The sequence below is a fragment of the Aythya fuligula genome, chromosome 8 (assembly GCF_009819795.1).
Source record: "Aythya fuligula isolate bAytFul2 chromosome 8, bAytFul2.pri, whole genome shotgun sequence".
Taxonomy (NCBI): domain Eukaryota; kingdom Metazoa; phylum Chordata; class Aves; order Anseriformes; family Anatidae; genus Aythya; species Aythya fuligula.
In genome coordinates, this window is record NC_045566.1 from 28,660,343 (window position 1) to 28,782,238 (window position 121,896).

Consider the following 121,896-nt stretch of genomic DNA (forward strand, 5'->3'; position numbering starts at 1 on the left):
CTTCCATCGGTTCCTCTTCATCTTGTGCACCCACCTCCATGGGCTCCGCGGGTTGGAGGACGAGCCAGTCCCTGGCAGGGACTGCCCACACAGGCTGCCTTCCATTGGGCATATTTTCCGGCCACGGTGCCGCACCAGGACGCCTCCCAGTTCCGTGCCTCGGGTCCATTCCCTTCTCCGCTTGATTTTCATTCACGGAATCCCTGACAGCATCTCTCCCTTGGCCACGGCTGGGTCCCGCATCATATTCCGTCCGCTGGGCACGGCTCCGCTTCCCGTGGCCCTCCAACCCACGCTCTCTATCTTTGCTGTCATCACTGGACCTCCGGCTAGGCCCAGGCCTGCTGCTGGTGTCCATCCGAGGGGCCGGCCTGCTCCCCACATCGCTTCGGCTCCAATGATGTTTATCGTAATAGCCTCTGGGCCGGGCACCAGACACCTCCTGGGCACTGCTGGTTCTTGTGCTGGAGGCGCTGGCCCTCGACCCATGGCGCATTCTCGCAGAGGCAGACATCCTCCTCAGTGGTCCTAGGAACAATCTCTTGTCCTCGCACTGAGAAGGGCTGCTGCTCGCCTCTCTCTCCCTTTGCTCCTGTCTCTGGCCTTCCTTCAGCCGCTGGCTTTCAGAAGACCAAATCGCTGAGCAAGTGGCGGGCCAGTGGCAGGGGGGCCCCTTTTATAGGGCCCGGGGCAAGGGCGGGCCTGCTGGTGGCCACTGTGACCTCGGCAAAGCTCTGTGATGGAGCGGCCCATGCGAGGCCGAAGGTGGCTGCCTTGGGAGAGGCCCGGAAGATGCCCTCATGTGGAGCAAGGACGAGGGCTGGGGGGGCTGAGGGCCCCCTTTTCTGGGGCTGGCTCCCCCCCAGGCCGTTTGGCTTGCCAGAGAGAAAGGCTGCCCCATGAAACTCTGCCTCGACCCGTTTTTTCTCCAGATCTCCAAGGGTCAGAGTCTCTCGTTAACAAAAAGAAAACCTCACCAACGAAACCAAAACAGACCAATTCACAAGGCTAAAGCAGTCAAAACTGAAGTACCGATCACAGAATCACAGAATTTCCAGGTTGGAAGAGACCTCTAGATCATCGAGTCCAACCTCTGACCTAACACTAACAAGTCCTCCACTAAACCATATCCCTAAGCTCTACATCTAAACGTCTTTTAAAGACCTCCAGGGATGGTGACTCCACCACTTCCCTGGGCAGCCCGTTCCAATGCCTAACAACCCTTTTGGTAAAGAAGTTCTTCCTAACATCCAACCTAAAACTCCCCTAGCTCAACTTAAGCCCGTTCCCCCTTGTCCTGTCACCAGGCACGTGGGAGAACAGACCAAGACCCACCTCGCTACAGCCTCCTTTGAGGTACCTGTAGAGAGCGATAAGGTCGCCCCTGAGCCTCCTCTTCTCCAGGCTGAACAAGCCCAGCTCCCTCAGCCGCTCCTCGTAGGACTTGTTCTCCAGGCCCCTCACCACCTTCGTCGCCCTTCTCTGGATCCGCTCGAGCACCTCCATGTCCTTCTTGTAGCGAGGGGCCCAAAACTGAACACAGTACTCGAGGTGCGGCCTCACCAGAGCCGAGTACAGGGGGACGATCACCTCCCTAGCCCTGCTGGCCACACTGCTTCTTATGCAAGCCAGGATGCTGTTGGCCTTCTTGGCCACCTGAGCACACTGCTGGCTCATATTCAGCCGACTATCCACCATCACTGCCAGGTCCTTCTCTGCCTGGCAGCTCTCCAACCGCTCATCTCCCAGCCTGTAGCTCTGCTTGGGGTTATTGCACCACAGGTGGAGGACCGGGCACTTGGCCTTGTTGAACTTCATGCAGTTGACCTCAGCCCATCGGTGCAGCCCGCCCAGATCCTCCTGCAGAGCTTTCCTACCCTCCAGCAGATCGACACACGCACCTAACTTGGTGTCATCTGCAAACTTACTGAGGGTGCACTCAATGCCCTCGTCCAGATCATCGATGAAGATATTAAAGAGGACCGGCCCCAGTACTGAGCCCTGGGGAACGCCACTAGTTACTGGCCTCCAACTGGACTTGGCTCCATTCACCACGACTCTTTGGGCCCGGCTATCCAGCCAGTTTCTAACCCAACGAAGCGTGCGCCAGTCCAAGCCAAGAGCAGCCAGTTTCTTGAGGAGAATGCTGTGGGAGACGGTGTCAAAAGCCTTGCTGAAGTCAAGGTAGACCACATCCACAGCCTTTCCCTCATCCACCCAGCGCATCACTTTGTCATAGAAGGAATCAGGTTCGTCAAGCAGGACCTGCCTTTCATAAACCCATGCTGACTGGGCCTGATCGCCTGCTTGCCCTGCAAGTGCTGCGTGATGACTCTGAAGAGAATCTGCTCCATGAGCTTCCCTGGCACTGAGGTCAAACTGACAGGCCTGTAGTTTCCTGGGTCAGTCCTCCGGCCCTTCTTGTAGATGGGCATCACGTTTGCTAGCCGCCAGTCAACTGGGACCTCCCCCGATAGCCAGGACTGTTGATAAATGATGGTAAGCGGCTTGGCCAGCTCCTCTGCCAGTTCTCTCAGTACCCTTGGGTGTATCCCATCCGGCCCCATCGACTTGTGCACATCCAAGTGCCGTAGCAGGGTGCAACCATTTCCTCATGGATAGTGAGGGCCACATTCTGCTCCCCATCCCTTTCCACCAGCTCAGGGTACTGGGTATCCAGAGAACAACCGGTATTGCCGCTAAAGACTGAGGCAAAGAAGGCATTGAGCACCTCCGCCTTTTCCTCATCTCTTGTAACTACGTTTCCCCCCGCATCCAGTAAAGGATGGAGATTCTCCTTAGTCCTCCTTTTTGTGTTGATGTATTTATAAAAACATTTCTTGTTATCTTTAACGGCAGTAGCCAGATTGAGCTCCAGATGAGCTTTGGCCTTCCTAATTTTGTCCCTGCACAGCCTCGCTACTTCTTTAAAGTCCTCCTTAGTGGCCTGCCCACTTTTCCAAAGATTATAAACCCTCTTTTTTCTCCTAAGCTCAAGCCACAATTCTCTGCTCAGCCAGGCTGGTCTTCTTCCCCGCCAGCTCGTCTTTGGGTATGTGGGGACAGACCGCTCCTGTGCCATTAAGATTTCCCTCTTGAAGAGCGCCCAGCCTTCCTGGACTCCTCTGCCCTTCAGAACCGCCTCCCAAGTGACTCTACCAACCAGTGTCCTGAACAGCTCAAAGTCAGCCCTCTGGAAGTCCAATACAGCGGTTTTACTGGTCCCCTTCCTGGCCTCGCCAAGAATACAGAACTCCACCATGTCGTGGTCACTCTGACCAAGACAGCTCCCGACAATCACATCCTCCACCAGTCCTTCTCTGTTTGCGAAGAGAAGGTCTAGCAGGGCGCCACCCCTGGTAGGCTCACTAACCAGCTGCGTCAGGAAGCTATCTTCCACGCTCTCCAGAAACCTCCTAGACTGCTTTCTCTGGGCTGTGTTGTGCTTCCAGGATATGTCAGGGAAGTTGAAGTCCCCCACGAGAACAAGCGCTGAAGATTTCGCAACTTCTGTCAGCTGCCTGTAGAACTCCTCATCCGTCTCCTCATCCTGGTTTGGCGGTCTATAACAGACCCCGACCAGGACGCTAGCCTTGCTGGCCTTCCCGCCGATCCTAACCCAAAGGGACTCAACCTTGTCATTCCCAGCCTCGAGTTCTACAACATCGAAAGACTCTCCAATATAGAGAGCCACACCACCACCCCTTCTGTGCTGCCTGTCCCTTCTATAGAGCTTATAGCCAGGCATTGCAGCACTCCAGTCATGAGAGTGGTCCCACCACATCTCCATGATGGCAACCAACTTGTAGCCTGCCTGCTGCACGATGGCTTCCAGCTCCTCCTGTTTGTTACCCATGCTGCGTGCATTGGTGTAGATGCACTTCAGCTGGGCCATTGCCTTATCCCCCGGCCTTCCTATTGTTCCCCCTGGCACAGCTCCAACAATCCTTGCTTCAGCCCCATCCCCCTTCTTACCTAGTTTAAAGCCCTCTCAATGAGCCCTGCCAGCTCCTGGCCCAGGATCCGTTTTCCCTTAAAAGATAGGGACCCGTCTGCGGCCATCAGCCCGGGTGCCGAGTAAAGTGCCCCATGGTCAAAAAAAACAAGACTTCTGTGTTGGCACCAGCCCCTGAGCCACGTGTTTAACAGGTGGGCTTTCCGTGTCCTCTCTGTACCCCTCCCTGCCACCATAGGGATGGACGAAAACACCACCTGCAGTCAGAGCAAGAAAGTCCTTTTCAATTGGGAATAAACAGGAAAAAAAAAAATAATTCCACTAACTTGGAAATGAAACTATAGAATCGTAGAATAAATAAGGTTGGAAAAGACCTTCAAGATCATCTGGTCCAACCATCACCCTACCACCAATGTCACCCACTAAACCATGGCCCTAAGCACCACATCCAACCTTGCCTTCAACACCCCCAGGGCGGTGACACCACCTCCTCCCTGGGTAACCTGTCCCAGTGCCTGACTGCTCTTCTGAGAAGTAATGTCTCCTCATTGCTTTACCTGTTGAAGAGCAGTGCTCTTTGTTCAATTCCTTAATTCTTGAAGAGTAGGGGCATGACGTTTCCATTTTTCCACTCCCCAGTGACAGCACCCCACTACCAGGACTTTTCTGCTGTGATGGAGGGAGGCTTGGCAACTCCATCAGCCAGTTCCCTCACGACCCTGGGATTCTGCTCATCAGGTCCCGTAGACCTGTACCTCTTTGGAGTCATCAGCTGGTCTCGAACCTGCTCTTCGCTTAAACTGGGTGGGACTCTGCTCCCCCAGCCTCCATCTATGGGGTCAGGGAAATGAAAGATGTGGGAAGCCCTTCTACCGGTGCACACAGAGGCAAAGAAGTTGCTGAGTACCTCAGCCTTCTCCACGTCTGTCATTACCAATTACTCAGATATAGAAACTCACTCCTAATATAAGAAATCAGCCAGCTATAATCACTCACACACTACTGTTTGCACCCCTCGGTTTATTTTCACAAATGTTAAAGGCGCATGGTGGCCCCTGGGGACTCCACCTGTCACCCCAGCGCAGCAGCCCGAAGGGAGCTGGGGCCTCTCTTGGGCTCTTCCTCGAGGCTCTGCGCAGAAGGGCTGCCACCTCTCGCACAAGGGCTGCCGGATGGGAAAGAAGCACTCACACAACCCCTGACAATTGGCAAAGGTCTTTATTGCCACGTGGCTCCAGGCTAATGCCTGGAGCGGAGCCTGGGCGATGCAGAATAGGGAGCTTGCCGAGCCCTTCTGCACAGCTGCCGGTGTTCCTTGAGGACGCTTTTCAGAGAGCTGTCGGGGGAGTCCCATGTTTGTTGTGGCCGAGGTGGGTCCACTTCCATCGGTTCCTCTTCATCTTGTGCACCCACCTCCATGGGCTCCGCGGGTTGGAGGACGAGCCAGTCCCTGGCAGGGACTGCCCACACAGGCTGCCTTCCATTGGGCATATTTTCCGGCCACGGTGCCGCACCAGGACGCCTCCCAGTTCCGTGCCTCGGGTCCATTCCCTTCTCCGCTTGATTTTCATTCACGGAATCCCTGACAGCATCTCTCCCTTGGCCACGGCTGGGTCCCGCATCATATTCCGTCCGCTGGGCACGGCTCCGCTTCCCGTGGCCCTCCAACCCACGCTCTCTATCTTTGCTGTCATCACTGGACCTCCGGCTAGGCCCAGGCCTGCTGCTGGTGTCCATCCGAGGGGCCGGCCTGCTCCCCACATCGCTTCGGCTCCAATGATGTTTATCGTAATAGCCTCTGGGCCGGGCACCAGACACCTCCTGGGCACTGCTGGTTCTTGTGCTGGAGGCGCTGGCCCTCGACCCATGGCGCATTCTCGCAGAGGCAGACATCCTCCTCAGTGGTCCTAGGAACAATCTCTTGTCCTCGCACTGAGAAGGGCTGCTGCTCGCCTCTCTCTCCCTTTGCTCCTGTCTCTGGCCTTCCTTCAGCCGCTGGCTTTCAGAAGACCAAATCGCTGAGCAAGTGGCGGGCCAGTGGCAGGGGGGCCCCTTTTATAGGGCCCGGGGCAAGGGCGGGCCTGCTGGTGGCCACTGTGACCTCGGCAAAGCTCTGTGATGGAGCGGCCCATGCGAGGCCGAAGGTGGCTGCCTTGGGAGAGGCCCGGAAGATGCCCTCATGTGGAGCAAGGACGAGGGCTGGGGGGGCTGAGGGCCCCCTTTTCTGGGGCTGGCTCCCCCCCAGGCCGTTTGGCTTGCCAGAGAGAAAGGCTGCCCCATGAAACTCTGCCTCGACCCGTTTTTTCTCCAGATCTCCAAGGGTCAGAGTCTCTCGTTAACAAAAAGAAAACCTCACCAACGAAACCAAAACAGACCAATTCACAAGGCTAAAGCAGTCAAAACTGAAGTACCGATCACAGAATCACAGAATTTCTAGGTTGGAAGAGACCTCCAAGATCGTCAAGTCCAACCTCTGACCTAACACTAACAAGTCCTCCACTAAACCATATCCCTAAGCTCTACATCTAAACGTCTTTTAAAGACCTCCAGGGATGGTGACTCCACCACTTCCCTGGGCAGCCCGTTCCAATGTCTAACAACCCCTTCGGTAAAGAAGTTCTTCCTAACACCCAACCTAAAACTCCCCTGGCGCAACTTAAGTCCATTCCCCCTCGTCCTGTCACCAGGCACGTGGGAGAACAGACCAAGACCCACCTCGCTACAGCCTCCTTTGAGGTACCTGTAGAGAGCGATAAGGTCACCCCTAAGCCTCCTTTTCTCCAGGCTGAACAAGCCCAGCTCCCTCAGCCATTCCTCGTAGGACTTGTTCTCCAGGCCCCTCACCAGCTTCGGCGCCTTTCTCTGCACCCGCTCAAGCACCTCCATGTCCTTCTTGTAGTGAGGGGCCCAAAACTGAACACAGTACTCGAGGTGCAGCCTCACCAGAGCCGAGTACAGGGGGACAATCACCTCCCTAGCCCTGCTGGCCACACTGCTTCTTATGCAAGCCAGGATGCTGTTGGCCTTCTTGGCCACCTGAGCACACTGCTGGCTCATATTCAGCCGACTATCCACCATCATTCCCAGGTCCTTCTCTGCCTGACAGCTCTCCAACCGCTCATGTCCCAGCCTGTAGCTCTGCTTGGGGTTATTGCACCACAGGTGGAGGACCGGGCACTTGGCCTTGTTGAACTTCATGCAGTTGACCTCAGCCCATTGGTTCAGCCTATCCAGATCCTCCTGCAGAGCCTTCCTACCCTCAAGCAGATCGACACACGCACCTAGCTTGGTGCAAACTTACTGAGGGTGCACTCAATGCCCTCGTCCAGATCATCGATGAAGATATTAAAGAGGACCGGCCCCAGCACCGAGCCCTGGGGAACGCCACTAGTGACTGGCCTCCAACTGGACTTGGCTCCATTCACCACGACTCTTTGGGCCCGGCTATCCAGCCAGTTTCTAACCCAACGAAGCGTGCGCCAGTCCAAGCCAAGAGCAGCCAGTTTCTTGAGGAGAATGCTGTGGGAGACGGTGTCAAAAGCCTTGCTGAAGTCAAGGTAGACCACATCCACAGCCTTTCCCTCATCCACCCAGCGCATCACTTTGTCATAGAAGGAGATCAGGTTCGTCAAGCAGGACCTGCCTTTCATAAACCCATGCTGACTGGGCCTGATCGCCTGCTTGCCCTGCAAGTGCTGCGTGATGACTCTCAAGATAATCTGCTCCATGAGCTTCCCTGGCACTGAGGTCAAACTGACAGGCCTGTAGTTTCCCGGGTCAGTCCTCCGGCCCTTCTTGTAGATGGGCATCACGTTTGCTAGCCGCCAGTCAACTGGGACCTCCCCCGATAGCCAGGACTGTTGATAAATGATGGTAAGCGGCTTGGCCAGCTCCCCTGCCAGTTCTCTCAGTACCCTTGGGTGGATCCCATCCAGCCCCATCGACTTGTGCATCCAAGTGCCGTACCAGGTCACCAACCAGTTCTTCGTGGATAGTGAGGGCCACATCCTGCTCCCCATCCCCTTCCACCAGCTCAGGGTACTGGGTATCCAGAGAACAACCGGTATTGCCGCTAAAGACTGAGGCGAAGAAGGCATTGAGCACCTCTGCCTTTTCCTCATCTCTTGTAACTAAGTTTCCCCCCGCATCCAGTAAAGGATGGAGATTCTCCTTAGTCCTCCTTTTTGTGTTGATGTATTTATAAAAACATTTGTTGTTATCTTTAACAGCAGTAGCCAGATTGAGCTCCAGATGAGCTTTGGCCTTTCTAATTCTGTCCCTGCACAGCCTCGCAACATCCTTTTAGTCCTCCCTAGTGACCTGCCCACTTTTCCAAAGATTATAAACCCTCTTTTTTCTCCTAAGCACAAGCCACAATTCTCTGTTTAGCCAGGCTGGTCTTCTTCCCCGCCAGCTCGTCTTTGGGTATGTGGGGACAGACCGTTCCTGCGCCATTAAGATTTCCCTCTTGAAGAGCGCCCAGCCTTCCTGGACTCCTCTGCCCTTCAGAACCGCCTCCCAAGTGACTCTACCAACCAGTGTCCTGAGCAGCTCAAAGTCAGCCCTCTGGAAGTCCAATACAGCGGTTTTACTGGTCCCCTTCCTGGCCTTGCCAAGAATAGAGAACTCCACCATGTCGTGGTCACTCTGACCAAGACAGCTCCCGACAATCACATCCTCCACCAGCCCTTCTCTGTTTGTGAAGAGAAGGTCTAGTGGGGCGCCACCCCTGGTAGGCTCACTAACCAGCTGTGTCAGGAAGCTATCTTCCACGCTCTCCAGAAACCTCCTAGACTGCTTTCTCTGGGCTGTGTTGTGCTTCCAGGATATGTCAGGGAAGTTGAAGTCCCCCACGAGAACAAGCGCTGAAGATTTTGCAACTTCTGTCAGCTGCCTGTAGAACTCCTCATCCGTCTCCTCATCCTGGTTTGGCGGTCTATAACAGACCCCGACCAGGACGCTAGCCTTGCTGGCCTTCCCGCCGATCCTAACCCAAAGGGACTCAACCTTGTCATTCCCAGCCTCGAGTTCTACAACATCGAAAGACTCTCCAATATAGAGAGCCACACCACCACCCCTTCTGTGCTGCCTGTCCCTTCTATAGAGCTTATAGCCAGGCATTGCAGCACTCCAGTCATGAGAGTGGTCCCACCACGTCTCCGTGATGGCAACCAACTTGTAGCCTGCCTGCTGCACGATGGCTTCCAGCTCCTCCTGTTTGTTACCCATGCTGCGTGCATTGGTGTAGATGCACTTCAGCTGGGCCATTGCCTTATCCCCCGGCCTTCCTATTGTTCCCCCTGGCACAGCTCCAACAATCCTTGCTTCAGCCCCATCCCCCTTCTTACCTAGTTTAAAGCCCTCTCAATGAGCCCTGCCAGCTCCTGGCCCAGGATCCGTTTTCCCTTAAAAGATAGGGACCCGTCTGTGGCCATCAGGCCGGGTGCCGAGTAAAGTGCCCCATGGTCAAAAAAAACAAGATTTCTGCGTTGGCACCAGCCCCTGAGCCACGTGTTTAACAGGTAGCATGCATGTAGCATCATTTTGGAGGGCCACAATCATCCCAGGCTTGTATAGTTACTTTTGCATAATATATTACTACTGCTCAGTGCAGCATGCTTTGGAATTCACAGCAGAGTCACTGCAAATGTAACTGATGATTATTATTTGGCTTCTCGGGACATAGGTGTAAGCAAAGGACTCTTAGCCCTTCAGAAAGCTGCCATGGTCTGTAATAATCACTTTTACAACCTACTTCAGATTTCACTGAAAATATCTACCCCGCTGTCAGCTCTAACCTACCTGTTCTGAGGCTTCGACTTGAGAGGTGGCAAGAACTGAACTACAATCAAACCTGAAGGACGCACGCAAGAATTTTAAGGAATATGTAGGTTAAATTCTTGAACGATAAATATATGGGTCCCCATATCCTGCAACTGTTAATGTTGAAATATCTGCCACATTACCAAGGAAACTCAGATAGTTAAAGTACCACAGTAGGAGAACAATTGTCTGGTGAAACAGGTTTAACTTCAGCTAGCATCTCTGTAATTAAGGAAGCAGACATCCATTTCAAAAAATTCTTAAATTATAATTTTCTTCACTTGGTGGATCTGTATGGTTCAATATGCAGTCATTTTCTCATTGAATTAAATATACAGTAGTATAACAAAGGATTGCTGTGTTTAAATTGTAATCGAGTATTTCTCTCCTGGTGTTCCTGCCTGCAATACACATAGCATGTAACGGTTTACTTCTGAAAGCCAACATACTGAAGGTATCAGCCACCCTCAAATTACTTCTCACATCCAGTTCTGTAGAAAACCTGCCCATTAGGGCAGAGGGGAAGGAATAAACCACTAGGCCAGTCAGCTTTTCTACAATTTCCTTAGCTTCAAGATAAGAAATTCCACTGCAGATATCTTACCTAAGCCTTTTAAAACCTTTACTTTCAAACTTCCAGACCTCTTGCCATCTCAGATTGTAGTTTATCAGCTGATATCACAGGAATGACAGACAGCTGCCCCACCAGTCCCAGCCTGCTCAAGTGCACACATCCTGAGCCAAGGACAGGCACTGCTTTGTAACCTTTCCCGCAGCAGCTAGAAGCAATTGCAGCTGCACAAATGCACACGCTCACAGTTGAAGGAAGTAAACAGACTGTCAAAGCCCGCTGACCAGATCACTGACAACCTGTTTTGGAACTGCCTGATACCAGGCTGGTAACAAGTGCCTTCATTTACTGCAAAGATTATTAATTCCACTTTAGGAAAGCAAAAAAATCTACCCTGCAGAAACAGTGAGGCACTGGAAAACTGGATCTACAAAGGCAATAGAAACCTTTACATGGGAGAATCTAGGCACATCTTAGATGTTCATAGATATAGTCTAGACCAGAATTTCTCAGTTTACAGCTCACAGGCTACATGTGATTTGCAAAGCAATTTGGCCTACTAGCATATCAAGCTACTAAACTACAAATTAAACAGGACTAAACAGCTCTAACCCAACCTTCCCCACCTCCACCCCCAGAAATTGCCCTTCTCAGAAGTCACACAATAGTGAAACTTTTTTCACCAAACAATAAACCTCTAAAATACTTCATCAAAATGGTGAATGTTGAGGGTGGGGAGGGAAGACACCGCCAACACAGCCACAGCACTGAAAAGCAGAAGTTTCCACTAGTAACCACATTTAGGAGTCCAATCCTGTACTTCTTAGATAACTACTAGTATTTAAAAAAAAAAAAAAAAAAAAAAAAAAGAGTTCTCCAGGTGGAGAACTCCTAGACAAACAGTCTAAAAAATAGCTGTTAAAAATCTATTCAGTAGTGACCAACATGTTACAAGAGGATTTGCAAGATCTGGGATGGTTGGCAAGTGGTGCATTAACTAAAAATAGATTCTTTATTAATATTCATAAAATAATTTGAACAGCTCTATTCCCTAAGTAACAACGCTCACAATGAAAAGCTTTTGTCTCCTATTCACAGCATAATGAAAATGAAATATTGTATCTCAGTGCTGTTCTGAATAGGCAGCCAGTGCTATTGTACTGAACAGATGACATACTTGCACATTTGGAGAAGGACTATTAGCAGACAAATCATTGAGAGACCTCTTGACACCAGTAACAGAGTACTGACACATTTTGCTTTCCATTTCCTCCCCATTTCTGTTTGACCTATTCAGTATTTGTGAAAACGTTCAGTAAAAGTTCTCGAATTGTTCCATGACTTGCATTCTCTTATATACCTTTCCATGTTCTTCAGCTACTTGTATCATTTAATTAAAAGTTACGGCTTTGCACCGCAAGAAAAGTCTCAGCTCTGGGGTCACGGAAATGGCCTGTCTAGCAAACATGTTTGCAGGCTATAGGAAACATTGGCAGTAATTCCTGAATGAGCACTGGGATTTGAAATGGGTGCTGGAAACAGGGAAGATTTTTTTCCCCCCTCCTCAAAGTTATTTTATTGACAACAACTGTTGTTGAAATGAACAGCTAAGTCAATAGTCACACTGTCAAAGCAGCGCAAGTCCTCTGGCATGTGGTATGCCTACAGCCTTGGAAACAGTCAACCCACTGTTTAGAGCAGCTACCCACTAACTCTGTAATAAACAAACAACCTATTATTGGTTCTTGTTTGTAACTGCTTGAGACACTACTAATTGTGACATTTTTAAAAAATGCACTATAAGTTGTTTCTTAACATCTTCACACAGAAGTCAGTCTCCTACATAAAGCTCCAGAAAAGAGATTTTTAAACATTTCACAAGTAATATTTTGCTAAAAAAAAAAAAAAAAAAAATGCTTTCTTCTTGTGCAAGTAACCCAAATGGGCATAATATTCTGAGAAGGAAAACAGAAGATAGCAGCATGCCCTTCTTCCTTCACAACATATGCAAGCACCAACAAGATCTCTCTTGAGACTATTTCAGTGACAACAGCATACGCCCAAACCACTTCAAGAAGACAATACACCTCTTCCAAGAATTGTCATACACACTTGGTATGTTTGCCTGTCTCTAGAAATAAATGAAAACAAGGGTCACTTTCTGGTATCACAGCCAACTCAGCTATGATTCAAAGAGCTTACTGAAGTCAAAGAAGGGAATATATTGTTTGCATACATCCCCATTTAATTTCACTGAACTACCTCTCCACACAACTCAGGCAGATTATCAGCCACAATATTCTCTTCAGACAGTATTTTAAGTTCTCTGCTTATAAAATTATAGCAGGCTGCTAGCTATAATGATCTCTACCACTACACAGTAGAATCTGAAGTCCTATAACTTCAGTGTGTACCTGTAGGCTGGCTGTTGCTCCACAGTCGCCTTGACACAGTCAAGAGAAATCCATTTCCAGTTGCTCATATCTGAAGTCATCATCACAACTCTGCAGCACTTCCTATTCAGCTGGATTAAGGCCAAAATGTGGCTTTCCTTACCCTGTGGGATTAAAAATAGAACTCTTTCCAAAAAAAGTCAGCACAGGAACATACCAAGCTACTGCTAATGGAGTGGATGAAAGGGGTCACAGAAAGGAGGCCCTGCAGATAAAAGAACTGAAGGACACTTGCAAGACAGCCAAAAACAAATCAAAACAAGATAGACTTCTAGCAGTAATGAAGCTACTTGTCAATATTAGAGAGACAGAGAGAAACCTCTCCCAGCTGAGATGCATGGTGCACTGAGGACAGACTCTCAAACTGACAGAAGGGAGAAGGTCAACTGCTACTCCAGTTCCCTGAGAAGCCAGTCTGAACTGCAGGAAACATTTTGGGTACATTTTCTGGAGACTGCAAATTTCCTCACACATTCTGTGGAGCATTTCATAGCACAGTAAAGAACACAGGCCACAGCGTTTCAGCCCAGCTTTTTAACAAGGGACTTGCAGGTGAAACAGTACATTAACAGGCAGGAGAAATTCTACCCGGAGAACATGAACATAGTACTGATTTGCATTCCCTTGGGAATTCACAACAGCTGAGAGTTTCAGTGTGGCAGGAGCTGGAGGGTGAGAAGTTAACCCCTTCTATTCAAAACATTTCTGGCAAAATTGTATTTTACCGTATTTACCACAGAAAAAAAAATGGAATTTTACGGAACAGTGTTTTATAATGATGGTAAGATTATGTGGCAGAACTGCCCTGTCATTTGCTCTAGACTACATAGCTATGTCTTTCTGAACCTCACAGGAAATATTCCGCCAATTGAATTTCTTTTCTATATCTTTGTTTGGTTTTGTTTGTGGACATCTAAAAAAAAAAAAAAAAAAAATCTTTTCAGCCTCCTGTCCACAAAAGAAACAATAAATCCTTCAGAAATAGGTACTTACTCTATTATCACCATTGTTAATATAACTGAGACCAAATCCTTTCTGCCCTTGTGGCCCAGTTAACAAGACCCTCCTAAAACCTTTCTACCCATCTCATAGCCAGACTGCCCTGAACAGCCACAAGCAAGAGACTGAAGATTGTAAATTGCAACAACTTCTGCCAACGAAACTACAGAAAACATACTAATAGCTTTAGCATATTTATGTGTGTGTACATATATACACACACAGGAATGGAGGGTGCAAAGGTGCAACTGTTTCTTGTTAAGAGGTGCAAGTGTTTGAGTCAAGTCCTACAAAAGTCTGACTTTCCGAAGATGGGGCTGAAGTTATCAAACCTGAAGTAAAAGGAAATTTTGAGATTTGAGAGCTACCACATTTGAGATTTGGGATTTTGAGAGTTACCAAATACTCCATACCATCCTAGACATTTCATTAACCATTTCTACAATTCTGGTGAAACATTGAATAAATAGAATTTTAATAATTTAGATTTTAATAATTTAAATAATGTGCACAGAAATAAGTTGCTTTTAATGAAATATTTCATGAAATGACATGGGAAAACACCCATTAACTCACCCAGTTGTATCTCCATCACCTTTGCAAATGTAATAGAATTGTGACAATAAGTGAATAAAGTATAAAATTTGAAGACAAAAGTCCATAAATTCATAAACACATAAGCTTTTCCTCACAGAAAATAGCTCATGTACCAAGTGTGATAACAATTTATATAATAGTTTCATAATGTTTTTATGAAAAATGAATATTATTGATGCTTTCATGAAACACCGCTGACATTTTCATTACATAACTTCATAAAGCATTAAATATATGCTTACACACACCATAGCCTCAGCTCCAGAAGTCACTCAAATCAGCTGTTTTGCTCAGTGAGTGTCCTTGGTTACTGTAACTTTGAAAACGCTCTCTCAGCATCTGCTTAGAGTCCTAATTCTTGTCATGGGCCACAAATGGATTTCCCCAAGCTCCCAAACCCACAATGTTACTCAGCAACTGCTTGGATACTCAGACGTTTTCTTTCTGCAATCCAAATGGACAGCGAGCGCTCAAGACAAGCAATGGATTACATGAGAAGAGTCCCCCAGAACAGCAGGACCCACAAACATTTGTGCCTCCAGCATTCAGGGCCAGCCCATAATAAGATTGCTTTCTAACCGTGCTCGATCCCAGCATTGTGAGCCTTCCTCAGCAAAGGACCAGGAGATACATTGAGGAGGAAGTTAAGCAATAAAATAAAAGTCAAAGCTGCAGCTTGGCTGACTGGCACAATGCAATTGGGAATAGTTAAATGGCGTCTCCAGTTAACAGGCCTGACAACCCACCTGAGGAGCAGAGGCTCCCAAACACTATCCACACAAGTCAGCCAGCCTGTTCAACAGGAGGGCTGGGACAGTCCCCAACACCAAACACCTCAGCACCGGGACAAGTTCTGTCAGACATCTCGTACCGGGTGCCCGCAGCGAGGTGCTGGCAGCGGGTGCCACAGGGGCAGCCTCTGTGAGGGCACGGTCGGTTCTGGATGGTTCCACAGAGGCCCCACCACAGAGCACAGCTGAGCCCAGCAACCCAGCTGGGGGTGCCTCTGTGGAAGTATTTAAAACAAAGGGGCAAAATGCTACACTGACAATGAAGAAAAAAGTGTGAGGAAACAGCACTGTGACCAGCAAGGTCAGAGATGGAAGAGAGGAGATGCTCCAGCCACTGGACCAGAGAACCCCACGCACAGCCCACAGAGAGGACCACAGCAGAGGAGACGTCCACAGCACAGCCCACGGCAGACCCCATGCAAGGGCAGGGTGATGCTCCCTGAAGGATGGTAGCCCATGGAAAGGGCCCTTGTTGGACGAGGGAAAAAAGTGTGAGGCACAAGGTGTGGCAGAGAGGAGCTATTACAGACTCACCACATTACCGCCCCTGCACCACACAGGAGTGTTGTTTTATTTCTCAAAATCCAGATCTGTTTTAACTGGCAATAAATGAATATTCCTTAAGTTAAGTCATCTTTTCCCCATAATGTTGCCTGGTAAGTGATCTCCTGGTCTTTATCTACAAGATTTTTCACGCTATTCATCCACCTTGTCCTGTTAAGGAGGGGTAGTGAGGGAGCATCTGTGGGGGCATCTGGCTGCAGTCCAAGGTCAAACCACCACACATCTCCAGCAACATATCTTGCTGATCTGAAACTCTATAAACCACTGCTGGTTTGCAGTAGTTTTGGAAAAAAAAAAAAAAAAAAAAAAAAAAAGCCTCTAATGCTATTTGATACTTGTTTCACAAATCCAGATGGGGGGTGAAGGGCACAGCTGGATAACTCCACCTGTCTCCATCTCCTGTTATTGTGGTGGTGGAGCAATGGCCAGGGCTGGTGTATAGCACTGGGTTTGCCTTGAAATTCCAGAGATAGTTACACATTTGCAAGTACACATCCAGAAACCTCTGTATCGCCTTGGATTTGCTTTGGCCAACCTTATATCCCACTGTTTCAGTCATGCTGAAAACAAAACCAGTGAGTCAACCATAAAGACAAAGCTAGTGCTTGAGGAATAACAAAGGAATCTGAATTTTATGATTATCTATTTTATTATTTTTTTCCATTTTATATGTGGAAATACAGCATGCAGGTGACTTCAATAGCACAAGGGGGAGAGGCACCATGCAATGCACAAAGATCAGTAGGAGGCTAGGACACCACAGAACGCCAGTTAAGAGCAACAAGTACTTTACTGAGAGAAAGCAGCAATGGAAGCCCACATTTCTTTCCATCATGCATGGACGAGGCATAGGACTGCATTCATAAATAACATTTCAGAAAGTTAAGACAAATTTATTGCACTGAGGGCAGTTCTGGCTGAATTGGTTTATCAAATTAGAATGTTCTTTAAGCCAACAAAACAAGGATTTAAAGAAAAATTAAAAGTTTAATTCAAAAAGGTATATATTGCTCTAACTACAACCATACCTAGAATCAGTATCAAAACAGCACCTCACGAAATAATTATACATACATTGCTCCTGACAAAAGCCTGTGTAATCCAGCATAAAAATATATATATCAGGAAAGCAACTCTACAGCCTTTTCACAGATTATGAGTTTCTCCTGAAAGAGAAATGGTCCTCTGTCACAGAAGTCAGAACTTATATAAGAAATGATAAGAGGAATGGTGAACACATGTAAACACTCACTGCAAATAAAGACAAACAATTATAACAAAGAGTGATCACTGAAAAGCCCTCACACATGGGGAATTATCCTGACACATGGAGATGCTTTGTGTTAGTCTACTCAGCTAAGCCTTTAACTCAAATTATGCTTGCATTTGTTCCAGTGTTTATTCATGTTGTATGTACTGACCCTTTCCTAAAATTTAAACTTTTATTGAAAACAGAAGTTTAATTCAACCCAGTTACTTCCACCTCAGCCACAGGCGAACACAGCTTGCTTGCTTCACTTGAAGTCATTCTCATTTATCTTTGCATTCCCATCAGCCCTCAAAGAGGCTCATGGGGCAGCCCCTGGCAAGTTATTCAATCTTTCGCTTTCCCTATGCCAACATTTTAAAGGTTCCCTCTGATCTTAGCTGCAATTCTAGGACTGCTAACAATCACCAGATTACAGAAGCTACAAAAATGAATCACAAGCTTTTTCACTGCTTCGTTGTCCTCCAGGACCTTCAGCATTTCCTGGAATGTACCTCCTCATAGCCTGTTTCAGACAGAGTTAGTTTTCTAGTTCTCATCCTGTTCAATATAACCCAGAAGTCCAGCAGAAAGTTGCTGAGTAAACTTCAGTGTGCTTATTAACAATATTTACACACATTCCACTCACTCTTTTACTCACAAACATGTCTTCACCAACTGAATTAACAGATCTTCCAGCATCTTGATAACAAATCATAGAATCATTAAGGTTGGAAAAGACCTTATTTCTAGTAAATATGTTTTTATGTGCACACAACCTGGAAACACTGGATCTACAGACATAAAGGTAGGAGTCCAAACTGAGGGGGGATAGAAGGACTCAGCGGGGCAGGGGAGTGGGTAACAGTAGGGCCAATCCCACAGTACCCGACAAGGAGAGCAGTGCAGCTCAAAAGACAGCATCTAGATTCAACCACAAGCCCCAGTCATCACGCATCTTAGTGGTGACAAGGTAGGTCCACAGTCAAGCTATGCAGTCAGTTCATATCTCAGCAGCAGACACAGTCCAGAGGTTGCCAGACAGGCCCACAGTGACAGAATGAGCTTGCAGCCAAGCTAGGAGGTACATGCATAGGCCGTGCTGCAAATCAGCAGGGTCTGCAGACAGAGATACAGCTAGGCTTGAAAGCAGCACTCCTACCATATCCCTCACAGAGGAAATAATAGACCAGAGCTGAGCTTAAATAGAATATCATAAATAGGCAGCTGATGGAAGGCATCAGGTGAGGCTGGTCAGGGCCATTAGGGCCTATCGGTGCCTCAGGACACCTGACAGGAGGCTCCTGGAAATCAGTGAGATGATGACAGTTCACTGTCTCAAGAAACAAATCATTCACCCTGAAGAACTACAGCCAATGAGGAATAAATCATAATCTGATATCAGCATTCCTGTTCATCATGGTATCCTTAAAGGAAATCACAAAGTTCATCTTTGGTGAAAATGGGGGCATTGTTTATATCTCTCAGTCTGCCTAAACCCTTTCTCTATGACAGTTTTTAGCTCTGTTAATAATTAAGATTTATTTTTTTTCATATTTGTGTAGGAAGAATTTTGCTCAAAGGACAGCACAGCTGTCAGTAAAGTAAAAAGAACTGGCTCTTTCTAACGGGACAGTTTGCAGTTGGACTTGTTCTACACGACTACTCAGTGTGTCATACAAATCAGGCAACGATAAGCTCTAAATTGCCCTTTGTTAGATTCCAGTTATATTAATAACAGCTGATAGCCTAAGGATCTCTTATGGCTTAATTCTACAACTTTTCCTCATGCACATATTCAACTGTAAGATGTGGAGAAAATGCATCTTTCTAGGCCAGCAGAAACATCCATTAAAATTCTTTTAAAATCTATTAAATTATTTTTTAAAATCTTTTTAAAATCTACACTATAAAAAAAAAAGCTTACAATGTAGGGGGCTACAAACTTGAGCCAACTAGATTGTGGTGGCAGAATTTCCAGACCTTTCATATCAAAGACAGATGGAGTAAGGGGAAAAATAGGGTGGACAAACACTATAGCAACCCAAAATGACCTGCATTGCAGCTGTTCCAAGAGAACAGGTCAGGGAGTTAGAACAACATAGAGTCCAGCTGCTATTTCCATGACAAGTGGGAAAGGTTGTTCCACTTCTAATGCAACCTGACAAAATAACAAAACTGAGCTTCTCTTGGAAGAAGGAAGGGAAGAACTTAGTAACCGGTGATTTTCTTTTCTAGAAGACATTCAGAATGCAGTTAAGATTCTGCTTGTGTATGATTATAACGGGGGGAAAAAAAAAAGAAAACAAATCTCAAATGAAGGAAAATCTCTCTGTTCCTCAAACAATTAGGTCTCTGCAAAGGGAATTGCTTTACAGCAATGTGAAAACCAGTGTTCTTACTGGAACACACCTTGCACATATGTTTAAGAGACTCAGGTTGTTCTTCCATCCTAGCAATTTCTCCATTACTGTGTTTTTCCTTGTACTTGTTGGGCTTAGCTGTCAGCAGTTTATTTTCTACTATTTTATGTTAAAAAAAAAAAAAAAATGTAACATAGCCACTATTCAATACACGGTGATCTCTGCCCTGTTTCTAGCAAAGCACACATTTATATCAGTGACCGAAGCAATCTCACTGGGGCCAGAGAATAAAGGTCACGTTCTTATTAAGAGTCTTGCATGTTTCCTCAACCCTGCTGTTGGATTCTTTCAGAGAAACTGCAAACAGTGAACTACCACAGCAAAGAAAGAAAGGAAGAATATTTTCAATACCTCATCCAAGTTTCTCTTAGCACAAAAAGCCTGTCTTTAAAGCCTTGCATAATTTGATTCAATTTGAGCATAATATAGTCTGGCCTTTCCAACACCTTTTAAAATTAATTTTCTTCCTGTTTTCTACTTTTTCATCTCCACAGCAGACAAACCTAGTAAACACTAGAAGGGAACAGTCTAATCTATACAAGCATTAGCACCGCTCAGCATTTTAAATTTGTAGAGTCTGGAGCAATTAGCTCAGAGTAACAGTTTACTTCACAGTGTTTTGGAAATGACAGAGTATGCAGAGTTTCAAAGCTCATCAGTTTTACAACATTTTATAAATGAGGGCTTGTAATTTAAGATGAGTTATGACCTAAATCATATATGATTTTCTAATGAAGTCAGTTGATGAAATAATCTTTAAAACATATTTTTAATTCCCAGTTAGGGAGCCAGTAGTAAATCTAAAATTTCTAAAGCATTTCCAACAGTTCTTTCTTTACTGCTTTTGGCTTATTACTGAAGGCATATTTTTATTTAGCCACAAAAGACTTTTGTCTGAAAGTGGTATCTATCACAAATAGAAGAAAAATTGTTTTGGATGGATGTTTAAGTCAGTTTTCTGCAAATTTATAGTATTTGGTGAACATTTTTAACATTTTTTTTTAATTTCCTATAGCCCTTTTAATAGGCAGTATTTATTACCAGCACAGTTCTGACTGAAAAGAGCGTTTATTTTTCTTTTAATTCCACACATATTATTGGCTAGTTGTATTTCACTTGACTGTTCCCATATCTTGACTTAGCACAAAGCAACCAAATTGTCTGCATGCAAAATTCACCATAATGTTGTTCCAGTTTTAACACAGTCAGAGGACAGATATAACAAATGTCTCAAGGATATTCTGAATAGTGGTAAACAGAAGATAACGGCTCATGAACAAAGCTATTACTTCCCTGTTCCCCTCTAATTTGATTTTAAAATTAAAATTGAATAATTACTATATAAATATTTTGTCAATCTCAGAACTGAAAGCGTTAACACAACAGCAGGTATTTCTCAAAAACCATGCTAGGAATATTTTGTTCATGTCAGTTTATGTTCAAAACCACCATGTAGTCAAATTCTCACTTCAGGATTTTATGAGTATCTCCTAGTGCCATTCAACAGCATTTGTTTGCACGCACAAAGGACCCACAAAGGCTCTATTTGTATCTTTTAGAGCATGCCCTGCAATATGGTGATCCCATTTAACACCAACAGAGCAAGGGATGTTAAGCCTCTGTGACAAATCAAAAAATGGGTTCCTCAACAATGCAGACCTGTGCTATGGCTTAAACAGCCACATCTGTTGCAGGGATTAAAATCACCCTCCAGCAGCAGTTACACAGCATTTGGCTGTGAAATGCTGAGTAACATCAAGAGAAAGTCTCTGCTGAAAAACGTGGTGTGGCAGTGCTTGGAAGGTGGTGGGTTGGGGGAGTGAGATGCTCAGTGTAAGTTGCCCAACCTTAAATTCCTGCTACAAGCTTCAGAAGGGAGGGCTGGCCGCATCCCGTTTCCATTCCCTGAGAAAAGTTCTGCTGGAACACTTAATTTGTACTTATGAGGAGATGCATTGAGACCACCAGAGCTCTTTGTGTGACCTTCTAGAATGTCAGATGGAAGAAAATAGGAAAAGGCTAAAAATCAACAAAGATAGATGACATTTATTGTAAGTTGGGGGTGAGGGCGGGTGGAACGTGGGTAAAATCTGCAGCTTTTGCCCCTTGGTCTCCAGATTAACTTAACAGAGTTACTGAATTAAAGTTGTAAGGAAAAGATGTGCTAGTAGGAAACAGCCAACAAGAATGATGAGAATTATGGACGATGAAATCCCACACCCCATTCACATGGTTTCAAGTTTCTCAACAAATCCAAGCTGGGGGGGGATTTCACTGGGATATCATCAAGAGTTCACATCCTTTTAAAGAGACCAGAGGATCCATTCTAATGGACTGTTCCTTCAGTCCTATGGAATGAATTATCTATGTACACTTTGTCCCCTTTTAAAGAGATGCCCCTACAAACTGGGCATTCCTCCTGCTATTTGCCTATGAAAAGCAAGGTTTGGCAACGTGGAAGAGAAGAGGTGCTTTGATTCATTTCTCTTCATCACTTTTTTCCTGTTTGTAGGAAGGTTTGCTATGCTATTGTATAAGCATAGCAGATTCGTTTTTTGACAAGATGCAATTTTACAGAGAGAGAAGCCTAAACTCAGTTAAAGTTTAGTTTACTTTGAGAGCCCCTTAGTTTTACATCGGTCTTAAACAATACTTCTAAAGGGACTTGATGAAGAAACTGTGCCATATGACTTTCTATTCTCATCAAAACTTAAAGCCAAGCCAGGAAGAAAGGAGACTTTCCTTGAATGCTCCACACAAAAAAAGAGGACCTAAAACTGTATACAAGTCTTTTGTTCTTTATGTAGTCAGTGCAAACATAAATTGATTACTCTTCCTAAGACTAGCCCAGATAGATGCTGTGATATGGTCAGGGAGAGACCAACCCATCAATCAGAAGAGAAAGCAGTGTTTTTCAAAACCACTGAAATTTTCACTTTGTTGAATATTCCTCTTCTATCTTTCAAAAGAATTAACATTCTGTATATCTGCATACTGCACACTGCATAGGCCTTTACCATTGGACACAAGACTCCCATCATCTATTCTTGCTGTTGATGCAACTCTATTGCAAAAAAATAAATAAATAAATAATAAAAAAATCATGTAAACAGGAAAACAAATACTTTGTTATGAAGAAGATCTCACTATTTATATGACAGTTGAAGAACTTTATACCTGAAGACGGGATGTGCTATGCCATGATGAGCTCTGACTACAGGAAGTTCTCAGGTTGCAAAACTCACTTGCCCCATATTGCAAAAGAATTAGGGGAAATTTATATGTTTCACTTGCAAAATAGTACTAATGCAATAATAAGGCAAGATGGAAGAAGTTTCAGAATTCATCCAGTAATTTTTTGCAGAGCCTGAGAGTACCATTATAAGAGTAAAATTCCTGGAGACAGGAATGAGACGTGAGAGCGCCTGAAACCCCCGTCATAATGAGTGCACCGCTCATTTCCTGGCTGAGTGCTTTGGGGAAGAGATGCTCATGGGGGTTCTAACCTGCTGGCAGGCAGATGGCTGCCTTCCACAGAGCACTAGTGTAGAGGAGGTGAGGGCCACTGCTCCTTATAAAAATGCGCTTTTGTTTTGGTTCATGGACAGTCAGATGCCACAAACTCCACAATGAGGAAAGTCACAGCTCCTACAGCACTGAGGACTCAGTAGAATCCCTTGAGGTGCAGCCTTACTTTTCAGGCAGAGATTTTGTTTCAAATTTATTTGCGAGCCTAAGACTAAACATACCACAGGGCATATACAGGGGATGTACAGCTCAGTGACTCTCCACCAGGCTTAGACTGCAGCTAGGGCTTGCTTTATCTGTGTCGTATCGCAGCAGGCTCCAAGGGACCACGTAGCACTCAAGCACAAACAGAAAGAATGAACAGGCTACAGGCTCCTCTGTGCCTCTTCCCAGTCTCTCAGATCATGAGCTGAGCTGTAAACTCCAAGGGCATTCCCAAAATATGGCAGTGACTTTATCAGACTGGCTCAAATCCTGAACTGTCAGTTCAGGTCCAACTGGGTCATTATTAATTTATTAAGTAACAAAGAATATGTCAAAAGTGCTAGTGGGTGCTGAAGCAGACGTCCATATCACGCTGTTAATTACTGACACTATTTGTGGCAGAGAGAAATTGCAACAAGGTCCCCTAGGCAAATCTCAGGAAGGTGCTGCTGAGTAGCAAAATTTGCCCTATCCCCATACACACTGGCTTGCCAAATGTTTCAGTGTCACGCACCAGTCACGAGCAGGAAATATTTTGTCAAGGAAAGTTGAATTACTCTCATATAAAAAACAAGCAGTTCACATTTTCTGTAGCTGCAAGTAATTTTGATTAGGAAAAAGCAGCCTCCCCTTGTAATGCTTGCATAATTAAATAATCTCACTGTTCTTCCTTTTTCTTGCTTATGATTTTCCATTGTAATCCATTAAGTATTATGGTATTAGAAAGGATTTGACACACTAGATTTAATCAACAGTACTCATACATCAGCAATTGTGCTCAGAGAACTACACATTAAATAGTGTTTTTTGTGAATTATCTGACCTTTACCTCTCAAGTCTACACCTCCTAATTACATCTTTCCTTGTTTTGACATAATACATAGGCAAGGTCAAATCCTGCCACAGCTCTTGCAAATGTCCTCAAGAGGCTTACAGAAATGGCCTATCTGCTTGTACAAACCTTGACTGCAAATGTATTTGGATTATCTACATATTTTGTATTCATGAGGTTTACAGTTCTAGGTTGCAGCCAGGAAAATTGCTTTGATTTTTTTTGTAAGTCCCTGAGCAGAAGGGAAATGAAAAAGTGTCATATGCTTACTACCAGACATAGTTCTTTAAACTCCAGCTACATTTCCCCTGACACTTCCTTTTCTATCAGTCCTCCCCTCTTGGAATATCCCCCTGAAGTTTCCTGACACAGTAGCAAAGGACATCTTCTAGTTGACATCTTTTAAAATGAATTCTACCAAGGAACATTTATTTCTTCTCTTGTACCTAAACACAGTTGGACGTCATTCTTGGGTCAGAGACAGACAAATGATGTGAATAAACGGTCTTCATTTTCAAGCACATAATTATTTTGAAACACAACAGGTACATTTATCTAACTGTAACCTTAAAGTCCAGCTACTGAACTCAGGTCTCATCTCACAGTCATCAGGATTGTAGTTGACCATATGTCTCGTACTGACAAACAATACGTTTTTCCACTTAAATCAATACAGACTCAAATCAATATGGTAGGGCTTCATGGAGTTTGTATCACAGATTTATCTCCACAAAAATGTACCTAAATATGCAGCCTTTAACTCCATTTTTAATAGCTCAGCAGTCAGGACACTCAGGCTCTGGAATATTTTCATTCCCAGTGGTCTACTGGAGCAATTAGAGTAATATGTAAAGCCTGTAACATTGCTGGTTTGCTCGTGGAATTTGAGCACTACTGAAGTAAGTGGAAATACTTCAACTGCTATGAATGGATCTGGACCAGCCTTTAGGAGTTTAGGAGTTTAGTTTTAGGAGTTTAGGAGACTAGCATCCCCAGCATGCATAACTGCTGCTTGTCCTCCTTCTCAGAAAATCTGGTTAGAGGCAGAGACAAAAAAGCAAACTCCAATCTCACTGGCTGGTTCTTTTCTCACCGCGCCTTACATCAGTCACACTCCTACCTCACCTGCCCTTCACACGCCCAAGCTGTTACCCGGTGCCCTGCTCCAGCTCTTTTGTCCGGAATACAGCAAAATGGCATTGGAAGTTAAGAATGTTTCTCTTCTTATATCGTGATTCAGCTCCTCCTTTCTCATTTCCAGGTAGCTGAACTTCAGCTGGGACAAGGATTTTCAAACACAGAGAAGACAGGTTTACCACAGGAGCCTGCAAGACTATTTTTCTTCTTAAAAAATAAAATAAAAAATAATAATTAAAAAAAGGCCAGGAGAGACTTCATCTAAGAGAGGCTTTGATTAAGAATACTGAAATCCCCATCCTTCTCTTTCATTTTGTGTCTTCATTTCATATTCCAGGTCTCAATACCTGATCTGAATTTTGGTAGGATGTTAGCATGACTTTGGGGCTCCCTGAGGAACAAGGGGGCATTTCAACACTGAACCAGCACTACTTCTGGAATACTAATGTCTTTTCCTTTGTGTATTCCAGTCCATTTGCTAATTATATCCACCATTATGAGGTGCAAAATCCAGAACATAATGTGGAGTACTCTTGGCACATTTTGCTTAAGAAAATATCACATATGCTGGAGTCAAACTCACACTCTGCTGGAATTTTAACTGCATTCCTCCCTGAAAAGTCTCCAGTAGCATTATCCTCTTGGTTCATTTTGGCCTTCTGTGACTTACATTGCTTAACTAATCATATTTTAATAAAAGAGAGTGCTTGTTTAAAAAATAGTAAAGGGAAGCTGTTTCCTTAGTTTAGTTTACAATTTGGAAGAGTGAATATACAGGACACCAAAGTGCTGAAGCAAAATAGGTGAAAAAGGATGCTTTTTTCCATAAAACACAGTTGTGTGTCCACAGCACACAGTACTAACAACTGGATAAGGACAACAGGCTGCTCAACATCATCTTGGATACAATTCATTCCCTTTGAAACTTAAAATCTCAATAGACAATGCAGAACAAAATATTCTCTCCTGCTGTCAACTACTAGTATTTTGATCCTGTTAGGCAATGAAGGACGATTTTTCTAAAGCTGTAATAACAGGCGGGTGAGAAATATGTTTATTCTGGATGGAGAGTGAGAAATGAAGGTAAATGTAGCCACGTCCACTGACTGCTGTTGCTGCCACCAGAGAAGGCAAGCTGCAAGCTGCCTGCCTGTTCGCTAGGCGTTTACAAGGAACTTGGCACCTACAAAGAGTCCACAAAAGGCTACCGTTCTGCAGCTCCAAGAACTAGATTTAGAGGAGGCACCTGAAGGACAGCGAGCCCACACTATCAGCACACAGCAGCACCGCCACCCACCCGGCCAGCCGGTATACAGGACTGCCAGGAATTCCCTGCAGGCTGCTGTCACTGCTTTGGTGTTCAGAGCTGGCAGAGACAGAGAAGACGTCAAGATACAGGCTCCAGGGACAACCAGAAATGCTGAGTTCTGAAAGATGAGGGAGAAAGAAATAGTGAGGATCGAGGGTACCAGGTAAGATGTTGGAAGAATAAGACTATCTGGAACTTGACCATTAAATAATAATTGTGTAAAGCAGCCTGGTGCAAAGTTGGTGAAGTGAGACTGCAAAAGAAATGCTCTGTGGAGATCTGGGAGGAACTGGGGAATGGGATATAGAAGGTGTTCTCAAAAATGTGGAAGCAAAAGCTTAGCAAGATGTGAGAAAAATGTGAAAATTTGTTCTTAGTCCAAAGCAATTTCTTTTACTGCAATTTGTGAGCATGTTGAATGCTGATAGGAAGGGAATAACAAACATTTTTTTTTTCTTTTTAGAAAAACTGTATTCTGCATTGTAGCTTCCTCGTAACTCGCTGGGAAGCATTTGAACAAGACAAACCAACACCACAGGCCACTTCTCAGCAGAGCAAGTGAACTCACAGCTCCTTATGCACTGGGTAGATTGCTGTCAGACCTTGAGCGACCTCACCTGAAGCTCGTTCAGGCATCTCTGTGCTGCACTGCAGTCAAAGTTTTTTACTACAGCATTACCAGAACCAAAGTCTGAGAAATATAAACCTTTACGGGCACCTGTATACCTTCAAATCCAGAAGACTTGCCATCATCCCACTAATCTGTTATCCGGGCTACTGTACTTCATAGAACTGATTTTGGGGAGATGAAAAAGCTATTTGTTGTCATAGAAACAGCATGCCTTTGTGCTGCTGTGCAGCCTGATATGTGAGGATATTATTGTCTGGCCTTTTTCCAGGCATCCAGATTGAGAAATGCTAAAATGCTTTTAAAAAAAGCCCCTGAAATTTTGCCAAACAACCAGATCTACAATTTCCACAAACACATTCAAATATTTACTAATTGTTGTGGATAAATTTGAAAAGCCCTGGAAACAGGAATACAGGGAATACTGCTGAAAAAAAAGAGAAGTATACTGTTTGCCCCAGAATACAAGCAAGCAATGTGGATATTGTTAGGCAACAGGAAATGTCCAATAGTCTCTAATCGGTTATGAAGCCACAATTAAAACATCAGCCAATTGTCTTCAGTTCCCACCACTTAGCTGAGGCTAATATTTTAAAATCCTATAGCTAGTGATGTAATTAGGGCTAACACCACAAAAGAAGATATCCCAAAGGCTTAACAGCTGGCAAAGAACATCACTAACCAAGAGGAAAGTAAGGTACTTATGACTTTTCCTTTATATTCTTTATAATTCAAGAATAACAGTATCAGTAAATCATTAAGCAGAATGTGTGGTAGTGACCAAACCTCCCAAAGATCCAGCCAAACCACTGTGTTGCCCTCATGGCTTCAGGGGAAAACAGGTTTACACCTGAGTTACAATTCACAGGCCACAGAAATGTGAAGCCATTGGAAGTGTTTAAGATGGTCTCATTTAGCTTTGACAAAAGATATTTTCTTTTACAATAACATCTTTTGTTTTTTTTCCCCTTATACTTTTTCCTCACGTATATTCATCCTCCACTCCCAGAACAATATTACTTGGTTATGACAGAGTGGAGAGGTAATTCTGAAGTTATTATTAATTCATAGAAAAGGTAGATTTTTAAACTGTTTGATTTGGTACAAGAACGAGCCTGACTAGGATAGACTATGACAAAGTTGAGATGCATGCTGGCCCTATGTGAGGAAAAAAAGCAGTTTAGATTATAAAGGTGACCTGTTAATCCATCTGCATTGGAACTCCCTGCTCTTATCACAACAGTCCAATTTTCTCTCCATCTGTTCCAAATAGTTCAAAGCACCATCCCATTTAGCATATAGAAATCACCAATCCCTTGCTGGAAGCCAGACAAAATTATCCAAGCGGCCTTATTTGTCCTGTGTGAAGAAAAAGAAATAGCCCCGTGGCTTGCAAACGGCCTGTCTCTGTCACGCAGGCAACTGGAATTCATCTATGAGTTAATGTCCAACTGTTTTATTGCCCCATAAAAATATTCTTTACTTACTGAAGGAATCTGCTGCTATTACAGAATATATCTTACTCTTCTACCTACCTCCACCGAACCAGTCAGAACGCCTCAAGAGTTGTAAACATGCCATTATTCAACCTTTAGCTCTCTCCAGCCATGAAGCTGGGTGGACAGGGCACTAAACTGAGCTGTGAGGAAAGGAAAGCAAATCTGCTGGAGGAGCAGCTCAGGTGGGACTGCTCTGCTTACATTTAGAGCCCAGTTTCTCCTTGGACAGCAGCCTAAGGATGCAGCCAGCCAAATGGCTGCCTCCTATGCCACGTCCAGCATCCCTCCGATATTACAGCTTCATTTTGAGGGTTTAGGCCTTTCATATTCAACTTAATTGCCAGCCCTAGGAGCAATTTAATGCAATGCAGGAGGGCATAAGCCACTGGGAAAAGAATAGCATGTGAAAAACAAAATTGTCAGTAAAGGGCTAGTAATTTATGCTGTAATTGTTCTTGTAATATGTGTATAATTACTTGAAATGGAACAGCAGGATAAAAGAAAAAAAGCTGCCATTTTCTAGATTCTTATGACTTCATTGACTATTCAGACTGATGCCACTTGTTGGGACTCAACAAAAGACAGAACTGAGAAGCCCGTGGCGATACCATTTCTCACCTAAGGACAGAGTGCAATCACACCGTGACTTTTACCCACATTTCCCTTCAGTAGCAATCCTGTGTGACCACCAGCTGTGGAAAATCCAGCCCAGGCCCTTTTCCTTTCCTTCCACATACTGAATAAATATTTTTTAAAGACAAAAGGAGTTTGATTAGATATGCCACTTTTATCCCAAGAGGAAAGTCATGACTTTCAAAGCCTATCAGTTTGGGCAATGTACTTTATCAATAAGATAATCCACTTGTTGTCAAAGTCCATAATTATCCAAGCAGAGTAGTGTTGGCTGCTCTGCTGTGTCCTAATTCATTGATTTAAGACTGCAGTTCCTCACTGTACTGCACCTAGACAGAGATGCCTGCCCCTGGAAGTTGCAGGCAACATGATGATACAAACAAACAGTGACATCTACATGTAGGCAAACATGGCAAAGTCCAGTTGGTTTTGGAAATTTATCAATATTATTACAACAGTTGTTAGCTATTATGACACTCTTTTACTTGGTAAAAAGTCACAGAATTATTTTGATGTGGTAAAACACAGTTTTATCTGGAGTCCCTGGACACTACTTGGGAGATGCGGAAGGCAGTGAAAAATACAGCTATATTGCAGCTAGATATTTAAAGGGCTGTAAGTCAGGTATCTTTCTTCTATTTGTGATATACTTAAATGTAGTAGCTAAAATATTATGGGAAATTCAGATCTATTTCAAATACAGAGAATGGGCATTTTTATGGGAATTCATGGGAAAATCTGGAGAGAAAACAGCTGATGTCATGGCTTAATATGTCAAGAGAATTGGGTTTTAAAAAGGACCTTGCTAAAGCAACAAGTGAAAAGCTGATGTTATGAGCTTGGGTTCTTGTTTGGCTTTGCTTTTATATGAAGAGCTTGTTTTGATTTTATTTCTTCTTTTTACAGATTCGTAATTTATTGCTGCAATATATAAATCTGCTGCTCATGTTTTTACAGTGGAACTTTCCTTTACAAATGTACCAGATGGTGGAAAAGGTGTATTTATCTGCCCTCTGCTGGAAACACACGGTAAAAATCCAGCACTGCCAGCACTCACCTGCAGAGCAGAAATGGTTCCTGCTCCACATACAGAAGAGAAGCTTCATCATGGATTCAGCAGACAGAACATGGAAGGTGGATTTTTTTTAATGTACCTAGTCAAAATAAAATTTGTCTTATTTGTCCAGTAGCAGTTTTACTCTAGGGTCCTATCTAATCCCACTTAAACCACAGTAAATATAAACTATATTTATGGAAATCAGGGGAAGTATACTATTATAAAACTGTCTAAAGGAAAGCTGAATTATATTGTTAGAAATGTACCTGGTAAAATATGGATTGCTATGTTCAGAGATAGACACATTTTACATATACTGTGTCCATGTCTGTGTAAATAAATACTGATCCAAGTGGATGAAATCCTAAATCAACTGAAATTAAAAAATAATAATAATAAAAAAATAAAATAAGAAAAAAAGAAAAAAAAAGAGAGAGAGAGAAAAAAAAACGATCAACAAAACTACATGCAGAAAGGAACTGATGCTGTTAATCAAAACCGGGGGTAGATGGGCCTATGTTAGAGCAGCTATCCCTACAACAATACAGTGAAAGACCTGCCAAAAATGCTATGCACTTCCAGCCCTATTACCACATTTACTACTCCTCTGAAATCATTCCTCCTCATAATCAACATTGTAAGATGATTTTTCCTTATGCATTTGCTTCTGTTTTCTTGATTTCCATCAGATACTTTAGCTAGTTGTTGTTTTGAGGGAGGCATTACCTAGGGTTGCAAGCACCTGAGTGAAAAATACACTTTCCAGCAGTTCAGCAATAACTTATTGTTGATGGTAATAACAAGACAAGATTTTCTTGCAATGCTATTTCTTTTTTTAACTCAGGTCCAGCTGCGATATCTGTTAGACTGTAATTCTAACCTTACAATTCTAGGCAACATGTAGGAACAAGCATAATTAGTTAAAACTAACAGCACCAACCCACTAATTAGCATACGGATTGTATTCTAAAAATCACACTGCTTCTTCTACCTGGCTCTGCATTTAGCTCTCCTCCTTGTCCATGTTCATTCAGACTGTCCAAATGTCAAAGAGCCCAGATGTTTTTCCAAAGATGACCTTCAGGATTACAAGGGACATATGCAGCATTACACTTTGTGTTTCACTATATATGCATTTTACATTAATCTGGTTAGCTCAGGCTTCACCTAATGAAGCACTTCACCCCTTTTGTTTCTTTCTTAGTGCTGGAAAATACTGTCATATTCAACACCAGCACAACTGATCCTTCCAGTCTTAATCTATAAATGACTTTTTTTTTTTTTAATTTCTTTCCTCAGAGAAACATTTCAATCCTCCTGGAGGTCCTGCCAGAGTTGCATCCTATGGCCTTCAATTTCATAACAAAACACACACTAGAGAAACATAGGAAGGTAACACCATTTTAAATAAAATATTAGCCTGTTCTCTACTACTTTTCATGCTGATATTGTAAATTAATTTTTAATCAGTTCTTACCCCAGATACATTCCTCTTTTAAGCATACACTTATCACGTACTGTTAAAAGCATTTGTAAAAGGGCAGTTTAAGCACATTGCCAAAGCTGCTCCTTAGAAGCCCTCTTACTCACATTTATCTCTAGAATCAGCTCCCAGCCATGATGTTTTTCCTTTTTACAAGCTTATAGATGAGTATTCAAGCTCTGCTTTGGATTACAATCCATTTCTGCCTTCTGGATTTGCTAAAAGGGATTCTGTATTAAACAGGATGCTTTCAAAGTGTGCAAAGAGCAGTAAGGAAGCCACCTACTACGTGTGTTTTACAAAGTTCCTTCTAACATTTTCTTAGTTTTAAAATACACAAGTATAAGAAAAAACATCTAGCCATACCACTACGAAGTTTCCTCCTGTTCTGTATGATTGAAGGTTTTTGTTATAATAAGGACAAGATAAGGTCTGCGAGCATAACACATGAATGAAAAATGACCAAACTTCATACAGACAACATCGCTTAGCAAATGACCTTTCATTACAAACTCTTCTGTTGATTCTCATCTGCCAAACTTCAAGCATTCTGCCTTCATTTACCATGGGGTTATCTCCCTCAGAGTAACTTTTCTGGGGGAAAAAATAACCAAAATCATGTATTTTTCAGAATTGCAGATTTATCACTTTCACTGGAAAGTGGGTCCAACTAAGAAGTGTATTTCCTTTATGCTTTGCCTCCGCCATATCTTACTAAATCCTCCCAGAATCTTAACCGATGTCAGTTCAGTAAAAATGTAATGAATTTAAAAAAAAAAAAAAAAAAAAACCTTTCAGGTTAATAACTGTTTTAGAGCAGCAAAGCCTTTCTGTGGAGTCTTTTTATGCTGCAGCCTGTATGATACATTAATTGGCTAATTGGCTCCTTAGCTCCTAAACCAGCACCATGTGTGGGTGTCTGTCTGCACACAGACACAAATTCCACACTGCACAGAAGGAACTGCATCCAAGCAGCATGCCCTGCAGAGGAGCTCTTTTTTTTTTTTTTTTTTTTAATGTTCCCCCCCACCCAGTTTAAATGCATTATCCTTCAGGATAACTGCAGACCCCTTCATTTTCTCTGCAGCCAGGCAGGACATGACAGCTAGGTGAGGCTCAGCAGAAAATCTGGAGTCTAGTGGGGATTTATCCTGTTAGGACAATGGTGTGGAATACTTGATAAGACTGTTTATTATAGCAGTTTTTAAGCTGTTGTTTAAAAATATAAAACCACTACATATGTTTTTAAGCTATTGCCAAGGATGTCTGGGCCAAATAAATTATATAAATAAACTCCAACAGGCATCCAGCCTATGACTTGAAAATCTGGGACCAAAGTGAGCATGTGAGGCTTACAAGCTGACTGCGTCTAGGAGGGGAAGGGAGGAAATTTTTCTTTTAAGTGATAGTGACTGAGGCAGAGGTCATCTCCTTTCAATTCATGGTCAGCTGACAAAAACTGATAGCACAGCATACAACCAAGCATCATTAATCCCAGCCAGTTACTTATCTGCAGTATATGCCCTGAACTTTAACCATTATTGCTGTTCTAAGAGGAAAATGAAATAAAACCCAGAGGCATATGGGTTTTTTAATGGCTTATATAGCTTCAGTTGACACAAGCCCTGTGCAGGATAATTCTAGAGACTTAACATCTTACAGACAAAACCATAGATGTTAGAAATGGATGATATCTGTTAAGCCATCTGTTCTATCTCATTGCCAAGGCAAAACTGTTTCTACCGCATATTTATTTGACTTTTACATTAGTTTTAAATACTCCGGCAGACGGAGCTTCCACTATTCCCCCAGGAGGCTGGGCTTACTGCAGAATACTTTCCATTGGCAAGATATTTTTCCTCATGTTCAGCTTAAACTTCCCCCTTTTTAATTTCATCCTATGACCTTCATTATCCTCTGTTCATGTGCAAGTTTCCGTGTTTTAGCACAAAGGAAACAGAGGCTGTACGCATCAAAGACTGTTATGTAAATAGGTTTTAAAAGAGTAAAGAATGCATGCACAGAGATGGTCAGCTTCAGGAGCAGAGAAAATGGAGATGGAGAACTGGACACAGTCTCCTCCACCATCAACCAACCCTGACAGTGCAGACCAACACCGGCCATGTCTCTCTGTCCACCTGATGTTCAGAAAGGAGCAGAATCATGCAGGTAGCCTAATGAGATTTCTAGTCTGTGTGAAATTCTCAGAGTAGCATTTTAGGGTACCATTTTGCTTTCCATTGATACATGAATATCTTATTAGTTAGGGACTGGAACAGGTTGCCCAGGGAGGTGGTAGAGGCACTGTACCTTAGGGTGTTTAAGGCAAGGTTGGACGCAGTGCTTAGGGACATGGTTTAGTGGGTGACATTGGTGGTAGGGGGATGGTTGGACCACATGATTTTTGAGGTCTTTTCCCATCTTAATGATTCTATGAACTTGGAGTGCTGGGAGAAGGGAAGGACACTATGTACTGCTATATCTCTTCACTGACTATTTTTTTCTCTCCCCAAAACTGCGTAAGATTTTATATATTTAATGCATGCCTTTAGTTTTTGTCTATAACATATTTTTCCACTTAATAACTCTTACTAATTTGTAGCTTAAGTTAATAAAATATAATCTATTACAAAATTCAATGACTATTTTTGCCCTGTTTAATATAAAAAGAGAAGAACCCTTCTGTGTCATCAGATCTGAACTTGTGTATCTAAATAACATTCAAAAGCAACTTCTTCATGCAGTCAATTTTCTACAAAGCCTAAGGTTTTTTGTTTTGTTTTGTTTTCATTTTGTTAGTTTTGTTTTTCCAGCAGATGAAGCTGACAAAATTAATTTCAGAAAATTTCGCTACATATTGCCTCTTTCAAAATAAGAACTATTTCTCACAGTTCCCAAAAGGAACATTGCTTGCTTTCAAGACAGACAGTGGCCCACAGCAATACTGAGAAATACAGAGGCATAAAGTTGATCTATATACTTACATACATACGTACATATATATATATATATAACAGTTTACTACTGTATCTGGATACCATATGCACCCTCCATAAAAAAATAAGTAAATAAAATAAAATAAAATAAAAATACAATATGGGACAATTATTGTCTCCAATGAGATGATGAGATTCCATAAGATTCAGTGTCACATTTTGGCTAATCTAGAAATAAGTTTTCAGTCTCAGCCTCGTGGTTCATTTATAAAAACTCGTCTCAACTTTTCTATTGCTTGTAGAAACAGAAATTTTGTAACAGCATCCTCTCCAGAGGATGTTAGAACATGAATGTAACACTACTGTCTAGCTACTCAAGTTTACTTCAGTCACAGCCCCTGAAAAAGATTCATAACTTATATAAAGTAATGTATCTTCACCAAGCACCTGGACAGTTACAACAGCCAGCTATAAAGACTGAAAACTTGACTGTACTAAGAACATTCCTCTAGCTGTCCTTCCAGAAGGCAGTTTAGGAACTGAAAAGTCCAGTAACATTTTTAAGTTCTTTATAGTATTTCTCCATACTCAAGTTCACTGTGGACTCCATGAACTCTATTTATACTCCACTTGTATTTTGGGCCATGTTTTTCATCAAAATCTGTCCCTAAAATTTAAACCATGCTTCAGCATACATATGGCTACTTCTGTTCTTGTCTCTCTTTTTCTGATGCTTTCAGCTTTTTTTAAAAGCTGGTGACCTTCTTTAGAACACAAGAAATGTGTATTGATGGCAGTGGGAATGTCACAGGAGAACAAGGGAACTCTACGGTCAGAGTCATTATATGAGCAGAAAGCTATTAGCTGGCCAAACAAATGGATTTATCTGGGGTCACTAAGTTCATTTAAGGTCTTTTAAATTAATCTATGCTGATCATAGTCAATGCTATAAGGAATATATGTGACACAATCAATAAATAAATAAATAAAACCTGTCTTTTTTTTACCAGTAATTAATTAACCCAAAAGAATGACAGCCACCTGGGAATCTCTAAGCTTATTCGAAATTTTACCAAACGGGACTACGAAAGATCAGTTCACTCCTCTCAGCTAGACCAAAAATTAGGCACGTTAATTAAAGTTGTTCTCATTATTTGGATGTGCCTTTTCTCACTGAAGTTTTGTTTTGTTTTTGTTGTTTTTGTTTACAAGGAAGGAGATTCCAACAGAACACTAACAGCAAACATTACACTTATCCATCGTTAGTTGCAGACCTCTTCTGTGGATATTCGGTATATAAAACAACACAAACTGTTTTATTGTGCCTATGTGACCTGCAAGTCACACTGTACACCTGTGCAGGTGTATATGCACACACTTCAGTATGAATTATGGCATGTAGCACATGATGCCCTTACACCTTACCATGATGTTCATGGAAACGAAGCTAACATTAGCTAAGGAAATTGCCATAGCCACTGCGCTTCCCAGGCAGTTCAGAACGCAGAAATGGGCACAGTTCTGTCTCTGCATGCACCCAGAGGCATGTCCTTGGCATCCCACGTCCTTTCCCTTTCCATTTATCTCCCTGCAGACTGTGCCCTTGAGGCTTTCTCCCCATGCAGTCACAAGAAACCTTTCCACCTCTGTAGTCTGGTGCTCACACTCAGATTGCCTTCAGATTGACTTCAAATCCTTTCTGTGTGTACATTTGATGTTGTACCATGCTGCTTTCTTTACCAAAATATCGCATGGGACCAAGAGTACACCGCAGCAGGTCCTTGCCCACCCTCAGCCCCACGCCCGAGCAGCAGCAGCGCAGCCCCCGCTGCCCCCCCCCAGTGCTTCAGGAAACGCCCCTGCGAGGGCTGCCTGCCTGCCTGCCTGCCTGCCTGCCGGGCAGCCGCTAGATGGCCGCCCAGCCCCGGCCAGAAGCCTTCACCCTGCCAACACGTCTCCTCCCTGCCTTTGCACGGGGCCTGGCGGCGTGTTTGAAGAGCAGGGGGCGGCCGCCGCCTCTCAGGCCTGGCTGTGAGCGCCTGGTGCCCGAGAGCCTGTCAGGGCCAGGGCGCGGGTTGTGTGAGGCGCCCTGCGAGGGGGCCGAGCTCGGGAGCGAGCTCCTTCATCGCTCGTTGCCTGTTACCTAATCACAGGCGCAGTAATTAGCTGGTCTTTGTGGCTGGGCGTGTTAATGGGCCTGTTGGTAACTCAGGAAGGTCAAGATGAGCCTTGCGTGCGGAGGAAGCACAGGGTATGTGGGAGGGTAAGGCAGGGACACAGCGGAAATGGGACAAGGACCACAGGCTCCCAGGAAAACACAGTTCTGGGGGTATGAGCATTCTCCTTGCCCCAGGATAGCAATGAACTTCCCTCCACTCCTTCCCCCTCCAGCCAAAAATAAATAAATAAATACGGTGTAAGCACCCCCTTTCTGGCAGTTCTGCCATACCAAGCAAGCACTTTTTCACAGAAAGCAAGAAGTGGAAAAGACTTGAAGCAGAGCAAGGGGGAGATCCTGAAGCAGCGGGCTTTTCCACTGCTGGATCCTGAAGGAGCCCCCCAGCCCGGTCACTGTGGGGACACCAGTGTCAGCGCGCCCTAACGCAATGCGGGCAGCTGACAGGACTGCAGCGGCAAGGCACAGAGCACACAGCTGCAGGAAAATACTTTCCATTGCTCGCAGCAGTCACAGCAGAATGTGATTTTGAAACAGAGTTTTGTGGCATAAAACAACTACAGAAAAGTTCCAGTTTGCTACGCTGCCATGAGCTGAGCCGTCTGAACAAATTATCTGAAATCTTTACTGGTGAGGGGCCACAAGCAAAATATAAAATAAGACACAGATCACTTACACTCACACAGAATTTCTTAAGTTTTCTCTGCAAGGCCTGAGAAGAACCTGATAACCCCTAAACACAAATCCAAATAGAGCTAGGAGCACTGGTTCTGCTTTTGTCAGAAAGCTGTCTCCACTGTTTTTAGTCACCTGAACTGACACTTACAACAGTGTTTGTCTGGTAAGCTGATACAACAACAGTCTGCAACATGAGGAACAACCCTGCACGCCCTCAGCACTACTGTTTGCAAACAGGGTCATATTCAGCAATAGTTGTCAAACCACTAACATGCTGTCTTCGCTAAGATGTCATTGGTTGGTGTGCGGAACACTACCTGTTCAAGGCTGCAAGACCTTTTAGATTATTCTTTAAAATGTTATATGCATGTTCCCATACAAATAATATCCAATTAAAGACATTCCAGAGGGGGGAAAAAAAGTCACTAGAGGTCTAGAAAAAAAAAAAAAAAAACATCTCTGAGGACTAGAAGAAAAAAAAAATCCTTGGGGAATGATTACATTACCTGGGATCAGTTACTTGAAGGCACAAGAGAACAAGGGGGCCATCCTGGCAGACTTTAAGTACAGAGGAATCTTCCACAAGAAAAAATAGGCAAAGTAGATGGACTTAAATTGCAAAAACAGAATTTCAGGCACTTTTAGCGGTAAGGAGAACAAAGTGCTTCCGATAGACGGCCTGGAGAACTTGCAAGTCCTTGCCCACAGAGGTCCTCACAAACAAGCTAAATGCTTTTTCAGGATGTCTTTGTATACTTGTGATTGAAGTCACAGCAATATATTGTATGACTTTTCTGTCATTCTTTCTGTTGCATGATTTTATGCAACACTCTGATTTTGTGATAGTAAAAGGATCATAAAATACAAGTTTGTAATTCATGTCGGCTGTTCTCTAATGGAACATATAGCAATGTTCCCCAATTTGCAGTCATGATACAGCCCCACGAGAACCCTCATTTTAATGCACTTTTGCCCTTTCTCTTTCCACACCCGGCAGAATTAAGAAAGGAAGAGCTAGGTGGTTTTCAAAATTAACTGAAAAAAAAGAAATAGTATTGAAGTTCCAGAAATCAGCTATGTTTAAGAATGAATAAAAATTCAACAGATACAAAAGTGGTTCATCTTCACTAAAATCTTAGTTTCAACCACATGCTTGCACATTCTTTGAGATTAAAAAAACTAAAATGCATTATTATGGAAAACATGCTTCTCTGAGAACTTCCACGATCCACACAGCCACCTATAGAGGCAAACAAATAATTTCAGATGTCTTAGTACAGCCATGTCCAAGCACATCTGCAGAAAAACATGGAAAAAACACGTGAAAAATAGGCTCAGTAGAGTCTACCCAGACAGGTATGAAAGATGATGTCCTCACCACACTGCTACTTGCTTATTAAAATATAATCCATATTGACTAATTTAAATCAGCTAGAACACTGACACTTCTACTGGTTTTAGGCTATTAAATATAAGTGCATATTCCCATCATGCACTTCATGTGTGAAGATTCAAGAGAGAGAAATTCCATCTACCAGAGAAAGAGGGTGCAGATGCCCTTGACCCAGAGGAAAACCTTCAATTTTTCCACCTCCTAAACTGTTGTTAGGTTAAGCATTTTATTTTCTGCAAAATGTGAGTTCCGAGCACCAGCACTCACCAACAAGCAACTCTATGTTTTAATGTTTTAATCTGCCATAATGTTCAGCTCCCCAGCAACACCCTTGCCCCCCCTCCCCCCCCCCCCCCCCCCCCCCCAATCCATGATTTCCCAATTATTCTGGTTATGATTTTGTGAAAGTTAACTGAGGTAGCAGAGACTAGGCTAGCTGAGGATTTAATTGCTAGGTACAAGTACTTTCAGAGAAAAGAAGCACATAATTTCTAGTGCATGTTATGTAACGTAATTGGGGCAAATGTTATTTCACAAAATACTTCTATGACTATGACATGATCTCCACTTCATGGAGAGAAATAAACACACAACTGCCATTCACTAATTTTGCATTATTCTGGATCCTCAAAAATGAGTGAAAAGAACACTTTATTTTCTGCTGATGCAGACTTTCTGGGTGTACTTAACATAAACACTCAACTGTGCCTGGTTGGGTGGGGCTGAGGTTTAGCTTTTTAAACGTCTTATACTGTCATTCTGAAACTTACTTACAGGTGTGATCAACTTTGCAGGATTTCCCTTTCATGCTGGGAGCAACGACTGAGCCAGCATGCAAGGAGCAGCACAGGAAAAAATTAAGTGAAACAATTATTCATTTTTAACTACAGTTCCAACACCACTCCCATGCAAACTGATGGTAAATCTTCCATCAAGAAGCAAGGGTTCGAGGTCTGACCCAGAGCTAGCACCCATACGTTAGTGACCACTGGGAGGGTCAGGTGCAGGTCTGGTACAGGAATTTTTAACTTTGGTAGAATCTCCAACAACTTGTTCCAGAAACAAATTTAATCTGAGCCCAGGATCTGCCTTAAATGAGAATTGTCCCATACAACTCTCACGGTGTCCTTTCTGCTTTAAGATGCTTTCCGTTCGCAGTCCCACTGCTAATTAACTGTTGTATAACAACAAAGCCAATGTGCCTTTCAAAGACTGACCATCAGGACTTTGTGACAGAGCACTGAACAAGCAGTAAAGGGGAATGATTCCTGCTTAAAAACAAAACAAAACAAAACAAAACAAAAACACATAGAATAAGAAAAAAAAAATAAAGACAGAAGACAAGTCGTCTTCTCCCTCTTTCAGAGGACAAGTCGTCTTATCCCTCTGTCAGAGAAGACAAGTAAACAGTGTAATTTCAGCTTCCCCAGCACTTTACGTATAAAAACTCTCTTTTGAAATACAGACAGCAACCACAAACGGATCTGTAGTAATGTCTCTGCAATCAAAACAGCTCCGGGTACATCTGCATGCCTGGGGGCAGATAAATGAGAGTATCTGGGGCTGACACCAGCTAGCCACATTAGCACTGTTAAAACTAGTAAGTCACGAAAAAGATGGTGCATTAGCTTAAGCTGCCTTGCAGTTACACAGCTATACAGTTTTCAGGCTCAGATGACCAGGTCAAAGCACAGACAGAAGAGTTGTGTCTGGGCTTGACATACCTTCCACGTGAAAGGTAAATTAAAATCGAACAAACCTCCAGAAACATGTGTAACTAAAACTGGAAACAAGAAAGGCAGCCTGTACTTCTGGTCCCCTTTAGCTTTTCATCTCATTTATTTTTACAAACTTCACCCTTGTGAACTCTAAAAAATGCACAGTACATTGTGGCAAAGTTTTAAAGATGGCCAGGATCAAGTAGATGCAAGTCCAAGCCTTTTTCCTAAATCACTCTCCAGGTCACCTTCATATAACTCAAACACAAATAAATGCACACACAGCCACTCAGAACAAGGAGTCAAAGGCAAATGACTGACAGTGTTTACATTCTCCTGTCGTGTATCATCAACAATAGAAACAGCTATACCTCAGCCACAACTAGTCAAACAGGCCAGATCCTTTTTTGTAATGCACACAGGAGCAACGTACAACCTGCATGAGTGTGCCTGAACAACGTGGGAAATCTGCTTATGGAAATCCCTCATGGATTATGTTTGTGCCTATCTGTTAGACCAAAACTCTATTCAAACTGCAGGGCTTGTTGTAGCCCACTCAGACCTCCACCTTCATCTCAAATCCCAAGTCTAACAGCACGGCTAACAGCAGAGTATTTCTGACAATTTAATTAAAGCATTTCCAGGCCAGCATGCCACGTGCCAGAGAGGCTCACAGTCATAGAACAAAAGGCAAGTTCAGCAGCCAGCTACCTTGGAGCAAAAATGAGCAGAAACATTAGCCAGGTTTGTTTCTGACTTCATATAAGGAGTTAGTATTTTGACATCCTTTCCAATCCTACCGCACAAAGTGTAGGGATTACAGTGTTACATGAATCTACATGTTCTGCAAGCTTTTTAAATACAATGCAGAGAATGTGTCAGACATAAAATGTCATCGACTTAATTCATTTGGTTATCAAAACTCTGAACAAGTTAAAGCCATCGTTATTCCATTTCCCAAACCCAAGCAGATATGGAGCTGCTTGATTTATACAGATGATGCTTACAGGAAACAAGCTTTTTCATTTTGCTGACTCTGAACAGGAAATTTCATGCATGCAATTGTATCAATAAAAATCCTACTTCTGATTTGTGGGAACCCCTCCACTTTCAGTTTCATTAAATTTTTGCCAGATTTTGATTACAATAAGGAAATGCAGTTAAGGGCATTGCAGTTGATTGATGGATGGGGGGAGAACTCATGCTGGTGGTTAGACTGCCATTATTTTGTGGTTAATATTGTTTCTTTTCTGACTCATTGTATTATAACAATGACATTCATTCAGAAGGGAAGGAGAAGTTTTATTAGGTTGATTTCCCATAACAGAAAAAGAGTAGAGGCCACACACAAGGCTAAGGCTGCAAGTGACATATATGAAAATGCTTTCAAATACAGTTAAAAATGCTTTGCTATTTGTCCCACTTTGCTCTGAAGTGTGGTTCAGAGCCACATCAATCTCATTCTGGGCATGGGCAGAGTCAAATGGGATGAAAAGCATAATGTTAGGAATACTTACACCTTCTTTAATGCACCTGGACAGATTTGTTTGTTTGCACCCCGCTATAGATGAATGGTTTGATGAAATGAGCAAAGCACAAGGAAGCTTCTTCGGGAGGACTAATAAAACCCTGGTTATTTTATCAATAAAGTGTTTACATAGACACACACAAAATCAGTAGAGAAGGGTGTGAAGGCTGCTTGATAACCTGTGTGAAAAAGATCGGTCCTCTGACTAAGCATCAATGTATATCATAATTGCCAAGGTGTCACGCTTGGGTGATACAGACCTGTTCAGTGCCTTGTCTCTACTAACCTGTTCTCAAAAGGCTGCCCTCAGGTGGATAACAAAGTAATTCAGATAGGCTCAGAGGACTAAAGTAAAGGCAAGACTGAAATAAGCATTTTCACAATTTGCAATTGCTTTCAACATTCTGCACTACATTTTTAGCACTTCTACCCAGTAGATATTGTAGTTTAACTACAGCTACCAAAACTTTGTTAGCTTGGGCTTTAATGTCCCATAGCATCATACTCTCACTGTACTTCAGGAAGGGAACCATCTTGCAGCAACACACACTGATGTGCATGCTGTCCTGGTTTCAGTTAGGACAGAGTTAATTTTCTTCCTAGTAGCTGGTAGGGTGCTATGTTTTGGCTTAGGATGAGAAGAGTGCTGATAACATGCTGATGTTTTAATTGCTGCAGAGCAGTGCTTACACCAAGCCAAGGACGTTTCAGTTTCTCACTGTGTCCGCCCAGCGGGCAGGTTGGGGGTGCAGCAAGGGAGGGGACAGACCCGGGACAGCTGACCCAAACTGGCCACAGGGGTATTCCATACCATATGGCGTCATGCTGAACAATATATAGGGGTGGCTAGCTGGGGGGGGGGGGGGGGGGGGAGGCTGCTCAGGGTTAGGCTGGGCATCAGTCAGTGGGTGGTGAGCAATTGCATTGTGCATCACTTGTTTCGTACACATCATTACTAGTAGTACTATTATCATCATTATTGTTATTATTGTTATACTGGGATGCACGTAGACGTGGCACAGCTACTGCAGGTCTATGCCATCCTTCCACAAACACTGCACCCCTGTATTCCCTGAGGAGAAAATCAAGCCGGACCTAGTTCACTTTCCTCTTGGGCACCACTGCCAAGGGGCACAGCCCTGCTTCACCCAGCTCCCAGGCTGGGCCTCGGCCCTACCTGCTCCGCTCCCACTACCTGAGGCAGGCAGGTGGCCGCGGCTGTCCCACAGACCACCACAGACCTTTCTGCTCCCTCCTCGCTCCGGCTGAGGTGTGTGGTGTGGGGCCTTCCTCTGGCTGGCCCTCAACCGCATGCAGCCAGCTGCAAGGTCAGTGGTGCCTCAGCTAAGCGATGAAAAAAACCATCGAGACTTCAGCCAAAAATCCTTTCATAAACAGTCCAAGACCTGGGACACACTTCTGCCTAAGATGCTTCTGGTTGCTTTTACACTGCCCCAAGTTTACACAGGGTGCCTGTTTTCACTGAGAACGTAAAGTGCCAGGCAGAGAGAGCAAAGAGCTGTAGGGGAGGCCCGTGCAGCCTCACTCCCTCAGGCTGGCAGGGAGCCATTTCGTGCTGCGGCCAAGAAGACCCACAGGCTGCACATGAGACCGCTACAGTGCTCCCACGAAAACACCACCGCTTTCAAGGCCTGGCCTACTTTGCAGCTGCTGTGCTCGAGTTCTCACCTTGAAGTCTCAGGCTCAGCACCCGTGAACCCCACAAGCACTGGAGCTGTGGCAGTTTCTCAGGGGCCCCTTTGACCTTTTGAGAGCTGCGAGCGCCGGCTGCTTGCTGCAGGGGGGCGGCCAGGCACTCGCTGGCGGGTGCCAAAACCACTCCTCACTTCGGGTTTAAACCTCACCTCCCCATTACAGCGCACACTTTTTACAGATACAAGCGTTGGTTTTTTTTGGGTTTGTCTTGTTCCTTTATTCTGCTACAGTGGTTTTTGAGTCTCTCTCCCCACCACCTGCCGCCCTGGTCCAGGGTCCCCAGGCCCACAGTGAGGCCGCGCCATGAGTAGTGCCACCGCCAATGGGCCCCACAGCCACTGCCGTCTGCACCACCCGGGGAACCCACAGCAGGCAGAGGTGAAGGGCAAGGCGCAGGAAGAGCTGGGGCAGGGGGGTGGGCAGGAAAACCAAGGGGAGCAGGAACAGCACTGAGGAAAAGGGGGGCTGGAGGGGCATCGGTCAGCAAAGGTCCTGTGTGGGAGGGCTGAGGCGGGTGCTGTGGGGAAGGAAGAGCTCCCGGCCCACCACGGTGCACCGAGGCATCAAGCATCAAAGTGTGGCTAAATCCTAATCTGAAATACGTGTTTTAACTGGTTCTGGCTTCTGCAGGCAGAATCCGCTCTTTGTCTTGAGCATTAAATGGTTTTCTTTCTCTCTGCATCATCCAGCACACTTCCATAGCGTAGCTGGTAGGCTGAGTATTGTGTTTCCCAGCTCTCCTCTCTGGTGGGAAAAGGCTTTGCTCACTGAGCCTTTTATAGTCGTTCATCCTATTAAACCGCCTTGCTTTGTTGTCCTCTGAGCCCTCTTTAATGCCTTTGCAGTTTTCAGCAAGTTTAGTGAAAAGCAGAACTTCACGCTGCCGTTAAAGAGTTCTGACCCCAGCCACTTGCACTGATGAACCATTTCGAGTTAAAAGATTTGGCGTTCCTTCACCATCTCCATTGTATGGACCAATTCCTCTCCCTCCCACCTATATTATTTATTAGAAAAGAAAAATATGACCACTTTTCCATGAGAAATGGTCAAACTGAGATGAAAGGTAAAGATTTTCTCAAGCAACACTTGCAATATGTAAAAAGACTAGGAAAAAAATAAATACAGTAATAGAGTAAGATGCAAAATGTATTGAATTTCTAAGACAAGGGGAAAAATAAAAGAGAGAGAGAGAGAACTCTTTTTGAAATGGAGTTGTAGGCAGCTTTGAAGTGATATCTCTATGCCAGCATAAAGGATTTGCTCAAAAGGTGTGATCGGATAACCCTGTACACGCCAGCTACAAGCAATTTCTTATCTCACGCTTAAACCAGCAGTAAAAGTGGGAGTTGCAATGGATATAAAAACAGCTACAAGGGACTGGTGTTTGGGAAATAGCTCAAGTTTATTCCTCATGCAACAGGCATCTGAGTGGCCACCAGATTAGAAGAAAACGTTAGACCGTAGTTGTGTCTTCACTGAAAGGAAGAAAGATAATAAGATAGACTTTTGGTGAGCTGTTTTTCCATAACAGCTCCTTTCAAGGATGCATTTTTCAGCCAAGATCTCAGTCATTCTTCCAACTATGAGGATAGAGTTTTCTGTACTGCTAAAAAACCTTTTTCTGTTTGATTTTTCCATCATATGCTAGCTGTGATACAGCAGCATCCAGGTATGAAAGCACAAGGAGATATTGCAAGTAGCTGGGCAATAAATGACCTGGCAGACCATCCCCCATATTCAGAATGCCATAGAAAGCAATCCTTCAGATAGTACCACAAAATACAAAATAATCAGCTGCAAACAACCTTGTATATATATATACACATATGTATATATAATATATATATATACATTATATACCTTTGCAGGAAGGTGAGAATTCACAAGACCTTGCCTAGAGCTGCTCAGGAAAGAGCTGCAGTTCTAAGGATACACTTCACAGCTGCAAACCCTTGACTTTGTGCCTTAATTATCACAGAGGATTCTTTCCCTTCATTTCAGGTGAAGAATATCAGATACTATAGTCTAATTCCTCACCAATCCCAAACTGTCTCTGAAACCTGTTCTTGTGCACTCTGAACCACAGTTGTGCCAAATCTAGTTTTCACATCATGTGAAAATTGTTATTGCACTTTCTCCATAACCATATAAATTCTGTTTTCATTGCTTATATAAATTCACATCCCCACCTTCACGTTATACAACTGTAGGTGCTCAGTATTGAGGCGTACTTGCATGAGGCCGTATTCCAGTGATTTATGCCAGTGTCCTGCCAAGTCAAGAAGTCTGGGCTTATGCAGAGCATATGTATGCTGAAGAGAGCAAAAAAGCTTTTAGCAGATAGCTCAGACCGCCACCTGAAAGTTTCAGCTGTCAGCACTGATTCAAACCAAAGACTTTTGCTAGGTAGTGATTGTTTTCATGGGTGATTCCACAGAGCCTAGAAGATAATTTTAGCTCAGTATTTACTCAGTGATTTCCCCCCAGCCTGTGGTTTCCATATGTTCATTAGTTATAAAAAAAAGTGCAGTCTGAATTTTGAGCCTGCTTGTAGCTGAGAAGAGTAATTATGAATAGGCATTGCAAAAGCTACGTACACATGTAAATATTTAATCTGGCTTTGGTCACGTTTCGCCAATGAGCCATGCTGTTGTATAGTTACTGTACAATGAATTTAAAGATGGATCTTCTCCAAGTGATCATTCATTTAAGCGCAGGGAAAAAAAAAAAAAAAGAAAGAAAAAAAAAAAAGCCTTTGTGTCGGGTTTCCATTATGCTACTGCTAAATCAGGCTTGGTTGCAGAGGTTCACAGAGGGTTGACAGAGCTTTGTCGGCTATGCTTTATTAGGACTTTTCCATGCCCAGAGAATTCCTGGGTGTGGCTGATGTGATTTCCTGCCTTTTTGTGCTGTGAAGGTAGTGGGGATGGCTCTGAGGGCAACAAAATAGTTCCAGTTTAACTCAGGGAGGAGATTTTTTGGTAGGGTAAGAGATCTGGCTTAGCAGAGCTTTGCTTGGTGGGTTTTATTTTGAGAATGTTGCTCTGGCACAACATCTCTCAGGATTTGTGGGTGATTACTGGACACACAAGGAATGTGCCCCTCTCTTCCTGTTTGGGAGCAGGTCCTTAATATAGTAATTTTCTTTAGTCGTTCACGTAAGCCTACATTGATTATGTTCCCAAATTCCCTCCCAAAACACATTATTTTTGTTAGTAGCTTGATTTATCTTTGATTGAGTTGATTGAGTTTCAGGTCTCTCTAGACACTTTTTATTTCAGCATAAAACTTGTACTGGAACAAGTTAGCTGCATCACAAGTTCTTACATCTACCTCCTGTGTACAAGGTGAATTTAATTACTGTTAATTGTTATAGAAATAGAACTTTAAAAAATCCTAGGCGAAGAGTAACAATTAAATATTACTCAGGTAGAGTAATAATTAGAGGGAAATGTCCTGACCCTATGCAATTCTTGCAGATTGCATAAAGAGAAATAATATTCTATGAGAATAAATTACACCACAGAAAATGAACAAACTCTCCCCATCTGTGAATGCAAAGATGGGATTAGAAATGATTATGAAAGCAGATGACAGGAACTGAATTTAGATGGACTTTGCTCGTTTCTTATATCTTGAAGGTTCAGTTGTAGTTGGATTCATTTCCTTTTCCAAGAAAAATAATAAGGAGAATTATTAAAAGGCAGTAAATATTTTCCTGGGGAATTTCAAAACCCCGTAAATGAAAAAAAAAAAAAAAAAAAACTGTCCTTGGGGAATTTCCAGCATGTCAGAGCTGAGAAGGTTTTGTAGTTCTGTTCTACATACCCAAATTTTTGATGCTTTGTCAATCTGACCTTTTGTACACAAAATGCAATCAGCATTAAGATCTTCCAGGCCAAATTAGGAATCAGGAAACATCGCAGTTGGGCAGTCCTTGTCGTTCTTAGTTGAACGAATAAGAGAAGGATGGATAGCAGTATTTTTATGTTTTTTTTATGTCCCCTGGTCTTGGTCCTGACTGCCTGCAGTGCCCAGCAAGCCCAAGGTGTGCTCCTCCTGCCGTGGCCGCAGGGCATTCTGGCTGCAGCCCCTCCATTGCCCAATAGACCCAGCGCTACACCTGGGTCCTACACGGGCGTAGGGAACTAGGGAGTTGCCCCGGGAGCAACAGACGGAGCTTATGATCATCTTCTATCCCTGCTTTTAATCTTTGTGGTGGAAGAAGAACTAGGAACAAGAATATAAATGAAAGGGCCAGGTTACTCCCGAGAATTCAGGCTATTTTATTTCACTGAGGGACTTGGTATAAGTTTAGTTTTCCTTTTTTTTTTTTTTTTTTTTTTTTCCTTTTCAGTTCTCAAAGCATGTTTTCAGCCAGGTTGTCACATGGCCAGCAAAAGGACAAAGCCACATGCCCTTTCAGTGTCTATGGAAGGTACTCTGGGATCTGAGGCGGGTGCTTTCTGCATTACAGGCTGCAGAACTGAGTGCAACACGCCTGGCCCAACTGCTGATTTATGTCATGGATGTGCGTGGCTGAGGAGCCGCAGCCTTCTCCCATAGGAAGTGAAGAGAGGTACAAATGGCCTTTTTTTTCCAGCAGGAACCCTAACTTTTATTATTGCTATTATTTTATTACAGTTATTAGTCCCAGTGTGATTTTTTTCTACATGCGTAGATGTAGCCAGTCTATGGAGGAAATAGCTTTCAGTTGTCTCGATCGGGAGCGTAGGAAATGCTTCCCATGGCTCAGAGCCACGCTCTGCTGCTTGCATGCCTCTCGTTGTGTGAATTGCGTAGTGCTTTGAGCTCCCTACCAAACTTGGGCTCCCACCACACAGTTGCTTTTACGGGGGAAAGCAGTCATTTCCCCCAAAGGCCAGCAGTGCAATTAGACAAGACAGATAAGAGAAGGATACAGGAACAAAGGCAGAGCGAAGGGAAGTGACTCACCTGTAGCCATCAGCTCCCAGAGGCTGCTGGCAGTCACTGGGGGCCTGTGGCACAGCCGTGCTGCGACATCGCCCGTCCCTCGTCACAGGATCTCAGGCCCAGCGGGGACGAATGCCACAAATGCCCTTAAGGCTTCCGGAGCGGGAGGACCCCTCTCCCCTGGGTGACAACGTGCCTACCAGTCCAGGCGAGGACTTGAACCTAACCCATAAGTCACGTCCCTTGAATATTGCCTGTATTTACTCACCAGCAGCACGTTGAGGCCTCAACTTGGACTTTCAAGGTTCATATGCTTCTGGTGCTCTGCACAGACGTGACTTTATCCCTGGGATAAAGCAGTGCTTTCCCTCATGGCTGCCAGCACCGCGCGTAAGCCATCATTGCCCAAATGAAGGCCTGAGCCAAGAGGGACTTTATCTTTTGCACAAACACAGATTTGACATTTTTTCCAGCTCTGCTCAGGTCACTAATTAAAAGCCTAGGAAGTGAGCACACATGAAATCATTCCTTCCGTACAGGCAGACAGATGGAGAGAAATTCCAGCCTGTTTCCACTCTTTTGTCTTCAGGGCATTTTTGGAATTTCCTTCAGGAAGTGAGGTTGCGACCCAAAGCCTTCCTCACCGAGCAGGCTCCAGTTTCCCACAGTAAACCTTGCACAGCGATGACATACGCTACGAGAAGGTGAGGTTTATCTTCACACTCCAACTGCATCCTGTACAAGCTCCGTGAAACTTAAAAGTAAGACCGAGAGGGAATGGCAGCAAGAGAGGAAATGGAAGTTGAAACTTTGGAAGAAATAATACCGTATCTGTACAGCTACCCAGCCAGTCCGTGCTGCCGCACCCAACGGGGCTACAGCTGCACAGCTGAGAGCACAGGTCTGCATTTCAAAAACCTCCTGATACTTGCAGTGAGCTAAAAATTAAACTTATGAATGCTGTTAGCGATATAAACTAATTATTTCATTTACTCTAGGCAGTCATGGCAGCACTGTCAGGCGCCTTTTTTTGTTCTGTTTGTGCTTCACTACTTGTTGGAGGAAAACTGCTTGCGGTAATGCTAGTGTAGAGATTATTTTAATGGCAGTTCAGCATCTGCTGAGGAAAAGTCAGAGTCTAGCATTCATTTTGGATTTTACATGATATTGTAAGTGGCATCCTATGTCTTCACGGATCAAAGACCCCACAAAACCGGCTTAATCCCAGTGCCAAAATCAAGGAATTCTTTCATTTCTGTCAACAACTTCTATCAACAAAACCACACCCAGCACAAAACTCCCACAACAGTACAAAAGTACCAGTACTGTGATAACAGAATCTTTAAAAAAAAAATCAGTTTATTAATGTTTAGAAGTCAATAAAGCTATGTGCAAATTGAACAATAAAAGTCAGGAACATTTTAAATACTATTTTTTAAACCAGAAAAAAAAAAATCAGTTTAATTGCACTGGAAATTTTACTACAAAGGCAATAAATTTTCTTTACAAAATACCACTTCTAGGAGTTGCCAATAACTGTAAATCAGTCAATTGCTCTCAGCTATCCCAGATATACCACTTCTGTTACAGTAATACTCTAGGTGCATGAAGACTCCTGCAACATATTAACTTATTTACATTGTACACATTCAACCCCATTAGCACAGGTTAGAAAAACAGAGGAGTAAAAATGACGCTGTAAAACAAATACATTCAATTTAATGATAGGTACTTCTTCCACGAACTGATAAAATACAGACATCTTTGCTGAAATTATAAACATGAATACAATGTGCCAAAATGTATTGCATTTTGTTATGGAAGTGCATTTATCTATAGCCATTTTGCTTCAACTCTCCTTGTATTCTTCTGAAACTCACTTTTCAGTTTTTCTGACCAATCTTGACCTTTGGAAATACTGTGCACCTGACACTGACCTTCCCCTTCAGTTTTCAGCTCTTTTTACTTCGGCAAAAATGCTGCTGTTGTCAATAGTATCTTAAACTGTTAGATTTACTCTCAGTCACCTTAAACAGAAATGACCTTTAGTTCTACCACGCATTTATCATGATAACACAGTTTTTTAATGCTAATAACAACATGGCAAACAACATAGGGAGCCAAATGCTGCTCTGAGCTACTCCACAAAAACTGACGCAGTCAACAGAATCCCATAGGTGGACACAACTGCCAAGTCTGCCTGGCTCTTGGTCTTCAAATGTAACACGGACCAACAACAGAAATTCACAGCTATGATCTCGCTAAATAAAACCCCAACAGCTTTGGACTCTGCACATAAAACCTTGCTACTTTTCTAAGAACTCTGGAAAGTGATGCCAAATTATGGTTGTACGTGCTCTAAATTATATTTGTGTGATCTCTTCCCTTGTTATATGTTAAACAAACACTTCTGACCAACTATACCAGAGCCACTGCTAAACTCAGTACAGAAAGACCTTTGTGTCAGTGGTTTGCTGCAAGTAAAGGAAAAATAACTTCACATTCTTCTCACAGGGGAAAAAAAAAAAAAAAAAAAAAAAAGGTTCATTCTCCCTCTCCTTTCTCCTCCCCCACTCTCTTTCTCTCACACACACCAGGCATCATTTCACCAAGGCATCAGTCTTTCAGAGTTACTAAGGAGATTTCAGGATATGAATGCGCCTGACAATCCTGAGCTGCCTCAGTGCAAAGACAAAACATGCTCCAGGGAAAAAGATTTTCAAGCCAGAACAGTCTGTCCCATTTCTTGAACTCCAGCCTCGCAAGTGCACCGTTTGCCTCATTAGAACTAATGCTACTCGCTCACTTGGCCCAGCGCTGACGCGGTGAGCAGGAGGCGCCTCAGCTCCCCCATTTCAGAGGAAGGCTCTGGAATACACCTCCACGGTTACTCCTAAGAAGATGAGGTAACATTGCCTGAAGACATGATGGTTTCAGGATGGTCGCCTTCCTCCTTCTGTGGGTGGGAGGAGTTGTCAGACTTACTCCTGCTGAACTCCATCCCTCCGATGATTGGCCTCTTGAATTTGGTCCCCGAATCTGCCGGGGGACATTTGCAGCAGCACAGGATCTTGATGAAAGCCCTCCGCATTTCTTTGTTTGTTAACGTATAGATGATAGGGTTCGTGGCTGAGTTGAGCACAGCCAGTACTAAGAAATACTCTGCTTTATATAGGATTGGGCAGGTCTTCACTTTACAGCCCACATCCAGTAAAAGCAGGATGAACAAGGGAGCCCAGCAGGCAATGAAGGCACTCAGAACTATGATCACTGTCTTGAGCAACGCCAGTGACTTTTCTGAGCTCCTAGTAGCTTTGGTAATGTTTTTGCGAAATGTCAGCCTACGGCTCCTAGTCCTCACCATGGAGTAGATCCTGCAATAGAGGACGACAATAGATAGCAAAAGGCCAGTGAAAACTGTGGTGCAAAAGAGAATATAGTGCTTGTGGTAGAGAGGCAGCACGGTGGAGCAGTTGGACAGGAGGTCGATGCAGTTCCATCCCATAATCGGGAGTCCCCCGAGTATCACAGAGATAACCCAGCAAGCACTGATCAGCAAGAAGGAGCGGAAGCTGTTGCTGCCATTGTGGAGCTTCATCTTCAACATGGTGATGTATCTCTCGATGGCAATGGCCAACAAACTGAACACAGAAGCAGACAAGGCAACAAACATGCTGCCTTCTCTTACAAACCACTGGGAGGGGGTGAGGCTGTAGGTTTTGTGTCCAGAGAGCAGGAGGTTGGCAGTGTAAGCCACACCAGCCAGCAAGTCTGAAAGAGCCAAGTTCCCAATGAAATAGTACATCGGTCTGTGAAATTTCTTGGTTTTCCAGATGGTGAGCAAGACAAAAATGTTCTCTAAGATTATAAAGCAGCAAATGATGATAAAAACCACCGACGTCACTTTTATTCCACTGTCCGCATTCTCATTTAGCTTTCCCGTGTAATTATAGTGCTCTTTGATGACATAGTTGACATCAGTGTTGGCGAGGCTGCTGACCACCTTCACGGGGGCGCTGGTGCCGGAGCTCATGGTGCCAGGCTGGGCGCCGCTTCCCCGCGGCCGCCGGACCGAGACGCCGAGCAGAAACCCGGGGCTGCCCGCAGCTCGCTGCTCCTGCACGCACCCAGAAACTGCAGCCCTGAGAACAGGAGGCACAGACAAAGCCCGGAGTTAAAAAAAGGTAAAGGAAACAATGCAACAAGCTTGAATTGGTTCGGGATAATCTGCTGATTGAATTGTGCACCAGTCGCAAATGCAGTCACACTGAAATAAGTTTTACTCGTCTATTAAAATGCACTTAAGAGGTGGTCAGGCATGTTAAACAGCTAAAGCCAGTGGGACAAAACGCAGTTCTGTCACACAGGGCTGCACAGGTAGAGCTGGGGTCGGCAGGGGCTGGCTCATTGCACTTCTTTAAGTGGGAACGCCGTCAGAGCTCCCAGCAGTAAGCACCTGGATCTCTTCCGTGGGAAACACGCCACAGACACAACGGCAGAGATTGAGCGAATGAATCAGGCTTCATTTGGTTTAACTGCAAATGCACAGAAGCCTGCACAGAAAGTGCGTGACAGACCTGCACTCTCCTCCTTCACTAGAGCCTGGATGCGTTTGGGAGGGGGCCGGTAGCAATACACCGATGCCATCCCAAGGAGCGGTGCAGGCAATTCACTGCTGTGGGAGAGAGCATCTCAAAGCTGTACAGAGGAAAGGCGCCCCCGATAAATAAAAGTTAGAGCACGCGGTATTAAGTTTAGAAGAAGAAGAAGGAGACCCGAGTGAGTCGCACAGCAAGCCCCTTCCCTGCGCCTGCAACAAAGCCGAGGCAGCCGGTACCTGGCGCTGGCAACCATCGGCGCTGCGAGCTGCAGGACCCGGCCGGGCTGCCCGCAGGAGCCGCCCCAGCAGCCGAGCGGAGCTGCGAGGCCGCCAGCCCCCGGCCGCAGCCCCCCGGCCGCCCCCCGACCCCCTCTCACCGTGCTCAGCCGCCCGCCTCCGCCCCCCGCATCTTGCGCTGCCGCCGAGCGACTCCGGCGGCCGTGCCCGGGGCCGGGCGGTTTTAACGCCGCCGCCGCGGCCGCTCCCCCCCCCCCCGGTTTCCGACCGTCCCCTCCCAGCTCCTCCCTGCCCGCCGCCGGGAGCCCGGCCCGGCCCCGCCGCCTCCTGCCCGCCCCCTCGGCCGGGCCCCGGGTTCCTCCTCGCCCCTGGGCAGCCTCGGGCCCGGCCGTCCTCAGACGGCAGCGGCGGGGCTCGGGCTGTCCTGGCGGATGGGGGACGTGGCTCCGGGCACTCGCCAACCCAAACGCCCCCATGGAGTGGTGCTTCCATGTTAAGGAAAAAAAAAAAGGAAAAAGAAGGAAAAAAAAAGGCAAAACAAACAAACAAAACACAGGAGTCAGAAGGTGTTTAATAATAGGAAGAAAAGTTCTATTTATTTATTTATTAACAGTGGTACCAGGGTCATTATATAGAAGCTACAAAAGAAGTTGTGGGTTTAGGTTTTATAATTCCTTCTTCAAAGAAACCCACCTCAGCGAACCCAAAAGGGTGATTCCTGATAACCCACAGCTGCTCTTACTGCAGAAATGTTCCTCTTCCTTCCTTGCTCTGTTAACTCCACCTCAAATTGAAATGCAAAAGAATATCACAATAGGCCGGAGCTTAATACATTAGGTCTTTCAGTTCATAGCATCACACAATTCAATTAGCAGCAGCAGTTGTTATGGGGAGGCTGCTTTCCTCTGAAACACGGTGAGCGTAACACTACCCTCAGGAGCAGAGTCCTTATTTATGCTAATCGTCATGCTTCAATTGCTCCACGCCTCTCCCCGAATGACTCAGATAAATTACACTGCCAAACAGACATTGACTCTTCCACCACAAAGCTAGAAACTTGAAAAGATGTTTAGCCTCCTGAGAGCCCGGAGGAAAATACAGCCGTTAAATTACAACTGTCAGAAAAGGCATGCAAGATAAATCATGCTTGAGGTTGACATATGTATCCCCTGCAACTGCCTGACATACCCTAGATATTTCAAGCTTTCCCCCTTATTTAGCTAATCTATAGAAAATACTAAATAAAAGTGCATTCATTAGGCATTTTCCTCTAGGAAATCATTCTCATATAATTTTAAGCAAGAGGAACATATTAAAAGAACGTGCTTTAATTAAAGGATAGAATGACTCAGGGTTTCAGTAGTCAGACGTACCAGCTTTCATGTTTAGGTTATTGGTAAACCAACTGAGAGGGCTCCAACTCAAAGACGTGACACCCAACAAATTATTTGTCAGAGGTTGTGTAAAATGTCTGGGCAATTTCAGTTCCACTCCAAACAGCTGGCTATTTGCATCACAAAAAGTATTGTATTAGATGACCACACGCATTTATACCCATGTTGACATCTTACCAGTGAGGATACTGAAATCGTGCTTCGTCCTTCTCAGGCAAGCGAAGCCAGCCTGGCTGATTTTGCACTGAAGGCTGCTTAAAACCTTGGAAAATGTAGGTTAATTTGTCTCAGCTGCACAGATTGCAACCTCTTCACAAGGGCTGAATCACACAAACAGGTAAATTCAGGCTGTTCCAGCCAACTCTACCGAGAGCACATGGATAAATGTTTAGTGAGAAGATTTACGCCAGGATTACGCTCCATCTCAATCAACAGAACAAGAATTCTTTTCTTACTTAGCACCCTCCTATCTGCCAGGTCCAGTGTTAAGGACACTTGCAGTTCCATGAAATACATGACAGAAATCCAGGGTACAACTTCTTTGAAAACTCTACTCTGAGATTGCCCAGTCAGAAAAAAAGAGAAAGGACAATGTGATGAATAACGCATATATGCTCTTATATACTTGAGTTTTTAGGATAAGCAGGAATGCGTGCTGTAGTGTCTCACTGTGAGTAAATAATGTGAGTAAATCTCACATTATTGGCTGCCTGTGATAAGCAAAATTCTTGTTGAAATTCCAACCAGAACTTAGTGTTGTGGGCATTGCAGAAACCTGGCTAGTCGCAGGGCAACAGTAATGCAAGATCTCCCAGATAAGAAGCCTAAATTTTAGCTTTAGCATCTTAACTAAAATCATATAACAATCTGACATGACTCGAACTGATTACTTTATGCCAAAGAAACCAAAGAAAGCTGTACATGTACAAATCAATCAGTCCCACGAAAAAGCACTCAAACAATCCTTCACGAATTACAGAATTTGTGATAGAAGAGTTAGCATGACAACACCGACGTTTGGAGCAACACTGAGAATTTCAGAGTACTTTAGAAAGAGATCTTAAAAAAAGAAAGTAAAGAATCTTAAAATAAAATTTTGTATCTGAAAAATCTCTCTCTGGCATAATTCCTGGTAACTCTTAGTTGAGCAAAAGGAAATTACGCTGTCTAGCAGGAAAATGCTTTGACCTTGTCAGAAAAAGAAGCTGGGAAATGGGGGACTCCCAAAGCCTGCATCAGTAGCCTCTGACACCAGCAGAAGATAGTGCTCTCTTAGTGCCAGCACTGCTGGATTACTGACAATTGCAGCAGAGGAGTGTGAACGTTAATCCATCACAAAAAGAGAAAAATCCCTGCAAGACAGATTTCCAGAGGATTTTTCTACAACACACTACCCTTATGCACCTTCAAAATTTTTAATCTATGCAAAACGTCCTTTTATTCACCCAGAGATAATTCAGGCCACAAAACAGAGGCATTCTTCCATAAAGTGCCTGACCAAGACAGGAGATCCTCAAAATCGTACCAACAGAATAGCTTGGCTCACCCAGAAAGTACAGAGCGGCCTGTAGAAACCCGCAAAATTCTCATGATTAACAGAAAGGTAAAAAAAAAAACAATGTGAAAAGTAAGGCATTACTCCAGATTCAGACTTCTGTGGTAGACCTGGAACAAACATTGTATTTCTGAGTAATTCTTTAAGATTTACACCACACAACTGAGAAAAGAAAGCAGTTCGTACTACGGAGCGTAGTGTTTGAATGCTCAGACTGTGGTTCCTACAAAATAACAGAACTACATTATTAACTTTACCTGAAGGAAGATGATGTGGCATAAATTTGTGCAAACGGAGTACTAAACCAAAGCATTTGTACCGTCTTTGATACCATGAAGCATGCTGGGTTAGAATTAGCTCCAGCATAACATTATACAATGTTTTGTTACGCAGTACAGAAACAATCCTCTCAGTTAGGACATTTACATCCTACCTTCAGCTCTACATACTTTATCTGAAAGCCAGTTAACTTCTCAAAACTATCATATAATAACACTGTTGACGCTATTTGCATAAAGCACAGATAGAAGCACTAATCATCTGTTTGTTTTCATTTGCTTGGTTTCTTTTTGTTTGATTGTTTTTAGAGAAGAATATTACAAATTTGTAAGCAAAATGAATCTTACTGTAATGGAAGACAGATGAATTCAACTCCAAGGGATGTCAGGCTTCTCTTCACAGAAATCTAGGTACCTGGACACACACATCACTTACCGGTAGGATTTTCAAAAGGACAAAAATACCTACTTACTACAATCATTGTTAGTAACAGAACTAGTTATAAATGCACATTTTAGCCTGCTCCTATCTGTGCCTTTAAGTTAAATAATACTTCACAAAATATGTCAGGGAAAAAAAAACAACAACAACAAAAAACAACAACAACAAAAAAAACCAACCAACCAACCAACCAAAAAACCAGTAACAACTGCTTTGTTCAAAAGGGTTAAAATGACACCTTAAATCAAATACATGCAGGTAACAGAAACTTTACAGTATTGTGAGATAGCTTAACCCATACTGGAAGAAAATGCCAGAAACATTCGAGAAAGCTGAGAAAACACTTAAATTAGGCACTTTTGTATCGGTAAGAACACAACAAAGAAAAGTAAATGAAATGATTTTATTAAATTGTTAACATGACATTACATACAAGCTATTGTTACTGCTTTTATTTATTTATTTATTTAACTGATACTGATTGGGTACCCTGAGTACCCAGAAGAACAATCTATTCTTCAGTTTTAAATGAATTAAAGTTTCAATTGCATCACTTTTGAACTTTAGAACAATTTGGTTTTAAATTATCCTCTCCACAATGGATACGTTAGATGAATTAGTTTTCTGTGGCATTCATTGTGTGACATTTATGGCGTTCAAATGTTCCGTATCTTCTTTCCTCACATTAAAATCAAAAGTCTGGTTTGGGGGAAAAAAAAAAAAAAAAAAAAGAATAAAAACAGGCAATGAGGACATTGCAAAACCAGAAGCACACACATGTTAAGTATTAGCATTCTATAATTTAGATGAACTGTTTTTATTCTGACTACTTGATACTGATCCATTCTATATTAATTGAATGGACTTTTTAAAACTGCCATTGTAAAAAGTTTGATACATCCATTTTTGTAAGAATTTGTATTTTACTTCTAGATCAGAAAGTTGAATGTAACATTAGGTAACACTTAATTCCAAATGAAAAGACCCAAAGACGTTGAGAAAGTGCCATGTAGTTTCTTCATGGTTCTCACTGCACTCAAAGACCCTTCAACACCATATTATTGATTACCATAAAACCATAAGGCTCTAATGTATCTAATCATGATATATTTTCATTCATCTGTGTTAAAATACAGCAAAACTGGCAGAGTGATGAAACTGTATAATGCAGTTAGGAAACATTCTGAAAGTTATTTGTTCCAGTAATACAGGTAAATCAAGAAAAATCCTACTATACATTTTTTTCTAGGATTAACTGAAGATATTAATGAACATGATAATGTAACTTAACATTCTATTCTGAAGAAACAGAAATCCTAGCTGAAATATATGCAATTATTTGGCAGATTACAGATATTATTTATCTGTAGTATCTGGGGAAAAAAAAGCAGTAAAATAACCGTTTCCAGAAAAGGAAAAAAGAAAAAAAAGCCACCTGTGATAATTTTCCAAATTGATCAGAGGTATTTGCATCTGACTTATAAGGCATTTGTGACAATCATGCAAAAATCTCCAAAATCACGTGACAAAAACAGATACTTGCCATTTCATTGGTATATTTTTACATATTACACATATTATATAAGGATTATTAAATATTATAATATAAAAAATGCATTAAACACCAGGGAAATAAAGTTATACCACAGTATACACACAACCTTCACAGCTATGCGTCGGTTTAATCTTTCAGCAACTTTACACTGCATCCAAAGCAAGTGATTTACTGTAAATTCATCTCAGCAACACTCTACTTTATGGATACTCCATGGGATGACTCCAGGAGTACCATTAGGGAAGAACGAGTTCCAAGAACAAACAAAAACAAAACAAAGCAATCTCCGCTGTTGTTACCGGGAAACAGTAATTATAACATCCCCCCTGCTCCCCCCTCTGCAACTTCACAGCCAAGACATGAACTTAAGAGTAATTCATTATACTGCAGCTCTGAAGCCTCATATAGGGAGAGGCTCCTATAGTCTTGGAAATTTATTTTGCTGCAGAAGAAATAGAGTAATCATTAATAGGATGATATCCCTGCTAATGGACTCTGGAATTTCCTATTGGTAGGTCAGCTACAGAATGGGTCTCAAAGGGCTCTGGTGTGCAAAGCCCTTTCTGAGATCATAAAAGATTCCTCTTGGGCACAAGTATTGAGATCTGGCACAAATGCATCTGTGCAAGGCGCCCTATCTCACAATATCGGCCAAGTCTACCATGAGTGCACAGAGTGATACTTATTATCCTTATTATACTTATTATGCCACTGGGAAGCAGTATCAGAATCACTGATTTAAATTCATTTCAGGGTTTAAGCTCCTCTTTTTTTTTTCTTTTTTTTTTTCCTTTTCTTCTTCAAGTGGGTAGTGACAAGTTTTGGAGATAGTTCTCATGCTCTGGGCCCTTAGAAAGTCATTGCTATTCTATAATGTCCTAGCAGCTGTAATTAGTCCTATGTGATGCTCCAGATGGGTTAGTGGACACCGAATAAAGATCAAGACTGCATCATTTTTATCATAAATATTAAACAGAACCATTCAGGTTGGAAAGACCTCTAAGATCATCTAGACCAACCTTTAACCTAGTACTGACAAGTCCATCACTAAACCATGCTACTATGTTCTACATCTACACGTTTCTTGAAGACCTCCAGGGACAGTGGCTCAACCACTGCCCTGGGCACCCTGTTCCAATGCCACATAGCCAGTAATTTCAGTCAAGAAATTTCCCAAATATCCAACCTAAATCTCCCCTGGCACAACTTCAAGCCATTTCCCCTCGTCTTATCACTTGGTGCTTGGGGGAAGAGCTTGACCCCCACCTTGCTACAACCTCCTCCAAGGTAACTGTTACGTACAATAATGTCTCCCCTGAGCCTTCTTTTCTCCAGGCTAAACATCCCCAGCTCCCTCAGCCAGTCCTCATCAGAGTTGTTCTCCAGACCCTTCACCTGCTTCATCGCCCTTCTGACACGCTCCAGCACGTCGATGCCCTTGTAATGAGGACTAGCTTACTAGTCATAGGCTCGCTTTGAGCCAGTGCAAGTATTTGCCATTTTCTTTCAAAAGGACAGACGTTTTTGGAGGCTGCAATAAGTGCAAAAAGATTAAGTACAAAAACCACTCCCAGCACAGCAAGCTTGGCTTTTCTGTTACTTCTACCCAAAGGCCTATAGTCAGAGATGTGCTCTCGTGAGCTTCAAAGCTTTGGCAGGGGTGTGGTGATGTGGAGAGAGTTAACTGATTGGATTCAGTTACTGTCCACAAGAGCTGCTCCACCTTTGTCCCCATTTTCAGAAACATAGGGTTAACGTCAGCTTCCCTGTCAGAAGAGTTTAGTATTGCTATTTTAGATAAGAAAATCAGCTGGTGTTAACCACTGTGCCGAAAAGAGGTACAAATATTAGTGCAGCCTGCTTGGCTTTGTGGGTTTGCGAACTTACTAGTATTATAGTTTCTTTATTACACACCCTAATCAGACAAATAATGGACTTATCTTCAAATGTGTGTTGGGGGGACAAGCACAGCAGAAGATTAAAAAAGATTTTAAAAGATTAAAAAAAAAGATTCCTAAGCACGCACTTTGCAAAACAACTGCCACCATTTTCCAATTCAGTGCTCTCAGGTGCCTTCACCTCCTGTCATATAAAAGATGTAAGTCAGAAGCAGGCAAGAAAAGGAGAGAGGGAGCCACTCAGAGGCAGACAGGAAGCCACTTGGCTGCACAGAAAATGGCCTCACCCTTCCCACTGACTTTCCGTTTTGCTTTTTATTTTTTTTTTCCTTTCCTTATTTGTTTTAAGAGTTCCCTTCCAGTTTCAGTGCTCCTACAAAGAAGGCTGAATGCACTTTGTTAGGCAACACTGATAAATTGTAATGGTTTATCTCAACTAGAGAGGAGTGTCCCAATCAGTCACAACCATAAATAACCTACATGATATGCCTTCAGTTTGGAGATGTATTCCCTAGACCTGCTGTCAAGACGGTGGGTTGCAATAGTAAAATGCATGCATTGCTGTATGTTAAAAATGGTCACGGTAGCAAGGTGAAAGAGCTTTCTCTCTGGAGAAAGTGTGTCTTAGGCAAGTCTGGACGAGAGAAGGAATTTCAGCCCTAGGGAAGAACATACATGGTATCATTCCAAGAATTCATTCAAGGGATGACTTCTGAACCAAAGAAGAAATTAAACAAATGGAATTAAACTTCCTGATTCCGTATGTTCTGCACTTTTATATCCTTTTGTTCTGCTAAATTTCACTTCTATTACAGAACATCACTCCTCACTGCTACCCCTGGATCTCACTACTGTTCATGTTCCAATTTGTTATTCGTTGACTTGCTTTGTACTGTTACCAAAGTTGTCAGTACTTTACAAGTGTTCACTTAGACGAGGTTACGTGGACTCATCATTCTACAGTAGCCCTTGTTTAAAAAGAAAACTATCAACATATTAAATGCCAATTTAGTTGTAGAGAGGAGCATAAAATATCAACCTACTTAGTCTGTTGTCCCTGTGCAATGGGATCAAAACTAGAAGAGGATTTGCTCAATGTCCCTAAATTAACTAACAAGGTGTAAGATTTGTGAAAGCTGTTCTCAAGGGAAGAAGCTCCAGTGACGTATCCCAAGCACACAGGAGATAACAGGATTCCAGTCCCTTGGGGGAGTTACAGCTTCTAGCAGAAAACAATGGGGATAAGTGATGGCACAATATAAAAAACAGCACACCACACCTAGGAGAAAGATAACATGGGTCAACTGAGTCCTGGCACTTAAATAGTTCTAAAGCCACTACCTGGCAGCAAAGCAATTGGTGGGAAAAATCACACACACACACACACACACAAAATCCTAGAAAAAAAAGCCCTGAAAAACCTGCAATAATCAAGTCTGAAGGTAGTTTGAGAAGTATCAGATTAAAACTGCTCCTTAGAAGTATGCTATTATAGTAATAGTGTTTCTATCTTATTACTCCTTTCATTACTCACTGTATAGCTTAGATAACATCATCTAGATCAGAGAAAATACTGCCTTGACTTCCTAGCAAAACCAGATACAAATGCAAGATTGAGATCTCTTTGAAAGAGGGAACCATAAAATCTATCAATGGATTAGGAAGCCATCCTCACTACAGTCTATAGTCATCACAGTAACTAAACCTGGTTTAGTTCTGCTTAGCTCAGAACAGAGAGTCAGAAACAGCACAGCAAAATCAGTTGTTCTGTCCATCATGGGACTTCTAGGCACATAACTAGTCCTAACTGAACATTGCCTTGATAAAACTGAAGCTAAAATTTGCCAGCTTACATAAAGATTTGGTTCACTTTGTATGCATCATTTATGTTGGAAATTGTATGTTGATGTGATGAGTGTTTATTCAGAGATAACAAGGTAAAACACCCACCTCTCTTTTGTAGTTTCTGAGATAGCCTTCGCTGACTAAAACCCACATTGAATGAATACTAGGCAAGCGATTCCCTTCTAGTCCTTGTTCAATGAATTCGGATACAATGTGAAGCAATGAGTCCCCCAGCTACAGTGCTACGTAACACTTCTATGCATATTGCTAAACTCTGAGGAAATTACTATGCTAAGGTGTTATTCTACGAAGTGTTTTTTCAAAAGCAGGATTATGCGATGATCACAGGTAGAACAGTTTATTTGTGGGCATTCTTTCCAGTTTTTGCTTAGTCATTGCCATCATTTTCTGCAAAAGTTGAAAAAATACCTTAATCTTAAAATAAGCCTTACTTTTTGAAATATTGAACCCCTCATTACAACAGTTAAACCAGGTACATTGCAGTTCTTGGGACACCTGAAGTGACATTACTAAATACTAAAGCACCCCATACTGTAGACCACACTTGAAAAATTGCAAGATAAGCTTAATATGTAGGTAGTGCATCTTTCTGGAACAGTACATTGTCCACTGTACAGATATTAGTGAGGGCAGCTTTTCATACAATATCTTGTTTTAAAAATCATAAATAAAGCACTAATGATTCAAGAGGCAAATCCAAACGTATTTTCTCTGAAATGTTTACCAGTAGTTGGTTTTACCAATCAATTATGCTGAGGAGCTGTTATCAACAAGGTTAAGTTTTCTGTATTTTATCTGAGCTGTAAGGAAGCTCAGCTTTGAGGAAAAACACTACAGGCTGGAATATATGACTGTTGCAAGCCATTTCTTGATAAAAACTAAGGAGCTTTGTTTCACGATATGACTAAAGCAGAACAGCACTGGGAAAACTGCCTCAGGAAGTCCACACACAATATAAATCATACTCAGATTTTCCATACTTTTCTAGACATGGGAACTCTTAAAATATCAGACCATGTGACTAGAAGTTCAATACTCAGCAGATAAAGGCTTTGCAGACGTATTTCTCAAAACAGACTTGTAAAGTACAAATATCTGTATCTACATCTACCTCTTCATATACATACATATTTTATAACAGCTCTCTGAAGAACATTCTGTTAATGAAATTTCCTGGACAAATCCAAAGTGAAAGCTAAACTAATTCCCACTAAAAGCTACACAAATCTCACCAGAATTTCCTGTAAGAAAAAAAGATGCTTAACAACAAAGATGCCTCTTTGGCTCTTAAGAGCTTCCCACTCCACTCTTATCCATGCAGTCAGTTTATTTGTGCATGGATTTTCCTGGAAGTATTCCTACCTTGTTATGACTACAGGCTTGTAAACAATACACATAGAACTCTCCAGGTCAACGCCATTATTATGCAGTAATATATATAAAACTCCTTCTTGCGATGCTTATATATTGCTTATTACAGTGAGATCATATTCTTCATGGAGTTTTACAGTATACTATACAGTATAAGTACTGTAGTGATAATGGTATTAACATGTTTTTTCCACCCAGCTTTTTCTTCTTCATATATTGCAACCCTCTAACAAAATACCTGAAAAATTACTTTGAACTCCACACTTGTATTGTACACCAGTAGGTAGCATTTTTTCCTACATATAAGGACATGATATCTCCTCATCTTCATTGGTTATATGGCCTGATATGAGGTCAATGTCATAAATAGGAAGCTTTGCACAGGCTTCAGTGAACTGTGGATCAGGATTTTAGATGGAAATATAAGATCTCAGGACAAAAGCACTACCCTCAGAAATTCTTTTGTCTGTTATCTTTGGTAAGGATTTCAAATCTGTTATCATTAATACCAGACAGTAAGCTCACAATTACATTCTTATTGCAACCTTCCCTGAATTTAAATTATGTGGTATGACATATTGATCACTGACAAAGGAAAAAGCACAAACCTTCGCTCACACAATAAGGCTTGGGTCCCAGGAAACATGTCTCCCATCATGCAATCCATTTAGAATTTCAACATCTTCCTCCGCTATTGTAAAATCAAACACCTATGGGAATGCATATAGAGTTAACATCATGAACACAGAGAGAATCAGGAGTGTTTCCATCATTTAAGTTTGAAGCAGAATGTTTCTATTTTTTTTTTATCGTTCTGGAAATTATTCTTAGATTTTGTCACAGACAAACATCATTCTATTAAGTTAACAAGCTCTACGTGGCCCTTTGCTGTCTTTGTGACTCATTTTCATTTGCTGACCCTGTTGTGATGCTTTTGCAGCACTCTGGCCTCAAGCAAGGCTCCAAGACAATGGCAGCACCAAAGCTGTTTTTAACAGCATGCTATATGGTCACTGCCAGAGGTATACAAATACTGACTGCAATCCCTCTGGAAACCTGAGCTCAATATTTTGGTTATATCCAGATGTTCGTTTTAAAAAGTATTACAATTCTTTTCCTCAGAACTTTAGCCAAATAGAATTATTAGAAGGTATAGGAATTTTTATGAAGTTAGCAATCTGAGTTTTTATCTATCTATATCTTTTCTATGTGTACTTAGAGAAAATACTCATGGATCAGCTAATGCAGAAAAAGATACAGTGCTACAGCTTCTCAGTACCAATGCTGACTTGAAAGCAACCGCCTCTTTTCATGCATTTTGACTAGAAATCATTGAGACTCAAACTAACACATCGGCATGCGTTTAAAAAAAAAAAAAAAAGGAATTGTGATAAACAACATCAAACAACTGTAATTCCCCCCCACCCCATCCTAAATGTTTTGAGTTTTGCTGCAATGCAATCCTTCAGCTGCATTAAATGAATTGGTGAGGCCACAGAATAAAATCTGTAAAACACAGAATTAACTTGGACTTAAAAATATCATTGGGAAAGAAAAAAAAGAGAAGGAGAGATTTTTAACCTGGTTCTGCTCACAATACTTTGCCACAAACAGCTGTGCTTGTACCACAGAAGCAGGGCAGATGTTGGAATAAATAGTCGAGGCAGGAGCTACATAAATAGGCACAGCCACCAGGAGAAAACCTCATTACACGTGTGTTAATTTACACTTAGAGCACATGGACAGTGATATAACTGACAGTCAGATGTTTGCTGTCTTCTTCTCAATTTACCAAACAGTTCATACTCCTAAAATATTTTTGAAAGAACAGTAAGTTCGTGGATTTCCCTCCCTCTCCGCCCCCCTCCCAAAAGCACACTTTCAGATTACAGAAATGGGGAGAAAATATAAGGAATGACTTAAAATCAGTCAGTATAACAAGGAAAAAAAAAAAAACAGGGAGATGATGCTGTCAGTCCTCAGTTCCTTCCCACTTCTCTTCGTGCATACCCTACATCCTGTGACCTTCTCTGTAAGTCAGTGGGAAGAAGGTAGGGGAAGAGACAGCTTTGCCAGGACCGACTTCCTTAAGAGGTATCTGGGATATCTCCAACAGTGTTTTTGAGCTTTCATACAGTGTCCTTGTGCTATGCAGAGCATACAAGTTCCTTCCATTTGATCTATATGCTTCTCATAAAAAGAACCTAACCATAACCAGACTAGATTTTCTACTATCACTCAAGTAATAAGTAAAGATATTAATGACAAAAATCAACTATGAAAGTTGATTTTTCAGTATTCAGCAACTCTGTGGATATCTGTTTTGTACATGGTGGTTAAATTTCCATTGATTTCTGGCATTTTTGAATTATGTGCATTTTCTTTTTTATATATATAATTTATTTTTTAAATATACTGTGGTAATTCTAAGCTGCTATAACTTGCTAATTTTAACTGAGTTGCCCTAATATTAAAATGGTATAGGACAACAGATAGACAAACCAAAATATTAAAAACAGTAGTTTGGATATTAGCAAACTTGAGTGCATAACTAAATCTTACCTTGCAGTTTTCCTCTATCCTTTCTGCTTTCGTGGACTTTGGAATAGTCACAATCCCATTCTGAAAAACATCATTATTTTCATCATTAAAATTTACACAGTTTCAAAGAAAATACTCTCTTCAAAATATTTTAAAATGTTCCTCATGCCTTCTGAGGTTTTTCTTCCATTTTTCAAATGACGCTGACATTTCCATAGGTTATTTGTAATCGCAGTTATGTACAGTGCATTAAATTCCAACACAGATTACGTAGTCACTGTAAAACACTATTTCACTGCTCATCCCTTTGTGTTGAGTGACAGAAACAGAATGGTTCCCCCTTACTGTTTATAACTTTTAGTTTGGAAACAGCTCTTTTATTGGTGATTCCTTTCATTCTCTACAACCAGATTATTTGCATATTTAAAATAGTGCCATGGTTTGTGTACTACATTCCAAATTTCCTGGACAACAATTAGTTCATAGGCTATCAATATACCAAAGGCAAGAATATTTTCTTTATAAATTCTGTTTTGAGGCACAATATCCCAAACCATTTGCATTTTATTTTTTTTCCTGAGAGAGGAGACAGGTTTTTAATTACTACCCTCCAATTACCTGTATACTCCAGCGTATGCAAATCTGTGCTGGAGTTTTGCCATATTTCTTTGCCAGCTGAATGACACTAGGATGAGTGAGTGCTTCACCTTTGGCTAAAGGACAATAGCCTTCAAAAACAATACCTCTGCTCCTACAGTAATCCACCAGCTCCTGAGGTCGTTGGAAAGGGTGGTACTCAGCCTTAGATAAACAGAAAGAAACTTTTAGTCAAAACCTTGAAAATACATTTAGTAGAAAATATTATCATTGATAAATGAGGATATTTTTACCCTATTGCTTTTAAAATGCAATACGAGTGAAATCACTGCTTTGGAAGATATAAATTACCAGTTTTAGAAGATATATGAAGGATATCAGTCTACAAACATTTTGCCATTAATTGGCACAATAATTTCCTATGCATTGTATGTTTACCACAGAAATAAAGTATGAGTAGTCATCTTCTCTACCTGCGGTTGGACTTACACTGCTGATCTGCTCAGTGTTTGAGAAATGCATGCAAATACATACTGTGAGTCAGCATTAGGTCATTTTTATGGGTGATTTGGGACTACCTCCTCTTCCCCCAAATTACTTCTTTTCTTATCTCTTGACTGATGTTCTTCTTGGGGCTGCACAGGCAAGGGGAGGAGGAAGGGCTGAGCCTGGGTTTGCAAGACGCTGACCAGAATATGTCTAGGGTGAGGGCCTGACCTGTGAAGCAAAGTGTTGGCACCGACTGCAGATGGAAAATCCTGTATTCCCTGCGTGGCGTCACAGCCAACAACACGGAGGGAAGCAGACATGCTGCGGAATGAGCAGCTCTGGAGACCCTTTGCTAGGAAGGCAGATCACAGATCGCCCAGAACCAGTTAAAAGGAGAAAAGGAACAAGCTACAAAGACAGCAACTGAAAACAAAAGTTACCGGTACGTAAAGATCTTGAAAAAGCCACTTATTCTGGCACTTAGTGAAAGCCAAAAACAAATCTCTGTAACATTCCTTGCCTCTATTTACTTCAAAAAATATTTCACAGCTTATGCGTTGTAAGAAACGCACCTTCCCCTGCATTCAGGTGACAAGTGGTGGCATTTTCTTTTAAAAAGAGAGAGTACATCATCATGTGATGTGCCCTCAGCACAAGCAGCCGTCACCGCTGTTCCAGGGATCCAACTCTTGCGCATTTAGGAGAAAAGCACTCGCTTCTGAACAATTACCTCAACACATGGAATCTGGAAAATTTCTTCTGCCATAAAAAGGACAAATGAACATTTCCTGTTTCTCATCTTTAGTACATGTTGTCTTTTCAGACAACAATAGTCAGGAACAATAGGCTGGCAGTCGTTCAATACACGCTAAGAAAAAACTGCCCCTCGAAGGCTAGGCTGAGTCAGCCTAAAGCTGCTATGATCTAAATTACTAGGTGGACTCGGGAACAAGGTTCAAGCAGCAGACACATCCATGTCTTCAACCTTTGATGTTTCTTGACCTTTGCGTAGCCTTTGTATTTCATGTTTATATTTGAAAGACCAGTGTTTAGGTCATACAGTTATTCACTCGTTTGCACCTGACCCGACTAGAAAATATTCTCATTGTTTATTATGCAAAACTGAGGGGGAAAAAAGAGTGAGCAAGCAGTTCCTTTCAGAACACTGATTAACAAAACCCAAAGCAAGCCTAATCTACTTGCTCCTTATCCAACTACACCACAAGACTGAGCATCTTCAAGAAACACCACGTACTCTTCTGGGTAAGTATCATTTTGCACTGAGTATTAGATACAGATACACAGTGTCTTCAAATGTATTAATATACTGTGAATATTGGGATTTCATAGAAGTTTTTGTAAGTACTGTCTATCGGGTGTATTAATAGTAATAATTTTAGAAGAGGTTCTTTACACTAAGTATAATAAGTAATGTAGCCTTGAAAATACTAAATAAAGAATTATTTATGATCAGATGCTGAAAAATCTAAAGCATCTCTATAGCATCAGGTGACTTATTCAGCATTTATTACTGATGTGCCTGCAAGCAGCATGTAGCTGCTGGTCTAAAAAGGGTTCTCAGCAGCAGAGCTGCGCCATAAATACTTAAAGCAAGTAGAGCACGCTGCTGAGTTACCCGCTTGTTTCACCACCAGGCTGTACAGCAACAGCCACCTCCTGCCTGGGAACGTGATTTGTGCCTTTCGCTAAATCGAGAGACTCCCAGATTTCACGAGCTGAATTTTGTCACACACCTTTGTGTATGGTAGGAGCAAGTATTTTTCTTTTTAAAAGTAATCCTAAAACAATGAAATAATTACTATCGAATTTATTTTTATTTTGAAACCTTTCTGGAAGATTCCAGCAGCATCTGAGTGCATGGCGCTAGCATCCTGAGCTGAGGAGGCACAGGGTGGGTGGCCAGTACGCGCTTCCCCTCAAAATAATAATTCCTGCTTCCTGGCCTGCCCCACCCTTGCTATTTTAGTCACCAAGCTTTTCTCAGGCAAGGGCTGTCCGTCATACAGCTGCAAAGGAAGATCTTGGTCTGTTCTGGCACTCTACCCTGAGTGATTTGTGTGTAAAATCTGTCATACATTTAATAAAGGAGTTCACAGTTCACGTTACTGAACCCTCCGCAGCTGCTACTTGGTCAGCCACAGGGGAACTCCAAGAAAGCACAGATTTTTATGACAGTCGTACCGCAGTGGGGGAAAACTTAAGCCTAATACATGGACCTAGACCCTCAGTAGGGTACGCGTGACAGTGCACACTTGACAGTACACGAGCCTTACTCATTCCACCAGATTCATCAGATCTTTTCACTTGGTAAAGCTCTCCTGCATCTGGATTTCAGTCAGCTTCTCGAGGGGAATGCAGACTTACAATTATTTTTCCTCATAAAACTGACATTTAAGCCCCAAAATGAGTTTTCTTCATAGAGGAACAGTTCAGGTGAGCTTACATACAAATGCTTCAAAATCCTAAAATACCTTTTTACCTTTTATAAATGTACATAACTGGGCTCAGTATCAACAGTGACATTAACACATTTAAGTCACTTCTGCAAATAACTTCTTCATGCAGTACAAAAATATTGATGAGCACCCCTACATGGAATTTGGAGATCAGTTTAGTTTCAGTGAGTTTATTAAGCGAATGTATACATTAATTATTATTTTTCCTACTGAGTAACAGGCACAAGAGGAAGTGTTTTCCTTGAGCATAAATACAAGCCTTTCACTGCCAAGTCAATTACAAACTCTAGAATACGAAAATGTAACTTCTAAGCTAAATTTCACTCTACCTGATGCCAGAATAAAATATTTTTAATGGCTTTACTTCGAGCATTTGACAGTAGTTTTAGTAGTAGGTTACATTTTTTAAAAACTGCTTAATTACTACTGAATACATTAGAAAGAGTATATTCTCGAAAAGACAGGTCTTTCCTACTTTGGTCCATCCTACCTTATTGAGGAACGTGTTTTTCCCCAAGAAGAGAAGCAGTGCTTACAACTTGGTTCATTAAACAGAAGCACTGCTTTCTACCTAGTTTGTGATGACTACTAAAAGTCTAATGAAGCACCTCATTTCTCCGGCCTTCCTGCTTCCTTCTCTTCATAGAATAACTCTCGGTTTTAACATCCTAAGAACTGTTGGAGCTGCAACACTAAATTTGTTAAGCAAATTTAAAACAGGTAATAGGAAGTGATTTTCCTTCATTTCTATATAATGACTGCTTGCAAATGTTTTGTATTTTAAGATCAGTTCACTGAAAGACTAGGCTACCTCAGGCATAACTACAGCAAAGATCTTCTGTAAGCAATGGACAATAAAATAAGAATTGAGTATAGCGCTTCCATTCCCAACTTAAATTTAAGAATTCATTAGAAAACTTTCGTAATTGTCCTTTGGTAACCTTTAGACTAGTCAGCAAAACCCCAGGGATGTTAAGTTCTGTCACATTCTGAGCCACCTTTTTGTGCCTGTTTATGACATTACACCACAAAATGCTGCCAAAAATCCTTAACACCTGCAGCAAAGGAAAAAGCACGTGTCTGCACTTCAGCCATTCCAGCTCACAGTTCTATGTTAGCTCTAAGAACATTTCCACTGGCAGTAGGTGGTAGGAACTGAAGCATGAACTTCTACCACAGCTGCAACAAGGGAACAGCTGTCAGCATGCTGGAAGTCTGCCGGAATGTAGGTGGCAATCACTGAATTTAATGCAATCTTTTTGATTAAAATAAGGAGAGAACAAGGGGAACAGCACCCTTGCATGGATACAGAATCACCTAAGTCTTTCAGTGTTGCTTAGAGGAATTACATTTAGTATTTCAACACAATCTCCAAAGCTTTGTGTACTCTGCAGACACTAAACATTTAGTGCTACCTGAATTTTATTTCTAAACTGTTTTATCATCAAAAACTGGTGCGCTGACCATTTGTTTGTGCCTTAACACCAGTCACAAACAAGCTGCCTGGCAAAAACTGGGGAAATAAAAGGACAAAGGACGTAATTATTATTATTTCTTTCCAATTCAGGTCATCTTCCTGAATGGTTTCCAATATACGTATAGAAATGAAAGAGAAGAAATTGCAGAGTAAAGCTGATTATGTATAGTCTTTCAGGCACAGGGCTGTGGAGGAGTGGATTAGTAACCAGATACTTTAACTCTATTTCTCCACTCACCTGATTAACATGTGGAGTAACCACACAGTCTTCCTTTAGTTGCTCAAGATGACTGATAAGAAAGTTGCTTACGCCAATTGACCTACACAAACCTAACAAGAGAAACAAAAAAATGTTGGGATGATCTTAACTACCTAGAAGGGTTACTTGAAAAATATCACTTTCAAAAAAAGAAAATGATTGGTACAGATCATTTCTGTAGAGCAAAACACTGCAAAGAAACAGAAAACAGCACTGAAATGTAGTTTGACGGTATTATCTGAAAGCATGGTTTCGTCACAGCCACACTAGGAAATCATTTTATAATCTAAACACACTGGAAACTCCCCAGTGTATAAAAACGCCAGGCTAAATTCTGGGAAAGGCTAATGTAGTATAAGCAAAGAACAATTGGACTTCACCAGAATGAAAAGAAGGAAATGGTGTTCTGAGCAGCTTGCCAAAGCTAAAGAAAAGTGGAACATTTGCAGAAGACTAATAAGGTGTGAGCAATAAAACACAAGGACATGCAGCCCAAATGAACTACATAACCCCACTTATATTTTCATTAGTTTATTGCTATTAAAGAGACATTACATAAAACTCAGTATAACAACTTTAAGTAGTGTCTAACAAGAATTAAGAAGTTCAAAAGTGTAGGAAGTAGAATCTGCATTAGAAAGGCTAGATTTCTCCGCTCCTGTAGACACACAAATCAAATGACACATAGGTGATAATGAAAGCTTTTTTGTTTTTACCTTAACTGTGTATATATGTGAATTAAGTGCTGACAGTTCTGAAATCAGATGTCTTCCTTCAAACCTCAGATATGATAGAGTGAAACTCCCATTATAGGCCTGCCACAATACCTCAAACCAAACTACTCCATGACAATTTGGTCCCTATTCTGTGCTAAACACAGTTAACAAGGAAAACAGTTGTCACCACGCTAGTAGTGTTCCCCTTAGGCTGTAGATTCTGCAGATTATGGCTCAGGCTTATTTCTTTAAGATGTGAACTTTGGCTTGACTTGATCTGCATTTCAACCTGTAACTCTGCAGACAGAAAGTGCCTCGAGTTGTGTGAACAGTATATCCTCCTCTATATACATACATACAAATAGCTGTAGCAAAAAAAAAAAAAAAAAAAAAAAAGGAATTAAAACGAAAGTTATATATTTTTATTTATTTATTAGAAAAAGAAGATGCTACTTGGTAACTTCAGGCATTTGGTGTCACAGAAATGACTTCTGGACTGAAATTGCCATTGTCTTGAGGTTGACAGGGAGCTATAGGGAGTACCTTTGATATTGAAGCGCTAATACAGAACATATAAAAAGCACATATTAATGAAACTGAAGTGCATTAATAGTTTAAAAGGAGTAATTTTGCTTATCTAGAATAAAGGTGATGAAAAAGTTGGAGGAAAATGTATTAACCATTCCTAAACTATTCAGAAAATGTACATGTGTTTTATGAATAAAAAAGTAACTTGCTAAGAGACTATGAATTAGCATGTAAAAATTTTGCAGGTTAGATTTGCTCTAGCAAAATAAAGGAATTAAAATTTTCCAGCCTTCTCCTATGAAATTTAGTAAGTAAAGTTACAGCTTGCTAATTATTAGAAACACACTGTTAAAGTCCTTAAAACAAAACAAAACAAAACAAAACTTGTGTTACACCATATAAATATAGGTAAATTGGCTGCTGTGTTGCTTTCATATGTTTTAGCAGTAGAAGCAGATAAGCAGCACAGCAGCAAAACATGCATGCATACTACTGCTTTTTAATGTGGTTTCTTTTGTAGAACACAAGGACAAAAAAATACATTGGCAATTGAAGTGCTAGACAGCTTTCACTTACAGAAATGATCACTGTTCAAGATGTTTAACATAATTAGGTTATAACCTGCATTACAGCAATTTGCATAATTTGTATGTAATCTGCCAGAAGGAGCGAAACCCAAGCTTTTGATTTCTACTGACAAACAACCCTGGAGTGTCAACACTAATAAATCATTATGCCAAAGAAGTGAGAAAAACATTTGCAGTTTTAACACAATGGTGAACCAAAATATTATACACAATTGTTGAAAGCCAAGGAGTTACAAGAAACATGCTGTTACTGCCCTTGAAGAATAAAGCTTTTATTTCAGGCTGAAATAAAACAAACCTCAAACACAGACATGAACGATGAAAGCTGTTATTAAACTCGTCCATTCCCACAAAATCTTCAATTTATTTTTTTTTTTTCCCCTATAGTATATTTCAAGATGTTTTGCTCTTAACAGACCTTGAAGCCTGTTCTGTAGTCTCACTGCATTTACTGATAGGAAATTTTTGGTTGATTTCCAATCAAGAAATTCCATGTTAGTTATGTTTTATACCATAACAGTTTGTGTCATAAGTCTCAAAAACACCAGAATACCAGAATGCTTCTGAAATGTGTGTGTGCGTGTGTGTGTTGGGGGGGGGGATGGGGGGGTAGTACTTATTTCCAATTTTATACCTGTTTAAAGAGTTTAGTAATCCCATTTCAAAGAATTCAGGCAGATTTCATATCTTAGTTGTTATGACAACATCCTTTTAACAAAATCAATTTAACTAGTCCTAAAGTTAAAGTCCTCTGAAATAAAAGTTTACAATATGCTAGCTGCAATAGCTCTGGAAAGTACACTTTTACAAGATATATCTATACTTTCTTACAAAGTCACAGCACTTTGACTCGAGAAAGGTATTTCCTCAAGCAGATAAGGAAGATGAGTGGTTTGGCCCCAGGAAGATTTTGAGAAACTACCATGTGCAACAAGTTTGCAATTCCCCATTGCCCTACTCCCCGTGGCTCTGACTTCAAGGAAAATTTGGCAATGATGCTTCTTTTATGTATGCTAAAAATTGCACAATTGACCAATGCACAATGGTGGAGCAGGAATTTTCAGCCAGCTTTGAAAAACTGTCATGTAACTCTGTAAGACACGTTAGAAAACATATTGGCCCTCAATATAATGGTTAATAATAACGAGGAAAAAATCTATTTTCCATTACACACAAAATAATCTTGGCTGCCACCATGCAGGTACTTTCACCACACTATTTTACCCCCAGCTGCTAATGGACGGGCTTGCAATGGAGCTGTGTTGTTTAGCTCACAGCAGTTTTTATGGCAACCTAGAAAATGATTGGGTATTTTTTTCTTTCCTTAGTGTAATACTAAATTGTACCAAGTTTCATGGACACTACTAACCTTGCAACAATAAAGCATAAATATACTGTCTTGGCACCACAACACTGCTTTAGTACAATAGCGAGCCTTATCTTTCCCGAGCACTACTATGGACTTTTACCAAACCTCTAAATACTCTCTAACATCAGCTGTACAAAGTTCAGATCAAAAAGGTTCTTTAAATGACAAAATTGGATACTGGGTTTGTGGGGCCAACTTTCCTCCCCCTCCCTGCAGCCGGAGCACGGGCAAATTCCCACACCCCCAGAACAGTGCCCGCTCTGTCCCACGTGGGCCACAGAATACACACAAACAGGGACCCACTTCTCACGACAGGTCAGCTGCAGCACCTGCATCTTCATTAAAGGAGGTTACACAGGTTGGAAAGGTCCACATCCTCTGTGATATGCACAGTAAGAACTTTGCTGTAGGCAAATGGTGTTACTCAAAAACCATAAAGGGTATGATTTCAGCACTGCTTGCTAAATCCAAGCTGTAGGCTGAGTGTGTCCCACATACAGAGTGCAAGCCAGAGCCTTAATAAACAAAACAGACAACTCTTACACACATCCAAAAAGGAATTAAGTTCTAGATCTGTAAGACTTGCTTCCATTTCACAGACATAGACTCCAAAACACTAAGTGTCCTATCTAATGACACACAGGAAGACTGTGGCAAAACTGATGAGAAGACCCATTTCTTAACTGAAAAAAAAAATCATGCTTCCTTCCCCAAAAAATGTTTTTATCCTATCCATTACTGTAGCATCGGAGTATTACCAGCCTTAAAATGACTTTCCTGCTTCTACAATTCCATGACTATTACTCCTGCTGCAAATCACCTACGAACCACAACAAACTGCAAGACCAAAAAAGAAGCATGAGTAGAAGTCAACTTGTCAGTTTCTGTGACTGAAATCTCATAAACATTTGGTTTACACAACAGTAAAGTAGCTAATTAAGTAGCATGATGCAGCAACACGAGCTAAATGTATTCTCAGTCTTGTTGATTCTGGCTGCTCATCTTTATTACTTCAATGCAACATCACCTCATTTATACTGACATGCTTTGCTCTGGAGTTGGCGTTACACAGCAGATCAGATTAAAAATGCTACCAAAAAGGGTGTTCATCTGATTGTCTTCAAAACTGAATCAGTTCCCTTGTGCTTTGAGGGACTCTTCCTCCTCTCGTGGCAGTTTTAAGCATGTAGAATAATACTGGGTGCAGAACACAGCCTAAAAAAAAGGCTTAAAGATATTTTTATGTCAAGAACATTCTGAAGCCCCTGTTAAAAGCAACTGCTTGTGAACAAACAATTGGGCACACAGACCTGTAGAAACAACTTGGTACAGAAACAATCCCACTATAGCTTGAGGCAGTATTGCCACCACACGCTGTGCTGTGAAAACGGGGTCAGCATTATCAGCCACCCAGCTAAGCGATCCTTGGCTCAGCCTGCAAACAGTCGTAAAATGAGCACTTTGAAAGTAGCATGGACACAACATAGTTGGGTTCTCATCAGACTTTGTTCCACCTGTAACTCTGATGGCACTGTTTCCTGAACTAGGATATTTTGGGACTTCCATATTAGAGAAGACAATGATTCCCAGCCGACACAAGCAAGAACAGCCTCACTCATACCAATAAAACAAAACCAATTTACGATCGCTAAAGTCTAATACCTTGGGTTCAGCATTCAACATTTGCAGAGCAGGTAAGTGACACCTTTTCCCTAAATCATGTATGTTACTTCCTGAGACAAAAAGTCCTTTTGGGCAAGGACCTTCCTTTGAATTGCATTTCAGCAGTGCTTTCCTAAGAGGTCTTGTGTTCACACTGGGACCTCTATGCACGTCTGTGTGGATGCACAGAAAATGCACACAACTGCATAGATTTGCTTCCAGGAAGCTAAGTAAAAAGATACTTGTGAATTTATCAAGAATGAGCTTCACAGGCTTATAGAAAAAACACAAACAGCACATTGCAGTACATCATGAAACAAAGAAGTCTGAGGGCTTATTTTTGCACTTAGAATAAAGTCCATTTCAAAAAAAAAAAAAAAAAGAAAAAAAAAGAACAAGGAATAACAAGGGTAAACATTCTTGCCAATTTAGATCTGCTAATTCTATGGCAATTTCTTATTCTTAAAATGTTGCACAATATGAAGACATGATTTTTAAAACTGTGTAGTCATTTTATTTGCATATATCTTTTATTGCTGCCTTATCTGATCAAGTGTGTTGGGTGTGGTGCAACCAACATCCTCACCAACTGCAACCACCTTCAAACCCATGAAAACACATCTCTGAAGTGTTTCTGATCATAACAAGCCCAAGAGATGTCTTTATATGTGCAAAGAGGATACTACTGATAGCGTGAAATAGATGTGTTGTTTACCGTGAAAATCATTTACTTATTTTTACTTATTAAAATTTTAATGCAATTTCCACACATGCACACTCACATGGTTTCTACCAAGAAAAACACTCCTAATATAAATATTTGTGGAACTGTAACACAGCTGCAGGCCAACTGTCAGTTGTTCATCATTTGACAGTATCAGCATAGATGTAAAATTATTTTTCAGTAGAATAAAAGCAGAATGTCATCTAGGAAAGGATGTACTACAAATATGTGCCACCTACACAAAAGATGTGTTTGGTTTACTCAATTCTTACTCATATCTTTTAAAACTGATACATAATGGAGGATTTAAAAATGAAAATTGTGCTGCTCTGTGCCCAAAGAAGAATAGGACCAGGACATTTTTAAGGTTGATTAGATTTCTTCTCTCACTTGGAATTGGGAAAAGCATAGCATTTTTGCCAGTAACATCATGAATTCAGTTACATTACTAGTGTAAACAATTTCTGTTACTTTATGGAGCTTTCTGCAACATACATGAAGCCTGTTAAAACTAACAAATTAATGGAATAATCATTTTAAAGGGCATTTCTCTGTTTACCAAAAAACATGGGAACACATTAAGGAATTTCTGATGCAAGTATGAATATCTCATGTAGGCATAAGCTGCACTGCTTACCCTAAGCAGATAAGCAAAAAGCACAACTTTCAGCAAAATGGCATCAGGTCTGAGAGGGATCTGAACCCCCAACAACCACCACGTTACTGCTCCTGCCAATTACAGGCAAAAGCTGGCTGCAGGTTCTCATTCTTCCCAGCATTTTGAGATGGAGAGACAAGTAATCGTGTGCATGTGTGTATGAGAGCTTGCCAAGACGATGGGCTAGCCACAATGCCAAAATCAAGGTCATTAAAGACACTGCATACGGAAAGGGTCACTTTGCTAGAAACAGCCCAATTACCAGTGAGCATATATAATGACTATTCATGATGTCAAAGCAGTTTGCCACACTGCTTTCATCTGCCAGCAGACAAATGCCTATACAAGAATGCTGCAGCTGTCAAGGGAACATTTGACTCAACATATGTATCTTGGAATGGGTTCTGTAGGCAGCCTGGCCGCCGTCCTGAGGAACCAGAGAAGATAATTCCACACAATGACAATGTTTGAGACCACAAAAATTCCAACCATAGCCTTGATATTACACGAACCCTAGTTGATTTCAGCTGTTACAACAGGAAGAGCTAGTGACTGCACACAAATGCCCCACTGACCAAAGCAGGATTTTATTCTCCGTTCTCCCTCAGCACTGTTTACCCCCTAGGTCTTTACAGAAGACGTGTGCAGCCTGTTGAACAAAGGCACAGGTCGAGAATTCTCTGCCTCTCAGCACTGCAGTACAGATAGATTTGTCTCCTCCCTCTGTGACCTTAAGGCCACAGCTCCCGTGAAACAGCTCCAATGAAAATAGAGCAGAGTAACAAGTCACAAAAGATTAAAAAAAAAACAGCCAAAAAACATGAGATGTTACACTCTCAGGCACAACAGCATTTCACTGGAACTGTTAACAACTAAAGAGGGTAACCACATCTAAAACAAATACTGTTCAGGTTCTTTCCTAGTTTTAATTGTTCATGTTTCCAGTTCAAATCATACCAAGAAAAAGGATTCTTTCGGAAAATGCTACCCTCTGATCCCTTTTGGTGAAATACAACAAGAAGGTTCTTAAAAACAGCATAGTGGTAAGCCACAGTGGAGATTTTTGACAGAAAGCAGAGGAGCTCTCCCTTCAGTCATCTGAACATATTGTTTTCTACTTATGAGAAGCTTCTGATGTTACAGCTCAACCTCAAATTTTTGTTGAGAGAAGAGAGAGGAAGCAAGCACTACTAGGCACTCAAGAATTAAAACCAGTTACGTTAAGGATGTCTGCACAGCACAATGAATGCACTTCTACCTTTTCAGGTACCCATTTAATTGACACACGTTGCATTCAGATAACAGCAAACCTGTTCTTTCTTCTACAGACAGAAGTACTTAGGAGTTTCCTAAAATTGGACTCATTATAATCTGTGGAGTCTTGCTTAACGTTTTATACAAGCTTTCTGCTCCCTAAAATGTGTATTCAAATAATTTTGACATGTATATATATATTAAACTTGTCACACAGAGCTTTTTTTTTTATCTGGGAATAAAGACAGGATCTTACAAACCAGCATATGCTGACCTGGACAGACACACAGACTCGAGGTCTCTCTTCAACTGGGTAAGAAGATACTTCAGTCCAGAAGCCCTACAAGCTCTGCTCCTGCAGTCCTGTCTTTCAGCTACTATGCAGTGTCTCTCAGATGATCCTGGTTGAGTCCATCTTTGTAGAAACAACCCAAAAAGCTCTCTCAACACTATAAACATAAATACAGTTGGAATTATTTTTTTTTTGCATCATCTTGTGGCCATTATGACCAATCTAAAAACTTAATGTGTTAAAAATTGTCTGGATTGAAGATTTTTACTGTCTTGGGCACTAATGTTTTATTTACCTTCCTTCTAGTGTAATGGGTAATAACAATAAAAAAAGGCTATTAATAATTTAAATCATTTTAAAATGTTTTTCTCAGGTAAGTGCAATTTTGCAGAATAAACATCATCTGGATTTAAACTGAAGGCAAAGATGAGATTTTCAAATATCTGCACTCAAACTATCTGTAAATACAAAGAAGCTATTAAAGAAAAACTTATTAATTTCAGTCAGACCAAAGCCTTAGGTCAATATTGAGATCTTTTAATCATCTCACAAGACTCTTGCAGATAGATAGGCCTTATTAGCCCCAAAACACCAACCAATTTTTCCACAAGAACTGCTGTTACAGAAACTCTTCAATGTGGACACCGCTAGCTGCTAAACTCACCAGCAAGTTGAGTAACTTCAGTCTTTCCTTTGTGAATTGACTGCAGAAGCACATTATTCATTTTTAAATGGTCAATTCTTAGACACGAACATTTTAGTTTCTGCTGTTGTTTTTCCTCATGCCAACCCTCTCTCTCCCAACGTTCTCTAAAATAATAGTATTGCAAGTAATTTTCAGGTAACAATGATAACCTGAACCACATTCAGAGGAAATAAAGAACTCACCAGTTTACCACAGAACTTGATTTTTTTTCCTTCCCAAATGAAGATATATTTTTTCCTCAAGTAAGGATTTTGACCAAATAATATATTTAAAGTGAATATTCATACCAAGGCCAACACATTATTCACATAACACACAACAAGGCACAAAGATATGCAGCAAGCATTTAATCTTCAACGGAAAGTCTAGTGGTTAACCATACAAACAAATTATTTAACATTTTCCTCAGGAATCATTGCCTTTCCATCTCCAGAGTGGTTAACATTTGCGTATCACTTCAGTAACACATGGTTATGGTCGGAACATCCAGAGGCTGCATCCCTTAAAGCAAAACTGTGTTAGTTAACATCTGAAAGCACTTGATTCAGCCAGACTAATACATCATCTACAGCGAGAGGAAAATTTAGCTGAGGTAACAAAAATAAATGCAAACTCAGATGTCTACAGAGAGATATGCAAAGAAACAAAAAATAAAAACTACCTCTGCAGGTGAGGTCAGTGATAGTATTTCCAGTGTCTTACCGGATAATCATTGAATAGCTCACAGTCTTTCCCAGTAGGAAGACAGGTAGAGAAATAAAGACAAGAAAGATCACAAACACATGCAAAAGCAGAAGAAAGACAATGGGACAGGAATAATAATAGCAAGTGAAACTACAACCTATTTGCAGCTCATTGGGATGGCATATCTAGGCACAAATGACATATAGTAACTTAAATATACATCAAAAAGCACTGTTCAAGGGAAAGACAAAGTAGCCTGCTGAATGGCCCATCTTCAGACTTGAAGTCATTGATGTTTTGAAATATTAGGTTGGTATTGCGTTTCTTTAAAAACTTAATGTTGTAACTTACACAGCAGAAAATACTGTTTGCAACTTCCCTTATGCTTAATATAAAAAGCAAGAATGAAAAATGTATCAAAGATAAACGTAGATGCTTCTACATTTCCAAAGGCAGACCAAAAGTACTTAACGGGCTGAAATGCAAGAGTGGGTTTGTTTATTACTCTGATAAAACTGGTAGATGTATACTGCCAGCAACTGCAGCCTGTATAGGCAGCACTCTCCTACTATCACTGTTTCAGTAATTGAGTTAGCAGACAGACTACTTAGTCCAAGAAGTCTTTGCAGAGTCCAAAGAAATTCTCTCAAGCTGTAACAAGGTGGGCCCACATTGCCTAGGAACTGCATGACAGGATCTTCTCTTACATTATTTGTGGTAATAGTGTGCATACTTCAGGAGCAAAATGTTCCCGTTAAACCTACATGATAAATTTTGTTTGGGGCAGTCTAATCGTCCTATTGCTATGAACATTAACTGACGATTTCTGTGAACGAAAAATCAAACTGACAGATACTAGAACTTGAGAGAACAGATCCCTCCTTTGAAATCCTTTTCAAAAGTTAATACCAAAGAATCTGCAGTTCCGTGTTTGTTCCTGTCTACTAGCCAGTTTGGGTAACATTTTCTAAAATGCAAATGAATCTATATAGTAGCACAGTATACGTTCTGTGGAAAAATATATATATGTATAGAGTGGAAAATGATATTCTACAATTACAAAAAAAAAAGATCAAAAGGAAATAAAACTTGATAGCATGATTTATACATGAAACAGAAGAGGCTACTACAAAGATGTTCTGTAGTGGCACGCACATTTCAATGTAATGTGTAGATTTCATCAAGGAAGTATGCACACCATCATTAATCTTACAGGCAGAATGTGGCACTGTATTATTTGAAAGCAACACAAAGCTCTCTTATTTAGCTTATCAGAAAGCTAATGCTGCAATTTTCAAAGAGGTTCACATAATTTATACACCCAAACACAACTGAAATATGAGCAACCAGCTCAAACGACTTTTTTGAACACCTTTCATTACGGATTCCCCAAATCTTAAAGTGCATTCCAATTCCTTCTGCCACAACAGCTTTTCATTATTACATCACCTTCCTCATAGAGCTCCTCCATCGCTGTCCAGGTTTCAGCTCGGACCTCCCGATTGCTTTTACCCGGAACACATGCATCAGGCCAATGTATCAAATAAAGATCTAAAAAAGAAAGACTATTAAAGTCTCCAAAAAAATGTCAACCACACAAAGCAGCATTTCCCTCCATACTGGTCCCATAACATACTATCATCAAAATAGTTACAACTCCATGACAATTATTCCATACATCCATTCATTTTCAGTAAATTAAATCTACAGCATTTCATTAGCAACTAAAGGTGGCAGAAGCTGCACATCTGCCTCAGGCTTAGGTCACCATAATCAAAATTTCATGGTCACACTTGCATTTAATAAGCTTTTAACACATAAGTCCCATTTAAAATCAAAGGGATTTTGGTCAATGTAGTTAAGTCTGGACTACTGCTGAAGCAAGCCTTCAAGTTTGGGGAACATAAATGTTTGGCAGTTCTGTAGATGTTTTATACGATCAAAAAAGTGAGCCTGTTTTTTTTCCTTTCTAAAGAATACTTCCATTTATGAAAAAAAAAAAAAGTGAAAAAAATGTTTTGCTACATTTTTATGAAATATTAACATTTTTTAAAACACGATTAAGATTTATAACTGATGAAATTAGCCAAGTTGCTACTGAGGCTGGCTGTCTTGGGATAGGATTTTTTTGCATCTTCTCCATGCAAGAAAACCTTATCTGCCTAGTGAAAAATGTAGCCAAAAAAAAAAAAAAAAAAAGAAAGAAAGAAAAAAAGAAACCCACTAAACCCACTAAACATGAGAAATATGTACATATTACTGGACTCAGAGTTCCAAATCAGATTATATAAATTTCCAAGGTGACAGGACCTACAACTCCTTTTTAAGTTTGTAGATGCTGCTTATCATTCTGAAGGAGAAACTTATGAGACACTCAAACAACTACATTTCTGTTTGAATCCTAACCACAGATTCAAACTTCAGGCATCTCAGGCAAAGAGGTGTTGGCCTCTACCTCATATACTAGTCTGACACAAAACAGGAAAAAGAAACAAATTCATGAATGAGATCTTTGTGCTTTATAATACGCCTTTTTAGACAGTTCAAATACAGAGTTAAGAAATTAAAAAATTGAATTGTTTGCAATAAAAAGGGTCTTTTGTTCTTTAAATGTATCACATCATTCATTTACAGGACCTCTCTGTGAAAACACATCCTCTGCTATAGTTTTATTTTATTCATATTTAAGGATTGCACTAATGACTAATATACTCCTAGGCTGGTATACTAGCTTTCCACCTCTATAAATACGAATTCAACCTTAATTTAAGAAGACAAGCCAGCATAAAATTCTCAATAATACACTGGTTCCCATTTCGGTACATCATTGCAACACTTCAGAGTATTTTGCTTACACTAAAAATCTAATTAGAACAGTACAAAAATTTGTATATTAAGATACGTTATAGGTGTATGTAAGAAAAAATGATTTTGGATGTATCTAAAAAATCATGAGCTAAATCTGCATTTACTCATATCAATAAGCCTTTCAATCTCAATTGCTCAGACAAGTAAATATTGTTTACATATAATGATTTGCAGAATCTGGATTTGCGTCACATTTAAAGAAAGAGTTACTCATTCTTCTGCTGTAGTTATTAAGAAAAAATACCAAGATAAGGTATTGGAATTGGAATAAATACCAATTTCTTTAGACTTTAGCTGATAACTAATATTGGAATACTGAATTCTCATTCTTGTGCATGTAAAGTTTGTGTTAAAATTTCTTACTGTCTTAGAAGCAATCCCAATGATTAGAAGCAATCCCAATGATTAGCATTTGGAATTGCTAATATCACATGTTCTTTTTTTATCTTAAATTACATATGCCGTTGGTGCATTTACTGCAAAGAGACTACCATACTTCAATTTAAACTCTTCTGCTTGGATAAGGCAAATGTCATCCATAAAGTAAATGTAAGTTATTGGCATCAGATACCTACCTCACTGAAACACAGAGTAAGTGCCTACCTTTAATTCCTGCTTGTTATGCTCTCCAAGTAGGACTACTATACTTAACTATGCAGAAACAAGTCATTTAGTATGAATAAAAAAATCATCAACTTCAGCAAAAGTTTACCAAAAGCTACTTTTCCAAAAGCCTGCATATCTAGAAGCATCACAGTTTGTAAACATTTACAAAAATAGCTACACCACAGACTTCCATGTACAAAGATGCTTTGTACTCAGCCCAAGAAATTATGGAACTCTCAGAAGAATGACTTCAACCAGCATTGAGAACTGAAGGATTTCTTAAATATTTCACAAATGCAGTACATCATCTTTCCCTGTGTTAGTGTCTGAGACCTCTTCAATGCAGACAGGATTAGCTCTTGGCATGTTACTTTAGAAAGGCGGTGCTACCATGTATGTGATGTCCATATCACCTTAGGATGTTCTTGTAATTTAGGCTTTTTATTGGAATAAAAAAACACACTTAGAAACACACATATTTAAGATTAGAAAACATCTACAGGATCACCGAGTGCAGTCCTGACTGCTAGCAGTGCTCCTGAAAGCAGAGATTAGGTACCTTATCTCCGATACACAGAGCAGAGTGGTCTTTCTGCCAGGCAAGCACCAACCACCACAGCACAGCTAGAAGTGGAAGGAATAGCACAGTACGATGTACCCTGCAATGAGCAAGGGAGCTGCCACCCTACTTAAATAAACTAAGCATGGTTATTTCAAGTGAGGATCTGCTTACTCCTACTGCATGTTAGAAAACTTTACGTAAGAACTGTGAACAGTAAGCACCTCACTAACCAAGCTCTACTATTTCATCTTCATTTCTACACACATTCACACCTGCACCCCCACACTTTCTTTCTGGTGAAAGTATTTCCCCCTGGGGGATTACAAGAACACAAACACTGTTATTTTCATTTTGGAGGCAAGAAATTAGTTTTGAATAATTTATCAAAATAGCTTAAGATTCCATTAACCAAGAATTGCACAACTACCACTGAAGGTTTTTAAGAACAGACTACATTTTAGCTGCTGAGAATGATGTAAATATAGATTTAATTTTGTCTTGTAGTGGTGGGTAACAAATACTTTGAGGTCTCTTCCAACCATATTCTTTTTTAAATAAACTTAATTCAAAATAAAAAATGGTTCACGGTATGCGCTTGAGAAAATCACAATCAAGTTTTGTATTCACCAACTTTTAAAAGCATGCCTTAAAGATAATCAGGCTGTGGTGAGGTGCGGTAGTAAATGAGGGCCTAAGGTTCAAACATCAAAACACAGCTGCAGGAAAACTATTCATATGTGAACTGCTTTCACACATTTAAAACACTTATAACTTCTCAGCGGTTGTGGCACTTATAATCAACACAGTTCCTCTTAATCATGTTGTGGAAGTAGAAGTCTGTGATTCTAATCAAACTGCTAACACTATATATATAAATATCTATATTTATATAGTGTATACAGACACGCACATAGAAGGAGTCAGAACTCACTGTAACAAACCCGATTTTGAAGAACAGGCCCTGGATCATATCAAACCTAAAAGCAAAACCACATTTTTCAATGTTTTGCAGTTATCTCAATGCAATGGCAATGCCTAGACTTTTTTTCATGAGTATTCTATATAACAATAAGTAACTTCCAAAACATCCTGAATTAATACACGATCTGAACTGGGTGTATTATCATCACTCAGATGCAAGAAATTACCGAGACCTATTAAACTGAATATGCTGATACGACAAAGATTTGCCCAACTCCAGATGTGGATCTGTGATAGGTTAAATTTGGTTGAATCTGACAAGCTCAGAACAGTCACAAGGAAAAAAAAATGTTTATGAATTCAGTAACCCACAAATCACATTCAAGAAGAAGTTACTTCGGAGGTTTGATCTAAATCCTAAGGAATGCATTCTGCCACTGCCAAACCTGTAACATTTGCTGCCATTTCATATTGGTTTACTGTGACTGCTAGTTGGAGGACCGCATTTAGAAAATGCAAGGGGAACCTCTGTTATAACCACTGCCCGCAAATAAGAAAAAAATTCCAGCTTCTCATGGATATACAATCTCCTGATTCCAACAAAACCTCTGGAACACTGTTCGCCTAATACCACTTGCCTGAAACTGTCTACTAAAAAAGTTTTATAACGATGCTTTACATGGAACACTCTCTTAAAAAGCAGTGACTGCCTCAAATCTGTTTCAACAGCTGGCATTTTCTACAGCTAACACACGGATTTATCAACTAGTATTCACCACATCTTTAATAAAGTCTGTATAGATGGACTGTAGCCTACGTGGTCCTCAAGGAGACGTTAACAAGACTTTCCTTGGAACAAAGCTTAGCTGCACAATCAGCTGCCAGGCCCCTGGAGCTTTTCCTTTTTCACTCCCCTGAATGGCTAACTTTCCCTCTAACATAAAGGTGTAACTTATCTAGGATCTTGCAATTTTCTATATGAACCATGTATGTTTTTGGAAATGCTGTAACCACCATGTATTTGGTTAATATATGATGAAATTAGGAAATTCAAATTTAGAGTAATGCTTTGCTCCACATTTCATATTTCTATTTCAAAGAAAAACTGCTGGCTAGAACATGCTTGTAACACATGCTTGTAACTACATAATTTACTTTCCTCAACAGGCTGGGACACAAATTGCTGTCATTACTAGAACTTTTCCTGCCATTGAATTTCATGCCCTCTCTATTGCATAGACTGGCCAGCAGAAAGGTGATGTAAAATGCAGGTATGAATGAAAGCAGAGCTAAGGTATCTAAGCTTCAAGTCTACAAGCTTATAACTGTATTTGCAAACCAGTCTTCTGTATTCTATTTACTTTTGTTAAGACTTGTGACAAGCCTCAAAATTTCCAACAAAAATCCCTTACTCTAAACATTTGTGAAACACTTGAAAAGTTCATGTTTCAAGGTACTTCCACTTCTTGTTTGAAAATCCTTCCAATAGCACCTTCCAGTTCAGGTGTGTTCAGATAGAAGATATTTGGCTCCCTAAAGCATGATGCTTTTTACCAACCCTGTAAAACATACCACACATTGTACCTGCTCTAAGGGCCTCCTTCACCAGAACTTGTAGCACAGAACAGAGAATTCAACTTTATCTCTTTGACACAACAGCAGATCACATTGTGTCTAACTGTTGTTCTGTCATCCCATCCCTCTGGCGGGGGTCACCATCCTCACTGACAGATCCGTGAATTGCACATGAAGCATTTCCTAACTCATCGTGGTTTACAAAACATGAAGTTAAAACAAACTGAAGTCAGCATCGGTTTAGCTCCCTGTGTTCCACTAACTGGTCGTTCAGGAAGACCTTTATAAATTGTTCAAACATCTCCGCATTAATGGAAGAAAGCAGAGGAAGAAAAGGAGGGAAGACAGGAGACTGGGGAGGAAAAAAAAAAAAAAGAAGAAAAAAAGCATTGGATATTGGGGTAAATTGTGCAGGCACTTGTAATAACTTCTAAATTTGTCTCTGTAATGTGAGCAAAAGAAGTCTGAGTTGAAAGTATCTGACAGATAAGATGTTCTGTTTATGCCAGACCACGGAGTCACTCACTTGGTGACAGTATTAGGGCATTTCTAGCTCTCAAATATTTTTTCCTCAGCTCACAAACTTCTGCTTAGCAGCAATATCCAAGCTGAGTATTTGTGCGAGCACCTACTTTAACCAGTCTGCTACCTGAGAAAAAAGCAAATTACTGAAAGGAATCACTGAGAATGATTTCCTGGAAGTGAGTCAAGTTTTCCTCTCATTGGCATTCAGTAACAGTGCCATAGAAAGCACGGGAAAAAAGAAAGCAAACACAAAACATAACAAACAGAATGCAGAGAGAAGGAAACATGTTATTTCTCTGTTTAGAGGACAAAACCAAGGACTGAAACTTTTTTTTTTTTTTTTTTTTTTTAAATGAGAGTCTCCTTGCAGTGACCTGTATTTGCATGGGACAGAGAAGAAGAAATATTAATTCATTCTGATTTACTCTGTACTTGTGCAGGCAGTTCAGGGATAAATTTCCATTAGAAATGGAGCCAAAGATGTGCATATAAAAATCAAAGTCTTTAACAGATAGAGATTTTGCCTCTTCATCTTGAAATGTACCAGGCAAAAAAGCCAGCAAATCTAGCACACGGCTGCTATCAATAAATGATTCCACAAAATCTGTACTTCAAAAGAGCTGTTCACTTCATTAAAGTTTGATTATTGGTAACAGGTGGACAGAGTGAGGAAAGAGAAGCATATATGCATTTTCAGGACACTAATATATAATGTTCAACCAATTATTCCTTGATTGTCCACATTAACACTCTCTACCAGTGTCATTGTTTTAGGTTATTACTTTAAATTCATCTTTCTCTCCCTTCACTTTCTTTTGATTGCTCTAGCTAGGCAGGAAGAAGTAAAAACCAGTATAAAACAAATCTTTTTTTTTTTTTTTTTTTTTTTTTATTAGGTTCCACCACTTTTATGATCTGTTACACAGAATTAACTGAGGTCACTATTGCAGCTTGTTGCCTGTCAAACAGTAGTAAAAATATCACTTCTTTGACTATGAGAAGGTCATGACCAGGGTATACTTAAAACTAAGTCTAACTCAGTGTTAAATTTAGTCTTCTCAAGTCTTATAGACACTTCTAACTTTTTCCTTGAAGTATATTGCAGCAGACAGATCAAACCAAAGACAGTTACTTAGCTATTTTTTTAGAACTGTCAATAATCCTACAAAATAACTTGTAGAAAGGACTCTTGTTCTCTGAGATTTAGCAGACCACACAAGAGCTTAGGCATTTTTGTGTCCCTCTTAACAATAAATTATTGTCAAGTCTGTGAATCCTTGTTCTTTTTTAGGTTTTGAGTGTTTTCAGCAAAATATATAGCACTTGTAGTTGGTCCTCAAATCAATTTAACAATGGAATGCGTTTCTACAAAAAATACACCTTAATCTGTTTTAAAAGATTTGCAACAAGGAAAAATTATGTGATCTCAGTTACAGGTATGCAAATTTCCTAGAGAATAAACAGAACAAGAAATTTGCAAAAATGTAAAGGCAGAATTTGGCTACTGTAATCTACCCACCTGTGCTACAGTGTTTTACAAGAATTCATTCATCTTTCCAAACATTCACAGAGAAGGCATGGTAAATGAGTTATATTAAAGATTCATACCAAGATAGTCAACACCAAGTCTTTCACATGACTCCAAGCAGGCTTTTTTTGTGTTTTCATAGCCATAATCACTATGCCACAATTTGGTGGTTATCCAGAGGTCCTCCCGCTTCACACCACTCTCTTTAATGGCTTTTTGGAGAAGAGATTCACAGCCGTATCTTTTTGCCGTGTCAATATGACGAATGCCACATTTCTGTAATGCATGGACCACAGCATCATGGGAATAGCCACCCTGATGGGAAGTACCTAAACAAAAGAAATTAGAAAATTAGAAGTGAATTATGAGTGACATATTTCTTTTTTGATTGTTTGTTCCCCCACTTTTTTTTTTTTTTTTAAATTAATATTGTCACAGAACCTTCTTTTTGAATTCTCACTTCACATAGCAAAGAAATGGGAACTGACAGGCAGTGTGCCCTTACACATCTCCAGGCTGTGAAAATATGTAAGATGCTAGGTTGTTGATGCTGATCAGAAAACAGAAAAAAATAAAGAAGTAACTGTAAAGAAGTGAGATCATAAGTCAGGCTGAATGAAGAACATCAAACAGAAAATAGATACCTTATGAAAAAACAGTATATGACATTTTATTTTCATATAGGAGCACAACATTTACAGATAAAACACTAACAGCATGAAACAAAATATGTAACTTAAAAACAATTTACATTGCAGAAACCATATAATGAAGCATTTACTCTTTTGAACTCCTGGTAGTTTCACGTTGTTACTGCATTGTGGAACCCACTGCAGACTGGGCCGTGCTGCAGGTGCAACTCACATAACGTCAGGCTCAGCAGTAACCAGAACAATGGAATCCTGCACAGGGGTTAGAGAACTGGTGCACAGGGAGCCTCGGCAACAAAGTCAAGCGACTCTCATTGTGTAGGTATTCACTGGATGTACAAAAAGTGTATTTTGCTTGTCAAGGGGACGGAAGGAGGAGGAGACTCAGCAGGAAAAGCAACCAGCAGGAGGACCGTCAGATAAAGAACTGGTTGAGAGCAAGGAGGATGATATTTCTACTTACCCTTTCCTGTTAGTTGTTCTTCCTGCCGTGAGCCCCTCACCCATTCACCCCCAGTCAGACTTCCCACAAACAGTATTTTCTACAGTTTGTTTGAGGAAATGCTCCGTCAGCTATTAAAGCCAGCTTCTAAGGTGATGCCTGGTACTTAGAGGCCCTAATTCCAGGAACAGCAGTCAGCACGCAGATGGCTACAACGCTATCTGCAGAAGGACTACAGGTCAAAGAATAATATCAAATTAAAGTTGTATCCACTGACAACTTTCTCTTTTCCTCCAAACATGGTGTTTATTTGTACATTAAGCACCCTATCTGCACATTATGAAATGAACAAGTGCGTAAGCTCACCCAGAGGGGCAGAAAAAGGAAACACACACACAGTTACCTCAGATGCACCCACAGCGCTTCCCATACCTGAACTGGCGAGAGAATGCCCACGAGCGCTTACAAAGTCCTCGTGCATGTACGACAAGCCAGGTTCTCCTCAATGCTCATCATTTTTGTTCATTCCCAATCTTAGAAGGAAAGTCAATGCTACTTGTATCATCCTGCTCACCACTGGCAAACCATGTTAGCTATAATACGGTCTAAGATACACAGACACCTGAAGAGCATGAAATTCTGCTGCTCACAGTGGGACAACCCCTGCTTACATTTAGGATGTACAAAATTTGGAGTATTCAATTCTTGATTTACTTATATTTTACTTAGATTTTATTATATTCCTACAATTTTGACATGCATATGGTAAGGATTTTACCATTCTAAAGTACACAAAGTTACAATATTTTAAAAGACAGGAAATTTTAGAGTTTTTTCTCCATTGCCACTAATTATGACAAATACTGTAACTGGTTTAATTCCTGAACCACCTACAGATAATGTCCCTACAACTTGCTTTACACCAAAAAATAAGTTAAGCTAATTCAAATCACACCTCTAAAATTGCAATTTCACAGTCTTCATAAATGTTTAAGAATTTGATGAATGCAGCTTCTATGCATCTATACACATAGAACACACATGCAATTATTACATTATTCAGATACTAAAGGAATTTTATTAAAAATTATATAACTGGCATAGAAAAATTACTATACTTTTTCATAAGAATCCCTTTTAATAATCTGGTATTGGTGCCAAATAAATTAGGTTGCAATTATTATGCCTGTTTCTGGCTGAATGGACTTCTCTAAGCACAGAATGAATGGAGTTCATTTAGAGGTCTTGCAAATGAACTCAGACTCTTTTCATGCATAATGGATTTCAGTAAGAACATTTAGGACAAACAGCTTTTTTTCTTTTTCTTTTTTTTTTTTTTTTTAATTTAACCCTTTTAAGGTAAAGGGAGAGAGTGGGAGAGAAGGAAAATTCAGGATGTATTTGTTATCGTTCCCTATTCCATGACGGCATGCACACTTGTTTAGGAGGAAATAGAGACCAAGATTACCCTTGAGGGAATTATCCTAATTTCTGTTCCTCAAGATGAATTACAACAGTCCTGATGTACTAAATAAACAAATGCTTAAGAACTATTTACCCCTTCCTTCCCCCACAAAAAAAAAAAAAAAAGAGAAACATGATTTACTTTCTCTCTCACTTTCTGGGGACCTAATGTCTTCATAATCTGTGAAAATATTATCTGAAAATATAAAAATGTCCTCTGATATGAATAACCATGGCTACTTGAAATCAGTGCAACCACTTACATTAAAAGAGTTTACATTAGAGAAACTGCGGGCTGGATGTTCAGAGATCATCTCACAGATTAATTCTCTTCTGACATCAGTAGGCAATAAAAACACCCAGCTGACAAACAAAACACCTAGAAAAATACCATTCCTTTGCTGGCTGATCTTTAAGTAGTCACTTCAGAAGAAAACTCTCAGAAGAAAAATATCAAACACTCTTTTACTGATGTTTACGTGCTCACTATATACCATAATAAGCTTGAAATACCTTGTTCTATTAGTTTTACTGGTATTATTTCAACACTACATCAACATTAGGGCCATGTAATGCATCTTTACCAATTTCACGTTGTGAATACACTGAAGTTTTTGGTGTCAGTACAACTTGATTCCACTGATATCTTATGACATGATCAAACACAAAATGCTGCCTACACACAGCAAATGAACATACAACACGTTTCAAGGTTCACTGCTGAGCCATTCACAGAATGGTGTGCCTCTTCTCTAGACTGGCTCAAGGACAGGCAGCCTTTACTTACTGTCCTTGCTTACTGTTATTGAAAGAGGCTGCCAGTCTTTCTTCTTCTTCTTTCACCTACTTTTGCATTCATGTGACTCCCTGACAAGCTGATTCAGCGCGCTGAACAGCCAAAAAGCGTATAGTTTTATAATTATTCAGGAAGCAGAATAACTCTCCAGAGGAAAACAAAACTCAAGACTTCAGGCAAGGAATGGGGAGAAAAATAGAGAAAGAAAAATCCCCCTTTCAGCAGCAGTAGTTAAATAATTTGATATATTCCCTGTTTTTTACTAAAACAAAAAAGATAATAAGTTGTATTCAAGCCAACCACAAAGAGATCAGAAAGTCCTTCTCCACTAACTCGTTTCCTGGAGCCCTTCTTCCCTGATGTTCCCCAGAGCTATCGCCGGTGCTGCTCTTACACAAGCAGATAAGGTCACACTGACTTTCTGTAAGTATAGCACAGAACCCAAGTGTTCTTGCTGCTGAATTTTGGCTCAGTTTTTTCTTAATTGGGTCAGTTACCCTGCATATCAAATTTAGCATCGCATGACGAAGTATTCATTGCATCCTCTCTTCCTTTTGAGAGCAGAGGGGTTTTCCTTTGCAGCAAGTGAAATCAAAGTCAAGCTTGTTATGGAGCTCTCTTTCTCCATATTTTTCATAAGGCAGTTGCAGAGCATTTCTAGTTATGAAATGTGGCTACACTCAAATTTAATCACAACCAATCTTATGAAATAACTTGGACATCTTTACTCGGATCCCAGGAGTGTCACCTAACAACATGTACCTAATGGAGCAGCTCTGACAACCAGCTGCTGGTGAAGGTGGTTTTGTATGGATATGGTGCAAGAGGAGCTGCAGCTCTTGAAGTACAGGCGTAAATTGGCTTCTGACCTCACGGGACAGTGGGGAGGCCCCCAGAGCACTGCACTACAGCAGGTGCTTCCCGACAGTAGGAGCACACTGGTACAAGGAGATTCACCAGAGAACTCGACAGAGGTCTGAAGTTGCACTGACACACATTTTACGGCATTACAACAATCCTGCAAGCACAGCTTCATGTTATTCAAACACTGCTATGCTAAGATATTGCTAACAGACCTGACTGAAGTCTAGAGATTACAACCAAGTTTCTCTTGACTCTGTAAAAGCTGTCTAGATATTGCTTTTTTTTTTTTTTTCTATTTCTTTTTGATTGAAGCTTTACTTTGATGTTTCAGATGTTTTTGCTAAATATAATCCACTGCTTAGTGCGAAGGGGTCACTCTGGGGCTGTTTTTCTCCTCTGTGACTCGGTTATAATAAGCTCAGACTTCAATAAGAAGAGGAAGGAAAGTATGCAAGCAGGATCTTCAGCTCCGCAGTGCTCCTCAGGCACCTAGGAACAGACTGCGGGAATACAGCCTAGGCACGCTGTGAGAGCAGGAGAGAGCCCTAACATGTTGATTATGTATGCAGGGAAAGGGAAGCCAGAATTACTAGTTTTCGCTCTTCCTGAGAGGAAGGAAGAAGTGGCAACGAGCCACTGTTGACAGAAGTACTCTATTCCCTCCATCCCAAAGAGGGTCAGACTGTGAAGGATATTCAGATCACCTACCGTAACATTAAGGTGCATCGCTGATCCAGACACAACTTTAGAAAAGGAGTTATGAAAGCAATGTCACGGGATGGCTCCCACAAGGAGCCCAGGAACTCTGCAGGCAGCACCCATCACCAGCGGGGTGCTGCAGCTCTGAAACCACCAATTCACTAGGACGCGTTTCTGGCAGGAAAAATACACTATCGCCCAAAAAAGCAATTATTTTTCCCCTGTAGGAATAAAGGTCTTTCCAGATGAAAATGCCGGCTATTTAAATTATCCAGCTGTCACACACAAGTATTTTTTATCATTGATAACTTCTCAATTAAATGTATATGGAAGGACAAACCCCGACCTGTCATTTGAAAGGTAGACTGTGAATGTCTAATTCACGTAGAAATTTCATAAGCAGAGCGGCAGCACACATTTAAATGCCCTTACAGACAGACTGCCAAATGTTGAAGCCTTTTCTTTCACTCCCCACTTTCCCACCACTGAGAGAACTATTTCTCATTAACAACCAAATTGGTTTCAGATGCTCTGCTATAAGATGTTACCTTAGAAACCGTTTGGTAAAAGACTGTGGCTTCCTTCCATAGAAATCTCAAGCAGTGAAAAGGCAGATTTTCTGGCATAAATCAAATCCAATTTCTAAGGTTCACTAAACCTTTTCTCCTCGGAATAATGTTTTGTGACTAGATCTTAGCAGTTAATAGTGCACGAAGAATTGCTGGTGTGAACCAGTTTTAAATGATTTTCATTCAATTCCCTCTGTTAACTCCATTGAAATTGCTTCCAGTACTTATCATACCTTGACAGAACTTTCAGCTTCATAACTAGTAAGGATGATACGTGCTATACAGCAAATAAAGAGACCCAATACAACTATTAGTGTTATTTTCCTTCTTTCTTATACATCTTCCTAAACTACTCTGTCTGATAAAGATTACATCAATTGATTCACAGTATTAGAAATTTGGAAACACTTCACAACAAATGACAGACCTGTGACACAATTTTCCGTCTTCAAACAACTTTCACACACATACAAAAAAACATGATCAAAAGGAAAAAAGAGATGCGAGTACTAAGTCCACAGTTTGCATTTAAGTAGCATATTACCACAATCATTGCCACTGTGAAAGTTTGACTGAAGAATAAATTATATGTATCATTTACAACTAACCATAATCAGCATACAATTAAGTAGAATGATAGCAATATTAAAAAGCTTAGTTAACCTTAGATCAATAATTCAACACCAATTAAAAATATTGTAAAGATAATACTACAGAAAAAAACAGAGTTGCAATTTACAGTGATTTGACAAAAAGAAAATGCATGTATGATAACTCATTATTGTAAGACCCTCATTGAAGATGATGTTCAAGCTGATGGCTACTTTGTTACACCGTCATAGTGCCCGTGGTGCCTACTCAGACTACAGAGAAATGATGGCACTGGAAGGTGCGAGCCTTGCAGCATCCCACTGGTGGCTAACGGCATTCACAAGTTCAAAGGACAGCAGCAACGCAGCTATCCAATACCGAACAGTTTTGATCAAGTGCTTTTTATCCCCATCATCTAAGAATTTAAGATGTATTTTCTCAAATCTCGGATACTAAGCGATGCTTCTTGCAGCCCCTCCTCTCATGGTGCACATTCACCCTCAGACCAGCGTGCACCAGCATGCAAAGTCCACCCATTCAGGCATTAAGCCTAGGCAACACAGCTTCGTTATGAAACTGATGTAAAGCCACAAGGATACCAATCCCCTTTCTCTCCTCTCTCCCCCCTGTCAGGAGGATTTTGTATTACACTCGGTGCTGGAGGCACTTTGCATAACCATTGGAAGAACTGAAGGAGGTTTAGGAACCAGCACCTCCCTCCTCCCCACTTGGAGGCACGAGGCACTGCTGCAGCGCTGGTTACAGCAGCACCTGAGCTCACCACTCAGTGCTGCCAGGACTGTGCTACGGAGCCCTGGCAAAGAAAACAGGTACGGCAACGAAAATCTGCGCTACGAAGGCTGAAAGATAAAAGTCAGGCTCTTTTTTTCATCAAGTTCTGTATCATTTTTCTACATTACAGAAACATGGTGAAAGACAAAAGTTAAATACCCTGGAGCTTGCTCCTCCACTCATTTCAGGCTGGTTACAAATAATTCATTCATCTAATGAGCCATTAAGCTTGTATGATTTGAAAGTGTTACCAACAGAGTTTCCTACACTTTCTTCACGATGTCTTTCCTCAGAAAATGAGCCTTGGGACTGTAGCTACAATTACTCTCACAAATCTATAAGGTTCACTTGAACTGCATTGCCTTTACTACAGTAATTATTGGCACTACAGTGCACTTAACTAATATTTAGGCCGTCTATTTCTTCTGCTTCTTGTGGGTAACTGTAAGATCCACATTTGCCACAAAGTGATCACAGAATTTTTATTATACACTTTTAATTTCTTTCAGTTCTATTTTATGCAGGTGCTTTAAAAGTATAGTCCTGAAGTCCTTATCAGGAACATTAAGTGTTCTTCTCTAGATTGAACTTATTTAGAAAAAAAAAAAATCTAAATCTTTTTCTATTTTTCTAAAATCTTTTTCTATTTAATTCACATACTTATATAACTCTAATGCTAAAGGGGTTTTGGAGTTTTTATGGAAAATGGCACAGATGAGGTAATATGGCATTGAAGATTAAGAAAACTGTCCTTTTTACAATCAGGCTCAAGGTAAAATCCCCTGTAAAAATATAAAAAGTTGGTCTCAAATGTTTGTAGGTATACAAAGAGCAGACAAAGCAGCAATTTCCTCCAGAAAAACAAACAAACAAACCAAAAGCACATTTATTTCTGTACCATTCTGTACTAGGTACGCTGATATCAGCAGAAACTTGCCCAGCACTTTCCCTCAGGTGCATTCACTAACACCCTTCAGAACCCCATTTGTGCAGCGTTTCGTCTTTTCAGGAGGTCAGTACATTTTGTCAGGTTAGGAGAGGAGGCACATTTTACCCCGCCGCCTCCAAGCATGTACCCACATGGACCACGGCCACATTTCGTACATACGGGAGGAGTTAAATATATGGCAGCCCTCAAAGCTCAAGTACAACTTCTCAAGGTCAGATCTCCCGAAACGGTGGATGAATCGAAGCACAAAGATTTATAGTTGTGGCATTTTGTTCATCACAAGAGGCTATTAAGGAAACTTGGTAACCATGGGTGAGAAGTAAACTCCTGACAGAACTAGGGGAGAAAAAAAGAAGTTGAGACGTAAAACAAAGGGCAGAAATAAACAGCCAATTCTTATTACGGGGTAAGATTAATAGGGGGGAGTGCCATAGGTCTTGGTATCAAGACCACTGTTCCATAAATTTCCTTAGGAACTGAAGCCATGAAAAAACAAGAGCCATGGGAAGAAAAAAAAAAAAAAAGGCAGTAACAGCTGAGAACAAGAAGTGAAGGCTTGAATCTGCTGCCATTGAACTGAGAAGTAAAATCTCACTCGATTCCAGCCCCAGCAGGACTAGGTCTTTTTTTCTGAGCACAGTTAAGTTTAAAAATGACTATGAGCAACTCTATGATTAATAATGAAGCGGCAGATAACTATGTTATAGTAATGCATAATGGAAGGAAATATCAAGATACTTCTACTCAGCATTAAGGTTCAGATTACACATAGCTTTTTGAGGAGAAAAATGAGTTTATGCTTTTCTCCATGGGGAAAACCTCCCTCCTCATACAAGCATGGCATTAATTTTATACTTTGATAGGAGGGGATCATGCGATGACTTTTTTTCTGTTTTAAAATCTCATCAAGTTACTAATTATACTGAAACTTGAGAATTATACAGAAAACAAAACAAAACAAAACTTTACAAGAAAACATTCTATGTATATTTGTGGTATCACCAACAAATTTTGTCAGGAAATCACATGCTATTTGGCCAAATCCCTGAATTTCATGATTGCTATCCACACATCCTAGCTCCTCAAGAAAAGAAAAGAAAAAAAAAAACCAAAACTTTTCTGAAGGGAATCTAGAGAGCCAGAACAAGTCTTAAGAGATGGCTATAACTGAGGTTTTGGGGAACTTTTGTAGTAAACGAATGTAATTTTATTTTTTTTTAAAGTCATGTACGGAGCTTCCCCATTCGCAAAGTTTTAAAATGCACTGGTGTGCTTATTTTTAGTTGGAAAATAGACTAAAGCACTCGGAGAGGCACAGTGGCAAAGGAAATACTTTTTAGCACTAAGGAACTTTATCATCACGTCTCCCTCAGGCCACAAAGCTTTCCAACAAGGAGCAATGTCATGCTGAACTCAACTATGCAGCACACACATAACCTTGAAAAAGTTTCCTAATATTTTAGTTACAGGAAGAAAAGTCCTCATGCTACTGAAGTATATCCAAATACATTAGAGGGTAACATTTTTACCCACCAAACTTCAAAAAAAGGAAAAATAAAAAAGAAGGAAGTGGCAACTTTCGAAGTGGAGGCTTCCTACATAGCCGTAGTAACCATGAACAATACAATCCGTATGAATTATTTTTCCAAAGCCCAAAGAGGACAATATTTTGCGTACAACTTTGACAAGTGATCCGTTTTCAAGAGTGCTGCTTTAGATAAGGACCAAGCAGCCTGTAGTTAAATCAAGACAATACAAGAACATGCAATTCCCTGCTACAGTAAAGACTCACAGCAAAGTATGCAATAGTTGGAAACATGTAGCTCCCAAGCAAAAGTGTAACTGTAACAAATTCAAAACTGCCATTTTATACCAGTTATTTGCCCTGTTGTTTTTTTTTTTGTTGTTGTTTGTTTGTTTTGTTTTTTAAGGTAAACCTTGCAAATACAGAAGGAATTTAGTTATCCCTTTAGCACAGTAAACATGCCCATTTTCTAAAGCAATCTAAAGCCTTTATGAACTAGTGTACTCTCCTAGGCATACTTTTACACTTACATCAAGCATTAGCGCCAAAACAACAATTATTTTCAGACAAACCTACTCTACTTTCTACTTGAAAGAAGCCTCTGTAATGAAAAATACCATTACCTGTAGACATGTCTGACCCCCCTGCATGTGAATAATACTGTCTAAAACAACTGTTGTAATTGGAACATAAGAAATATAAAGTTATCAACAGTTTTTAAAATCATGCAATAAGCAAGAAAGATGTAGATCCTTTCTCTTTGTTAAATAAAACTTCAGCTATACAGCATATTTCTAGCACTAAGATAGGCTGCCTTAAAATAATTGGTAGGTATCTGAGGAAAGACTTCTTGTTTTACCATTGCTAGCAGACTTGTCTTCTTCTGGACACAATACAGATACAACACAGAACCTGAATACGCATGTCAGTAAATACAGAATTTTGGATGTACGGATTTTGGCACATTGCTCCAAGTAAACCTGTCAGACTGATCATAAATTTTGCACACTGTATAACCTGTGGTGTACAAATCCATCATTCTCACTAGAGACTGTAAACTAACCAAAGAACACTCAACTTCCTTGTTCCTGTCTCCCCTTTTTGCATCAAACCATGAAAAACTTACCGCACTTCTCCTATACAAATTAAGAAGCCAAAGCAGCTGTGCCATAGAAACCCATTCTTAAAAAAAGAAAACAAAAACAACACTTTTTAACATCTGAAGCTTGAAGGGGAAAAGCAGGTATTGTATTTTTAATAGAATGCCATCCTAGACAGTTGTTGCACTCTCTCCTGAGCAAAGTGCTCTGACCGACAACACGTTAAATGTTTCCCACTGCAGCTCTCAGCTGCTCTGCGAACGGGGTTTGACCAGCTTGGAAGTAACTTGCACATCTCTCTGGCCCGCATTACGGTTGACATGACTGGATGTTGCAACTACCTTAACGTACCATATTCATCTTCCTAAGAGCTCTGTACAGAGATTATCTAGCAAGAGGGAACAGACATGCTCGTTACCTCAAAGATGACTTACCACAGATAAGTTATGCCTGCATGCTTAGAGGGGTAAGACGATCAACTCTTAAATCCTGCAGAAAATGCCTTCTCATTGAGGAAAGTTCTTCTCTGGTTTATTGCTTAGTGATTTTTTCTGAGCCACAAACATTAGTTAATTGTAGTGAGGTTCTAACAAAATTCTGCCATTAAGTTGTAAAAGTATAGTAAGTGGGAACAGCTACCATAAAGATCCCATTGTGTTAGGCTGCAGATCTTGGTACTTGTAGCTTGGCCACAAATGCAAGTGTGGTGAGTCTTGAGTTTAGTTTTTTTGTTTGTTTTTAATCTCCAATGTTTTTGCAGCGCCTATCATGGATTTCTTAAAATTACCTGATTAGTACCTACCCATTATAATGTCCTCAAAGAGCTGCAGAATACATAAGCAACATGTCAAATGTTACTCTATCAAGACAAGAACAGAAAAGGGAGACCACAGAACCGAATCCTGCTCTTTGTGACAACACTGCATGTCAAGGGAAGCTCCTTGAAAGCTACAACTGACAGAATTTATTGGGCCAGAAATTTTCAAACTTAATTTTCTTTATATTCTATGTTGTTATCCATTTTATTGCATTTGAGTTCAGGCTGATAACGAACTACTCAGCACTTATTAATACAACTAAAGGACAGCAAGAATGTGATTTCATAGTGAGTACAAAGGAGTCTTCCTGCCTGTTTGCTGTCCAGTCTGCTTCTCCCGATCACCTAAGTAATGGTCACAATCTCCAGTAGAAAAATGATGACCCTGTACATAACCTGAGATACAGTTCAGCACACACTGAAACGATGGATGTAAGACTGACTCCATTCTTTAAAAAGACCGCTTAAACTTTTCCTGTATTTGTAAAAAATCTTTAAGTCAATTAAACTGTCCAAAAATGTCACAGGTTAGTGAAAAGAATTCAATGAAAGGAAGAAAACCTGTCCTTCCAAGCAGCACAGGCCCCTTTGCTCACTGTGTAGGGGCGGCTGCACGGAGTACGCTCAGGAGGGACTGAGCTAACGGGTCCCTGCACTGGGTATGTGCAGGCCACGTGTTTATGAACACATGCAATGCATATAAGCACACGTGGTAAAAACTGTCAGCAACGTTTTGTACACTTCTAACTCCTTTTCTTGCTGATGCTGAGTTGCTAGGACTTTTTAAGTCTGCTCAAATTGTTTTGGGTGAGCACTGCTAACCCTCGCTATTTGTTTAGCGTTGCTGGATGAAAACTTAACCCTATTAAAATGAAAAGCCAACTCCTGTCAACGTAAAGGGCTTAACGTGCTCTAAAATCCTAAGCTCCGATTTTGCCCTGCTTTACACCAGTGAAAATCCCCAGCAATTGCCCTGCAGCCAGTGCGCAGCGCTGGGACACAGACGATAAGCGCCCGGCTCGCTTTGCCTTATGGCTTAGCCTGACGCTTGTGTGACCGAGCAGCTCCGGTGCTGCAGACAGAAAACCTAAACGCCCCGGCCTGGCAGCTCGCTGGCTCTGCCCCGGTGCCGCCCCCGCCGTCAGGACTCACCGAGGCCCAGCACGGGGATGCTGCGGCCGCTGCGCAGCGGCACCGCGGGGCCGCCGGGCCCCTCGCCCCCCCCGGCCGCCGCCGCCGCCATGTCGGGCGCCGGCGGCCCGCGGACTACAACTCCCAGAAGCCTCCGCGGCCGCCCAGCGCCGCGCAGCGCGGTGGCGGGAGGCAGGTGGGCCTCGGAGCCTCGGCAGGGAGGCCGCGCAGGGCGGGCGGGCGGTGACGGGGGCGGCGGGGCCCGGCTCGCGGCCCTTTCCCTCCCCGCGGCCGGCGGCGCTGCCGGGCGTGCCCGAGCCCCCCGCCATGCTGTACCTCATCGGGCTGGGCCTGGGGGACGCCGAGGACATCACGGTGAAGGGCCTGGAGGCGGTGCGGCGGTGCGGCAGGGTGTACCTGGAGGCGTACACCTCGGTGCTGCCCGCCGGCCGCGAGGCGCTGGTAGGTGGGCGCGGGGGGCGCGGGGTGGGGGTGGGGGACGGGACATAAAATCCACAGACATCCTAACAGAACCATAAAGGTTGGAAAGCACCCCCTAAATCATCATGTCCAACCATCCCCCTGTCACCAGTATCACCCATTAAACCACGCTGCCCAAATTTGCTCAGTACTATTCAGAATAAAAGCATCCTTTCTGGTCTGTGCCCTGGCAATAAAAATTAAAAATAATAATAATAAATCGAATAATGTAAAGAGCATGTGAAATGAGTGGTGAAACTTACGGAGACATGTTCAGGATAGTCAGACAACACGTTTCTAGCATTAAGTACTAGGTTGAAGGCTGGACTAGATGATCCTGGAGCTCTTTTCCAACCTGAATGATCTGTGATCCTTTTCATATTCTGATTGTATGAAGCTTTTTACACATGTGAGGTTGATTCTGGAAATAAAGGCATTTAAAACATACAGAGTCCCAATGATTAGCAAGCTGCTGAAGAAAAACAAAGGATGGAATCAAACGCAAATTTACCCATATATGAGGTAAATTATTTCTTACAGAGGACTGAAAATGAAGGATTAATGTGAAGTTATTCCTTAGATGTGGTTAGTTGCAACGTACAAAAGAAAAATAAAAGCTATAAAGCTAGGCTATAGTGTAGCTAGTGTCATATTTGTGTCTGGTTTTATGTCAGTGTTATAAATATCCTGAGCAGTTCGGCTTTGACTCGGGAGAGGGGATGCCTTAACATGGGATGGCTGGTTGAATTACTGTGCCTAGAGTCCACCTGGGTAGCTGCAGTGTGTGGGTGTGAGTGAGCTACTTTAGGAGCCAAGTCAGTATTGGAAATAATATGTTTGAAAGTAATTTGTGTCAGCTTATGAGCTGCCTAATGGGAAGCCCATGCATTCTTGTGAGGGGAGGCAGGGCTCTCTAAAGACATGGGTCAGACAGCTGGGGGTGGTAGTCAGGTTCTCCTTCCAGTGCCCGTTGTCCGTGTTTCCAAGTAAGCATACTAAGAGAGATGAAAAGACTCCCACTTGTCTTATTTTGGTGTTTCTTATTAATTTCAACTTCTAGGAAAAGTTTTATGGAAAAGAACTGATTTTGGCTGACCGAGAAATGGTGGAACAGGAAGCAGACAGCATTTTAAAAGACGCCGATGTTAGCGATGTCGCTTTTCTTGTTGTTGGTGATCCCTTTGGGTAAGATGAGGCAAAATTTTAATTATTGCTCAAGCTTGATCACTTTCTTCTTTCAAAAGGAAGGGGCTATCATCCATAGCTCTAACTCTTCATGAAAAAGCTGATTTTCAGACCAGAAGCACTTCTTATGTCTGTATATTTTTATTGCATACAAAATATACACGCAGTTGTCCACACTTCTGTCTTGCTTTGGAGTTTCCTCACCCAGGAATATATATCTGGGATATATAGATCCCCCTTGGGATATATAGATGTTTCCTTCAGCAGTCACAATCTTCATGCTAGCTTTTATAGAAAATATTTTGCTCCAGGTTTTATCTGCTAACAGAAAAGATTCTAGAATATCACATAGTAAAGAAATGTGCAATGTTTTGAGAAAACGTTCTTTTACTTGTGATTAGCATTTATAAATTGCAGCTTTAATTCTTAGCTGTTTTAGAAAGAATACTGACTTGATTGTACAGCACTTAGGCCTTGATATATGCTAGTCTTTAAAATCAGTTAAGTCATTAAAAATGTCTTCTCAGTTTGGTTTATTAAGCCTTTTGTTTCCACTTCTAATTCCTACTGAAAGGTACAGTCTTTTTCTATTACCAGAAGGATCTCCCTTCTGTCTTATCAGTCAGGCATCATCAATCTGTAATGTCAAGCCACATAGAAGAGCTTTTAGTCTCCAGCTGGTGATTCAAGATTTATTTGTTTTCACAGTGCTATGGGGCACAAGAAAAAATCAAATCACCGAGCACCCTATTTATCAGTGAAAAAATAGTTTATGAAAAAGAAGAGCAGTGCACACCTGTCAAAAGTAGATAATTTATGTAAATACAGGTTGAAGGGAATTGGCAAGAGAATATTGTATTAAACTAGTTCTTAGGGACAGATGATGCTGTATTTCAGAAATATTAATTATACTTTTAGTGCATATTAACATTAAAATTGGGATTCATGTAGAGTGTAGAGCCACATTACCTGTATCCTTATGCTATGATCAAGGGACTGATGTAAGTGCACAACATGTAAGTACACAACATAAATCCTCTACATCTATTTAATTATAATTGCTACTTGTAAGCAGCATCTCCATCTGCCTCAAGTATCAGTCATTTCAGCAATGAAATATTGCAGTTCTGATCAGCTATAACATACTCCATCACCGTAGAAAACAACCTTTTTTCAGAATGAGTTGCTACTGTCTAAATGTTTGTGTTCTTAGTTCTTTGTATTGCAGTTAGAACTGCTCCTCTGCCTATGTAGAGCCCTGAGGATTTAGGGCTTTCAGAGGTTTCTTGGAAGGAATACTGAATGTTTCTATCCTAAGAGAAGCCCCATGAGAGTTGGTCAGAAGCTGTGTGACTGCAGCTGATCTTAGAGTTTCAAGTATGCTTGCCAGCAAGAAGAGCACTTGGCAGTCTTAGGAACCCTCAGGTGTAAGTGGTTAATGGTGAAGGTGATGAAACAAATTGTGTCCATTTTAAAGTTCTCACTGGTGCTCACTGCAAGTGTTTCCTCTGCAGACATAGATAAAACCATGGACGTGCTAGCAGGAGTCTGACAACTTTAGTATTGTATTGGAAAGCCCGCCTTCATCTAGCCTGTGCTAATATCTGTATTATTAGTACCCACAAAAAGTCTTAAACTCAGTATCAGTGACAGCAAACACACCGGTATAGCCTTGGGCGCAGAGGGCTGAATCCATCCAGCTTCTGTGCGTATAGCTGAGGGCTCGTGAGGGCACTTCTGCTCTCAGCCACAGTCATTACGGACAGATCTACTGGGAGAAAAATCTGGCGGGAGCACATTTCAGTGAATAAAGCCAGCTGATCCCTTGCTCATTTGATTTCCTAAATTCAGATTCCTCTATTCATTTTTCCTTCAGTGAAATTGATTCTTTTTTTTCTTTTTTTTTGGTAATGACTCATTCCACAGCCTTAACAGCTGCTGCCACATTTGCGTTCCTGTCTGAAGCACCTGATCTGCCATTGGTGCTGGTCAGACATGAAGTGTGGAAATTATCTCACTGATAATGGGGGAAATTCTGTTAGAGCAACCGAACCAGGCCAGGGTGAAAGCAGTTTTCCTATTTAATTATTCCAATCAGCATATGCAAATTCTTTCTTTGGAATGGCCAGAAACATGTGGTACATCTTTGGGATGAGATGGCTAAAGTCATGGTTTAAATTTAGGCAGGGGTAGGTGCGTTTTCCTATTTCACATGCAAAATGGAGTGCTGAGCAGGTACGTAAACACATGGGCAAGCAAAACACTTAAAAATTGTCACAGTTCAAAAATAAGATTAGCTGGATCTATGTTTACTTACCATCTTAGAAAGACTTTAGTCCTAATCTTGTTATTTGTGAGCCCAGTGATTCTTGCTCCAGTCACTGTAAAGTGTTTTTTTTTTGAGCATTATGCACCTAAGAGCCAAATTTAGCTCAGTTCTAAACTTAACTTGATTTTTCTGAGTTACTTCAGAATAAACTTGAGCACTCAAGCCTAGGCATTGTTAGTTTGAGTCATTTGGCTTAAATGTTCATAAAAGTACATTTAGTGTAAGGGTGTTTTTTCCAGGTACTGAACGCAGTTAGTTTACCTCAGTCTGTTCCAAGTTCTTGTTCGAGAGTTGCTTTCCTAGCATTTCCTCGATGAGAGAAGGTCTGCTTGTGCAGTGAGGCATTTTGCTGAAGCCTATGCCAAACAGAGCTGAATTTCACAGCTCAACAGATGTCCAGCAGGCACCTGCAGAAGACAAAGGACAAATGGAACTTTCCTTTTCACGTAGTTGCCAAAGCTGCTTTAAAAAGGAACAATTGTGCTAGTGTTAGAGTTCTGATGATGCCAGAAAGAATGGTAGCACACTGAGGCTTTTGGTATTTTCAGCTGGGGAAGGCAGCGTGTGGAAACCTTATTGGGGATTTTACTTTCCTGTAGCAATTAGTCAAGTTGTTGTTGCCCTTTTGGCACCTACGCATTTCCCTATTTGTAAAGGGTTTAATTTTACTTTCAAAGCAAACTGTAACGATAGCAAGACTTGGTCACTGTATCTTTTCAATCTTTAATCCCTTTCCCTTCTTACCACAGGGCCACGACGCACAGTGATTTAGTACTACGTGCAGTAAACTTGGGGATTCCGTACAGGGTCATTCACAATGCCTCAATCATGAATGCAGTAGGATGCTGTGGTCTACAGGTAACATTTTTGGATATATGGTATTCCGCAAGTGCTAAACATAGAATTAGTGAGCTCCTCTATTGCTGTAAGCAGTGCGTGTTGCAATCCAAAGCTTGAAGATCTGTAGCAATTGTACAGTTCTGTTGGCAGAATTTGTTAACGCTTCCTTTTCAGCATGCTTCATGCCACCAGAAGTCCCTTTTGATGAGCCCATGTGTAGTACTTTTGTTCTTCTCTGTTCTCTAACTTCCCTCTGCCTCAGAAAGCTTTGGTATTTAAGTTATTTTACAGATAAAGCTTTGCTCGTGTTGGCTTCCGTGCATTACTGATGGTCACCTGATAAGTTTATTCTTAAATTAGGTTGTTAAACCCATTGTGGAGCATGCTGGTCTTGTAGTAAAAGGAATGTATGCACAAGCCCAGCTGGGATCGTAACTAACTCCAAAATGTTGTATATGATGCATTCCTTCTCTCCCAGGTTGACCAGCCTTCGCTTCCTACTTTAAACACAGGTCCCACTTTGCCAAGACTATAAGAAAGCACAGGAATATAGGTGTGCTACAGGGAACAGTTGAGCATTTGAATGAGTTTTCATCATTGCAGGAGGAAGCATTCCTTCCTAGCTGAACAGAACGAACCCCGTTTTTTGTTTCAGTAAACTGATGCCTTCGGATTTACACTGGCAAACTTCACTAGCCATATTTCTGTGCTGCCCAACAGCAGAAAACCTATTGCAATAAACTGGGTGTTATATCTGCGATCACCTCTGAATGGTTTAGAAATGTGAGAACCCTGTCCGATCTGACAGCTCAGCGACGCTGCAGTGACACATATTCTGAGATCATGCCCATATTAAAGGCAATGCAGGATAGGATCATCACATTCTTTATAATTCTTCCTGTGGGCACTTTCTAAGTGACACCTGCCTATTGCTATAAGACTGGCAACATTATCTTTTAGGAAGGAAATAGGTTCCTTGATGTCTAAAATCTACGTACGTAGCAGACAGATGGCAGCTATCGCATGACTGCGCTTACTGGGGCAGATAACACAAGAGCTAAGGCTGGGGCTCACTCTTTCCCCTTTTGGCTTCACAGTGGTGCAAAGTTTGCTTCTGCAGTTGAATTGTTGACAGGTAGCTTTTGCTACCCATTACCCTTCTACTCTTGTTTTTTAGCTCATTAGGAAAGAAGATGCAAGGCTCATACTCCCCAAAAGTACAGATGACTAAGTTTTGCTTCCTCCGTAACTCCAGTTAGGCGTAGGAATGAAGACTATAGAGCTTCTAGGTTAATTGGAGAAAAAAAAAAAGAAGAAAACTAAGTGGGAACATATTACAGTTGTATGTTTTTTCACGTATACAGAGTTTTGGAGATTAGCTTACTATTTCCTTATCCCATACTGAAAGGAACAGAGCACAGAGGAAATGTGATGTTATTCACTCTGGCAATAGTCTCCTTTTCCGTTCTGGCTTGGGAGGGACTGCCTTCTCATAAGTCAACATTCCCGTTGTTGTAAAAGGCATTTTAGGAAATAGTGATCATATTGTGTTACCGGACAGGCCTATAAGCAGCTATACATTTAACTCTTCATTGTACCTCAAAGGCATAAGCAGCAAGTGAGGGGTATCTTACAAAAAACAAAAACAAAAAACATACAAAAAACAGCTGGTGGTTTAATTCGAGTTGTGGTGGAAGTTTATAATTTCTTTCAACAGTCTTTACTGCTTTATGTTCATGGTGATCTCCTGCCATCAATTTACTTTTGGAGTTAGCGTGTTTCAACTTGCAATGTTGCTGTCAAGTATAACAGGGATTCCTCTTTTGCTTCACCACAGAAAAGGCTTGGCTTTTTTTCTTGTTTTAATCTGATTGTGATACAAAACCTCTTTCTTTCTTACTAGAGAAAAACAGGAAACACCTTTATACGCTGTTCTGAAAGCCATGTGCATAGTGAGCTGTAACTGCTGATTAGGCCTTGGTAAAATGCAGCTACACAGCCCAGTGTGTTCACAAAGGAGCGTGTCGCTTGTCACCAGTGATGTTTCTGTGTAGCCAACAACATTCTGGCAGTTGTGCAGTTTTCCTGTACAATAGTTACTGAAGTAACTTAACTAAAGTAAGCTTTGTGATTCTGTATATCCGAAGTATTGTGCAGCAATCTCTGCGTGTATGTAAACGTTATCTACGAATTTTAGGTAAGTTCAGAGCATTAGTGGTGTTTTTCCACAAAGAGCATAAATATGTTTCTTGTCAACTTGTGAAGGGTGAATGTATTTTTTCTAAAAAAATAAAATAAAATAACAACAACCTGCCTTGCCCATTTAACTAACAAGTAGTGGAGCTGTTATTAGGCTAGGATTTTATTCTTATAAGTAAGTGAGACTCAGTAATTTAAGTAACTGAGCAAATAGGAAACAGAAGGTGAAGTGGGGAAAGACACAAGGAAAAGTGCCTCTGAACGCCTCTTAGCATGTTCTGTGAAGGTTCACCTCTCTTGCCTGGAATTTGACATGCGAGTACATTGGTCACTACGACTCCTGTTAGAGTGGAGAATGAATGCCAGAGGAAGGAGTCACGCAGTTGACTACGCACTGGGGGAGTCAAAGAGGTGGGACAGAAGTCTTCAAGGGAAGGCTGAAATTCTCAGAGGGCTTCTACTAGGTGGTAGCTAATGGGGCATGTCAGCTGTCCTTGTCAACGGCTGCACCCCCATTCTGTAACTTTTAACGCTTAGTATTTTTGGTAACAGGCTTACCTCTGATTTACCGCTGCTCAGCTGCCCAGTGGTCATCTTGATGCTGCCTCAGCCCTATCTGATGGGGATTCAGCATTGCAAGTTGAGAACAAAGGGAAGAGTCTAACGTGACTTCCATGGCTTTATCTATACCCACACTCAGTTTTTAGAGTAAGTGCTGGCTCCTAAGGCTTTTAGCCCTAGAATAAAGAGACAGATACATTCAAAAAACAAAACAAGATACATTCAAAAAACAAAACAAGAACAAAATTCTAATTTATGCCTTTTTCCTTCCTTCCTAATCTGTGTGACATCTGGATGAGTTTGAGAGGGTCACTGACTAGAATGGGCAGAATGGAGCTCTGATGATAGAATTCATCCAAACCCCGTCCTGATAGGCGTGTGTTTGAGGGGGCAGATGGATGGTCAAGCACATGAGGAAGATGCATCATTCTGAACTGGGATGCATGTAAAGGGATGATGCAGCTTGAAATGGCTTGAAAAAACGGTGCTACTATTAAAAAACAAACAAACAAACAAACAAAAACACTAAGGTTTGCACCTGGAAGCAAGCCATGGGGATGAGACAAAAGACTAAGGTAAGGAGTTAGAAGAAAAGTACAGGAAAAGAAAAGACAGAAGAAGGAAGAAAGGATTTTCCAAGAGATATGCTTGAAAATAGCTAGAATAGAATATGGTGAGCAGGTTCTAGCTTCAGCAAACATACAAATTAGTTAATCCTGCTAGTTAGCTGAAATGGCATATAGCCCTTGTACTGCCCCAAATCTCTGCCTGACTGGAAAGCAGATTATTATCCTGCCCGTGTTATCAAAATACAGTGAATGATCTGGACTGCCTCAAGAACCTTAAGTGATGTGTTCTTAGTTTAACCTTAGCAATAAACAATAGTTTTATTTTTACACCTCTAATCTAAGGTCTTTGTGGAAGGAGGGAGTTACACCTCTTTCATTTGTAGAAAGCACCATTGTATTTTCTAGGTTTTCAGTTATCATCTTTTCAATTGGTTCCATTCATTTCTTCGTTTTAATAAAGAGGTGTTGCTCCAGAGGAAGAGCCACTCATTGCTGGGAGAGTGGTGCTGCTAGTTTTGTAAGCATTTATTTTATATTTTGGTGGGATAGTTAGTTAAAAACATGTCATAGCAAAGACCTGCCTTTCTTTTGAGCCATACCCACTTTCCACCTGAATAGCTTCGGAACAAACATCTGCATGTCCCCTTGTCTCTTTCAGTGACTCATCTTCATGATTATTTTTTTTGTTTGCAGTCCACTTAGTCCTTGCAACACAATTACAGCTGCAAAGTAGTTTTGCCTTTTAGCTGCTAGCTGTTCATTTAAACACAAAAGCAGTGCTTGCTATGTTATCTTTGAGTCTCCGCTAAATAGGTGAGTAACCTTTCTGTGTCAAGTAGAGGAGTATTACTTGTAGATGGGGAGGCTGAAGGATACTGTCATAGCTTGCCGTGGTCATAGTCAAATAGAAAACCCGTAGTAGTTGCGGGAGCGGAACCAGAGTTCCACCTCCACCCTCTCTGTGCCTCTTTAACCTTTCAAAAATACTCCTTGCTCTAATAGGAGGGGCTCTATGCAAATGTTTTTTTTTTTATTCACTGACAGTTAAAATAAACTGTTTTCTACCACTAGTTCTTGTCTCTGACTACCTGCCTCTGAGCCTTTTACAAGTTGGCATTGCTTCTCAAACCAACTAAATGGTAAATCAGTGTTAGTTACACGAGCTTATTACTCGTATTTGCTGTGCAGCTTTGTGCCAGTTGTCACCAGAAAATACAGCCCAGAAACACCCATTTACTCCCAACAGACTTTCGTCTCCATTTAGTTGTCTTTGTCTCGGATGAGTAATACCAGTGAGTAGGGTGGGAAGGTTTGATATCGCTGGGAAGAGTCTAACAAGCTTACCAAAGATAAAGGGATGTTACCTTGGAGGGAAGATGCTGTCCTGTTCGGTTTGCTTGAAGTTTTGAAGTCCTTTGATAGCTGAATTTTGTTCTTGTAGAGCAGCTATTGCTTAGGCACTGATCTAGGAGACAGCTAAGAGGAAAAACATGTTCTTCCCTTTATCTGCTTTTATGTGGTTACTCTCAGCTGCCTTCTGAAGACTGCAGTCATGTGGAGTGGGCTTCCACCAGCCAAACATCTTTCTCTTTGCAGTCCCCTTGCTGCCGTGTACTGAGGGGACTGGAGGTTCCTGGGACAGCCTGTGGGTAGCACAAGGAGCTGCAGCTCTGTGTGTGTTAACTGTAAAAAACATTCCTCTTCACGTGAGCCTTCTCCTGGGACGGATTCAAAGTTGTTAAAAGTCCACAGTACTAAATAAGATGGCACAAACAACCAGGCCTAGGCCTGTGGTTGTTTCATAGGACCAATAGCAAACAAAAATGAAGCTTGTCTGATTCCTGCTACCTCTTTGTTGCTGATTGTCCTTCCTAGGCTGTTCTCTGGCAACAGTATACGATACATAGCACAGTAAGAACCTTTTAATATGCTGTGTATGGATAGTAAGGAGGGTTGTTAACTGCCTGGGGAGGATAAAGGGAAAAAGTCTGACTTGTTAGGTTCCATTTTTGAGGATGAATGTTACCTGGCATCCCATCAAAACTCTTATGACAAGGGTGAACAAAACGTGCCTTAGATTTGCAGTGTAAATTCAATGGGTTTTATCAAAAAGCCACCTGGGATGATGCGAGATGCTATACAGTCTCCAGATCCCACTGGGGAATAGTCTCTGGACGTGTCAGCAGGACGTGATCAGGCTGTGTGGTATATTCATTTGCAGAGCAGTCCTGTCCTGTGAAAACTATCTGCAGCGTAACGTCTGAGTATCCTCACAGTCCTATGGGGTTTGTGGGATTCGTGTGGGTTACATTTATGCTGAAAAATGTACTGACGAGACTCCCTTTTACCTTCCTCCCCTGTCATGTTTCCACTTGTGAAGCTGTTCTGAAGTTTTAGGAGAGGAGGTAGGCTGTTAAGTGAAGAATTGCTTTATCATTGCAGCTGATACAGCAGTAATTCTGGGAGAGATTCTACAAAAATAAATGTCTGCATTTTGAAATGTTTACTTCGTGGTTTCTCTGCAGCTGTTGTCCTACTGCCCTTTAATATCATCTTGCATCGTCTCTCCTGCTTGCTTTTAGAGGCGATGGGGGAATCTTCCTTTTTTAATTTCCCTATTTAGTCTCAGCTTGTTTCTTCTTTTCATGCTCCGTATTTTTGTGGTGGTTATTGACACCAGTATTTTTAGTGAGGTCTGTCGATCTGGACAGCTTCAAGTTGCTGATGTCTCTCAGATTGGTCATTACTGAAGTTGCTCATTAGTTTCATTGAAATTCTAGTTGCAGGCAGACTGTCCAAGCCAAGATCATGGTGCAGCACTTTTTCTTCCAGTTTATTCTGTGAAACAAATCACAGTTTGCAATCAATTCTGCTTATACAAACAAACAAAGGAAGAAATATTGTTAATAGAAGGGTTAGAAATACTGATGGAAAGCAGACGGGCAGTTCAGTACCAAAAGTTGTCTGATGTTCTTTCGTATTGTGTGTGTAAGCAAAAGAGAAAGTTCTAGCTTATTCTGAGCTGATGCAAATTGGAATTGAACAGCTTTCTTCAGTGTTCAGTGAGAGGCAGAAAACTCAGCAGACAGCCTGCAAAAGTTAAGCACACAAAGCTTTGCTTAAGCCAATTACTGCTTGAGCAGGGGGAGGGCTGTTTCCAAAGACAGGTCTTTCAAAATGAGCTTTTGAAATTCTTCTGTGAAGATTTTGAGCGTTAGGGAGAAGGTAAAAACACATCAGTTTCCAAGCCCAGAGCACCAAGTGCCTGTCCAGCCAGTTCACTGAACCCCTGAGAAATTCTGGCACTTGTGTGCTTGAGCAGAATGTGGGCACTGTAACAAATCTGATGGTTTGTGCAAATGTGCTGCTGGAAATGTTTCAGCACGTACAGAACAAATGCTGCCCACTCCGAAACCCCAGCTGTTTGATGTCGAGTGCAGCACGCAGAAGACTGCTGTGAAACTTCATTTGCTGTTGCCCATCTTTAAAGCTGTGCCAGCAACCACGCAACACGAGTGTTTCACAGAAAATACAACACAGGGCTGTTGTTTGTTGTCATGTTGAACTTCTGAACAATCTCAGAGCGTGATAACAATCCTTGGCTGTGTGATAATGCACGTGGGCTGACAAATGTGTGCCACACTTGTTTGCAAGTGACAAACCTGCAACCTAGAAGTTTGGGCCCCGATTCTGAATCTTCCATGGTTTGTGGAAAGGGTCCATTTTTACTGCCAGTGGGTTCTGGCTCTGGTGCCCAGTCACCTGCTGCGTCCCCGGCTGAGATCTGTGACTGCTGAGTCCTTAGGCTAACAGCGGCATTTTGGCTATTAATGCTCTCTCTGCAGCAAGGCTTTTCTTTGAAGTCCAAGACTTTGTGCTAGATTTCCAGAGGTAAGAATTAGCACGCAGCACAAGAAGCTGTATTGGGAACTGACTGACTCTGACAGGTACATGGGTAGAAAGTTGAAAGTTTGTTCTGATACAATTGCGTGTTGCTTCTTTAAAGTCATGCAGGCTTGCTCTAATGGAAGAACAGTACCTCCGTCTGCCTAAGTTTTACATGTCTGCAGAAATCAATTGGTAAATGAGAAAGAAATTTGTGTGTCTATATAACTGCTTGTATGGTGATTGGTTACAAGTGGTCAAACACAACAGAAGCATCCATTTGTTGCCTCAATTCCACAGCATTCATAGATTGTATACCAGAAAGTTTCCAAAGTAGTATTTTCTCCTCTTTAAAGTTAAGAAATATGAATAGAATTAGTGCTAGAAAATCTATTATCTAAAAGCTTATTTCATACAAGGGTATAAGTTGCAAAGTCACTTCTATGAGGTTAATGAAATACGCCCCATTCCATCCCGTGTCTGTAGGAGCTACTTCAGTGCTGTCCAGGTGCTGAGAGGCACAGATTTTTGAAACTACGAATACGTGAAGATATTCTGAAGTTGTTTCTACTGAACAGATGAGCCATTTTGAACAAAAGTGTTCCAATATTTCTTTGACAGACTTCGGTTTTAATGCAAAATGCGTTGAACGAGGACATTCAGTGAATCTGACAGTGGTAATGCTTATACAGAAAGGATAATTTGCTTTTTGTCGATAAAGATGATGGAGAGTCCTTGTAATGATCGGTGGAAAAGAATATCTAAGAAAAATAACAATCGGAACAAATGTTCTAGGGCATAGAAGTTTGTATCCAACTTGTTTTTAATATCTGGCAGAGTAGTTTGAAAGATCTGATTCCCAATAAGACACTTGTCATTTATCCATTTCTGCACATCCTTGTTTTTTGCAGAAAGGCAGAGGTGGAAGATTCTCTCCTTCAGGCCATCAAAATGCCAAAGGGATTAATTGAGGCTACTTTCTGTGCTGCTGCTTTCTGGAAAATGACTGCAGGGGCTTTCAGATGGCAGGCAGCAAGCTGGCTTGCTAGGCTGGTACTGCACATTTCAGCAGTTGTTGATGGCTGAAGGTGTACTGCCACCTCCCCAGTGAGATTTAAGGTTTGCTTTCAGCCTTTAAGTTTTAGTTTTAAGCTTTTTACGTTTTTAAAACTTTAAGTTTAGCTTTTCTAGCTTCCCAGGTCCTCTAACAGCGAAGAGGAGAAACTCCTTTTTCCAATAGTTTTGCTTCACATTTGGTACAGAATAGAGAGAGCTTTAGCCACATAGACAAAACATAGCTTGTTTTTTTTTTTTTCTCCCTTATTTTCTTCCTATAGAATACAACCTTGAAATAGTTCAAAAGGTACATCAGGAACAATACATTTAGTTCAACCTATATTTAGTTTACTGGAAGAACCTTTAGGTTGTGAAATATGCACTGTGTGTTCTCGTTCCTGTGCTAGAATGAAATATTTAAAAGAGGAAATGTAAATGTTTTTAGTAATCTTCCAGGAATCTTTGAATAAAGGCTGTACATACCAGCATGAATAGTTAAAATTTGAGCTCTTAGTTTCTTGGAAGCAAACAACTTTCTGCTTTGATTCAAATTCTGCTTTGCTAGATAGAGTAAGGGAGTTAAAACCACAACCTAATGCCACAATAGATTAAGTATGTATAGGGGAATCCCCAGATGGCACAAAGCTGCCAGAGCTGCTTACATGTAGGGTCCTCTTTTCTGCTAACAGTGTACATGGTGCCTCCCGTAGTGGGCTGGAAAAAGCTGCTGTGCCTTCTGGGTTTAAACAGAAAGTGGGGAGGACAGTCTGTATGCTGATGGTTTCTCTGGTAGGCTTGAGCAGACAGAACATTGGCAAGCTGCAAAATCCATCTTGGTTGGCCCCATTCCAGAGCTGAATTGACCAAAATTGACGCATGCTTTTGCCCGTTTTCAAGTTGGTTACAAAAACTTTCAAGCCAAATTCTGCTTTAGGTTACATCTAATTTTCAGTTTTGCATCACTGGAAATGACTGGCAAGGGCATTGCTTCAAATGCCTTCACCAAGGTTAGGGACGAGTAAAGGCAGTGAGCACGTTTACACAGAATCTGCTGGCCGTGTTCTCACCCTACGTGCACATAAACAGTTTTGCACCTCTCTGCTTTAGGTGCAATCTGTCTCTGTCTTCAGATCTTCATCTCAACTATCTCTTTAGACTCTTAACTGCTTTTGCATGGCACAGCTTCTGTCTGCAGGAAAGTGCTGTTTTAATATAAATCCTACCAAGTCAGTAGAATCAAAGCTTAGGAAAACATTGTAAGTATTACAGCTTTACCAGAAGTTGCCAACCTTAACCAAAATAAGAAATAATAAATAAGAGTTTTGGTGCTAATCTTAAAACTTTTGCCTTTAAGACAAAGTTGCCTTCAGAATTAAGTAACAAAGAATAGAAGGTAGATTGAAAGTTATTGTACATTGGAAAGGGAAATGCCAAGATAGGTAAAAATGTTACAGGTAGCTTATTAATCAGTCTTTAACACGCTTTACTGCTTGGAGAGTAAAAGAGCAACACGCCTATGTTACAAAGAAGAAAAAACAGTTCACTAATTACAGAATTTCTTAGAAAGGAGGGAGTGAAAAGGAATGCAGTAGAACTAATCAAGAGATAGAGTGAGAGATTTTGTTTATTTAATGCAATGTTTTGTTTTATGTATGGGAGACCAAACAAGTGTCTCATAGGAGTACTCCGAAAACTATTAAACTTCTTCACTATGCTCAGGACTTCACAGTGTTGCCAATTTGTTGTTTTTATAGTTCTTCTTGTGTGCTGTACTACTAATAGCATTTTTGGAATTGACTGTGGATGTGTGTCATTGGATGTTTTTTGTTTTTACAGTTGTACAATTTTGGAGAGACGGTTTCTATAGTTTTCTGGACAGATACATGGAAGCCAGAAAGCTTTTTTGACAAGATCAAGAAGAACAGGCAGAATGGAGTGCACACACTGTGCTTGCTTGGTAAGCAGCAGCTGTCCTGGTGCCTTAGCTATCATCATTGCCAGGGGCCAGATACAATAGTGAAAGGCATGAGATGAAGTCTGGGATTAAACAGAGGTTAGATAACAGAGATCTTTAAAAATATACCAAAATTGGAACTCCAGTGTATGTGTACTTAGAATCAGTTCAGCCACTGTTCATGCTACGCCGCCCATGAATTTCTTAATTCCTCTTTAGAAAATCTGTAAGAAATTATACCTTTTTAGAAGTCACAGGAGCAGGAGGCCTCTGGTTGCTATAAAGATCAATGTGATGTTAAGCTAGATCTAGCTCAGGATCCAGGTCAGATTGCAGTGGCTAGCAGCTGTCTTTTATTGACTTAATTAAGTTAGAGCTCAACACATTTGACTTTCAGGGAGGTGGGGTGATACTCCATTCCCTAATTACCTCGTCTGGTGGTGTTTTGGCAAAGGTGATTGTCATGTGAGAAGCTTCAGTATTGTAAAAATTCTTGCTGACCCTGGGTCTGATACAGTACAGCTCCTAGCTGAGTGCTATCCTCAGGCTCCCCCATGGTGCTGTCTGATCTTTATCCCACCCAACAATCCTAGGCTGAAGGCCATTTTCCGAGTAACTTTATTAGTCTAGGCAAAGCCTTAAAGATCATGGAATTGCCAGTGTGTAAAAAATATGGAGCTTATGTATTTGTATATATACATACTTTTCTGTATCATCTTTCAGACACAGGTGGGAACTCTCAGTACTAAGTACATTAATATTTTACGTAAAAACAAATTCTGAGGTAACTGGAGGAATCCTGAGCAGGAAACAATTTAAATGTGTAAGCATCACTGCACATCAAACTTTCCAATGCCTTGAAAGTTGTTTGTTTTCAAAGTTGGCTATATACCAGAATTCTGTTAATTGTTTTAAAGAAGGATGACTTCCAAAGTGTTTGAAACAAGGATTATTCCAACTGTAATACATTAAAACTAAGTATTCTTTAGATTTTTGTATATAATTAATTCTATGTACTTCCTTTTTGTGTTTCATTTCTTTATGCAGTAGTAAGAGAGAAAAAATTTGGAAATAGTAAAATCGAATCTCATGCTTCAGGGACAATCATAGTACCCACCTCTCATTGTAGCTCACAGCTGAAAACTGCTAATTCCTAAGCTAATCAGTCCCTTAATACAATTTGGTTGTTCTGGTCTGTGTATTGATTGCTTATCCAGCTAGATTAGATTACCAGGTAAGCAAATAATGATATAAAAAGATCAGTGCTGATACACTTCTGATTTCAAAGCAACTTCATTGACAGAAAAGCAATTTGGTAAACTATGCACTAATAATCTTGGAGATTTGCATTTTAAACCACACTCTTCAGTTACCTTGGTTTAAAGGCTGATCATGAACTTAAGCAATACTTTTAAAATGTATCCAGTTTTCACTGATATTTTTCAGGGATTTGAATACAGGTAACATTTGATGGTCTCTTGGAGAGATTGTGGGCAACTGGAGTTTCACAAAATTGCAGATGTTCAGTCTTACCTGCCCTCCTTCCCTGCCTGTCCCCTCCCCCCTTTTTCCCATAAGAGAAGATTGTCTAAATTTTGATTGGGACAGGACGGAAGTGCTAACGAAAGTAGGTTCCTGCATGGGAGTGATGTAATCACTGCCCATCAGCTGTACGGGTTTACCTTCTGTCATCACAATGTATTCATAATTTAAGAATTAATTCCCAAGAATTTAGTCCAAATACCTTGGTGTGCTTAAACATGCTAGCATTTAGTTAAATTTAGTTTATTTTGCAAATAGGCCTGCCATTTTTATACTTAGTAATTTAGTAGTTTTTATTCATCTCAGCTACTTTGAAATTTGTGAAACTTGCACTATCTTTAGGTAAAATCACACGCATGAAATCACATTGCTTTCTTTATAGTTAACATATAAAACAATGTAAGCCGTATTCCATTTTCCTGTAAAAGCTAAACTGTTGCTATAAAGTTTACAGAATTTTCTAATTGAACTAAGCTTTACCTACACAGAAAGCTAACTGGGAAGTTTGTAGGGAATCTGTACTGTATGTTACTGGTTTTTTTTTTTCTACAGATATTAAGGTGAAGGAGCAGTCTGTGGAGAATCTAATTAAGTGAGTCATAATTTTGAAAATATATAGAAACATATGGTGTATTTACCAAGTATTTTTTGTATAAGAATAAAGGTTTCTTTAGGTAAAGTTTAGTACTGAACTTGCCTGTCTTCTGTTGTGCTTCTCAGTGGCCATGGTCTTTTGTTTCTTATAAGGAGTAGATGTTTTTTTCTGTTCATTACAACAGGACCTGGCTTTACTTACAGTAACTGAATGAATCTGCAGCAGGGCATAATCTTAGTTCCTCTGAGAAGCATTAGGTCAGAATGTGGTGAGCTTTCTCCTTGACGGGTCAGGTGTTTTTTTTTTTTTTTTTTTTTTTTTAAACTGCTGTTCTGTTCCATCCTGAAATAGGTTAATAGCATAAACAGTGTTCTGAATTCATTCTTCCTTACGTTGTCTGGAAGCAGTGTGAAGTACTGAATATGTACCACTGTTCTTTAACAGTTAAACAAGCAAAATACAGAAAATGCTTTTATGTGCATTTAACTATATCCAAAAAACACTCATCAAACCTTCATCATCTCTGTGCAATCTGTATGTTTTGACAATGGGGAATATAAATAGTTACTTTATGCACATGCTGTAACTCTGGTCTAAATTAACATTTGTGAAATCTCACAGTATCATTGAGGTTTGTTTATTTTGGAATTTCAAAATAAAATCTGTTTGATTGAACCCACAGTTGGCAAAGAAAGAAGCATTTCATTTAAGAATATATTGCTAGTCTGTAATAATCTGTCTACAGGGCATTTGACAGGAAAACAGTAGTTTGCCCTTGAGTTTAAGCCTAATGCATCTTTCAGGAGCAATTGCAAAACCTGCATATTGCTTCCAACAGCTGAATTTGCTTTTAGGATTCAAACAATCTGCCAGCTGGAGGACCTGCAGTTTCACAGGTGTGGTGAGAGCACAAGAGAGACTTCTGCTCTGTCTTCCTTAAAATTTCCATTCTTGTCTAGAAGGGCCAGGCTGACAGCCTGGCCTGTTTAAGTTCAATTTGCTAGTTCACAGATTTCATTTGAAATAAACTGTAAGAATGCTGTAAACCATAATGGAATTGTTTATATGTTATATTAATTTACTTTTCTGTCCTGGCAGAGGAAGGAAGGTTTATGAGCCACCGCGCTACATGAGTGTGAACCAAGCTGCAGAACAACTTCTCACCATTATTCAAAACAGGAGACTCCAAGGAGAAGAACCAGGTACTGTTACTGCAGTGTTTTTATCTGCTACTTCTCTTCTCAGTTCACACTTAGTGATGAGTCCCTGAATCTACTTCCTTCCTCATTGCCTTAGCATTCTCATCATCTGTAGTGGAATTGGGCTCTTAATCCTAATCATTAGATGAATTTGGCAGAGCTTAGACACAGTGTAGTTCACTGAGCACAGATGAACATGCACCAGTGGCTCCTGGAGATTTAGTCAAAGCCTCAGGTTGGTAGCACTGCACTGTTTCTGGATATCTTTAACTGTGAGCTCTTTGATCAATTCTAGTTGCAGGAGGCTGATTCCAGGCATTTTAGATCAGTCAAGACTCAAAAAATTCAGCTATGTTCTATTTAAATTGGTCACACTACGCTGTACATGAATACCAGTATGAATCTAGTTACCCCAAAGATGCAGGACTGTGGTTTTGACTTTGAGTTCTTAACACTAGTCAAGAGTTTATGGAAGATGTTTATCAAGACCAGAGCTGAAATCATAGCAGCTATGAAGATAACTCCCTTGTGTCAGATGAATTCCTATTTTTTTGTCTCTACTTTTAAAAGTTTATTTCTGAAACATTAAGATTAAAAGGAAACAATCCTTTCATTCATCCATTATGTAGAATTAATCAGACGCAGCAGTTTCCTCTAAGTTAATAAAATTCCTGAATTAATTGTATTTACTGCTACTGCCTTCCCGCTTTTGCTTATGAGCAGCTCTAGGGTACAGCTTTGTATTTTCTTTGAAAAACAGGCTTAATTTTAGGCTACTCCAATGATTAAATGGAGGCGTAAGAGCAGGGACAAGACTTGAGCATTCCAAGTGCTTTTTCCTCTATAATCTGGCTATCACTCAGTAAATTAAGCTTTTTATGAGACAGTTTGAACTTGGTCTCTGAAAAAGTTTTGAGAATCATTTCTTACATATTCTTTCTTGCAGAAATTACTGAAAACACAATTTGTGTTGGACTTGCACGTGTGGGTGCTGAAGATCAGAAGATTGCTTCAGGCACGCTACATCAGATGTCCACAGTAGAATTAGGCGGTCCACTACATTCCATGATTGTTACAGGCACTATGCACCCTCTGGAATTAGAAATGCTTAAGCTTTTTTCTGTAGATAGTTCCACGTTTGAAAACGATGCATTTCAAAGGAACGCTTAAATAAAAATAGCATTTTTTTATTTGATCTCTACTTTCCTGACAGCGTATGGTTATTTCTCTCAATATGTAAAGCTTAGATTAAATGCATTTAGATTGTACTTAGCTACAGAAGATAACACTGTACGAACGTGGACCTGCTTTAGCTTCAGACTACAAACTGCAAGATACACCTGCTAGTATCAGTTTTTATCAAGTCAAGACATCTTCAGAAGCCTCTAAAACCTTAAGAATGCTTTACTTTGTCTAGTTCAGTTCATCAACATCTCCATCCATCTTAGGTTGATCACAGGGACAAGGGGTGCAAGTACAAAACTGAAGAGCTATACCAGA

The 121,896-nt window shown here is 41.1% G+C and overlaps 3 protein-coding genes across 3 annotated transcripts; 1 reads left to right on the plus strand and 2 right to left on the minus strand.

Annotated features, from left to right (window-relative positions):
- Positions 1–51,360: 51,360 nt before the first annotated feature.
- On the minus strand, positions 51,361–53,852 carry S1PR1 (sphingosine-1-phosphate receptor 1). Its single transcript, XM_032192222.1, has 2 exons — positions 53,790–53,852; positions 51,361–52,954 (listed from the first exon to the last, which is right to left on the minus strand). Exon 2 carries the CDS (start codon positions 52,843–52,845, stop codon positions 51,706–51,708), a length of 1,140 nt encoding a protein of 379 aa, XP_032048113.1. The 5' UTR covers positions 52,846–52,954; positions 53,790–53,852; the 3' UTR covers positions 51,361–51,705.
- Positions 53,853–57,707: 3,855 nt separating this feature from the next.
- Positions 57,708–102,121, minus strand: LOC116491819 (uncharacterized oxidoreductase ZK1290.5-like). The gene is made up of 8 exons (XM_032192140.1): positions 102,024–102,121; positions 89,694–89,942; positions 82,478–82,579; positions 71,828–71,919; positions 67,168–67,350; positions 66,571–66,630; positions 64,617–64,718; positions 57,708–58,017 (listed from the first exon to the last, which is right to left on the minus strand). The coding sequence occupies exons 1-7, from the start codon at positions 102,112–102,114 to the stop codon at positions 64,623–64,625; spliced, it is 873 nt and encodes a 290-aa protein (XP_032048031.1). The 5' UTR covers positions 102,115–102,121; the 3' UTR covers positions 57,708–58,017; positions 64,617–64,622.
- A 145-nt stretch (positions 102,122–102,266) lies between these two features.
- DPH5 (diphthamide biosynthesis 5) lies at positions 102,267–121,597 on the plus strand. The gene is made up of 7 exons (XM_032192141.1): positions 102,267–102,464; positions 103,543–103,667; positions 106,746–106,854; positions 116,943–117,063; positions 119,155–119,194; positions 120,296–120,399; positions 121,343–121,597. Exons 1-7 carry the CDS (start codon positions 102,330–102,332, stop codon positions 121,564–121,566), a joined length of 858 nt encoding a protein of 285 aa, XP_032048032.1. The 5' UTR covers positions 102,267–102,329; the 3' UTR covers positions 121,567–121,597.
- The last annotated feature ends 299 nt before the right edge of the window (positions 121,598–121,896 follow it).

Excerpts from the sequence above, each read along its gene's own strand:
- LOC116491819 (XM_032192140.1), bottom strand. The coding sequence starts at position 102,114 with ATGGCGGCGGCGGCGGCCGGGGGGGGCGAGGGGCCCGGCGGCCCCGCG. Across the intron at positions 82,580-89,693 it reads ACTTGGTGTTGACTATCTTG|ATCTTTATTTGATACATTGG; the intron begins GTATGAATCTTT and ends TTTCTTTTTTAG. Across the intron at positions 71,920-82,477 it reads GGAGGAGCTCTATGAGGAAG|GTTTGTGTAGGTCAATTGGC; the intron begins GTGATGTAATAA and ends TTCTCTTGTTAG.
- S1PR1 (XM_032192222.1), bottom strand. The coding sequence starts at position 52,845 with ATGAGCTCCGGCACCAGCGCCCCCGTGAAGGTGGTCAGCAGCCTCGCC.
- DPH5 (XM_032192141.1), top strand. The coding sequence starts at position 102,330 with ATGCTGTACCTCATCGGGCTGGGCCTGGGGGACGCCGAGGACATCACG. Across the intron at positions 102,465-103,542 it reads CCGCCGGCCGCGAGGCGCTG|GAAAAGTTTTATGGAAAAGA; the intron begins GTAGGTGGGCGC and ends TTCAACTTCTAG. Across the intron at positions 120,400-121,342 it reads ACTCCAAGGAGAAGAACCAG|AAATTACTGAAAACACAATT; the intron begins GTACTGTTACTG and ends TCTTTCTTGCAG.